The 128,429-nt window shown below is 16.4% G+C and overlaps 24 protein-coding genes across 24 annotated transcripts in view, besides 204 other annotated features; 5 read left to right on the top strand and 19 right to left on the bottom strand. All coding sequences in view use genetic code 6, as the record gives it.

Moving 5' to 3' along the window:
- IMG5_144780 (hypothetical protein) overlaps positions 1-636 on the bottom strand; it is a gene marked incomplete at both ends in the record, with an annotated part of 1,857 nt that extends 1,221 nt beyond the window's left edge. Inside the window, 2 exons of the mRNA XM_004031192.1 lie at positions 1-20; positions 612-636. The exon at positions 1-20 is cut by the window's left edge and continues 64 nt beyond it. Of these exons, the coding sequence (XP_004031240.1) occupies positions 1-20; positions 612-636 (45 nt within the window). The remainder of the gene's footprint in view (positions 21-611) is intronic.
- Positions 637-3,381: 2,745 nt separating this feature from the next.
- Positions 3,382-3,424: a microsatellite.
- Positions 3,425-3,848: 424 nt separating this feature from the next.
- Positions 3,849-3,921: a microsatellite.
- Positions 3,922-4,037: 116 nt separating this feature from the next.
- Positions 4,038-4,083: a microsatellite.
- A 294-nt stretch (positions 4,084-4,377) lies between these two features.
- Positions 4,378-4,412: a microsatellite.
- Positions 4,413-4,934: 522 nt separating this feature from the next.
- Positions 4,935-5,001: a microsatellite.
- Positions 5,002-5,082: 81 nt separating this feature from the next.
- Positions 5,083-5,124: a microsatellite.
- A 112-nt stretch (positions 5,125-5,236) lies between these two features.
- Positions 5,237-5,289: a microsatellite.
- Positions 5,262-5,381: a microsatellite.
- Positions 5,344-5,383: a microsatellite.
- A 38-nt stretch (positions 5,384-5,421) lies between these two features.
- Positions 5,422-5,461: a microsatellite.
- Positions 5,462-5,485: 24 nt separating this feature from the next.
- Positions 5,486-5,595: a microsatellite.
- Positions 5,596-5,717: 122 nt separating this feature from the next.
- Positions 5,718-5,755: a microsatellite.
- A 705-nt stretch (positions 5,756-6,460) lies between these two features.
- Positions 6,461-6,624: a microsatellite.
- Positions 6,462-6,633: a microsatellite.
- Positions 6,525-6,637: a microsatellite.
- A 1,820-nt stretch (positions 6,638-8,457) lies between these two features.
- On the bottom strand, positions 8,458-10,153 carry IMG5_144770 (protein kinase domain protein; the record flags this gene model as incomplete). The annotated part of the gene is made up of 3 exons (XM_004031191.1): positions 8,458-8,533; positions 8,666-9,238; positions 9,345-10,153. The coding sequence occupies 2 exons, from the start codon at positions 10,151-10,153 to the stop codon at positions 8,767-8,769; spliced, it is 1,281 nt and encodes a 426-aa protein (XP_004031239.1). The 3' UTR covers positions 8,458-8,533; positions 8,666-8,766.
- Positions 8,573-8,659: a microsatellite.
- Positions 9,240-9,308: a microsatellite.
- Positions 9,248-9,309: a microsatellite.
- Positions 9,278-9,328: a microsatellite.
- Positions 9,834-9,876: a microsatellite.
- A 526-nt stretch (positions 10,154-10,679) lies between the features above and the next one.
- Positions 10,680-10,722: a microsatellite.
- Positions 10,681-10,722: a microsatellite.
- A 152-nt stretch (positions 10,723-10,874) lies between these two features.
- Positions 10,875-10,919: a microsatellite.
- A 595-nt stretch (positions 10,920-11,514) lies between these two features.
- Positions 11,515-11,569: a microsatellite.
- Positions 11,555-11,607: a microsatellite.
- A 585-nt stretch (positions 11,608-12,192) lies between these two features.
- Positions 12,193-12,226: a microsatellite.
- A 788-nt stretch (positions 12,227-13,014) lies between these two features.
- Positions 13,015-13,134: a microsatellite.
- Positions 13,021-13,085: a microsatellite.
- Positions 13,041-13,080: a microsatellite.
- Positions 13,135-13,632: 498 nt separating the features above from the next.
- Positions 13,633-13,757: a microsatellite.
- A 387-nt stretch (positions 13,758-14,144) lies between these two features.
- Positions 14,145-14,221: a microsatellite.
- Positions 14,145-14,233: a microsatellite.
- Positions 14,169-14,233: a microsatellite.
- Positions 14,234-14,235: 2 nt separating this feature from the next.
- Positions 14,236-14,327: a microsatellite.
- Positions 14,242-14,352: a microsatellite.
- Positions 14,353-14,368: 16 nt separating this feature from the next.
- Positions 14,369-14,437: a microsatellite.
- Positions 14,418-14,526: a microsatellite.
- Positions 14,419-14,533: a microsatellite.
- Positions 14,421-14,533: a microsatellite.
- Positions 14,430-14,533: a microsatellite.
- Positions 14,470-14,533: a microsatellite.
- Positions 14,534-15,071: 538 nt separating this feature from the next.
- Positions 15,072-15,107: a microsatellite.
- Positions 15,073-15,110: a microsatellite.
- Positions 15,111-17,264: 2,154 nt separating this feature from the next.
- Positions 17,265-17,303: a microsatellite.
- Positions 17,304-17,407: 104 nt separating this feature from the next.
- Positions 17,408-19,077, bottom strand: IMG5_144760 (hypothetical protein). The gene has a single exon (XM_004031190.1). It carries the CDS (start codon positions 18,996-18,998, stop codon positions 17,472-17,474), a length of 1,527 nt encoding a protein of 508 aa, XP_004031238.1. The 5' UTR covers positions 18,999-19,077; the 3' UTR covers positions 17,408-17,471.
- Positions 18,497-18,554: a microsatellite.
- Positions 18,998-19,052: a microsatellite.
- A 406-nt stretch (positions 19,078-19,483) lies between the features above and the next one.
- Positions 19,484-19,561: a microsatellite.
- Positions 19,513-19,561: a microsatellite.
- Positions 19,562-19,641: 80 nt separating this feature from the next.
- Positions 19,642-19,697: a microsatellite.
- Positions 19,698-19,771: 74 nt separating this feature from the next.
- Positions 19,772-19,821: a microsatellite.
- An 18-nt stretch (positions 19,822-19,839) lies between these two features.
- Positions 19,840-19,882: a microsatellite.
- Positions 19,883-20,013: 131 nt separating this feature from the next.
- Positions 20,014-20,045: a microsatellite.
- An 85-nt stretch (positions 20,046-20,130) lies between these two features.
- Positions 20,131-20,212: a microsatellite.
- Positions 20,131-20,226: a microsatellite.
- A 29-nt stretch (positions 20,227-20,255) lies between these two features.
- Positions 20,256-20,296: a microsatellite.
- A 49-nt stretch (positions 20,297-20,345) lies between these two features.
- Positions 20,346-20,925, bottom strand: IMG5_144750 (RNA polymerases k subunit family protein, putative; the record flags this gene model as incomplete). The annotated part of the gene is made up of 2 exons (XM_004031189.1): positions 20,346-20,476; positions 20,577-20,925. The coding sequence occupies 2 exons, from the start codon at positions 20,923-20,925 to the stop codon at positions 20,346-20,348; spliced, it is 480 nt and encodes a 159-aa protein (XP_004031237.1).
- Positions 20,863-20,901: a microsatellite.
- Positions 20,926-21,225: 300 nt separating the features above from the next.
- IMG5_144740 (serine esterase, putative) lies at positions 21,226-23,172 on the bottom strand (the record flags this gene model as incomplete). Its single annotated transcript, XM_004031188.1, has 4 exons — positions 21,226-21,328; positions 21,377-21,844; positions 21,939-22,663; positions 22,717-23,172. 4 exons carry the CDS (start codon positions 23,170-23,172, stop codon positions 21,226-21,228), a joined length of 1,752 nt encoding a protein of 583 aa, XP_004031236.1.
- Positions 21,344-21,372: a microsatellite.
- Positions 21,864-21,932: a microsatellite.
- Positions 23,067-23,117: a microsatellite.
- An 852-nt stretch (positions 23,173-24,024) lies between the features above and the next one.
- Positions 24,025-27,510, top strand: IMG5_144730 (protein kinase domain protein; the record flags this gene model as incomplete). The annotated part of the gene is made up of 6 exons (XM_004031187.1): positions 24,025-24,833; positions 25,923-25,956; positions 26,364-26,381; positions 26,829-26,945; positions 26,996-27,145; positions 27,205-27,510. 6 exons carry the CDS (start codon positions 24,025-24,027, stop codon positions 27,508-27,510), a joined length of 1,434 nt encoding a protein of 477 aa, XP_004031235.1.
- Positions 25,752-25,801: a microsatellite.
- A 198-nt stretch (positions 27,511-27,708) lies between the features above and the next one.
- Positions 27,709-27,742: a microsatellite.
- A 2-nt stretch (positions 27,743-27,744) lies between these two features.
- Positions 27,745-27,782: a microsatellite.
- Positions 27,783-28,506: 724 nt separating this feature from the next.
- Positions 28,507-28,552: a microsatellite.
- Positions 28,507-28,557: a microsatellite.
- A 391-nt stretch (positions 28,558-28,948) lies between these two features.
- Positions 28,949-29,036: a microsatellite.
- An 8-nt stretch (positions 29,037-29,044) lies between these two features.
- Positions 29,045-29,092: a microsatellite.
- A 331-nt stretch (positions 29,093-29,423) lies between these two features.
- Positions 29,424-29,476: a microsatellite.
- Positions 29,477-32,758: 3,282 nt separating this feature from the next.
- Positions 32,759-32,806: a microsatellite.
- A 94-nt stretch (positions 32,807-32,900) lies between these two features.
- Positions 32,901-32,943: a microsatellite.
- Positions 32,944-34,000: 1,057 nt separating this feature from the next.
- Positions 34,001-34,100: a microsatellite.
- Positions 34,101-34,194: 94 nt separating this feature from the next.
- Positions 34,195-35,157, bottom strand: IMG5_144720 (hypothetical protein; the record flags this gene model as incomplete). Its single annotated transcript, XM_004031186.1, has 3 exons — positions 34,195-34,399; positions 34,444-34,953; positions 35,029-35,157. Coding segments are annotated over 3 exons (813 nt in total), but the record flags the coding sequence as incomplete, so codon positions are not given.
- Positions 34,256-34,291: a microsatellite.
- Positions 34,960-35,022: a microsatellite.
- A 1,593-nt stretch (positions 35,158-36,750) lies between the features above and the next one.
- Positions 36,751-36,791: a microsatellite.
- Positions 36,792-36,887: 96 nt separating this feature from the next.
- Positions 36,888-36,946: a microsatellite.
- Positions 36,947-37,028: 82 nt separating this feature from the next.
- Positions 37,029-37,116: a microsatellite.
- Positions 37,029-37,129: a microsatellite.
- Positions 37,048-37,129: a microsatellite.
- Positions 37,063-37,130: a microsatellite.
- A 900-nt stretch (positions 37,131-38,030) lies between these two features.
- Positions 38,031-38,065: a microsatellite.
- Positions 38,034-38,151: a microsatellite.
- Positions 38,056-38,121: a microsatellite.
- Positions 38,087-38,127: a microsatellite.
- Positions 38,152-38,573: 422 nt separating the features above from the next.
- On the bottom strand, positions 38,574-39,791 carry IMG5_144710 (hypothetical protein; the record flags this gene model as incomplete). Its single annotated transcript, XM_004031185.1, has 4 exons — positions 38,574-38,700; positions 39,324-39,360; positions 39,462-39,533; positions 39,774-39,791. Coding segments are annotated over 4 exons (254 nt in total), but the record flags the coding sequence as incomplete, so codon positions are not given.
- Positions 38,716-38,767: a microsatellite.
- Positions 39,393-39,458: a microsatellite.
- Positions 39,512-39,570: a microsatellite.
- Positions 39,659-39,731: a microsatellite.
- Positions 39,686-39,726: a microsatellite.
- A 666-nt stretch (positions 39,792-40,457) lies between the features above and the next one.
- Positions 40,458-40,487: a microsatellite.
- A 90-nt stretch (positions 40,488-40,577) lies between these two features.
- Positions 40,578-40,623: a microsatellite.
- A 55-nt stretch (positions 40,624-40,678) lies between these two features.
- Positions 40,679-40,719: a microsatellite.
- A 135-nt stretch (positions 40,720-40,854) lies between these two features.
- Positions 40,855-40,890: a microsatellite.
- Positions 40,891-41,777: 887 nt separating this feature from the next.
- Positions 41,778-41,817: a microsatellite.
- A 2,049-nt stretch (positions 41,818-43,866) lies between these two features.
- Positions 43,867-43,911: a microsatellite.
- Positions 43,882-43,910: a microsatellite.
- A 429-nt stretch (positions 43,912-44,340) lies between the features above and the next one.
- Positions 44,341-44,392: a microsatellite.
- Positions 44,342-44,402: a microsatellite.
- Positions 44,403-45,832: 1,430 nt separating this feature from the next.
- Positions 45,833-45,875: a microsatellite.
- Positions 45,876-46,974: 1,099 nt separating this feature from the next.
- On the bottom strand, positions 46,975-48,243 carry IMG5_144700 (regulator of chromosome condensation, putative; the record flags this gene model as incomplete). Its single annotated transcript, XM_004031184.1, has 4 exons — positions 46,975-46,985; positions 47,087-47,407; positions 47,751-47,803; positions 47,876-48,243. 4 exons carry the CDS (start codon positions 48,241-48,243, stop codon positions 46,975-46,977), a joined length of 753 nt encoding a protein of 250 aa, XP_004031232.1.
- Positions 48,244-48,780: 537 nt separating this feature from the next.
- Positions 48,781-48,841: a microsatellite.
- Positions 48,842-50,351: 1,510 nt separating this feature from the next.
- Positions 50,352-50,393: a microsatellite.
- An 808-nt stretch (positions 50,394-51,201) lies between these two features.
- Positions 51,202-51,286: a microsatellite.
- Positions 51,280-51,328: a microsatellite.
- A 154-nt stretch (positions 51,329-51,482) lies between these two features.
- Positions 51,483-51,540: a microsatellite.
- Positions 51,541-51,728: 188 nt separating this feature from the next.
- Positions 51,729-51,753: a microsatellite.
- Positions 51,754-51,915: 162 nt separating this feature from the next.
- On the bottom strand, positions 51,916-52,405 carry IMG5_144690 (hypothetical protein; the record flags this gene model as incomplete). The annotated part of the gene is made up of 1 exon (XM_004031183.1): positions 51,916-52,405. One exon carries the CDS (start codon positions 52,403-52,405, stop codon positions 51,920-51,922), a length of 486 nt encoding a protein of 161 aa, XP_004031231.1. The 3' UTR covers positions 51,916-51,919.
- Positions 52,406-52,459: 54 nt separating this feature from the next.
- Positions 52,460-52,496: a microsatellite.
- Positions 52,497-52,753: 257 nt separating this feature from the next.
- Positions 52,754-52,809: a microsatellite.
- Positions 52,755-52,808: a microsatellite.
- Positions 52,810-54,255: 1,446 nt separating the features above from the next.
- Positions 54,256-54,296: a microsatellite.
- Positions 54,274-54,336: a microsatellite.
- Positions 54,287-54,316: a microsatellite.
- Positions 54,337-54,344: 8 nt separating the features above from the next.
- On the bottom strand, positions 54,345-55,352 carry IMG5_144680 (hypothetical protein; the record flags this gene model as incomplete). Its single annotated transcript, XM_004031182.1, has 1 exon — positions 54,345-55,352. The coding sequence occupies one exon, from the start codon at positions 55,350-55,352 to the stop codon at positions 54,345-54,347; it is 1,008 nt and encodes a 335-aa protein (XP_004031230.1).
- A 65-nt stretch (positions 55,353-55,417) lies between these two features.
- Positions 55,418-56,218, bottom strand: IMG5_144670 (hypothetical protein; the record flags this gene model as incomplete). The annotated part of the gene is made up of 2 exons (XM_004031181.1): positions 55,418-55,903; positions 55,949-56,218. The coding sequence occupies 2 exons, from the start codon at positions 56,216-56,218 to the stop codon at positions 55,418-55,420; spliced, it is 756 nt and encodes a 251-aa protein (XP_004031229.1).
- Positions 55,894-55,936: a microsatellite.
- A 94-nt stretch (positions 56,219-56,312) lies between the features above and the next one.
- Positions 56,313-56,358: a microsatellite.
- Positions 56,359-57,860: 1,502 nt separating this feature from the next.
- Positions 57,861-57,928: a microsatellite.
- Positions 57,869-57,919: a microsatellite.
- Positions 57,929-58,112: 184 nt separating the features above from the next.
- Positions 58,113-58,184: a microsatellite.
- Positions 58,185-58,254: 70 nt separating this feature from the next.
- Positions 58,255-58,300: a microsatellite.
- Positions 58,301-58,383: 83 nt separating this feature from the next.
- Positions 58,384-58,461: a microsatellite.
- A 154-nt stretch (positions 58,462-58,615) lies between these two features.
- Positions 58,616-58,661: a microsatellite.
- Positions 58,662-58,826: 165 nt separating this feature from the next.
- Positions 58,827-58,872: a microsatellite.
- Positions 58,836-58,910: a microsatellite.
- A 181-nt stretch (positions 58,911-59,091) lies between these two features.
- On the top strand, positions 59,092-59,310 carry IMG5_144660 (hypothetical protein; the record flags this gene model as incomplete). Its single annotated transcript, XM_004031180.1, has 1 exon — positions 59,092-59,310. The coding sequence occupies one exon, from the start codon at positions 59,092-59,094 to the stop codon at positions 59,308-59,310; it is 219 nt and encodes a 72-aa protein (XP_004031228.1).
- Positions 59,311-63,706: 4,396 nt separating this feature from the next.
- Positions 63,707-63,750: a microsatellite.
- A 1,175-nt stretch (positions 63,751-64,925) lies between these two features.
- IMG5_144650 (protein kinase domain protein) lies at positions 64,926-66,752 on the bottom strand. The gene is made up of 10 exons (XM_004031179.1): positions 66,714-66,752; positions 66,583-66,641; positions 66,476-66,540; positions 66,356-66,424; positions 66,143-66,270; positions 65,897-66,085; positions 65,639-65,850; positions 65,442-65,573; positions 65,302-65,401; positions 64,926-65,214 (listed from the first exon to the last, which is right to left on the bottom strand). Exons 3-10 carry the CDS (start codon positions 66,487-66,489, stop codon positions 65,042-65,044), a joined length of 1,017 nt encoding a protein of 338 aa, XP_004031227.1. The 5' UTR covers positions 66,490-66,540; positions 66,583-66,641; positions 66,714-66,752; the 3' UTR covers positions 64,926-65,041.
- Positions 65,221-65,275: a microsatellite.
- A 9-nt stretch (positions 66,753-66,761) lies between the features above and the next one.
- Positions 66,762-66,839: a microsatellite.
- Positions 66,764-66,836: a microsatellite.
- Positions 66,764-66,839: a microsatellite.
- Positions 66,840-68,788: 1,949 nt separating this feature from the next.
- Positions 68,789-68,829: a microsatellite.
- Positions 68,830-69,119: 290 nt separating this feature from the next.
- Positions 69,120-69,182: a microsatellite.
- Positions 69,131-69,190: a microsatellite.
- A 1,129-nt stretch (positions 69,191-70,319) lies between these two features.
- Positions 70,320-70,390: a microsatellite.
- A 48-nt stretch (positions 70,391-70,438) lies between these two features.
- Positions 70,439-70,523: a microsatellite.
- Positions 70,445-70,500: a microsatellite.
- Positions 70,524-73,447: 2,924 nt separating the features above from the next.
- Positions 73,448-73,523: a microsatellite.
- Positions 73,451-73,497: a microsatellite.
- Positions 73,463-73,524: a microsatellite.
- A 12-nt stretch (positions 73,525-73,536) lies between these two features.
- Positions 73,537-73,601: a microsatellite.
- Positions 73,540-73,595: a microsatellite.
- Positions 73,540-73,630: a microsatellite.
- Positions 73,549-73,630: a microsatellite.
- Positions 73,631-73,771: 141 nt separating this feature from the next.
- Positions 73,772-73,849: a microsatellite.
- Positions 73,781-73,818: a microsatellite.
- Positions 73,788-73,827: a microsatellite.
- A 42-nt stretch (positions 73,850-73,891) lies between the features above and the next one.
- Positions 73,892-73,933: a microsatellite.
- Positions 73,934-74,153: 220 nt separating this feature from the next.
- Positions 74,154-74,619, bottom strand: IMG5_144640 (hypothetical protein; the record flags this gene model as incomplete). Its single annotated transcript, XM_004031178.1, has 2 exons — positions 74,154-74,174; positions 74,458-74,619. 2 exons carry the CDS (start codon positions 74,617-74,619, stop codon positions 74,154-74,156), a joined length of 183 nt encoding a protein of 60 aa, XP_004031226.1.
- Positions 74,620-77,386: 2,767 nt separating this feature from the next.
- Positions 77,387-77,425: a microsatellite.
- A 1,000-nt stretch (positions 77,426-78,425) lies between these two features.
- Positions 78,426-78,512: a microsatellite.
- Positions 78,466-78,558: a microsatellite.
- Positions 78,468-78,529: a microsatellite.
- A 35-nt stretch (positions 78,559-78,593) lies between the features above and the next one.
- On the bottom strand, positions 78,594-79,988 carry IMG5_144630 (hypothetical protein; the record flags this gene model as incomplete). Its single annotated transcript, XM_004031177.1, has 2 exons — positions 78,594-79,240; positions 79,460-79,988. The coding sequence occupies 2 exons, from the start codon at positions 79,986-79,988 to the stop codon at positions 78,594-78,596; spliced, it is 1,176 nt and encodes a 391-aa protein (XP_004031225.1).
- Positions 79,916-79,940: a microsatellite.
- A 373-nt stretch (positions 79,989-80,361) lies between the features above and the next one.
- Positions 80,362-80,456: a microsatellite.
- Positions 80,363-80,456: a microsatellite.
- Positions 80,372-80,436: a microsatellite.
- On the top strand, positions 80,399-82,118 carry IMG5_144620 (hypothetical protein). Its single transcript, XM_004031176.1, has 2 exons — positions 80,399-81,486; positions 81,530-82,118. Exons 1-2 carry the CDS (start codon positions 80,456-80,458, stop codon positions 82,014-82,016), a joined length of 1,518 nt encoding a protein of 505 aa, XP_004031224.1. The 5' UTR covers positions 80,399-80,455; the 3' UTR covers positions 82,017-82,118.
- An 18-nt stretch (positions 82,119-82,136) lies between these two features.
- Positions 82,137-82,190: a microsatellite.
- Positions 82,139-82,204: a microsatellite.
- A 73-nt stretch (positions 82,205-82,277) lies between these two features.
- Positions 82,278-82,326: a microsatellite.
- A 140-nt stretch (positions 82,327-82,466) lies between these two features.
- Positions 82,467-82,523: a microsatellite.
- Positions 82,524-83,652: 1,129 nt separating this feature from the next.
- Positions 83,653-83,696: a microsatellite.
- Positions 83,697-83,807: 111 nt separating this feature from the next.
- Positions 83,808-83,850: a microsatellite.
- A 42-nt stretch (positions 83,851-83,892) lies between these two features.
- Positions 83,893-83,931: a microsatellite.
- A 590-nt stretch (positions 83,932-84,521) lies between these two features.
- Positions 84,522-84,555: a microsatellite.
- A 247-nt stretch (positions 84,556-84,802) lies between these two features.
- Positions 84,803-84,892: a microsatellite.
- Positions 84,851-84,892: a microsatellite.
- Positions 84,852-84,892: a microsatellite.
- Positions 84,854-84,891: a microsatellite.
- A 246-nt stretch (positions 84,893-85,138) lies between the features above and the next one.
- Positions 85,139-85,168: a microsatellite.
- Positions 85,155-85,233: a microsatellite.
- A 148-nt stretch (positions 85,234-85,381) lies between these two features.
- Positions 85,382-85,539: a microsatellite.
- Positions 85,470-85,559: a microsatellite.
- Positions 85,560-86,511: 952 nt separating this feature from the next.
- IMG5_144610 (hypothetical protein) lies at positions 86,512-87,935 on the top strand (the record flags this gene model as incomplete). The annotated part of the gene is made up of 3 exons (XM_004031175.1): positions 86,512-86,521; positions 86,560-87,089; positions 87,180-87,935. The coding sequence occupies 3 exons, from the start codon at positions 86,512-86,514 to the stop codon at positions 87,933-87,935; spliced, it is 1,296 nt and encodes a 431-aa protein (XP_004031223.1).
- Positions 86,515-86,575: a microsatellite.
- Positions 86,525-86,575: a microsatellite.
- Positions 86,551-87,214: a microsatellite.
- Positions 87,475-87,571: a microsatellite.
- Positions 87,585-87,619: a microsatellite.
- Positions 87,624-87,697: a microsatellite.
- Positions 87,736-87,784: a microsatellite.
- A 788-nt stretch (positions 87,936-88,723) lies between the features above and the next one.
- Positions 88,724-88,773: a microsatellite.
- Positions 88,726-88,773: a microsatellite.
- A 403-nt stretch (positions 88,774-89,176) lies between these two features.
- Positions 89,177-89,223: a microsatellite.
- An 843-nt stretch (positions 89,224-90,066) lies between these two features.
- IMG5_144600 (cyclic nucleotide-binding domain protein) lies at positions 90,067-91,194 on the bottom strand (the record flags this gene model as incomplete). Its single annotated transcript, XM_004031174.1, has 3 exons — positions 90,067-90,073; positions 90,139-90,681; positions 90,728-91,194. The coding sequence occupies 3 exons, from the start codon at positions 91,192-91,194 to the stop codon at positions 90,067-90,069; spliced, it is 1,017 nt and encodes a 338-aa protein (XP_004031222.1).
- Positions 91,195-92,138: 944 nt separating this feature from the next.
- Positions 92,139-92,199: a microsatellite.
- A 1,047-nt stretch (positions 92,200-93,246) lies between these two features.
- Positions 93,247-93,294: a microsatellite.
- Positions 93,295-93,538: 244 nt separating this feature from the next.
- Positions 93,539-93,572: a microsatellite.
- Positions 93,573-93,839: 267 nt separating this feature from the next.
- Positions 93,840-93,901: a microsatellite.
- A 691-nt stretch (positions 93,902-94,592) lies between these two features.
- Positions 94,593-94,633: a microsatellite.
- Positions 94,633-94,682: a microsatellite.
- Positions 94,634-94,661: a microsatellite.
- A 1,596-nt stretch (positions 94,683-96,278) lies between the features above and the next one.
- Positions 96,279-96,327: a microsatellite.
- Positions 96,328-98,544: 2,217 nt separating this feature from the next.
- Positions 98,545-98,592: a microsatellite.
- Positions 98,553-98,593: a microsatellite.
- A 1,316-nt stretch (positions 98,594-99,909) lies between these two features.
- Positions 99,910-99,988: a microsatellite.
- Positions 99,989-100,028: 40 nt separating this feature from the next.
- Positions 100,029-100,077: a microsatellite.
- A 956-nt stretch (positions 100,078-101,033) lies between these two features.
- Positions 101,034-101,063: a microsatellite.
- Positions 101,064-101,144: 81 nt separating this feature from the next.
- On the bottom strand, positions 101,145-107,823 carry IMG5_144590 (n-terminal domain protein; the record flags this gene model as incomplete). Its single annotated transcript, XM_004031173.1, has 4 exons — positions 101,145-102,385; positions 102,951-104,015; positions 104,085-106,919; positions 107,151-107,823. The coding sequence occupies 4 exons, from the start codon at positions 107,821-107,823 to the stop codon at positions 101,145-101,147; spliced, it is 5,814 nt and encodes a 1,937-aa protein (XP_004031221.1).
- Positions 104,701-104,741: a microsatellite.
- Positions 106,840-106,919: a microsatellite.
- Positions 106,874-106,919: a microsatellite.
- Positions 106,961-107,000: a microsatellite.
- A 268-nt stretch (positions 107,824-108,091) lies between the features above and the next one.
- Positions 108,092-108,158: a microsatellite.
- Positions 108,109-108,150: a microsatellite.
- Positions 108,159-108,389: 231 nt separating the features above from the next.
- On the bottom strand, positions 108,390-110,425 carry IMG5_144580 (methyltransferase like 3, putative; the record flags this gene model as incomplete). The annotated part of the gene is made up of 7 exons (XM_004031172.1): positions 108,390-108,943; positions 108,997-109,073; positions 109,125-109,236; positions 109,296-109,594; positions 109,660-110,053; positions 110,106-110,255; positions 110,299-110,425. 7 exons carry the CDS (start codon positions 110,423-110,425, stop codon positions 108,390-108,392), a joined length of 1,713 nt encoding a protein of 570 aa, XP_004031220.1.
- Positions 110,426-111,125: 700 nt separating this feature from the next.
- Positions 111,126-111,194: a microsatellite.
- Positions 111,165-111,203: a microsatellite.
- Positions 111,204-111,553: 350 nt separating this feature from the next.
- Positions 111,554-111,588: a microsatellite.
- A 378-nt stretch (positions 111,589-111,966) lies between these two features.
- Positions 111,967-112,063: a microsatellite.
- A 1,373-nt stretch (positions 112,064-113,436) lies between these two features.
- IMG5_144570 (programmed cell death 11, putative) lies at positions 113,437-120,066 on the bottom strand. Its single transcript, XM_004031171.1, has 8 exons — positions 119,614-120,066; positions 119,436-119,561; positions 115,409-119,391; positions 114,682-115,365; positions 114,429-114,635; positions 114,266-114,377; positions 113,935-114,209; positions 113,437-113,888 (listed from the first exon to the last, which is right to left on the bottom strand). Exons 1-8 carry the CDS (start codon positions 119,974-119,976, stop codon positions 113,540-113,542), a joined length of 6,099 nt encoding a protein of 2,032 aa, XP_004031219.1. The 5' UTR covers positions 119,977-120,066; the 3' UTR covers positions 113,437-113,539.
- Positions 113,550-113,617: a microsatellite.
- Positions 120,067-120,532: 466 nt separating the features above from the next.
- Positions 120,533-120,605: a microsatellite.
- Positions 120,606-121,935: 1,330 nt separating this feature from the next.
- Positions 121,936-121,989: a microsatellite.
- Positions 121,990-122,658: 669 nt separating this feature from the next.
- IMG5_144560 (lipoprotein blc, putative) lies at positions 122,659-123,225 on the top strand (the record flags this gene model as incomplete). Its single annotated transcript, XM_004031170.1, has 1 exon — positions 122,659-123,225. The coding sequence occupies one exon, from the start codon at positions 122,659-122,661 to the stop codon at positions 123,223-123,225; it is 567 nt and encodes a 188-aa protein (XP_004031218.1).
- A 690-nt stretch (positions 123,226-123,915) lies between these two features.
- Positions 123,916-123,956: a microsatellite.
- Positions 123,957-125,810: 1,854 nt separating this feature from the next.
- Positions 125,811-125,846: a microsatellite.
- An 851-nt stretch (positions 125,847-126,697) lies between these two features.
- Positions 126,698-126,748: a microsatellite.
- A 119-nt stretch (positions 126,749-126,867) lies between these two features.
- Positions 126,868-127,612, bottom strand: IMG5_144550 (hypothetical protein; the record flags this gene model as incomplete). Its single annotated transcript, XM_004031169.1, has 1 exon — positions 126,868-127,612. A coding segment is annotated over one exon (510 nt), but the record flags the coding sequence as incomplete, so codon positions are not given.
- Positions 127,613-128,429: the final 817 nt, after the last annotated feature.

Below are 128,429 nucleotides of genomic sequence, written 5' to 3'. Positions count from 1 at the left end.
TTAATAATCTAATAATTTCTCTTTTTAAATAATAATTATTTATTCCTTATATATAATTCTTTTGCACAATTAACTGTATTATTAAACTTTTTTCTAATCAATTAAAATAAATCTATACATTCTTATATTTTATTTTATTTAAACTTATATTTTTCCGAATAATTAACTACATAAATAATCGATAATATAACTCTATATAAATTAACTTCGAAAACAGGATTATTCTATTCAAAAAGATATTAAAATATAATAAAAACTCTTTTCATTTCTTCAAAATCATCTATGAAAGGTACATATTAAAACAATTTTGAATAAGGCTCAATAATTTTTAAGTTTTCTCTAATAAAATCGTTATTATTAATAATATCATCTGTTAGTTTTGTACTCATTAAAGCATATGTAGTATATAAATTTTCTGCTGTTCCTTTTTCATCAAAATCATTATCATTTTTATTAAGAATAATTTTTTATACACTTTTATAAAATTAAATAAAAACTTATTGGTCAATATTACAAAATCTTACAATAGTATTAATATAAAAAAGACAATTTCTTAATAAATATTCATTAGTATATAAAATATCATCATTTCTATAAAAAAACTAGTTTACCTATTTACTTACTATCGAATAACATTTATTATCATATTTAATATAGTAATTTATATATCCAACGCAAATTTCAATAACATCATAGTTTAAATTCTATTCTTTTTCTAAATAATACTAAATTAAAGTTTACCATACTCCCTTAAAAGTAGCAAAAATTTTATCTTTATTATCCTTATAGAGGAATTTTAAGCATTCTAACTATCTATCTATTAATAATTATTAATGTAAAAATAAATTACTTTATATATTTTAAAAAATCTTCTTATATATTTTATTAAAATAATTCCTTTTTATAACTGGGTGCATTTTCCTTAATAAATATCCTAGCCTTTCCATTATTTCTTAATTGTCCTAATTAAAGAAATCTGTTTTTGAAATTTATCTAAAATAAATACTGATTATTGGATTTAATTCTATTTGAAATTCTTCTTTTAGTTTTTGGTCGTTTTCGTCATATTCTTAAGGAAATTCTAATTAAAAATATTTCTATAGACCCAAAATTATTTAAGTTAGACTTTATAAAGCCATCTAGAGTACATTTATATCTTCTTTTTCATTACTAAGGATATTTCTTATTAATTAAACGACTTCGAACTTTTTATATTCGAAGAATAATTAAGGACATTCCAAAACAAATTCACCTATTAAATATATTGAGCATTATTTTATTTATAATAAATCGTCAGGTATCTATTATGATTGGTAAAATTCGTAATATTATTATTAAGTTTCATCATCTTCAATATCATCTTCATTTTATTATTGAATATTATTTTCTATTTCTTCATCTAAATCGTCTTAATGTATATTTTAGTTATTTATTTAAATTTCATCTTTTTCTATAAATTTTAAATTTGTATTTATTTAACAATCGCGTATTAAACAAGGATATAATTAAAGAAAAATAAAATGAACGAAATTTTAATTATTAAAATCTTAAAATTTAAATGTATAGATAAATTAGTAAATTTATAATTTTAAACTTTCTGTAAGTTTCTCGTTTTTGTTTAATATTTCACAATATGAAGCTAATAAATTCTATATATAAGTATTTAATTCTTAATCTTTATTATTTTTTGATTATTATAAAGCTTTCCCTAAAGAAGAAAGACATGAAAGAGATGAATTTTTGATTTCAGAAAGTGATTTTTATGAAATTTTTATAAATTTTTCTTTAGAAAGTTCAATATCATATTACGATATAAATAACTCAATGTCTTTTTTATTTAAAATAGATTTAATTAATTAATAACAACATTCAGCTTCTTCATCTTATTGATCATATTAATCAAAAATTTTTAATAAATAAGAATATATTTCCCCTAAATACTCGAATAATTAACAATCATAACTATATTCAGCTTTAGAATATATTTTATCAAGTAAAGAAAGTATATAAGTTCTTACTTTTTAATTTTTCCTTTTTCATCTTTTTATAAATAAATAACTATTTTTTACATAAAATATTTCTCATATAAAGAAACATAAGAAATTGCAAACTAAGAAAGTTAATAAAGAAACCTCATTATATAACAGAAAATATTATTAAACTTCTCTAAATGAAATTCCATGTTTTTGAATATTATTGGGAACATTTTTCTTATTGAATTTATATTATAGTTTATTTAATAGAATAGAATATTATATATGCCTATTAATGTTTTTTCTTATATATTATCACTTTTACTGATTTCTTCTATTATTATTTTATTTAAAATAGGATCTATAAGCATCTTTTTATTACTATTATTTATACTTTCGATTAAATATTAGAATTCATTTGATAGTTGTTGGTCTTATTCATTTTCTATCTCTTTAATTGTGTCTTATTGGGCCATTGCTAACATAAAATATACTAAATTGGGAATATATTTACATGTTTTATTTAATTAGTTTACTATTATTTACTCAAATATTTATATTGAAAAATGTTTTATATTAAATTTTTATTTTTCGTAATCTTCTTTTTCCTAGTTTTCATTGTTTTTTAGAGAAAAATCTTTTAACAATTTAATAAAAAGTTCTAAAAGGGCTTATTCTTTTTGTTAATAAAAAAATTTATTTTGATTATATAAAAAAATAAGGAACGAATAAAATTATTTATTAGTAAAATCGAAAGAAGTTATTTAAATAAATTTTTAAAGGAAATATTTTTTGGTTTAGTTTTTTAATTTCTTTGTTTTTTCGATTTTCGGTAACATATTAATTAATAAAAGACTTTTTTTATATATAATTTCATCTTCTTTTTAATTCATAATATTTATTGGGGTTGTCTCGATTATTTTCTCTAAAATCAACTCAATATTATATATGTTTAAAAATCCTTTTTCTCTTTAAGATATTAACAAAAATAAATTTATTAACTTTAAAAATTAATTAAGATCTCCTTATATTGCTAATGAAATTAAATCAATTTCTGAAAGGGAAATTAAAGATGGATAGTTTTTCAAAAAATGGTCTATAATTTCACAAAGGAATATTTATGAGGAAGGGTTTTAGGTTTGCTTTTCTTTATATTTCTGGAAATATTAATGAAAAAGAGTTTGTATGTAATATTTTTCCTCAATATTGTTTAAATATTATCTAAGGTTTTAAAAATGGGCTTGTTTTTGGTCGTTTGGAATTTCCTCTTAAAGATTAAATTAATTAAATTATTCGAAAATTTTTTCCATCTTTTTTATTTTTTATCGGGAACAAAAAACGATTTTAATATATCTTTTATTTAATAAATTATTTATGTTTTTTTTTTTTAAAAAAAAAAAATTTTTAATATTATATTTTTTTGTTATTTAATTTTTTTTTGTTCATTATATATAAAATGAATGTTCTACTTTTAAAAAAAATTATACTTTGATATAAATAAAATTATTTTATTTAAGAATATAAATTTTCATTATTTCTAATTATAAAATAAATATAACATTTGAAAAAATCTATTAATATAAATAAATTTCATAGAAAAATAATAATCATTTAAAATAAATGTAATAAAATATGGAAAATATATTATAAGTTAAAAATTGATTTAAAGAAAATATAATAAAAAAAAAATTAAATTGAAGATTATGATTTTTATAAAAAATTTGTGTAAAAAAAAATTAATCTTAAAAACATTTAAAAATATATAAACGAATATTATTTAAGAAAGAATACATAATATTTATTTTAACATACTTTTATATAAAAAAAAATTAAATATTTTTTATTAATTATATAATATAAAAAATAAAAAAAATGTAAAATAAAAAAAAATATTTAATAATTAAATATAAATAAAATAAAAAATTATATGTATTAATAATATAAATAATAGATAATTATATAAAATAAAATTTTTAAAAAATAAATATAAATATTTATATAATTAATTATTATATAATTATTAGAAAAATATGTATTTATAAATATAATATATATATATTTAAATTTTTATATTTATTTTTATTTTTTTGTATAATATTTATATTTTTTTTTTTTTTTTTTTAAACAAAAAACTTAGTTATTATTATATCAATTTATATTTATTTTATTTAAAATTTTTACTTATATTTTTTTTTATATAGATATAAAAGTATTTTTATCTACATATCCTTTTTTTTTATCATATAATAAATATTTTAAAATTATAAAATTATTTTATATCTATTTTTATTAACATTTTATATATTATTAATTATTTATTTTTATATTTAATTATTTTTAAAATAATTTTAATAAAATAAATTTAGCATTTAACATTTTTTTATTTTAAGCTTTTTTTATTTAATTTATTTTTCATATTATTTTTATTTTTATATTTTTGCTATTATATAATAATATTAATTTATAATTAATTATTTTTGTTTTTTTTTTATATTATATATATTTTCTTTAATGAAGATTCAATTTAAATTTTTATTTCAAATATATTCTTTCTTTTTTTATTTATTATTAATATTTATATATATTTAATATTTTTTTTTACTATAATATACTTTATTTCGTTTTTTTTTCTTTAAATATTTTTTTTTTTTTATACTTCTATTTTTTTATATTTTCTTATTTTATTAATTATTTTTATTCAATTTGTTTTCTTTAATTAATACATATGTTTTTTTATTTTGATTTTTTGGAATGAAGTTTATATATTATTTAAAAGATTTTAATAATTAATTAAAGAATATAGCTTATTAATATTTATACTTTTTGTATTTTGCATTTTTTTTTATTTTAACTTTTTTTTTTTTATTTATTTGGTTTTGGTGGGAATTATTAGATATATATAAAGATCTTTTTTTTATTTTTTTTAAATATATTTTAATATATAAAAATTAAATTTTTATATTATTTTTTTTTTATAATATTATAATAATATTTTTTTTTTATTTAATTATTTCATATTTATTTTTTTAATTCTATTTTCATAATAGGCATTTGTTTTTCTTGGTCTTCTTAAGAGTAAAAAATTGAATTTTTTTAGATAATATTAACTTTTTCTATTTATAATTATTGTTTTATAATTTCTATTATTGTTACAAGTTTACTTATTTATTAATCTTATGCAAAAACAATCAATATATTTTAATTTTTTAATTATTCAATTCCTTTATTTACCATTTTTTTAATTGTACATTTGCCATTATTTGTTATTTTTATTTAATTTTAATCTTAAATTTATTCTTTTTATATTTAATCTTAATTATTTAATTATTATTATTCGTTATTTAATTTAATTTTTTTTATAATATAATCTTTTATTTTATTATTATTATCGTTTATTTAATTATTTTTATTTGTGAATTTTTCATATTTCTTTTTATTTTTTTATTACTATTATTAAGGTTTTTATTATTAAGGATTTTATTACTAAGATATTAATTCTTATGAATTATTCATTTTTTTAAATATTTTTTATATTAATAAAATATCTATCTATATATTTATATATATTTTTTTTTACAATTTTATTTACTTTAATAAAATTTATATATACTATTTCTATATAATTCAAATGTATTAGTTTTTTAATAATAATAAAATAAATAAAATTTAAAATGTAATTAAAATAATATAATATAAATCCACAAAGTATATATAACCAGAAAGGAAAACAAATATAAATAATGAAAAAATAATTAAATTTAAACAAAAATAATACACTTAAAAATTAATAAAACTATATATAAAAATATTCCAGAAACGCTACTAGTAATAATAGCTTTTAAGAATAAGAAAAGAAAGGATAACCTTTATCGCAATTAATTTTTAGTAAAAAGAAATAAGAAGAAAATATATAAAATAAAAGTACATAAGAAAGTAGTATAAATTATGATTAATATAATATTAAGAATATAAAAGTGTAAAAAATATATATTTTTGAATAAAAAATAAACGAAAAATAAATTCAATATGAAAAACTTTTATATAGATTAAATGAAAAAAACTAAAAAAATATTTCTTTATTTTAAAATAATATTAAGCTTTTAGAAAATATAAAAGATACAATATATTTAGAAATTGATTAAATAAAAAATCAATTAATATAAGAATTTAATATATAAAGTAATACTATTAAAATTAATTAAAGCTAATTAAACTAAGTATTAAACTATTTACATATTACTTAAATTGATGTTTTGAATAATAAATTTAGAATCATAAATTAAATGGACTTTAATAGTTTTAAATTTATTTTAAATTAATATGATAAAATTATTGATTAGTTTGATAAAAAAAAATACATGAACAAATTAATTAATTATTATTGGAAAGTTTAAAATTTAATTAAGAAAATTTTTTTGTTTAAGAAATTAATAAAATTTGGAAGTTAATAAATGAACTTATAAAAGAAAAAAAAATGCTATTTTTTCAAAAAAATAAAGCTTTTAGGAAAATAATTAAAGCTTTTAGTAAAAAAAATAAAGTTTTAAGGATAAAAATGAAAGCTTTTAGGAAAAAAATGAAGGCTTTTTATAAAAAAATAAAGACTTTTTGTAAAAAAGTGAAGGCTTTTTAGAAAAAAATGAAGTCTTTTTACAAAAAAGTGATTATTTAATTGAAGAGGATGAAAAAATCGATAAAAAATAAATAAATTCATATAATTTTAATAAATTAATATAACAAGGAAGAAATAAATAAAATAATAAAACAAATAAATATAATGAACTTATTAATAAAATTAAAATTAATTAAAAATAAACATAACATTTTTGTAATAATTTTATATAATAGACTTTATTTTGAATTATATATAATTATATAATACCTTTAATTTTTTATTATTTATTTTGATTTAAATAATAACAAATTTTTATAATTAAAATTTTATATTTTTTTATTTTTTTCTAATGTCAATATAATATTGCGAAAAGCATAAAAAAGAAATTAATTTTATTTGTATAGATTTATTATGCGAATATAAAGAATAATAAAGACTTTTATGCTAAAAATGTCTAAATAATTTCAGTTTTCATAAAAGACATCATTTAGTTTCGATAGAAAATTTCGAAAATCAAATAAAAGAAAATTATAATTTTTAAATGGAGTAAATAAAATAAGAAAAGGAAATCTAATATTAATAATTAAATCATATATAGTAAGAATTAAATAAAGAATTTTAAAGATTTAAAAGAATTATCTCTTTTAAAGAAATAGATAATAATCAAAATTAATAATAATATTAAAATGCAGATATAGAAGAAAAATTATGTATATATCATAATGAATATATAAATGAAAAAAAAGAAAATTTAAGTGAAAAAGATTAAAAAATATAAAAAATAATGTAGTTTTCAAAAGAACTATTATTAAATTTTAAACAAAATCATTTTGATATAAAAAAACTGGTTGGATTTAATTTGAAAACAAATAAAATTTATCTAAATGATGTTTTTTTATTTCCTTTTATAATTAAAAATCTCATAAAATTAAGTCAAAACTTAATATGTTTTATTTGTGAAGAATAAACAGGAATTTTTTGTTATGATTTAATTGAAAATGAACTAAAATATTATGTAAAAGTAGACATAAAATTTGATAAAATAATAAAATTTTAAAGTTTGAGAAAAATAGGAGCTATTTTTAATGGAAATATATATATTATAGACATAATTAATGGGGAAAAGGGAAAAATTTTTCAAACTAAAAAATAAATAATAGATGTATAGTATTTAATAAAAAGTAATTTGATAAATATAATAGTTGATTTTAAAAAAATCTTTATTTTAAACATTTAAAATAATAAAACTACAAAAATTATAAATTTCGAAAACACACCAATCTTTTCTTGTACTTTGAGTATATTTATTCCAAATTTACTTTTTTTGAATTTTATTAATGGAAAATTTTCCATATTTGATATCCTTTAGAATAAAAATATTTTTGAATCTGATGTTAATTAGAAAAAATTGTTAGGATGTTTATAAGGTTATTATTATTCCAAATATATTAATGATAATTGTATTGTCTTATTTTCATAAAATAGCCTGAATGTGTTTTTTTAAAATACTAACGATGGATGTATTTATAAAGTTATTAAAGGAAAATAAGTTTTTCATTTTTTTGATGTTTTTAGAGAATATTGGGTTCCTTTATATTTAAATAATAGTGTTTTTTTAGAATGCTTTAAAGAACAAAATTCTTTTAAGTAAATTAATTTATTGTGTAAATATTAAAATTAATTTAGCTTTTTAAGTGGTAATTGTCCAATTTGTATTTTGGACCTTTATTAATTTATTGTCGTTATTTTCAAATGTGGGAATATATTTTATATTAAATGATGTTTGTGGTTTATATAAATAAAAATATATATATGCAATTTTATAAATAAATAAATAATTTTTTTTCTATGTTTAAAAATAATTATAATATTTTTAAACCAATCAAAAAATAAATAAAAAAATATTAATTTCATTTCATCATTTAATCATCTTAATAAGAGAATTCTAATAAAAATAATATATTTAATTTAAAAATATTTATTAATATATTATTATATAATTATATATATATATATATATATATATATATATATATATATATATATATATATATAATATAATATGTATATAATTTACCTTCATATTTAGCATTAGTTGGTTCTAAAGAGTTCAAATCTTAATTAAGAGACTAAGTATCAAGTTATGTGAATTCTTGATCAAAATTAGATATATCAAGTTCATGTTTAATTTTAGGTACAAAAGGCGCTTTAATTTTTTTGTTAATTAGATTTTCCCAAATGACTTTTTAGAAAAAGGATGATTTTTGATTTATTAAGCTCCTTTAGAACCTAATCTATTTTCAGGTTCTTTTTATAAAAGTTAAAATATTAAGTCTTTTAATTCAAGACTTATTTTAATATCAGGTTTAGGTTCAGGATAACTTTAATTTTAATTTAATCAAAAAGTTATCTTCTATCTTCTTTATAGAAAGGGGGTAAACCTGTAATTAATTCATAAACCAAACAACCTAAAGTCCACCAATCAACAGGTTTTCCATGTCCTTTTTTTAATAATACTTCTGGGGCCAAATATTCTGGAGTTCCACAAACAGATGTTGCATTTTGTTCTGTTACATTTCTTTTAGAAAGTCCAAAATCAGCTACTTTTAAATACCCATCTTTATCTATTAGTACATTTTCAGGTTTTAAACTATAATATATATAAATGTATAAAAATAAAAGTATAAAAATATATATATATATATATGTATAAATATATATATTTATTTATATATTATATTTTTAAATAAAATTACTCTCTGTATATAATATTTTTAGTATGTAAATATTCTAGTGCTAATACAATTTAAGCAGAATAAAATTTTACGGAATATTCATCTAAACGTCTGTTTTTGCATAATAAATTAAATAATTCGCCTCCTGGACAATAATCTAAAACAAAAAATAATTTTCTTTCATTTTAAAATGAATAATATAGTTTAATTATAAAAGGGTGATCTGCAGATACTAGTATATTTCGTTCAGTTTTTATATGATCAACTTACTTTTTTAATTCAATGTATGATTTCTTAAGCATTTTTATAGCAAATATTTTCCCATCATCCTTCTTTTTTACAAGAACTACTTTTGCGTAAGATCCTTTACCTAAAACTTTTATTAAGTTAAATTAGTCAATAGACATTCGATTGTTTTATTTTGGAGGATTTTTAAACAAATTTACTTAGTCTTCATATGAGACGTCGTTATAATATTCTTTTCTATTTAGTCGTATTGTTGAAGATCCATTTATTTTATTATATTTTTAATTTTATTTTAGTTTTTATTTTAATTAAATAAATTAAAAACCAAAAAATTATTTTTTATTTTTTACTAAATAATTTCTTATATATTTTATATTTTTTTTATTATTTTTTGTTTGAAATATAATATATATTTATTAATTTTAATTCTATTTTTAACAAAAATTAAAGATATATGTTTTATTTTTATAAATATTGATATATATAGATTTAAATATATTATAATTCTTTTATAATTAATTAAAAATGTTTTAGTTTTATAAAAAATATGTAAAAATTTATTGAAATTCTATTTAACAATACATTGATTTTAAGCTTTTATAAATAGTTTAAATTTATTATTTTAATGTTAGTTTTTTATAATAGTAATAAATAAATCCCTCTATATTTTAATTATATAATTAAAAAATAATACAATACATCCATATATTATTTTTTAAAAAAGAAATTTTTTGTAATAGATAATTTTAATTATATATTTATTTATTAATAATATAAAAATAATTATTTTTTAATTAAAAAAAAAAAAAAAAAATTTTTTCAAATATTATAAAATTATAAAGGAAGATTTAGAAATTCAAATAAAACTTCCTATATTATTTCATTTCTAAATATTATCAATTTCCATTTTAATATTTATAATATTTTAATATATTTTAATTTAGCTTGAGTATATTTAAAGAAAATATTTTAATATGAACCAAGATTTCTGATAAAAAAAGTGTTTTATAAATTTCATATTATAAATTAAATAATAAATTAACCTTAGTTTATTTTTGTTTGACATTAATAATAAACTTTAACTTTCAAAATCAATAAATAATTCAGTTAAATTAATAAAAATTTAATTGTTAAAAATTTATTATTAAAAATTAACAATATCAATATCATATTTATCAATTTCAAAATCGAATTTTTTCAAAATATTTTTATTTTTACAGATTATATTTTATAAACATTAAAAAAATTATTGACTTTATTCTTAATTTAGTTTAATTTTATTATTTTTTTAATCAATATCTTTACATTATATTTTTATTTTTATTATATTTAATTATTTATTAATATTTTATCCAAAAAACTATAAAAAATTCACAATATCGAATTCGTTATAATAATAAACAGAAATTATCAAACTTTCCAAAGTTTAATTTTATTAAATAAATTTTCCTAAAATTTCTTAATTAGATTATTAAATAAAAAATATATTATCTATTTCCAAATACTATATTTATGTTTAATTCAAGTTCTTTAATAATTCGAATAAATTGTTTTCATTATTTTATTTATTTTCTTCTTTAATTTATCTTGTTATATTTTATTTATTGATTTGAATTTAAAAATATTTCATGTTTAATATATTATTTAAGTTATTATATAATTTTTAACTAACTAGTTATTATAAAGATTCTTAGTCAATAAAAATAGTTAACCTTTAAATATTTTAATAATTATAGTCAATGTATTTCATATAATTGCTTATTTCTTAAGATGTTTAAACTAAATATAAGTTTAGATGTAAATTTTAATTTTATTCATTTAAAATTGCATTTTGAAAATTATTTTTATTTAAGTTAATTACTTTTATTTTTTATTTTTAAATTACTAATTCATGTATTTCATTTGATAAATCTCTAACTTATTGCTATAATTCTTCGAAATTGTCATTTTAAATTTACATGTTAAAATTATTATTTGAAATTTACTTTAAAAATTATTATCCATTCTAAAAATATTATTCATATTTAAAAATATTATCATCTAATTAATTATAAAGATCACTTTAAGATTTCAAACTTTTTTGAATATAAATAATTTGATAAAAATTAACATATTCAATTTAATAGCTTTCTTAATTTATTAACTTTTTATATTCACATTTTTCAATTATATTTGCTGTATTTAATAAATCTTGATTTAAAAATTCATTAATTTATTTTTTTAAATCATATATTTACTAAGAAAATTTATTATTTAATTATTATAAATTTTTTATTTTAATATTTATTTATTCTATTAAATTATTATATTAGCTTTCTTACTTAAATAAAGCTTTTATTATTTTTTTTCTTATTTTTTCTGTTTTTTATTAATATTCATTGTTTTGATCATCTATTAAATATATAACATGTGATTCATGTTAGAGCTTAATACATTATTTACATAAAGGTATTTATTTTTATCTACATAATTAGCTTAAGCATATATATTCTGCTCTAACTAATTTATGGTTATAGCAATTCATTTATAAATAAATTTTATAATTTGTAAAGTATTTATTTATTACAAAAAAATTAAAAATAAATTGTAATAAATTTAGTCATATTTTACACTATTAAAATATTATATTTTATAATATAAATATAATTTATATATAATTAAAAAATCTAATATTACAATAGTCATATATATTAATAATATTTAATAATACATAATTTATCATATAATATTAAAATATTTAATTCAAATAAAAAATACATAGTTTTATCTTAAAAAAATATAGACATATATTTTTTAAAAAGAATAAAAAAAATATACATTTTAAATATATTAAATTATTTTATAATTCTGAAAATATTCATTATCTAAATTCTTTTTTAATATCTGTTTTGCAAACTGGACAGAGTGAACTTTTTACTAACCAAGCATCAATACAATCTGCATGGAAAGAATGTGCACAATTGAGCATTTTTAATTTTTCCCCTTCTTCATAATCAGAGAAACATATAACGCATTTTTTTTAATCATCTGATAAGTTCGGATTATTTTTAAATTAATATACAGGCATCTCTTTTAATTAATCTTTTTTCAAACCACTTGGTCTATTAGGGGCTCCTCCATTATAATTAATTAACTACATCATCATTAAATCTAAATCATTTATAAAAACAGGCTATCTTCCTTAATTTCCATTTTAAAAAATTACAACCCTTCTTTATCTTTACCTTGGCAAATTAAACAAAGGCAAAAATAAATCAGGTATTTGGAAATCAGAAATTTCATCATTTTAAATATTTGAATTACTTTATTATTAATTATTTTAATTAAATTAGTTTTATTGTCTTCTTTATTATTAGTTGTTTAAATTTACATTATGTTCTATGTAATTATTAGGATCTATAAAATCAATTTAACCTTATTAATTATCGAAAATATTGAAATCAGTTTATTATTATTAATTTAATTATTGTTATTATTAATTCCATTGTTATTATTATTAATTCCATTATTATTATTGTATGTTCCATTATTATTACTGTTAATTACATTACTATTATTATTAATTGTTTTGTTTTTATTTTGGTTTTTGTAGATTTTAATCTCTATTATTTTTAATATTCCTTGTTTAAACTTAATCTTCTTTACATTCTAAATGATGGTATTACATTACACTCATGGGAAATATTTAATTGCATTTGTAACATGATTAAAGCCTATTTTCACAATTAATTTCATGATCTTCTAATTAGTTTAATTATAATTCTAATTAGCAATTAGGGCAATGTATTTATTCTATTTCTTGAAATTATTGTTAAATTATATCTGCTTATGGATCTTATTTTTTTTTTTCTAATTATGGTTACTATTATTATTGAATATGTTGTTATTGTTGTTAATTACATTTTAAATCATGTAATATGAAATTATTTGTTAAAATATTTTTTTAACATTTACTACAGAAGGTATAATTTTATAAATGAAAATCCATATTTTTATTTAATATTTATTTTTATTTTATAAATTATGATTTTTGCTTTTTTAAATTATTATAAAAAATATATAAATTATTTTTATTATCATTACTATTATTACTATTATTAATATTATTACTATTATTATTATTATTAATATTATTATTATTTTTAATATAATTATTATTATTTATTTTTATATTTTAACATTATTATTTACCTAAATATTTATTTTTATTTATATTATATTCTAATATTCTTTTGTTCAAATAGAATGTTATTAAGGTAATAAAAATATATTTAAAATATTTATAATAATTTTATTATTTTTATTTAAAAAAATGTAATAATTAATAATATAAAAAATATTACCAATAATATTTTAAATTAATTTGAATAATTAATAGAATTTTTATAAAAAATCTTATAAATAATTTAAATAATACATGGATTTATATTAATATAATTTATTTAAATATAAATATTTAAAAAATATAAAAAATAATTTTGTTATTTGAAAATTATATTATATAATTTATGATTATTTATTATATTATATTTATATAATGAAAATAAGTTTTTTAATATCTTTTATTTAATATATTTTTTTTTATAATTAAATAAATTGTTTTTATTATTACATGAAAATTTATTTTTATTATAATTAAAATTTATATTTATATTACATTAAAAAAATTATATTATTATTATTATTATTATTATTATTATTATTATTATTATTATTATTATTTTTATAATTATTATTATTATTATTATTATTTTTATTTAATTTTTAATAAATTTTATTATAAAGCTTTCATTAAAATCTTTTTTTATTTATTAATTATATTTGTTTACATTTTTTTTTCTTTAATGAATATTTATTTAATTTTTTTAATTTTTTTTAATATCTTTTATATTTATTTATATTATTTTTATTTTTATTTATTAATTATATTTTATTTATATTCTTTTTTTTATTTATTTTTATTTGCTCTCATATTTTTATATTTTTTTTTTATAATTAATTTTTTTTTATGCCTATAATTATTCTTTTTCAATTCAGTCCTATTTTAAAATTTTTATAATTAACTTATTATATTAATTATAATTTCTATACTTTTCTATTTTTCTAATATTTTTATTAATCTATAACATTATAATTTTGTATTAATATATTTTAATATTTTTTTTATTTTTACAAATTATTCTATTTTTATTTCTTTTTAGCTTCGTAATCATTATTTCTTAATTTAACTTCAATTTAGACGTTATCATTTTTTGTTTTAATTTTGCACTTTGTAAAGTATTTATTTTACTTGTCATTAAGTTTCGAATAGAATTTCAGAAATAGTTTAACTTATATAATTTTTTTTATAAATTTCTTCAGTTTTTAATATAGAAATATTAGTTAGTTTTATATTATATAGATTCGCTAGATTAAGACTTATATTTAGGAATCAATAAACTATTATTTTATTACTTTTCATAATTTTATTTATCGAAACTTTTTAATATTATTTCAATAATAATTATTATTATTTTATTTATTATTTTTATTTTATTTTTAAAAATAATTTTTTATTATATTTTATATTTTTGATAAGATAACCTATTATATCCGAAATATATATTTATTAAAAATATAATCTAGTATTTAATTGTTTTCTTAATATAAATTATTTATACATTTTGAATTTATCTGCATTTTTTTTGTTATTTTTTTTTTATCACATATTGAGTAAAGGTGAGAAAGAGTAATTTATATTATATTATATTTATTTATTCTTAAATAAATTAAATTCAGAAATTTTATTTAATAAAAGATTATATTTCATAAAATTCTTTTAATAATAAATCTATAAAATTTTATATTTTTATCAATTTTATTAAATGTTTTTTTAAAAATAATAATAATGACCTTTTTATCATTTACATAGTATAAAAATCAATAGTTTTAATTGAAAGATTTCTTAATCCCATAGAAATAAATTTATAATAAATTATATGTAAATTTACTGATCTTGTATCTCTTTAAGCAACTTTAATCACAGTTATATTATCAAAACAATAAGATTTAACATTTTTAATAAGCCATATAAAATCATAAATTTCATATTTAGAAAGCCAAGAAGGAATTTATAAAATTTATTCTTCAATTATCCTACTAAAACACAATATTTTATTCTATGTTTATTAAAATATATTATTATTTGTAAATTAGTTCTTTCGTTAATTGAATCAAATTATCATTTCATTAATAATTTTATCTTCTTGAAAATATAGATTTAACTAAAATACTGGCTATTTATTTTAATTTTATAATTTTTATCCACTTATTCATTACTATTTTTGTATATTTTAATATATTTTATCTCATATATAGCCTTTTTTTACTGTTTATTTTTATTTCGGTTTTTTTTTTTACACTTGGCATAATTTATTAATCTGTATTAATGCGAATTTATTCAAAATCTTTTAAAAATAGAGTTTTTCGTTATTTTTATATTATTAGTATTTTTTTGATTTTCTGGATGATTTTATATTTAATCGTAACTAATGTCTTTTGAGTTTTTATTTTATAAATTAAATAAATTTCACCTGAGTATTATTAATATAGACTATAAATATTTTTTGTATATTTTAATTATAAAAATAATTAAATATAAAAAAAAAGGATAATTAAAATTTTATTAATTTGTTTTTTTTGCTGTTAAGAAAAAAAAAAAAAAAATTCTTTATTTTATAAACAAATATATTTAATTATATAATTATAATTTATCTATTTAAAATAATATTTTATTATTTTATTTAAATTATTCAAATATATTTCATAATTAATTATTTGAAATTTAATCTATATTTTTAAATTAACTTTGATAAAGCTAATCATGATTTTATATACAAGTTTTATCATTCTAATTAATATTTTAAACTGCATCAGAGCAACACTCATAATTTTGCTATTAACTTTTATATAAAAGGTGAAAAAATCCACTCATAAATACTACACTTAAAGGTTAAACATATCTGTAAGCATTAATAGTAATATAAAAAGGGATGCATTATTTTTATATTTCTATATTTAAAGTCGAAATACTTATTTAAATGAAAAAATAGGATAAAATCTAAATAACAATAACAGTATAAGAAATAAATTTAATAGAATTAACAGATTATTATTTATTTTTTGAAAAAAAAGTACTCCAAACGTTAATTAAAGTAAAAAAAATAATACTCAATGCATTAACAAACCCTAAAATATTAATTGCTAAATCACCATTTTCAACACAATTAATTTATTTATTCGAGTTACTTAAAAATATTATTAAAAAAACAGTATTAATACATATATTAGGCTAAAAGTAAAAAAATTAGTTTTCCTTTAAAATTAAACATAAGATTTCTATTTCTTTTTTTATACTTAGTATTATTAATACCTTCCATAACATACATGAGGATTAACATTATTTATTTGAGTTTAAACTGTAAAATATTACTATTAACGACCATATTATATTTAAAGTATACATTATAAAAAATTCTATACGAGCAAATTCTTTTTAGTAGAAAATGTATAGAAGTGATATTATGTTAAATAATAAAAAACATGAAAATCCATTGCTTATTACAATTAAGAAATAACGAGAATTTTTATCACAGTCTTTTTCTTCGATTTATATGTATGTTTCAGCAAAATAGCTGAATATTATTAAGTATATGGAATATTTTAATTATTGTAAAAATATGTTTATTAATTGTATTTTAAACATTCTTAATTTATTTTTATGATTGTTAAATTATTTTAATTATAATTTTTTTTGTTAAATATAAAAAAAATTATATAAAAAAGAAATATTAATTTTTCCAAATTTTAAAATTATAAAATAAAAAAAAAAAAAATATAATAAGTATATAAAAATAATAAAATTCACTCACAAGCAATTTTATAATCAAACGAAGATAAACAAATCCCAAAAGCCTATAAAATAGAAAAAGGATATTAAACATCCAAATTAAATGCATCTTCTCCTATTCTTCCAAATTATAAAAATATATTTTCATCATTATTTTCATCGATTAACTAGAAATTTTTTACACTAGGCTTATCTACTCTTCCATTAAAATTAAGTACAAAAGCCTATACTGAATCATTCCATTTAGGTGGTTTATTAAAATAATGCAATTATTATTCTTTTCTTCCAGATTTGTACATTGCTAATAAACCTTCTTTATTACTCATAGGCTTAATTACTATTTATTATCCATTTTCCATAACTTCTGGTATAATAATTTTCATTTTCCTTGGTCCCCGAGACCCTAAAAGGTTTGAATCATAAATTATTAACCCCAATTCTTTCCTGATTTTATCCGGAAACTTACATTTTTTAGGATTTTCACCTATATCAAATAAATGAAACTCTGTTCCAAGGAAATTAGAGCGTACTTTTCCTAAAAAATCAGGAGATTTTTTCGATAAATTATCTTTGCTCATTGAAATCAAATAGTTTGATGTTTTATTCGAAGATCTTTTTTTACCAGTCATTAAATAGCGGTTATCTCCAGAAAGACAAAGGTGATATTTTGGATAAAAACGGGCAAAACCGGTTTTATCTCGTTTTATTGTCATTTATAAAATAACTCCTTTTTTAATTGGATTAGTTAGAAAATTCTACATTTCGCTACTTGTGATATTTTCTGGTAATGTTTTTTGGATTATTTCTTGTGGTTATTATTATTAATTTGATTAAGATTAATTAGCAACATCAGCCTGTTAGTCTTCTTCTTCATCAGATTCTAATTTCAATGTTTTGTTTTCTTCCTTCTTTTATAACATTTCGTTGTGTGCTTTTGCAGAATCCTCTGATTCATCACTAGAATCGCCATAAAGTTCCTTCATGACATTATTTGTGGCCTTTTTTTATAACTATTATTAGGTTTCTTCATTTACTTCTATTTTTTATTCATCTTTTTTTTATACATCTTTTTTTTATACATCTTTTTTTTATTCATCGTCTTTTAATACTATATCTTCGACTTCATCTTCATCTTCAAAATCATCTATATTCACTAAATTTTAATTGTTTTAGAATTACGCTTCTGTTAGCTTTACTTTTTGGTCTACACATTTTAATGGGTTCAATCCGCTTGGTTTTTAAGATAATTTTTGCATTCCTGGTTCATATATCATTTCGGATTTTTAGTCAGATTTTAATATAGTAGCTAATTTGTCGAAGTTTATGTCTGTTCCTTAACCGTATTTATAGTTTTGGCCAGGCTTTTAATTAGTCATTATTAAATGATTGTCATTAGAGTCTGCTTTTTTATTTTTGTAATTTTAAGTTTGTTAAGACTTTTAGTCATGCATTTGGTATTATTAATTTCTGCCAAATGCCTGTTTTTGTGTGTTTTTCTAGTTTTTACCGAAATCATCTTCGTCATCAGAGTTTAAAAACATTTTTTATTTTTTTGCTTGCTTTTATTAATTTTTTTTCTTTTCTTTTTTTATTTTGTTAATTTATTTAGTTCTTTTATTTGGTTTATTTTTTAATATTTTTTTTTTATTATTTTCTAAAAGAATAATTATTTATTTTATTGTGTGAAATCTATAATAAATAATATTTTTAATATGATGTTTCTATTATTTAAATAATTTTAATTTAATTTAAATATTGGTTTAATAATTTATGTTTCTTATCTTTAATTAAATAATACTATAAGAGATTAAAAATTAAAATAATATTTATTGATGTTATTAATATAATTTTATATAAAAATTACGTTTATGATTTTTGAATAAATAAATATAAATAGAATAGAAAAGTCATTAGATTAGATAAATAAAAATAAATGAAAATAAAACTTGAAAAAAAATTAGGATTAAAATATATATAATTCGAAATATACAATAAAAAAAAGTAATATATAAAAGCTATAAATTAAATATATAATATATTTATAATAAAAATAAAAATATATAAATATACATATAATATGTATATATATATATAATATATATATTTAAGGATAAATTTAATATAAAAAAAAAAAATTAGATTTATAAATAATTCAATAATTTATTTACAATAATATTATTATAATTTTTATATAATTAATTTTTTTTATATTTAAATAATATTTTAATTTATATTCAAATTTTTAATATTAATTATAAAATTGATTTAGAATTATTTTAATTTTTATAAATAAATTTAATATTTAATAATTTTCAAATTTTAACTAATATAAATAATAAATTCATAATAATATATATATATAAAACTATTTTAAAAATTAAATATTTTTATGAAAAAATTATTTATATTAAAAAAAATTATTTTTGAATTAATCATTTTTAAATATAATTTTATAGTATTATAATTAAAATTAATTATCATGCCATACTAAATGGTATCTTTAAAGAAACATAACAATCAATTACGTAAGGATATTTTAAAATTTTGTTCAAATTTTAAAAAATAAAAATATAAAAATATAAAAATATTTTCAATGAATTGTATAAAAAAATAAAAATAAAACAAAGAATTAAAAAATATTTATTTATAATTTAAAAAATAATCTAAATATAATATTTTATTATTATTATTATTATTATTATTATTATTATTATTATTATTATTATTATTTTTATTATTATTTTTTATAATTATTTATATTATAATTTTAAATATAAATAAATGTTTTTATATATATATATATATATATGTATTTTAAATATATATTTTTTTTATATATCTTTATTAATTTATATCATAAATAAATAATAATACAAAATATTTAAATTTCAATCTAAAACTTCAAGCTAATCTAATGGCCAATCTTCATATGATTTATTAGGAAGATATCTTCTTATAATAAAAGGTATTTTTTTTTAAACAAATTCTTTTTCAGCAATTGCAATAGGATCATAATCCTCTATTTAGTTTTTTTTTATCAAAAAATAAATAATAAATTAAAAATTAAAGTTTCAAATATAAATATATAATTTTTAAAAATTATTTTTGTTTTTTATTACTTTCATCTGTATCAACATAAATTGGTGAATTTTATGCAATTTATAATGCTCTTGTACCAATAATTCTTGCTTTTTCGTATTTTGTTAAAAATGGTGGAGTTACCCTTTATTTGCTATCTTAAGTTTTTTGATGATCTTATTAAACAATTAATAAATTATCTTCATATTCATCATCTTCTTCTTCTTTATCTTCGTCTTCATCTGATTCGTCACTTGATGATTTTTCAGATTCTGATTATTCTGGTGATTCGTCTATTTCTTGTGAATCTTCATCTAATGATTATGCTTCATCATCTATAATTTCATCATCTTTATTATCATCATCATAATAATCGCCGTAATCTGACATTTTTTTATAAATAATATATTATATTTATTTTGTTTTAATTAGCAAAGAAATAATAAATAGATATTAAATTAAATAAATATAAAGAAAAATATTATTAATAAATATAAATATATATATTTATTTATTCTAATAAATAAATATATTAAAGCTAAAATATTGTTATTTTATATATAATAATAATTATATTGTAAAATTTAGTTTAATTACAAGTTAAAATACAAAAATATAAAAGATCAAATTAATTAATTAATTATTAAACAAATTCTATTAATTAAATGTATATTATTCTATTTAATTATATCATTTTAATAAAATATCGTAATTAGAAACAATTAATTTAATTAAATATTAGCATTCAATAAATTATATATGAGCTGTCCTCCCAATAATAGTATCAAAATTTCTTATTTATTAACAAAAAAATAAAATAAAAATAAATAAAAATAATTACCTTTCTTAAATATCAAAATGTACATCTAATCTATTAAAGAAATCTGCATTAATTTAATCTAGAATATTTTTAGTCATTTCTGTGTATCTTTTTCCTTTTTCAGAATTTAATCCTTCTTTAGTTAATTAAATTCTAGCTGAATCAAATGGTGCATACCTATCTTAGAAGCTAGAAGCCAAACAAATATTTTTAAACCATCCAATACCCTTATATTAAGATAATTTATATAAAAAACACTCTTCTATTTCATTATGATCAGTAAGTGAAAGTTATTATAAACATTCACTTTTTTTCCATCTTTTTAAAAACCATAGTCCTGCTTCTATAATAATATTTGAATTATACATAAATCCTAAATGAGGAGATGAGAGAGTAATAAAAGAATACATTTTTTAACTATAATCTTCCAAATAAGGTAAAGCAGCTCTTATAATAATACCACCTAAACTAAATCCAATAAATGAAATTCTTAAAAGATAATAAAATGTATATATATATATATATATATATATATATATATATATATATATATATATATATATATATATATATATATCTAAACCTGCTTAAAATATCAACTTAACATGTTTCTTATATAAAATTAATAATCTCATTAGCAAGATTTTTTCCCATTTCTTAAATATCTCCAACTGTACTATCTTCATTACAATTAGAAGATAAAAAGAGCGATTCTGGATATAAATAGGTAAGATAATTTCTAAAAACTTTCATATCAAATGAATTTCCTTGAAATCCATGTACGAGAATAAATAAATGAATTTATTCTTTTATGTTTTTTTTGTTTATTTTATCTTCCTTTTTTATAATTGTTTCTTCGAAAATTAATGGGTGATTTTCAGGTTTTATTGATGGTTAGATTTATTCGATTTTTCTGATTCCTTTAAATTAATAGTTTTGTATTTTCTGTCGTGTTTTTTAAGCTGTTTTCTCGTTTTGCTCAGATACTTGGTTAGTGCTTGGATTTTACTTTATTATGTATATTTAATTTCGTTCTTTTTCTTCTTTTTAGTATTCTAAATTGAAGAAATATAAACAATATTAGGGCGATATTTTAAACAAATCTAAACATTTGTACCATATTTAAAGTATTTATATCCCTATTAAATTTGATTCATTCAAAATTGCGTGTGTAATGTTTTCGGGGTCTGTAGTTTTGTATCTGTTTTGAAGTATATAGTTTAAATCGTTTTGTTTATCAATGTTTTAGTTATTTGTTGTAGTTTCATTTATTATATATTCAGCATTTATTAAATTTTAAGGAGGTTACTTTTTATTTTATATTAATTTAGAATATTTTAATTTTTTATAATAAATAATACTAAAAATTTTTTAAATGTTTATTTTTGTTTTTCTGTTATGCATTTTTTCTTAACATATTCATAATATTTAAGTAAATTTTCATGCACTTATTGTTGTTTTTTAACAAATAAAAAATACATATCATCACAATTAATTTCTATATAATTTTTTTGCTTTTTAGATAAATATTATATTATATTATATTTGTATACTCCCATATTATTATTATAAAGTTTAAAAAACAGAAATTTTATTTTAATTTTTGCTTTCAAGTATTAATCGTTTTTATTCAGGAGTTAATTTTGCAAAATGACTTAATTATATAGGTTATGTTCTAAATCTAAAATCTAATAAATTAGCAAAAAAAAATTATATAAATATATATAAATATATATATATATATATATATATGTATATATATTTTTATAATTAAAAAAAAAAATTAAAAACTAAAAAAATACCTAAAGGAATTGCATGTATAAATATGTTTGCTAAACAAAAATTTTATTCTTCAAAAAATGCTGGAAAAAATTAATGAATTTAATCAAAAACATTACCTACCTTAAACTTTAATGTTTATAAACTCTTACTTTAGCAAATTATATTATTTTATTCATTTTTTTTTTCATTATCATTGTTTATACTCATAAAATCATAAAACATTAAATCTACTTCTAAAAAAAATTAGGATTTTTCCATATCTTTACTTGCGTCTATTTCTATTGTGAAATGGCAAAAATCATTCAATTCTACTTCTTCTTCGGAATATTTAATAAAGAATTTTTTGCTATAAAAAGCGCTTTCTTCCTCTATTATTTCGGCTTATTTATATAATTATATATCGCCTAATTTGATTAATCTTTTTTCTTCACTTTGATTGTGTGGGTTATAATTTTCTGATAAGTTATATGGATGGGCGTATATTTTCTTTTTTTTTTTATTTTAAATTAATTTTGGTTTTTTTTTTTTAAAAAAAACTTAATCTTTTCCATCTAGTTGATATAAAGTAAATTTTAAAAAATATAGACCTTAATAAAAAAGGTCTATATTTCTGAAATTTTAAACATGAATAACAATTTCAACAACAGATTTTACAGACATTTTATTTAATATTTTTTTGTTTTATAATATATTATTATATATTAACAAAATAAAAATAATATAAAATATTTAACTATATTTTTAAATATAAAAAATTTGATTAATTTTTTTTAAAAAAAAAATAAATAAAAAAATTAACTAATATTTTAAAAAACTAAATAATATACATTTAAATAAATAATAAACAACAAAAAATAAAAATTCATAAATATAAAAAAAGGGCAATCATGAGTAAAATAATAGATAATTACATCCTAAAAGAAATAGCGGGAAGCGGTCAATACGGTAAAGTATATAAATCCACCCATTTAAAGACCGAATAAGTATATGCTATAAAAGTAATAAAATTAGAAAAATTTAAAAGTGTTCCCTAACTTCACCAATTTACATTAAACGAGATCTAAACTCTTACAAAAATAAACAATCCAAATGTCATAACATTTATAGAAATGCTCCGTTCTTAAAATAATGTTTATTTAGTTTACGAGTTTTGCGATGGAGGTACTCTTGAAGATATAATAAAATAAAAAAAAATAATTTGTGAAAAAGAAGCGATACATATTTTTTAATAAATAATAAATGCTTTCAAGTGTATGTTTAGGGAAAATATACTACACAGAGATTTAAAGCCTTCCAATATATTATTACATAATGGAGTTATTAAAGTTGCAGATTTTGGATTTTGTAAAACCTTACTTTCTGCTTCTGATTTAACATAAACTATGGTCGGATCACCTATTTATATGGCCCCGGAAATTCTAAAAGGTTGCAATTATAATATAAAGGCAGATATATGGTCTATGGGGGTGGTTTTATTTGAAATGTTGTTCGGTTATTGTCCTTATGAAGATAAAACTATTGCCTAGTTAATTAATTAGATTGATAATAAATAACTGGTTATTCCAAAACATATTAATAATATTTCAGTTTAATTAGAAGAGTTGTTAATGAGAATGCTTACTATTGATCCTGATAGAAGAATCGAATGGAATACTTTACTTAATCACCCTCTTTTTGAGAAAAAAAATGAATAGTAGTAAAAATAATTGCAGTAATAAAAAGTTGATGAAAACAATACTAATTTATATATTAAATTCCTTATTTTTATTAGAAATAAAATCCTTTTCTAAATAAAAGTACTTAATGATATTTTGGAGTAAAATGATTAAGAAAATGCACCTGTAATTAGTTTTTTAATAATGAAAAATATTTCTAATTAAACCTAGTATTTAAAATAGACTCTTAATATGTATATTAAATAAGAATAAGATAATGGTTAGTTATTATAATTTGCTTAATTAATAAGTAAAGAAATAGATTTTGTAGTGGTTTGCTTGGATTGTTTTTAGTAAGAAATTAAAAAATTGGTTTAATTTAATAATTATTTTTAGAATAATATTTCACTTAAAAATGAATAAAATAATAATTTGGTAGATTTTGAATTCTGGAAATAAACCTTTATTAAATATATTAATAATAAAGGGGGATAAGAAAAATTAGATTAAAATTTTTAACATTTAAATGATATCTGTAATTGTTTTTTAGTTGATGAGTTTTTCGATGGTATGTATGAATAAAAATTTAATGAAAATGAAATTTAAAATAAAAAATTGGATAATATATTTTTGTAATAAACATTTAATTATAAAATTGAATTAATTAAAAATAAAAAAAAACCTTATGATAAAATGCATTTGTTTAATTGAAAATAAAATAATACTATATTCATTTATATTAAGGTTTATGTACTTTTATTTTTAATATTAAAATTTAATAATTAATCAATTTAATATACAATATAAATATTTATATGTAAATACAAACTCTAGTATATATAAAGAAAAATATTATGCTCTTTTATTTTTAGGTTTCAATTTAATATGCTTATAAAATTAAATATTTTAGGAATATCGATCGAACATATAATTTAAAATTATTTTATTTATTTATTTTTAAGAAAAAATAAAAACAAAAAAATTATATAAAAGAAAAAATAAATAAAAGTGTATTATTACTATTCAAATAAACGATATAAAAAAAATTAATTTATTATATTTTTATTTATTTATAATATTTATTATCTCATAAAAAATTTCTTATTTTACTATAATTACTTTATTTTTAGTTATAATAGTGTTATTTGCAATTAATTTTTAGGTGTATAAATTAAAACTTATATATTATTTATTTTTATTTTATTTTATTTCATAAACAAAAGAAATTTTTTATTTGTTTATAATTTTAATAAAATATGAAAAAAAAAAAAATTAAAGTTAATATATAAATTATAGGATAAAAAAATAATTCATATTTAAATTTTTAAAATTACAATTTTTAATTTATTATAGATTAATTTCTATTTTATATTTTTTTTAGAAAAAAAATATATAAATTATAAATTTATTTACTAAAGAATCTTAATTAAACTATTAAAAAACAAAATAAAAACAAAACAAATATGCAACCAAAAGCCTATTTACATTTTTCTTAAATTTAATAAACGTAAGAAAGTAAAAAAAAATATTCAATTATATATTACAATTTATAAAAAAAATATAAAAAAAAGGCCAAAGACAAAAGATATGTAAAATTATTTTCCAAATAATCTGATAAATTAATTCAAAAATAATATTAAACATTAATTATAAACTAATTAAAAATAAATACTTTCTTAAACAATTTTCAACAATTAAACACACAAAAAGTAAAACATAATATTTTTAATTTAATAATATAAATAAAATATATTTTTTATTTCAAGATAATTAGAATCTATTTTTATGAATTAAAAGGGAAATAACTTATATTCAAATAGAGCTTCAAGTTTATATTTAAACAAGGAAAAATTAATAAATATTCCTATAAAAAATAATTTGATTAATAATACTAAAAAAATATTAGTCTTGGATTTAGATGAAACATTAATTCATAGCAATAATAAAATTTTAGATTAATATGATTTTTGTATAAGTGTAAATTAATATAAATATTAAATAATATACTTAAATACATTTTTTTAAATATTTAAAAGTTACCTAAAGTAAGTAGAAATCCTTTCTACATAAATATAAGGCCTTAGGCTAAATAATTCCTAAAATAAATGGCTAATTATTATGATATAATTATATGGACTGCTAGTGTTAAAGATGTAATTAAAAAATATTTTAAAAAAATAAAATTTAATAATAATAAAAATAGTATGCTGATCCTATTATAAATTAATTAGATCCAGAAAAAAAATATATTACTTAAAAATTTTATAGACAACATTGTAAAGTAAATGAAAAAGGATATGTAAAAGATTTAAGACTTTTATGTAAAAATCTTAAGGATGTTATAATAATTGATGTAAATAAATATAAAAATGTTTATATATATTTTTTTTTAAATTTTTTTTTGTTTTTTAGAATTTATAAAATTCTTTTTCACTTAATTATTAAAATGGTATTTAAATAAAAGACTTTATTAACTCTAAAAAAGATTAAGAATTATAAAATTTATAACCTTTTCTAATTTATATGAGTTAATAAAATGATGTTAGAGATATAAGATAATGGAAATAAAAATATGATTAGTAATAAAATTCGATTATATAATAATTTTAAAATAAAAATTATTAAACGCCTTCGGTTTTAGTTTAGCTTCATGCAAAAACTCCTTTAAATTATAAAAAAATATTCATATTGCAGATCTATCAACTTAATAAAGTTTGATTACATATTAAAATATAGAAAGTACCTAAAAAAAAACAAGATAAAAAGTTTTCGATATACCTTGTTTCTCTTAATATTTATGATACATTAAAAATAATTAAAATTTAATAAAGAAATTTTAAAAATATATTATTATTATTTTTTTTAAAATAAAATCTTTTTGCTTTAATTTATTTATTATTTAAAAATTAAAAATACAAAAAAATTATATATATGAAAAAAATATAATATGTTTATTATAATTTTAAAAATATTCATAATTTTAAAAATATATGTATAAAATTACCATTTGAGTCCAAATTATAAAATTCCATCATATCAAGGAAGCCGAGATTAAGATTTTCTCCAAAAAGACATTATAATAAATTCAAATTTAAGTTCAATATACTGGAAACACTCAATTGATTATAACCAAATTGATAAAACATATTACATAATAGATTCTTAAAACAATATAATCAAAAGTATAAATAAAAAAGGAGAATTTCAGCATATTGCAGGTATTCCATATACATAAGATAGTTAAAAAACTGAACGGTATAGAGATGGTGATGTAAATAATTCTATATTTAACTAACCTTAGTCTTTAGCATATTTTATGAAAAGCAAATATTAAAGCTTGTTAGAAAAAAATAAGAAAATCGTTATAAAAAAAGATAATTGTAATTGCAATAATTTAACATTTGATTGTATTGATAATGATTATATTAAAAATAAGAATATTACATAAGAAAATTACGAAAAAAACTATGCTAAAATGGAGAATATATGTGAAGATTATACTCCTATAGATTTAAAAAAAGATGAATTTGATGAACCTGTGCTTTTTGTAGCTGATACTTATAATAATTGTATAAGGAAAATATATTTATAATAAAAAAATACGGTTACTGTAGCTGGTAAATGCGGTGAATAAGGATTTAAAGATGGACCTTTTGGAATTAATTTAATTTCATTACCAATTTCTTTAGCTGTAGATTAATAAGGTATTTATTTTATAATATATATATATATATAATAAATATAAATATAATATATAAATTTAATTTTTATATTTTATAATAAATATTCTTATATATATTTATTTGTGTATTCAAATAAATAAATATATATTTAATTTTTGTATTAGGTATACTTTTTTTTTATGATAGTGGAAATTAATATATTAGAATGTTGGATCCAGTTACAGGATTTTTAAGCACTTTAGTTAAGGGGGCTTGTAGATTAGATATTAGATCCGAACCTTTAATTTACAAATAAAAATTCGAGTCTAAAAAAGTAATGTGTTATAAAAATTGGATTAAAGTTGAAGGAATACCGAAAGAACATATTTATTATAATAAAATTTCTTCTATTTGTAAAGACCATGAAAGTATCTGTTTGGAATAGAAAAAATTATAATATAGTTAGATTAATAAATGATATTTATTATTATATTATTTTTTTAAATTTATAGATTAATAAAATATTTTAATTTTTAAAATAATTTTTTTAATATATAATAATATAATATATTATTTATAAAAATTTTTCATTTATTTTATATTTTTAAATTATAAATTTTATATTATATATTTAATATAAACTAATAAACAATTATATTAAAAATATATAAAATAAAAAATATAGAAATATTTTTATATAAGTTAAAATATTTATAATATTTATAATTATATATATAGAAATATTTTTTCATAATTTTTTTTTATTATAAAATATTTAATTAATTTATTTCTTTTAATTTTGGTTCTAATCTAATATAAATATTACTTAGTTAATCATTTTTACTTATATTTAATTCAAATATATATTTAAACATTTTTAATAATTATTATATATCATTTTAACTATATTTTTAGATTTATTTACTTTTTATAATAATAGTTGAATAATTTTCATTTAAAAAAAAAATAATATATATATATATTTATATTTATATTATATTATATATATTATATATATATATCTTTTTTTTTAATTATTTTTTAAATATTGATTTTATTTAAAATAAATATATTTTATATTTTTATATATTAATTAGAAAATTTTTATGAATTTTAAAAAAAAAAATCTTAAAATTTTTATAAAAAATAATATCTATATAATATTATTTTTTAAAAAAAATTAAAATAATATATATATTAATTAAATTAACCAAATATTATTCATAAATATATATATATATATATATTTTTAATGAGTTTTCATAATTTAAATAATACACAATTAAATGATTCATCTTCTACTAGTAATGAAGATAAAGTTTAATCTGTAAAAAAGTTGATATAATAATTAAAATCTAAAATACAAGAAGTAAAAATTAAATAATTAAATAGAAATATATATATAATAATGTTATATAATAAGGAAGAAAATAAAAGAAAAGAATATTAGAATTAATTAGAAGAAGAAAAAGAGAAAAATCAAGAATATGAAAACCGTTTAAAAAAATATTAAGAAAAATATAGACAATGACTTCAGAAATCGAGAATTTAGAATTTAATAATGATATTTTATAAAAAAATTGAAATTTAAGAAACATTATAAAAAGAAAAAGTAAATAATAAAAAATAAAAATATTTTAAAAAATAAAAAAATAAATAAGTAAAATAAAAACATCACATCGTTTAATATTTTCGAGAACATTTTTTCAAATAAATAAAAATAAATGTTATAAAAGCTACAAAATCAATTAAAAAGCACAGAAGATGAATTAGAAATAAAAACTAAAGAAACAGAATAAATACACGAGAATTTATATGAAACAAAACGCGATTTTAATAAATAAATATTTTAATTATAATAAGCTGTTTTATAATTTACAGGCACTAATTAAAATTTGAATATTTAAATTGAAGATTTGGAGAAAATCTAATCAGATTTATAAAAATAAATCGAAAATTTAAAAAATTAGAAAAAAAATGTCGAAAAAGATCTTGAAAATTTAAAAAAAGAAATTTCTTACTTATAAATAAAAAGCGAAAAAGAAAAAAATTCGCTTATAAAAGTAAATGAAATATAAAAAGAACTTTTAGAAATTTAATTTATACCTTTTAGAGAATATAATGGAATGTAAATATATGATTAAATAATAGAAAACATTAGTACAAAAGATAAATAATAAAAGGAGTTTTTGAAGCATTTCTTAACTTAATGGGATATTATTTATAAATAAATATAAAATTTAATTGATTGCTTAGTTTAAAAAATGTATATTTTCGAAACTAATTTATTATTAGAAAAAAAGAGAATGAATAAATAGTTAAAAAAAGTGATTAATTTACATTAAAAATGAACTTTTTTAAAGAAGAGATTTTAAAAGGTTTTTTTTGGGATTTTAAGACATTTTTTTTTCAGAGTTTTAAATGAGAATTTCTAAAATTTAAAAAAATGCTTTAGTAGAATTGGAATGGGAAGAAAAATGTGAAAACTTTAAATTGCTTATGCTTACTTTTATATAAAAAAATAAAAACCAAGTTTCTTTAATTTTCTAAGAATACTCTGAGTATTTAGAATATGAGAATATTTATGTTTTTTTGGAAAATAAATAATCCTTTGGAGATATAATAAGCCTAATTGGGGATATAAAAATACTTTTAGACACCTTTTTAGGTGTTTTGGATTCATTTTTTGAATGTTTAGAAGGTTTAATAGCCTTTAGTTGCAAAAGTAATTAAGATAATTAATATTTAGAAGTTATCAAAGATATATTTGCAAATAATAAAGAGAATTGTGTCGATAAATATAAAGAGGTTTTCGAAAAAATGAAAGGGTTGGTATTTTAATTATTTGAGAAAATTAAAAGGAAATCTAATTTGGAAAATTAAGCTTGTAAAAATAATGAATAAGTATAACTTTTAAAAAATGAATTTGTAAGTCCTTAAGGTTTTATGAATTAAAATGAAATCCTATGCACTAGTTTAGATATTTTTAAAGTCTGTTTTAAAGATTTTGGTACTATTTTTGAATATTTTGTATAGTTTATGGCTTTTAAGGAAGATTTTATATAGGAATAATTTAAATAATTAGACGTTTTTAAAGCAGTAGATGAATTTTTATTAAAAATTGGTAAAAATGTTAACTAAATTTGCTTTATTAATCATTAAAATGTTATTAAAGTATATTTTTTTATTTATTTTTTAAATATATATTACTTAATATGGTGTATTTTTTTTTTCAAAAGACTTAATAAACAATAATAAAAGAGCTGATATATATTTTCTCTCATTTTTTTTTATGTTTATTAAGTTATTTTTTTTTAATCAAAAAAATACAGAAAAAATATATAATAATAAATATTTTATATAGGAATTAAGAAATAAAATTTATTTTTAAAAAGATTAAATTAAAAGCTTGATGGAGGCTGTTAAAAAATAGAATTAACTTTTAGATGAAAAAGAAAGAAATAAAGATATTATTTAATAAGAAGGAGTTTAATAAATTAAAAATGTTGAATAAGTTTTAAATGATAATTTTGATAAAATAATATAAGAAATATAAACTAATATTGCACCTTTAGAAAAATGTTTAAATGATAATAGTTCTTTAGATAAAAGGTCTTTAAATATTTTTGAAAAAGGAAGAGAAAAAATTATTAATTTAGTATATTTGGTATATTGTTTTATTTTTTAAATAAATTTTTTTATAATATTTTATTAATATATATATATTTTAAAAATCTTATAAATTTATTTATTTTTTAATAGAATAATCAATTAGAAAAAAGATTAAAAGATTAATAAAATAAAATTGAAGATTATGAATAAAAGCTAAAAAAAGATAAATGAAAATATTTATATATATAAAAATATATATTTTATGTTTATTATATTACAATTTTAATTAATATATAGTTTATTATTAATTTTAATAATTATTTTGGTAATTTTTTTTTATTTAGATATTATGTAATATAAGTATATAAATATAAAGATATTTTACAATATATATTTATTTATTTAAAAATAAAAATTATATTAATAATACTTTTAATAATATAATAATATATAATTTTTATATTTTTTTTATTTTATTAATTTTACAATTATTTTCGTAATATTTTGATAATATTTAAAAATTTTAATTTATAATTTTTTATAAAAATATTTTTAAGTTCTATGTAATTTATTATTATTTTTATATTTTCAATTGAATCATGTTTTTTAATATTAAAAAAAAAATTATATAAATTAAAAATATATTATTTAATTGATAATTTCAATAAAATCTCAAAATATTATAAAAATAGATTTTATATAAATATTTAATTTAATTTAAAATATATATTTTTTAATTTATGATATGTTTTTATATAAATACCTATCTTATCAATTCTGAATTAATTTCTTCTTAATTTAAATAATTTAATTTAAATGTATAGAATATTTTTCATTTTAAAAATTAATAATTTTAATAATAGATAATTTTATAATATAATATAATTCGTTAATAAATATAAGAAAGAAATATAATTTAAGAATAATTCGGAGAATAAATATAATATTAAAGGTATAATAATGGATAATTTATTGAAATATCCAAATTGATTTGTATAGTTTATATAATTTTTAATTAATATTGATTTAATGAAAAATACTAAAAAATTAATAATAATATTTATTAAAGTACAAATTTTGAATAAATTTTTTTTTTTTTTTTTTTGCAAAAAAAGTTTCTATTTTTAAAATCCAATTTTAAGTATAATTTTGTTTTACTAATAATTTTTCTTTTTTATTTTTAGATTTTTGATATTTATGTTTATATAAAATATAATTCATTAATATTTTTAAAAATTATTTCCGAAAAATCAAAAGTTAGAAATTAAAAACGAGAAATAAAAATTGAATAATTTATGTAAATTAACTTAATAGAAAGTTACTTAGAAAATTCATGAAAAAAAAGCTTAATTTAATTATATATAATTAGTAAAAAATATATGATATGCATTAAATGCCATAATATAAATAATTTTAAAATTAAATATGAAAAAAAATATTTTTTTAGATGATTAAGTTAAAAGTATTTAAAAATATTTTTTTTATAAAAAAAGAAAAAAAAATTTACTTGAATATAATTATAAAATATTCTTTATAATCTTAATTTTTTTGGATTAAAAAAAAAAATACTTATCTATATTAATTTATAATTAAAAAAATAAAATCATTTATATTTAAATTTATGAAAGAATTGTTTATAAAATCTAATTAATAATTATTTAATTATATTGTTTTTTACATATAAAGTTTTTAATATTTTTTTTTTAGATATTTTATATTTATAAATATTTATAATATTTATGAAAATTAGTAACATTAGTTAAAAATATAAATAATATAAAAGCAAGTATTAAAATAAATATATAATTTATATAATCATATAATGTATTTAACAATAATGTTTTTGAAAAATAATCATTTTTTTAATAAAAAAACAAAATTTATTAGATTTACAATAAATATAAAAAATACATAAATAAAAATTTATATGTTTTTATATCTATATCTATATCTATATATATATTTATATATATTTATATATATATATATATATATAAATAAATATTTACATAAATTTAAATATATATAAATATAAATTATTTATCATTAAATTTTATTTAAAATTGTTTATTATTAACAAAAAATATACATAATTGTTAAAAACATAAAAATACAAAAATATATATTTTATTTGTTTTGCAATAAAAAAGAATAATATATCAATTATCTAATTCTTCAAATTCTTATGTTTCTGTTTCTTCATCTTCTTCTTTTTCTTCGTCTTCATCAATTAGATCAATTGCTACACCTTTTTGTAGTCCTTATATTTAATCATTTAACTAGCATTCTTCTTCATCACCTTCTTTATCATTTTCCATATCTTAAATATATTCCTATATAAAAAAAAAAAAATTAAATATTAAAAATAATAATTTACCTCTATAGGACGAGTAACAACATCAATTAAAGTTTATAAAACAAAAGTATCAACTTCATTAACAAAAGCTTAAAAGCAAATATTAGTAATCTCTCTAAAATAATCTTATTATTTTTTTTAAAAAAATGTGTATATTTAATATATACTTGATGATTTAGTCAATAAAGATACTAATAAATCAGATAAAACATGTATATAATGTTAATTTTCTTAAATAACTTCTTCACCATCTTAATTAATAATTTTTCTTTTTTTTTTGGGTTTTTCTTGTGTTTACTTTTAATTATAATAATTTATTATTTCTTAATATACTTAACTTAATTCTTCAAGATTTTCTAAACCTTCATCATTGTTATTAAATAATGTTTATATACAAACAGCAATTATTAGGTTACAAAAAGCTCTCTTTTTTTTATTTGATAATCCATTTTTTTCATCTATTTTTTTATTAATGTTTTCAGTAATTTCTAATTCTAATTTTTAAGCAAATTAAACGTATTAATATAAGCTCTTTTAATATAAATATATATAAATATATATATATATATATATATATATATATGTTATATATATATATATTATTACTTTAATAATACTAGATTATAATTTGTTATTTTTAAAAGTATCTGCTTTTTTTAATATATGTTTCAAAATATTAAATATAACTAATTCATTCTACTAATTTAAACCTATAAATATAGAACTAGTTTTATCCTTTTTTAAAATAATTTACATATTTTTTATTTTTTTTTACTTTTTATTATATTTTCAATGTCGAATGTAATAATGAGAAAAACAATTAAGATATTTAATTTTAATATTTTTACTAGAAAATTTTCAAAGTATTTTCTTATTTATATTCTTAATATTATTTTTCATATAAAATCTACAATTTTTAAATTGAACAATTTTCAAATAGTAAAAAAGCCACATCTAAAAGTAAATTTTCTGCGAATATATAATTTTAGGAAAAAGCTATTTCTGTGAAAACATACATTTCATTTAAATAAAATACATATTTTGAAATTTAATCTGAATTTTTATGCATTTATTTTTTTAAAAAAGCTAAATATTAGTTGCTTTCATTTTGAAATTATTAAAAAAAACTTAAAATTTAAACTGCTAATTATTATTTAGGATTAAATCTAAAATTGCTTTAGTTTTTCATAGTCTAAACTAATTCAAGAAGTACATTTGGGAAATTTTAATCATTTTTTACTCTAATTAAAGTTTAAATTAGATTTTTTTATATTTTTTAAGCTAAATTTTTCATTATTTAATTTTTAACATTAAAATTATTCAACCATAAATGAATTAATTCTTCTACTAAAACATGTTTTATATCAGAAGCTTGGAAAACATTTTTTTTCAAAAAGTTTCTCAATAAACATAATACTACAAAAAACAATTTAAAATTTGAATCATTCTAAATCTCACTTAAAATACCTTTCCAGAATAAATTCCATTCATTTTTTTTCCCTTTCCATATTTCACCTAAATAAACAGATAATTCTTTACACAAAGGACTTTCTAAAGGGAAAGAATCTCTCATTGAAGTTAAAATATTCTTCAAATTTTTAAAATTACCGACCTTGTCATCTAAATAATTTTATTAATTAAACACTGCACTATTATTTTTATGCGCATAATAACCAATGATAAGAGCTCTCAAAGATACCGAAGAATGCACTTTTAATAAAGGTTAGAGGACATATTATAAAAACAACTTTGATTTTAACTTGAAATTATTTTTAGATTAAAAGATATCAGAGCATAAATCTAAGACTAAATCGGGAAATTTCTACAAATCAATAGCTAAAACCTCGAATATAATTTAGTAAAAATGTTAAGAATTTTGAGATTTATCGATTATTTAAGCTAGAATTATAGATTTGAAAATTGTTAATTTACCAATTGTAAAATGCTTTAGTTCGGTTTTTGAAATAGCGTGCTTTTGGGCAGTTTATTCTAAGGTTTAGTCGATTAAATTTTATACAGAAATCAAAGAATTGAACTTCTCTAATAATTACTTTATTAATATCCCGTAGTTCATTTATGTAGATAATACTGTGCTTTAGCCACATGCCCTTGTACTTCGCTTTAATACATAGTCGAGATCTTCAGAAACTTTGGGACCAAAATTAGATTCGAAATTATTTGTGTAGTTTTCGGATTTTGTATGAGTTATTGCTTGGATGGTTTTAAGTATTTTTTCGATACTTTCTTCTACTTTATTAGAAGATTTTGATGATTTCTTATATGGTTGGCTAAGTTAATCAAAATATGAAAGCAAATCTTTATCGTTCATTTTTGTTTTTTTCTTTTTGTTAATTTCTTATTGTTTTTTTTTATTTTAAGTAAATTTAGCTTAAGGGTTAATTTTGATTTTAATATAATCTTTTAAGATTAAAATAAAATATAATTTTTATTTTAATATTTATATATAATATAAAATATATTATTTAATATATAATTAAGTATTTAAATATAAAAAATTATTATTATATCATAAATATTTATATTTATTATTATATTGTAAAAATATTTAAATAAAATAATATAAAATATCAGAATTATTAATAGGAATAAATATAATATAAAATAATATATATAAATATATATATATATATATATATTTAATTATAATATATATATATATTACATATAATATAATTTATATATATATTTTTTTATTAAATAGTTTGTTTTATATAAATAAATTTTCATTTATTTATAATATTCATTATTTATTCTTTTTTATTAAATTCTAAATTCAAGCTTGTTAATTTTTATTATTTTAGATATTTTACTATATTAGCAAGTTTTTTTAATACAAAATTAGTAAAATTAGTATTTGAACTAAATAAATAATAAAAAAAAAAATTAATATAATCAATATATTTTACTAAAAATCTAAATTCAAAGTTTTTAATTAATCAAACTATTCTAAAGTTAAAATTAGCATATCTAATGCTTCATCTGTAAAATTTTAATTTGCGTAAAAATCTAAGTTAAGTTCATTTATTTAATTTAAATATTTTAAACTTTCTGCTATTTTAATTAAACCTTTATCTGTAAAATTTTTAGTATAACTTTTTTTTATATATTAATTAATTTTTTAATTATAAATAGAATATTAACCTAAATTTTAATATTAAAATATTTATATTTTTGCATTATTCTAAACTGTTAGATAATTAAATTAGGTTAAAATCTGTAAAATTTTCATTTAATCTATATTATGAAAAATTAATATTATTTATTTTTAAATTATTTTTAATTTAAAAATTTCTTACTAAAAATTAAGTCTTAATACTTAAAGTTTTTATAAATTAAATATAGATTAGGATAATATTTCTAATCCTTTTTCTCCGAAATTTTTATTATAACTATTTTTATAAAATATTATTTATTAATATAATAAAAAATAACTAAAAATTTATTCTAAAAAACGTTATTTCTTTTAAATCTTTAAATGATTCGCTAAATAATTATAATCCATTATCAGTAAAATTTTTATTGTAACTTTTTTTATATATATTTTTATTTAAAAAAAGAATAATTTATTTATTTACTATAAATAAATTAATATTTTTTTTATTTAAATAATTTTTTTTATTTATTTTTTCTATAAATCTATAATTTTTTTTATTTTTTTATATATTTTTTAATTTTTTTACTATAAATCTATATTTATTTTATTCAAATTTTTCAATCCCATAATTCCTTTAGATATATATTCTAATCCTTTATCTGTGAAATTTTTATTATAGCTTTTATTAATTTATTTTTTTAAATAAAAACTAAAAAAAAAAAAATATTTATTTAATTTTATACTAAAAATCTAAACTCAATTATTCTATTTAATCATTTTTAATTAAATATTAATAAATTTCAAATAATACATTGTCTGTAAAATTTTTATTTTATCTTTTTTTATTTATTTAATTAAATTAAAAGAAAATAAAATAAAAAATAATTATTACCTACAATTCAAAAAAAGTTATTTTATTTCATTGTTATTAATGTTTTCTTTTATAAAATTAATTAGAGTTAAATCATTACTAGTAGGTTTACTTTTTTTAAAAAAATAAAAGATAAAAGAGTATAATTATTAATTAAAGCAATACCTAGTCCTTTCGAGTATATGTTAAGGTTTATTCTAGTTATCTTCTTTACAACTATTTATTAAACTACTACCTTAAACTAATTCTTCTTTATTTTATAAATTTTCATTTGAAGTAGTTGCAGATTTATCTTTAAAAGTAAATTTATATATATATATATATATATATATATATATATATATATATATATATAATATTAATTTAATAAAACTATTTACTTATTTAATCGAAATTTTCAGAATTATTAATATCATTTAAATCATCAGATAGAATCGGAGAAACACTATCTGGAGTACAAAAAGTTTTCTGATTTTAAAGCTTTGGTGAATAAATAGTCTAAAAAGTAAAACCTTAAGCATAAGAAAGAGGAAATTTTAATTAATTTTAAGGATTTTTAATAGAATAATATTTAGGAATTTAAAAATCATGTTTTTTTGCATATTGGATTAGTTATTTTAAATATTTTTCTGCACTTAGTCTTTTAGTAGGATCTATTTATATCATAGTTTTTGCAATTTAAAATAAATAATTATTATTGTCAAATCCAAGGTTATCTGGTATTTACCCTAACATAAAATGTGAATAATAATAATTGTATAATTTAGATTAAGGATTTTCATAATCAAAATTGAGATGATTACATAACATAAGAAAAATAATTCCTATTGAAAATATGTCTGCCTATTTACATTTAAATATTATTTTTATATTAGCTTTAAACAAAAAAAATAACAGATTGTTTGTAGCATTTACTATGAACTTCAGGGGCTAAAAAACATGGTGTTCCAGCCTTTTAATTTATTAATAAATGTAATAATATTAATATATATATATATATATATATATATATATATATATATATATATATATATATATATATATATATATTACAAAAGTAGTTATTATGTTTCCATCGATTTCTCTTGCTAAACCTAAATCAGCTATTTTTATTTAATATTATTTCTTTTTTATTTATATATATATATTTTATTTTATATATTGTATTTTGAAATTTTTTAATTGTATACTTTTTTTAAATAAAAGTTTATTAATATTTTTAAATTATTAATATATATAATTTATAATGATTTATTTGAATTATAATTTTTATTATAATTATTATTTATATTTATATATATTTATATTTATTATTATTATTTAGTTTTCTAATTATTAAATTAATTTTTTTATTATAATTTATACATATTTTTGCATTTCCATCTTTAAATAATATATTAGATGCTTTTAAATCTCTATGTATCATATTTTATTTATGAATAGTATTTACCCCATCTAATATATTTATAGCTATTTTAATCATTATATCTAACTTTAATACTTTTTTTTGTATTCTTAGTTTCGTTAATAAATCTTTTAATGATTCTTTTTTTTTAACAAATATAAATTTAAAAAATTAATTTATAAATACCTTCACATAATTCTGTTTCTATAAAATAAAGCTTTTTATTTTTTTTGCTAATTATTTTTTAAGATATATATTCTACAACACATTCAGATTTACATTTTTATAAAAATTCTGCTTCCTTTTAAAATTATTTTATTTATGAATCTATTTTTGGATCAGCTTTTAGCACTTTCAATGCTACTTTTCTTAAAATATTGTTATTAAATGCTTTCAAGACTAAGCCAAAAGACCCTTCGCCTAAATAAGCTATTTCATCATATTTTTATTCCTTTAATATATCTATTATTAATTATAATAAATCACTATCAAAAACTTATTGATTTTATATTTGTTTTAATATTTAAGATGTTGAAATTATTGATTCTGTTTTATTTTCTTACTATTCGTTTTCATTTACAAAGGCACGAAACAAATATTTTATTGCTTGCATTTTTAATTTTTGTTATAAACTAAGTTTTTTGTTTTGTTTATATATTTTTTTTATATATTTTAATTTAAAATTTTATCATAATTTTTTTATTAATGAATTTTATTTAATGCGTAAAATTAAAAATTTATATAACTTTAAATGAATAAGTATGATTATTTTTAAAAATATATAATTATTATTTAAAATATCTATTAATTTAAATTATAAATTAAAATATTTAAATTATTATATTATAATAAATGGGATATTAGATAAAAAATTATATATTTAAATTAAAACAATTATCTTTTTAATATTTTTTTTAAGTATAATTTAAATATTTTATTATCATTAATTTTTTTTTTAATATATTCAATATTTAATTTAATATTTCATATATTCACTAAAATAAAAACAAAAATAGATATATTAATAATATAAGTATAAATAAATACATATATTTTAAAAATCATATATTTTAAAAAGTATCTTTATTATTTATAATATGTTATAAATCAAAGAAATTCTCAAGTCTAAAAATATATTTAAAGCAACTTTTTTCAAAAACAACTTAATTTTATTCCACTTTAAGATATTTTCTCAAAACTGGTACGCAAACAAACTCAAAAATATGAGCTAAAAAATACTAACTTAATGGTAATCCTTCATTATATATTTTATGTGAATTTTTAACCAATATCTTGTTTTCGAATTACCACCTACTTTCATCTAAAGAAATAAAAATTCCATTTTCTTCATTTCTTTCAATGTTATAGACAGAAACTTTAATTCCTAATAATTTATTGGCTTAATTTCCTATTAGTTCGAAACTAAGAGGCTGTGGATATTTTTTTTATTCAAAATAAAGTAAACGAACGTACCCTCCAGTTACTTTCTAACACTTAATAATCGGATTTTCAACACGTTAGTTACTTTTTACTACACTTTATAAAGATTCATCGAATTTCTCATGTACTGTCAATGTAAAATTTTCCACAAGTAATGCTAATATTGCATTTTTTTCTTCTTTACTGCACTCCTCGTATTCTATATTATATAGAGCTTTTATTTCAGCAAATGACATATTATAAATTCCTTATAATTTGATTTTTTCTCCCGAAGAACCGAAAGTTTAATAAGCATTTTTGAGAAAAATTTATACGTTTTTTTTTTAGGAAGAAAAAGTTTAGATTGATAATTAAAGTTATTTTTTTTATGTCAAAGACCATATTTTGATCTTAAAATAATATTCAGAAAGTAATATTTATTAAAAATTAAGACTATTTTAAAGAAAAAAAGTATGTATTTCTTATAAAAATTCATCAAGGAATAATACAAAACTATTTTCATTTAAAATTTTATATTATTATATTTAAAAAGATGTATTTTATGATAAAAAAGAAGTATTTTATTTAAGTTTTCTACTATATAATTCTTTCCAAATTTCATTTTTTTAACTTTCTGTTTCTTCAGTATTTTAAATGATTAAATTTAATTCATTTTTTAAAAAATTTTCATTTATATTATTTTCTTAAATTTCAAAGAGCTTTTTTTAACTTCCCATATCCATTTCAAAATCAATAAAAGCACTTTAATTTTTCTGGTTTTTTTCCTATAAAATCAATCGGAAATAATTACCTTCTATGTGGTGAAAAAACATTAAAAATTCGCCTTCATTTTCAACTTTTTTAATATAAACTTTACTTAATAATCCTACTGGATTTTTAGTTATTTTTACTTCTCTTTTTTCCTCTTCGAAAGATAAAAAAGGCTATATTATATATCTTTATAATGAATATGAATTTGTGCACATTTTTAATGTTAAATTTATTGGAAGTATATGATTTAAATTTAAAAATTAGATAAGTTTTTACAATTGAGATTAAGTGAGGACTTATTAGGCTATTTATTGGTTGTTTTATGTTATTTTTATTGATAAGTCACCTTTTTAATTTATATTAGTGGATATTTTATAGGTTTTTTAATAAGTTTTAGTTAATGTCAGTTAGGGTTAGGCTTTTATATTTGTTAAGAGTTCTAAAAAGTAGTCTTTTTAAAATTACTTTTCTTCATTTATTAGTACTTTTTGGGGAACATTTCTTCTTTTTTTTGGTTATTATTATTATTATTCAGTATTATTTATATTTTTTTAAATTTAAATTACTATAGACGATTCTTAGGGATTATTAGTATTTATTTATTATTATATAGGTTTTTAATTTTAAATTTCGACTAATTTTAATTTTAAATCTTATAATTTTGTTTATATATCTTCCAATAAATTAGAATCTTTATTCTATTTAAGATTCTCTATAAAAGATGATATTTTACAAGACAAGTCTTTAATTTCGTTATTTTCTTCTTTAATGTTAATATTTTCTGAAATTTTTTAAATTTAAGAATGTAATTCAGCAATCTTATTAGTTTCATTTTAAAAAATTTACAATTTTTCATCTAAAATATCACTTTCTTTATATGATTTTTCGTCTTTTTCCTATAAAAAAGTATTTGTCTGTGGTTAAAAAGGTTCAAAAATGCTTTTTTAAATATTTCTGACTTTTTTTATATGAAGAAACTCCATTAAATTAACTTAAAAAGGGAAGATATTATTATTATTTTCCCAAAAAGAATTCTAATGATTTTCATGCAAAAAACAATTTTATATTCTGAAAATTTTTTACGTAATAACATGAGAAAACCCAAAGTATTTTTTAGAAACAGAAAGCGCGTTTTTTAAATAAGAAAACTCTTATTAATTTCCTTTATCAATTTAGCTTTTTTTCCTTTATAAAATTTCTCCATATATATAAGCGTATATTAATATAGGTAACTCGTTCATAAAAAAAGGGTCTTTTTATAAATATTCCTTTTAAATGTATTTTATATTCTAGAAAAGCTTACTTTCACACTATTCAATACTTTATAATATTAAATTCTCGGCTTCATCGTATTCTTCGAGTAGAATTTTTAAAATTCCAATATTGTTTAAGATACATGAAGGTATTTAGATAGTTTATTAGTTTATATATATTTAATAGATTTTTTCGAATACTTCTATTGCAGTTAAATAATTGTACATTGATAAACATGAAATCGCTAAATTATTCATATATGTTAATGTTTGAATCAACTTTTTGTCATTATTTAAAATTTTCGTTTATTAAGTTTATGTTAGTTATGATAATATATTTTCGGAAAATTAAAGCTGTTTATATATTTGGGATCGAGGGATATTATTATGGATGGAATATGTTATGAATTTACAACTATATTAAAATAATATGTCTAATTCGGAAGAGTTAAATGTATAGAGTTATTAAGTGTAGTTTTGGATGAATTCGTAAAATATTTCGTAGGCATCTTTTGTTTTTGTTTTATAAAAGGAAATTTAATAAACATATTAATTTTGCGAATTTTTCTTATTCAAACATTTTTTGTTATTTTATTTTTAATTAAAGGGATTTTATTTATGTATTTTTTTATTTTTATTTTTATTTTTATTTTTTGGTATTAAAAAAAAATGTTTTTTATGTATATTTATATATTTTGTTGTTGTTGCTTTTTATTTTTTAGTATATTGTTATGTATATATATAGCTATTTATTTTATTTAATCCTTTCTTTATATATTTAAGTTTTAAAAAATAATTAATTTTTCTCTCTTTTTAATATTTATTTTAAAATTTTATTGAAAGTATACACATTCTATTAATAATTATTAGTATATTAAATCTATATTTATTTTTAAAATATTATTGAAAGTAAATAAACATTCCATTTTCAAAATATTTTATTTTTATATAAGTTTTATTTAATTAAAATTTTAAAATATAAATTACAATATGTTGTTTTTTTTATATTAATTAAATTTATTGGAATAAATAAACATTTTTTATATTTTGAAAATTCAAATTTTAAAATTATAAAATTTTAATAAAAAAATTAAAAAATTAATAAAAATTAAAAAATAAATAAAAATTTAAAAATTCAAATAAAAAACACTAAAAAAATTAATAAAAATGGATGAAAATATAGATATCATAACTTAATCTATAGAAAATAATTATTAATAAATAATGAGTTTCTAAATGTCTTAATAATAACAATTCCATAAACTCAGTTAAACTGTTAACAAATAAAAGTCTGAAATCTAAAAACAAATGTAAAAAGAATAATAGAATTAATAAGAAATATAATCTTTGAATTAATAACTTAAAAGTCTTTATGAAAGATCTATTGATAAGGAAAATGGCTATTTAAATAGCATTAATTAATTAGAATAAGAAAAGAAAGACCTTTAAAGTTAAATTGTAAGATTAAATGAATAAGTTTACTAATCTAAATAAGAAAGAGATGATATATTTGAAAAATAAGTTTAAATACTTGAAAAATATAATTACTTATAACGTGAGTATGATTCAACTTAGAATGAGCTAAATAAATTAAAAGATAAAGAATCTATTTGTAAATAATTGATTGGGCTTTCAATTGATAAATTCTAAGAATATTCAAATGAAACAAAAGAGAATATTTAATAATTACTTGAAAATCAAAAAAAAAAATATTTAGATACTATTAATAATTTTGTCAAATAATTTATTAACAAGGACATTTTAAACAAAGATTTTCTAATACAAAATTCAGAATAAATGTAAATTAAATAGATTTTTATATATAATTTATTTTTTATTTGTTAACATTATTTTTAATTTATTTATATTTTTTATTAAAAAGTCAAAGTAATACAAATGGAGAATAATAATAAAATATTCAAAATAGTAATAATTTAATTATTAATGTAAATATTTTTATTTATTAAATTATATAAATAACCATTTTATTCAAATAGGAGATTTAGTTAGATGAATAATTATTATAAAAAGACTAAATTATTAATTAATTAAAGTAAATAATATAATAAATGATTATATTTATGATTAATTTTATATCATATAATTTTTTAAAAAAGATAATAAATTTAAAATTTTTTAAATGAATCTTTTAGTTCTTTGTATTTTTTAGATAATTATATGAAATAGATTTCAGAAAAATCATCTAATTTTGATTTACTTAATTAAACTAAAACTATAATTTAAAATATGATAAAAATTGCAAATGTAAAAATATACACATATATATATTTTATTAAATAAATAAAAATATATAAATTAAAAAGGGAGATGAAGTCAAAGGATTTGTAAACAAAAAAAGAAAAATGAATGAAGTTTTAGTAATAAATTTAGAATGATTTTATATATAAAATATAAAATAAATTAAAAAAAAAAAATACATATATATATATATATATATATTTTATTTATTATTATTAAAAAAATTGAATAAATATAAGAAAAGTCAAAAAATGGTGAAGTAATTATAAACTACATGTTACTTTTAAATAATATATATATATATATACTTAATATTATAAAAAGAATAAAAATTAAAAGAAATAAAAAGAAAAAAATAAATAAACAAGCGTTATATACTTATTATAAAGATATTAGGTAGTTCATTAGTTATTGAAATAAAAACAATTACTTTTATAATATATATCTTTCTTAATAATTTTATTTATATATAAAGTTATAAATATTAATTTTATAAAAATTATATATGTATATATATATATATTATTTATTTTTTCAATTCAGTATTATTTAAAATTATTTTACAATTTTTATTCAAAATCTAACATTTTTTATTCTAAAACACTCTGAGTTCTATAAAATCTTTAGTTAAAATCATCTTATTTATTATTTTTCGTACAAGAACTATAATTAGATACATTAAAGCCAATATTGCTATGATTTCTTTAATGAACAGTATTATATTAATTTGTATTTTTAATAAATTTAGCTTCTTTTACATTAGGAATATGTAAAGTATTAAAATTTTGATTTTTAATTCTATTTAAAATCGTTAAATAACTTTGTTCTGGAGTTTATATTAAGTTACTTTGAAATGCTAACTCTTTTTTGGGAAAATAATGCTCATCTTCTAAAACTAAAGGAGATCGGTTTTATTAAAATTTAGCCGAAAATAAATAGGAATCATTATATTTTTAATTTTTTTCAATAATTCTTTTATATTTTTCATTTTCTATTTTTAAGTTTACATTTTCTTGAGTTAAATTTTATATTTAATTTTAAAAAATAGTAACCTTGTGATTTAAATCTTCACAATATTTCATTATTTTTTAAACTTTTTCATTCTATTCATTTGTTTGAGTTTTTTAATTTTCTTTCAAAATATTAATTTCTTAAGTCATATTTAATATTTAATCATCTTTTTAGCTACTAATGTATATATATATAAAAAAAATAGAATATATGTTATATATATATATATATTTTTTTTAACTATAAATTTTTATCTGAAAAAAGTTAATCTATTTTAGTATTTTCATGTATAAAAGATCTAATAGGTTAATATTCTAAAATTTACTCATTTTTATCTAAAATACTACAATTTTATCCTAAACTAACCACAAAATCATATCCGGTATATATTTTTTTAATAAACTTATTTTCGAAAAAATTTGTTTTTCCAATTATATTATTATTTAACTCAAAAACACTCTATTATTAATTTATTGCAATTCCAAATTAATCTCCAATTGATAATTTTATAAATTTGTCATTATTTTTTATTATTTTTTAAGGAAAAAGCTTATTTTTACCAAATAAATATAATTCTCCGTTTTCGGTTATTAGTCCAGAATATTAACCCGCTGCTATTTTCCAAACTTATTTTATTTAAAGCATTGTAGGGATACATATATTTTAGTTTTTATGCCCTAATCCTAATTATCCTTCGTCGTTTTATCCACAAGTGTATAATAAATTGTTTTCATCTAAAATTAGTGTATGGTAATATCCACATTTTATCTTTCGGATTTTTTTTTCCAGTTTCACTTTAGTTTGTTTATTTTTATTTTCGAAATCACCAGTTCCTAATTGACCTAACTAGTTATTTCCAAAGCCATATAATTATCCATTGGCTAATTTTTATTTAATTTAATTATTTTTATTTTTCTTTTATTACTTAGCATTATAATCGAATGATAATATCCTGTTGATATCTTTGAAACTTTATGTTCATTTTCTAAATTTAAAAGCTAAGGATTATAAAATGGGCTTTTATCATTTACAATACCTAATTATCCCTTTAATTTATATATATTTATTTATAATTTTTAAGTTTATTTTTTTTGTTTTAAAAAACATGAGTATTGTCTCCCCAACAAAAAATTTATCCATCGTCTTTTATTTAGTTAAATTTATGAATAATTATATATATTTTTATATTTAAAAATTATTTTTTTAGGAAATATTAGTTAATACCTGTTAAAGATAAGGTAAATGAGTGTCCACAACTTACTTTTTTTATTTTAAATCTAAAAAAAATAATATTTTTTTTTTTTTTTTTTTTTTCTGCTAATTTAAAATAATTAAATATTAACTTTAACAAATCTTCAACTAATTAAGGTTAAAAAGAGTTATTTAAATTTTATTATCCGATTCCAAGTTAACCAAAATTATTACTTCCTTTATTTATAATATAATAATATTAATTAAAAATATATTTCTTTTTAAAAAAACCTGTCATATATAAAATCTTATCATTAGTTATAAAAGCAGTATGATTAAATCCACAAGAAACTTTATCAATAACTATACAAAAACTACATACTCTTGGCATGAGATATGTTTTGGATTCTCCTAAACCTAATTATCCTTATAAATCGGCTTTTTATTATATTTATATATCATTAATTTTTTTATATCTGAATTAAATTGGTAAAATAAATAATTTAATATTTACATCCCCATACATATATCTATTCATATATATATTTTTTTTATAATAAAATTATATAAAGTTTATTTTTTTAAATATATATGTATTTGCTTTTGTATAATAATAGTTTAGCTTTCCAGTTTGATTATCCATCTTAATTTAAAAAAAATATATATATATATATTTTTTCTAACTTCTAACTTATTATTATTTATTTTATTTATAATTTATAGTTTGTTATATTTTTTTAATAATATTTTGCATATTTTTTAATTCAAAAATTATAAATAATTTAAAAAATTTATATTTTTTTATTTGATATAAATATTAAAAATAAATATCTTAATATACAAATAATATTACATATAAAAATAATTTATTAATTTTATTCTATTAATGAGTATATTTTCAAAAAGAAAGCATTATTTAAAATAACAATATTTGAATCAATTTACTTTATTATTATTTTTAAAAAATATTTATTTTTTTATTCTTATTTAAATTTTTGATATACTATTTATATAACATTGATAAATTAAATTAAACTCATTTTATATAATTAAATATTCTATTAATATATTTAAATTAATAAAATATATTAATAATATAAATTATATTATTTTAAAAAAATATAGAATTTGTTTTAAGTTTATATTTAATGTAATACCATTATAATTTTATCTTTTTTAAATTAAAAATCTGAAAATAATGATAAATTGAATTTAATATATTTATTCTTTTGTAATTAATATTCCATAAAATCTAATTATTAAATAAATATATTATATATATTTAAAAATAACTAAAAAATTATATATTGAATATTTTTATTCGTTTGGTTATAATTATTATTTAATATTTTTAGCATAGAAAATATTAAGTTTCTTTTTTTGATTATAATTTATTCTATCTTTTATGCAAAGTATATATCCTAATTTTTAAATACAATTTAAAATTAAAATAGTCATATTAATTCTTTTTTTATTTTTAATTAATAATCTTATATATTATATTAATTATTTATTAATTGCATCATTTCTATATTATATTTCTGTAATTAAATTATTTTATTCATATTTAATTTAAAATGAATTATTTACTTAAAGCTAATTTTTCCATCATGATTCCTAATATTAAAAAAATAAATATTTTTAAAAATTTATATAAAATTACATATTTAATTTTTAGTAAAAAACTATAAAAATATTTTAAAATAGATATAATGCTTTTTTGTATTTTAAATAAGTATTTTTAAAAATTAATATTAAAAAATAAAAATCTATAAAGTAATTTTTTTATATATATATTTCAGAATATTAACATTGAAAAATAATTATTACCAATACAAAAAATATTATTTCAATGCATATCGAAAAAAAAGAATTATTAAAATTTAGATAATTAAAAAGAACTATTTTATTATTTAAAAAAAAAAAAAATATAATATAAAAAAACATTAATTATATATATTTAAATATTTTATTTTTTAATATATTATATAAAATTATTATTTTATTATTTATATTTTTTCTTTATAAGTATTTTATTTTTAGTTTGCATATTTATTTCTACGATTTATTTTTTATATTTTTTTGTTTTCTATAATCTTTAATACTATTATTTTTAGACATTATTTTCTATTTCTATTTCTTTTAAATTTTTTATTAATTTTAAATAATGTATTTTTTAATATTTAATTTTCAAATATTACTTATATATTTATTTAATTACTTATTTTTTAATATAATAAATACTTTATTTATAATTAATTGTAATTAGTTTATAAATCACAAGTTTTATAAAAACATCGATAAATTTATAATTGTTTATTATAAATTGATATTTTTTTTTCTATGTTTTTTAATAAAATTGAAAATTTTCTTAAAAAATTATGGTAAATATTAATAAATAAATTTAAAAATATAATTTTTATATAATATAAATAAAAAGTATATTTTTTTAATCTAATAAATATATATAATATTTTAAGTATAATTGAAAATATATTATTACAAAAATTTGATTCAAATTATTTATTTTATCAAAATAATAATTTAAGCTTTTTTAAAATAAAATATTAATTTTATAAATATATATATATTTTTTTTTCCAATTATAATGTTTTTAGATTTTTATTACTTTTAATATTTTTTTTATAAAAAAATCATATTTCTAATATAAAAAAAATGATCATTAGTTCTTTTTTATAAAGTAAAATCTTTTTATAACATATTATTAGTTTAATTTAAAATAATAATAAATATATAGCTTTATTAGTTTTTTAAATTTATTGGTTCGTTCATTTTAAATACTTTTTAATTAAGATAATAGAGTTGATTAATATGAATAATTATTAATGAAATGGTAATTTAGAATTAATTTAAATTATTAATATTATCATTTATTAAAAAAGGATTATATTGATATTTTTCATAAAATTTGATGATTTATTTATTATTATATTTAACTTTATTCCATTTAGTTATTATATTTTTAATTATTATAAAATTAATATATTTTTCAGAAAAACACAAGTATTTATTTTAAATTTGTATACAAAAATAATATAATATAGATTCATGTATAAATGATTAGAAAAATTATTATAAAAGCAGATCCTGATTTATTAAATACTTTTTGCTTAACTTTAGTTTCAAAAATATTAATAAGAATAATGCACAAAGTATAAAAAAAAATCTTAAAAAAAAATTATAAAATATTAATTAATTTGATATTTTTAAGGCTCATATTTTATTAAAATCCATTAATTTACCTGTTGTAGAAAATGATTATAATTTAACATAGGAGATAAGTAATTATTTGAATAAATATAAACCATAAATATTAAATAATTCATTTGTTGACATTAATTAAAAAAATAAAAATGATCAAAATGTAAATGAAGATAAATACGCTGAGTTTTTAAATATGTCAAATTTGAGTAATATAAGTATTTAAAGTATTATAAAAGAAAAATATTAAAATATTAATGAAAATAATAATAAAAATAAATAATAATAATAATAATAATAATAATAATAATAATAATAATAATAATAATAAAAATTATAATAATAATTTTAATAACATAAAATTTAATAATTTAAATAACTATAATTTATAAGAAAGTGAAATTATTTAATAAAATTTAGTTCCAAAAAAAGTAAGTCCAGAATCTCTTCCATGTTTTTAAATAAAAATAATTCCTTAAGTTCACATTAAAAATATTATATTAAGTAATTAAGAAAATGAAAAAAAAAGTTCTTATATAGCTAATATATAGATAATATATATATATATATATATATATATATATATATATATTTATATATAATTATTATATTGTTATGAATAAATTTTTATAATTTTTTTTTATATTAAACTTATAACTTATTAAGAATTTAAATTTAAATTTATTCTTTTAATAAAATAATAAGAAAGATTTTTAAAATTCAATATATTAATTTTTTTATATAAACACGAATGTTTTTTTATAAAATTTACTTTTATAAAATATTTTCTTTTATTTTTATTTTTATTTTTATTCTATATTCTAACATAAAAATTTTAATTTTTTTTTTTTTTATTAAAAAATTTATAAATAAAATTTAATCAAAATAAATATTAAATAACATTTTTAACTAATTATACTTTGAATAAAAAAATGTTATATAAATATAAATAAAAAAATAATAAATAAGCAAGACTTAATTCAATAATTATTCATATTAGAAACTATAAGCCTTATAAAATCAGATATTTTAAATTCAGTAGTATTTTCAACTCCTAATTCTATTAACATGTCTTCGGCTTCTTCATCAGTTAAAGGTTCTCTACCTGAAGTTACAATATATTTAAGTACATTACCTCTCATAGTAGGTTCAGGTTTTTTATCTTTAGCAAATGTTTTGAACGCTTCATATAATTCTTCTTCTGGATCATTTTCCTCAGGTCTACTTGCCATCATTGTAAGAAAATCAGGAAGTTCAACTTTTTCATGGCCTAAAGGATCTACTTCTTATGACATTTATTCTAATTCTGATTCTGTTGGATTTCTGTTTAATGAACGCACTAATAATCCTAAATATTTAATGTCTATTACATTATCGCCATCTTTATCAAATAAAGAAAAAGCTTCTTTATATTCTGCTATTTATTCTTTTGTGGGTTCTCTTATTTATTTTTATAAATCTTCCATTTTAATTTATTTATAAATATATATATATTTTATTTTATAATTAGTTTTTTTTTAAAAAAAAAATAATAAAATAAAAAAAAATAATAAAATATTTTATTTTTTATTCATTTTTTTTATAAAAAAATTATAAATTCAATTTACATAAGCATTTTTATATATATGTATGTTTATATTAATTAAAAAAAAATGAAAGAAAATTTTTAATTATAATAATAAATCTAAAAAAAAAGTATAAATTTAATATAAAAAAATGAAAAAATATTTAAGAAATAAACAAACAAAATATAAAAAAGTTAGTTCATATATTAAAAAATTTCTTTATAATAAAACAAAAAAAAACAACATTTAAATATATATATATATATATATATATATAATATATATATATAATATAATATATATAAAAAAACAAGTTCACGAAGAATTTTTCTCTTCTTCAACATGAGAATAATTTATATTCCAATCATAAACATAATCCATTTAAATACCATTTTCTTGCATAATATTTTATAAAATATTTTTAATATAATCATAATCCGGTACTTCTTCAAACTCTAAATTTCTTACATATTTAAACATTTCAATAAACTATTAAGGCATTTTCTGACACAATTAATCAATAGGAATCGTCATTTTACTTTCCATAATTTTATCGTATTTTTCTTTTTTAGAAAGCGATCTAATTCCTTACCAAGGTAACCCCCCTAATAAAAAATACAATAATACGTAAACTAACCCTTCCAAATCATCCCTCCTATCTTATTCTATCCCCAAATGAGTATTTAGAGAAGCATATCGAGCCGTTCCAGTGAAATTTTTATTTTCTTTATAAGGAATATGATTCCCATCTCTAGTAACTAATTTCTTTGCCAAACCAAAATCTACTATATATATAATATGTGCATTCCTTCCCCTTCCCATAAGAAAATTATCGGGTTTTATATCCCTATGAATAACGTCTTTAGAATGTATGAATTGAATTCTTTCTAGCATTTATAAACCGATTATACATACAGTCTTTAAAGAAAAACGACGACCACATTTTTAATATAAATCTTCTAATGAACTACCTAAACGATCCATTACCATATATGTAAAATCACCTTCTCGGGCTGTATAATATACATGTGGGAGTCCTCGATTATTTAAAACGGACGCATCTTTTAATAAACGTTTATAAAATTGTGCTTCGTATAATAATTAAGGACAGTTTGAAGTGTTTTTTTCAAGTTTTATGGCTACTTCGAGATTTGATTTTGTGTTTACACCTAAATATATTTAGCCAAAACCACCACTTCCTAATTTTTTGGTTAGTTTGAAGTTTTTACCTATTAATACTTCGCTCATTTATGGGTATATTTTTTTTTTTTTTTTTTTTTTTAGTTTAATTTTTTTTTTCTTTTGTGCTTTTGTTATTGCAATTTTTAATAAAGTTTTTTTTTTTTTCAATTTTGTTCTTTTTGCTTTAGTTTTATTTAAAAAATAGTAATTATGTTTTATAATTTTTTTTTTTTATAAGAATTAATTTTATTTAATTTGTTTGTTTTTTTTTTCATAAAGTATATTTTTTTATTTAAATCTGTTCAATTTAAAGTTAAAAATTTGGCGAGTTTTCATTAATTATTCTTTAAAAACACTATTGCTTAAAATATAATAAAAAAATTATTATAAAATATAATTTATTTCTAATTAAATTTATAAACTAAAATATTAAAAGATTATAATTTTTATTAATAACATTATTGCGTTTTTTTTTAAAAAAATATAAATAAATACCTTTTAATATTATATTTATTAGATATTAAGTCTTTTTATTTTTTTTTAAAAAAAAGATAATTAAAAACTAAAAAAATAATAAATTTATTATTAAAAAAATATATTATAATAAAAAAAAAATAACTAAAAAAAAAAATATCATAATAGATAAAAAACTAAAAAATCAAATTCTTTCTAAAGGTTCGATTCCAATCAAATAAAGTGATTTTTTCAAAACTATTCTGGTAGCTTCAATAAGTAATACTCTAGTTTCCTTGTCTTCTGAATTATTAATATGATATTTATGATAAGCCTCAGCAATTTTACAAGCCAACTCATAAATATAATCAGTTAATCTATTTATAGCCAAATCATCTGTTACACTCTATAAAACATCAACAAATTTAACTAAACAAGCCACAATAGCTCTTTCATGAGGATGAGTAATTTTAAAGCCTTTATTTTTTCCTATATCTTTAAGTTAATTTACATCAATTTCACTTTTTCTTAAAATACTACATAATCTTGCATATGAATAAAGTAAATAAACAGCCGTATTACCCTTAGTATCTAACATTTTGTCATATGAGAAAATATAATCACTGATTCTATTTTATCTTAAATCATAATATTTAATAGCTGCCATACCCATAACTTCTGCTGCTTCTTCGTATTATTATTCACTCAAAAAAGTTACGTTTCCTTTCGATTCTTCTCCTTCTTCTTTGTTTGCTTCATTTTGTCTCTCTTTGATTTTCGACAAAGCCCTATCTTTGGCCTCATCAAGAAGGTCTTTAAGTTTTACAGTTTCTGAACTTCTAGTTCTAAATCTTTTCCCATCTTCCCCTAACACTATTCCAAATCCCATATGTTCTAATCTTGTTTAAGGGGGTTTATGCCACCCTATTTTTTCTGAGGCTGCAAAGCAGTAAGTAAAATGAGGTTCTTAACCTATATCAGTAATATAAACAACCCTATTACATCCTAAATTTTTCAATCTATATTTAATAGCGGCCATATCTGTACTATCATATCCAAATCCTCCATCTTTTTTAATGATAAAAAGAGGTGGCTATTTTTTGAATTTTTCTATAAATATGCATTAGGCTCCATCATCTTCTTTCAATAAGCCGGCTTCTTTTAATTCTTAGGCGACTTCAGGAATCATATCGTTGTAATAAGATTCACCCATTTCTTTAAGAGTAATATTAAGTCTTTTATATATATACTCGAACTCCTTTCTTGATAAATCGCACATCAATTACCAAGCTTTACGGCAGTTTTGGTCTCCTCGTTGTAAATCTACAACTTTTAATTAAGATTTTTTCTTAAAATCAGGATCTTCATCAAATCTTCTCTTAGCTTCTTTATAGAATTAAGTAGTGTCTTGAAGATTAGGAAGTTCGTTTAAGAAATTTGGGTATTTTCAAACATGTAGTGAATTAACATCCCGAATTAAGTGCCCCAATCTCCTACATGGTTTATACGGAAAACTTCATTCCCTTAAAATTCGAAAATACGGCATAAAGACTCACCTATTATTGTAGAACGTAAGTGACCTACATGCATTTCTTTAGCTATATTAGGAGATGAAAAGTCTACGAGGATTTTTTATTTTTATAATAAAGGGAATTAGAGGCCATGGCGTATTATTGTATTTACTTCTTCTTATAAGGTTTAATCCTTTAATTTTAAAGTAATAAAACCTTACTCTGTCATACCTAATTATTCGATTATATTTTCCTTTTTTTTTTTATCTTTTTATTTTTTTATTTAGTATTATTTTACTTTTTCTTCTTTGTTGTGGCATTCAATGATTTTCTTACATAAATCTTTTACGTCAGAAAGGCCGAATGCTAATTTGGTTTTCTTGTCTTTATTTTAGTTGAATATTTGGAGAAGTGAAGGGCTTAAGTAATCTGCGTTTTCTAAATTGGCGGCTGGTTAGATTTTAATTTCAGGGACTTGGTAATTAAAGTCAATTAAAGATCTTGATATAGTATTTTTTAAGCTTTATGCAGCTAAACGCGTCATTGAATTTAAAAATTTTCCTTCCATTATTTTTTGTTTGTATTTTTTTTATTTTTTTGTTATAATTTCTTAATTTTTTTATTTTGGATATTTAAAAGTATGTTTATATATGTATTTTTTTTTTTTAGTTTTAAATTATTATTTTTATAATTTTTTTTTTATATTTTCTAGTTTTAAATAAAAAAAAATTTTTTGCTATATTATTTTATTTAAAAAATACTTTTTTAAAGTTAATTACTTTAAATATTATTATTATAATAAATAATATCAAATTTAAAATTCATAAAAAATATAAACATAAAAAAGAAATAGTAAATTTAGTAATAATAACTAAAACAATAGAATAAAAAACTTTATATATTTTATATATGCATAAGTATATATATATATATTATAAATATTTTTTTATTTTTTTTCTTAAATATATATTATATATATATAATCTAACAATTTTTAAAAATAATATTCAAATGAGAAATATTCACTCATTTTTTTAATCTTAAACATCTAAAATAGTTAAATCCTCATCACTATCATCTTATTTTTCATACAAATCTCTTGTAGAAGTAAGATTTTTTTACAAAATGTTATGTCCATTTTGTAAAAATTCATTAATAATTTTTTTTAAAGTCATGCAATTCTTTTACAACTCATCTTCATTTTTACACAAACTACAATCCATAATAGCATCTTCACATTTTTAATTAAAAGAAGATAATTAAATACTAATTTAACAAAAAGCTTCACTTATATTATCCATATCTTCTGCAATTTCACCTCTTTATATAATTTCTGCAACTTAATTTAAAGCATATGAACCAACCAATCCTCCTAGCTATTTAAAAAAAAGAAATAAAAAATATAAAAAAATATTATTTTATTTTAAAATTAAAAATAAAAATAAATATTAATTACCATCCATGATATTTAAGTTCGGGGTAAAAGCATTTAAATAGGAAAAGATGTAGTTCCAATAAAAGAATAATAAGTAAGAATTAAAGCCCCCATCGAAATATTAGAAAGAGCAAGTCCTTTCGCCCAAATAAAAGAGGAAAGTTTTCTTATTGAAAAAGTTGCAGTACATTTCAAAAAACGTTTTACATATTGGACTATTGAAAAGTGTTGTTTAGCTTATAATTTATCAATTAATTTTTTATACATTTCTTATTCTTATTAGTTTTGACTATAATATTTATATATTTTTGCTCTTTCAATTAATTCACAGCTTAATTCTATTTATATACACCATTCACTTATTGAGTTTGCTAATCTTTCTAAATTCTTAACTATTTTTTTATTTACATTTTAAATATTTTTTTTTTTTTTTTACATAAATGATAATCTTTTTTTGCACTTTATACATTAGTGTCTTTTGGTACTGCATAGTTATCGTTAAAAATTAATTCAAAATATGGTTATTTCATTCTTTTTTGGAGTAAATGTATTAATTGTTTGTCAAATTTATTTATTAATTAACGTTTTACCTCCTATAATTACATAAAAGGTAACACTTTTAAGTGAGGTTCTAATGCTTTTAAAGCATCTTCTCTCCATATTTCAAATGTAAAAGGAATAAAAGGAGGTTTATGGACAAAAAGATCAAGTTTTTGTAATTTTTAATCAGCAAAATTATATTATTATTCTAATATTTTATCTAAATTAATATCCATTTTGATTTATTTATTTATATTTTTTATATTTTTTACTTATTTTTTGGTTTTTTTATATAATATTTTTAATTATTCTATTTGAATATAATAAAAAATTTATAATAATGAAATAATAATAAATATTCATATAAATAGATTATAATTTAATAAAAAAAAAAATTCTTCCTTAAAAAAATAATAAAATATTAATAACCTTTTTTTAATTTTTCATTTTATTATTTTACATAAAATAATAAAATTAGAAATAATAAATATATATATATATATATATATATATATAATATTATTAAAATTTTTATTTTTATATATATATATATATATATTTACATTTATACAATTAATTTTTATTTTTAAATTTTAATAAGTATAAAATTTTAATTTATAAATTATTTTTAAATATGAAAAGCATTATAAATATAAAAAATAATATAAATATAAATTCATTAATTATAATATATTTTTTATATCTTTATGTAATATTTTGAAGATTATAGAATAACATAACTTTATTTAAACATACATTTTTTTATATATAATCAATAATATATTTTTTTTTATCATTTTTTATAATATAATACAATAAATTAATATTTTTTTTTAAATTAAATTTAATTATTTATATTATGATTAAAGACGTAATTTATTATTTTTTGCAACTTTTATCAATAAAAAACTTTAAATGTTTTGTAAACATATTTATTAGAAATCGTATAAATAAAAAATTTATTGAAATATTTCTTAATAAAAAAATTAAATATATATATATATATATATATATATATATATATATATATATATATTTATTTATTATAATTAATATAATTAATTTTGTATATTTATAATAAATTAATTAATGTGATTTTAATTTATTATCGAACATTAAGACAAAATAATTTAGAACTTTCGTATATTTTCTTAATAATTTTTTTTTTTAAGATTACATTTATATATAAACATAAAGAAATAATATATTTTTATATATATAAATATATTTTTAGAAATATTAAAATAAATTATAGTATAAAATAATTTTTAAAATTAAAATAAATGTTTACAAAATTAATTAAAAGAGCTTTCTGTATAAGTGATGAAACATTATGGGCAAAAAAATATACTTTAGAAACTAATTTACCTGATTTATAAAAGCAATTAATTTGGAGGTTTAATAGTTTTTCTTCTTTTACTTTATTTTAATATAATAAATATTTAAATAGGGCAACTAATTTGGGAATGAGAGAATTAGATTTACTTATAAGCAGTTATGCTAAGTAAAATTTAAAAAACTTTACATATGATGAATGCATTAAATTTAATGAAGATGTATTATTACATGAAACTCCTTAGTTAAATAAGTATTTACTTGGACAAGAACCCTACCCTTAAGACAATGTTTATATCCCTAAAATTATTGAATTTGCTATTAAAAAACCTAGATATAATTACTTTTGATTAAAACAAAAAACTGAATTTATATATTTAATTACATATTTTTTTATATATATTTATTTTTACGAATTAATAATTTATAAAATTAAATAATATGTATATAAAATTTCATTTTAGAAAATATAAAATATAAACAATAATATAAGATTTATATACATATATATATATTTTTTATTTCAGATTAATTTTTACTTCTTTTAATTTTTTAATCAAATGTTATAATTTTTTAAATATTTTTTCGTTAAAACTTTTTTTAATATCTATTAAGAATGTTTTATTGTGTTTTCATGATTATTATTAATTAATTAGCTAATTCTTAATGTTAAGGGAAGATTTCCATTTGATTTAGTAAGCAAAATGCTTGTACATTAAATAACTTTTTTATTAATAAATATTTTTATTTTTTTAGTACATTATATATACCACAAGCTGCTAAAAATAATTAATCAGTAAAATTATAAATATACAAAAAATCTTCATATAGTACTTAGATAATTATTTTGCTAATATTAATAAATAAAGGAAGAGTATTTTGAGGAATTATTGGTTCAATAAATTTTAATAAAATCAATGCTTTATCAATTAAAAGTTCATCTCGCAATATAATATAAAAATTAAAACATTATAGAACTAGTATTTTTTTTATTTAATATAGATAAATTAATTTTTATGTTTATCATAAGTTTTTATATAACCTAATTATTCTTATTTTAATACTTCTTTATGTTTTTAAAAGTTATTGTTTTAAAAATTATTTTTAATAATTAAATACCTTATTTAGTAAAGCTATAGTTTGATAAAAATATAGCATTATCAATAGTAACTTGACATTAATCAAATATCTATTTTATTTTTTTTCATTTTAAATAAAAATATATACTTTCGAAGATAATATTAGACAAACTAAAGCTAATAATTAATGATTCATATTTTTTATAATCCTTAAATGTTTATAATTATAAAAATATTATTTTTTAATTTAAAATTCATTTATTAATAATATCTATAAATTTATGAATTATTACCTTTGGTTTTTTAGTAAATATATATGATAGAGATGAATTGAGTGGAAACTTGTTAAATTTTGTACTTCTAATAATTCCGCACATTAAAATATAAATTAAATTATTTACGTAGATATCTATAGGTTAGAAACAACTTTTTTTTAAGTACTTTGGTTTATTTTTTATATTTTTAAGAAATCTTTTATAGTTTATTAATGAATTATTTATTACTTTGAAGAAAAAAATAATGTTAACCTGTTAATTTTATACCATATATAATAGGAACTGGCCATACTAATTATTGTTGAAAATTTTGATTTTCTTATCCAAAAACTATATTCATTATAATTTATTTTATTATATTTAGTAAATATTTAGTTAAAAAAAAATATATATATATTATTAAATAATTATATTCTAAAAAATATTAAAAATCTAAATATAATATACAAAAAATAATTAAAATATATTTTTATTCCTTTTTTCTATATGCAATAAAAATTAATAATTATTATAATAAAAATTTTAAATTTAATATAAATTTTTTAAATTAATAAACTTAAACAATAATAAATAATACATATAATATAAACTTTAAAAATGGGCGCTATGAATGTTAGCGGTATGGATTGTTGTATAAATGATTATTTAGATGTATATTTAAACTATATTTATAAAAAAAAATATTTAATTTAAGTCAAAATAAAAGAAATCTAAACAAAACACTTAGTATTTTACCTATATATAAGAAGAATGCATGTAACTTGAAACATAGTAAATATGGGCAGTATAAGTATAATAAAATTATTAAAAGTTAAAAGAATCTTTTTAATATCAATATAAATTCCAATCAAAAGTATAATAAAAAAGTATAATTAAGGCAAACAGAAATTAATAATATCAAGTATTAGATAAAAAAATTTAAAAAAAATTACAAAGCTTTAAAATAACTCACTTTTAATAGAATCATAAAATAATGATATTTTAGAATAGGATGAAGGGATATATAATAATTCTTTAAATAATAGTTTTATAATAAACAATAATTTAAGTATTGCATCATCTGTAAACTCTTATTTATTTCCAATTTAATAATAATAATAATAATAAATCATATAAGGAGAAAGCAAAAGTATTATATTATAATAATTTGTATAAATAAATACTTGTATAGCAAGCTAATTACATGAAGAAAAATAATGTTTTTTACGTATACTTTTTTAAATTTTTAAAAACTGCTTTTGTGATAATTTTAAAGGAGTTTTAAGTGAAGAAGCAGAAGTTGTTTTAAACGAAAATAGTAATAAAATAAAAAATAAAATAATTGGAGAATTATAATAATTTGTTCGAGTTTTTACAAAAGCAATAGTCTTATATTATAGCCTTAATTATAATCCGTTTCATAATTTTATAAATATGCTTAATTTTACTACTTCTGAAGTTTTTAAAAGCCATAATATATATAAAATTGTTTATAATATAGTAAAATCCTAATATAAAAATGAAGAGAATTTATTATATAAAATTTATGAAAAACATAAAGGAAAATAACCTCAGGATTTCTTTGTAAAAGAAAATTTCTGTTTGAATTAAAAAACACTTTAGTATTTTTAAATAAAATAGAATGACTTTTGTTTATAATAATAAGAATATAATAAATGTATTTAATAATTAAAAAAAATATAAAAGAAAAAAAATCCTATTGGAAAGCTAAAAAAAATAATAAAAGCTTGTGAATTGATTACTATTTAAATAAATGAATTTTATTAATATTTTAATATAGAAAAATAAGTAGAATTTGATTCTGATGATAATTTTAGTATTATGCTTTATATAGTAGCAAAAAGTTAAATTATTGATATTTTTACTTAATTAGAAATTATTGATAAGTTTATTACAGATAATATAAGAAATAGTATAAATGGTTATTATTTAGTTACTTTATAAGCTTGTTTGTATTAATTAATTGAATAAGAAAAATGATTTTTTTATTTTTATGTTATTTATTTATAATAATCTAAATTGTATTTTTATCATTCATTATTATTGTTTTAAAATTAATTATTTTTACTTTAAAAATTCTTCATATTATTTTAAATATAATTATTCTTCGTATTTTAGTATTTATATATGTTCTTCATATTTATTTTTTATAATCAATTCTTCTTCATTTAGTAACATTATATATTATTCTTTTAATTATTCGGCTAATTAGTTTTATTCTTCGAAGTCTAATTCACTAAATACATAATCATTATTCTAAATACTGTCGATTATTATATCATCTTTTTATTTTACTAAATAAAAAAATTACTTTCTGTATATATTTTACCCAATAAAAGTTGTCTCTTTTCTTCTAAATATTGTTTTCGTTTTGATTTTCTAATACTTTGTTGATTTATATACATTTTCTTTATATTTAAATATGTATAAATAAAAAATAAAAACAATATTATTAATACTTAACGAATTAACTATTTTAATTATTAAATTTATTAATCTTCATATATATTAATATTTTTTTAAGAATCTTATTCCCCTTACATTTTCAAATAATTTATTTTTTATAAAAAATTAAAATTTTTTTTGACTTTTAATTTTTAAAATTATAATTGTTTATAAATTTCTAAATAAAAAAAAAAAAAAATTACAATATTTTTATACACAAACATTAAATAAAAATTTATATATTATATGTTTAATTTTTATATACTATTTTTATTTTAAAAAATAATATAAAAAATTAAATATATAATATTTATATATAGCTTCTTTATTATTTTATAAATATTAAAAATAGTGAGTTAATTCTTTTAATTTATAAATTAGATCTAGATTATTTCATTGTTTATTTGATTTTTAAATAAATAACCTTATATAGGCATTCTTTTTGCTATATTAATTAATTTACATTAGGCAAATGCGAACAAAATGTAACCTATTAACCTATGAAAACTAATATTATTATTATAAATTTTCATTTTATAATTAATTTTAAAATAGATGTTTTTAGTTGGAATTATTTCAAATTATTTTTAATCAGGAATATTTTGTATATAATAGCATATTTTAAGATTAGACAATTAAATAAAAACAAAGAAAAAAAGTTCTTAAAATTTATCAATAGAAGTTATTTTTCATTGATATATGAATATAGAATACTATCAAAAACATTATTTTCTATTTATTTTATTACTTAATATGCTCTTGAAATAATTAAAAGTGAAATACTTATTAAATAATTCTATTAAATATATATTAAATTCTTATATTAAGTTTTTATTTAAATTATTCTTTCTTATAAAATAACATTCATTAAAAAATTTCGATAAATCACTTTTATAATTGTTTTTTTAGAAATAAAATAAAGAATGATATATCATATTTAAAATGAAACCTAAAATTTTTAATGGATTTACCTAAAATTTTTAATGGATTTCCTTTATTTAAATGATTATTTAAGAAATTAAGTAGCCATATTTTATTTTTTTCCTATTTATTTATATATTATTATTGTAACTCATCTAACCTATTAATTCCTATGTATATGAAGACTTTTTTTTTTTTCAAAAAAGTCTCAAAGTTTTTAAAAAAATAAGAATATTATAAATAAAAGACTCCAAACAAAAAATAACAATTAGAAGATTTCAAAGATTCAGATTCAGAAAATATTTTCTAATTAATTTCATATAACTAATATAAGCTTCTTCGCATTACTTTTGAATATGAACAATTAGTTACAATCGAAATAAGGTTAAATTCTTTTATTTATTTTATGAATTTTGTCCGGGGCGAATTTTTCGATTCTTTTACATATTTAAGATTAAAGATATTATTATTAATTTTTTTTTATAATATTTATCAAAATTTCTATCGTATTTTTTGTATTATTATGTTTTCATTTGGTTTTCACTAAAATTAGTTATTCGGTAAACAGTTCATACAGTTTATTTATATTAGTATATATTTTAACTTATTGAAATTAATATTTGTACAGATATTATTGCTTACTTACATTTTTAATAACTGAATAAATATATAATATTTTTTAATATTAATTGATAAATTATGAAATTTATTTTTACTAGAAAATTATTAAAGTTACTTAGACTAGAGGCTAATTAGTTTAAAAAATATTGAAGTGAGTTTCGGGGGGGGGGGGTGAATTTTAAATTATTACAGAATGAAATAACAAATAGTGATTTAGTGAATTTGGTTTGGTGTTTTGGATATTCAGTGATATTTAGTGCTCTACTATCGCTTGATTGTTTTGCTTCTTAATTAATATTTTTTAAAGACTAATAGTCTTTTCCGAATTTGGAAATTTTTTAAATATATGAGTCTTATATTAGTTCTTAAATTATTTGCTTTATATTATATTGTTGGATTTATTATTATAGTTATATTAATCTGTTTTTGTTGTTGTTTTTGTTTTATAATATTTTTCTTATTATTATTGTATATTTTTAAAAAGAATATATATTTTTCGGTGATAATCATCTTTTTAGTGTTCTTTTTAACTATAAAATACTTATTTATATTAAGAGCGATATTTGGATATTTAATTTTTTAAAAAATAATAGATTTACATTTATTTTTAAAAGTATGTTTTATATAAATATTTATTTTAAAAATGAAATATTAAAATTAACAATTAAAATAAATAAATAATAATTTATAATTATTATTCGATGTTTTTAAATATTTTATTATATATATTTTTATTTTTTTCATTTTATAAGCTATAAATTCCTAACAACTTATTAATTAGAAAAATCTCTATTATTAATTTTATTTTATATTTATGTTGAAGAATCTTTTTAAATATTGAAATTTGAAATATTGCTTTAAAATTATTATTTAATATTAGAAGTTCTATCAAAATCATATCCTTGAAACAAATCTAATAATATATAAATATAAATATATATATATATATATATATATATATATATAATATATATTATTAATTAATTTATAAATAATAAACCTTAAATACTATTTTTTCTTAATTCTAACTCATTTTATATAATGAGATCTTCTTTACTTTCTTATTTATTATTGAAAATCTGAAAGTTATTATCTGTTTGCTTATATATTAAAATTATTTTATTTCAAATTAAATATTACTGAAGGTAAAAAAGGTGGTGCTAATTCTTTACTTAGATGTTTTTCCCATGGATAATTATTAAACCAAGCATGTTTTTTAATTTCATCAGGTCCATTTAACCCTAATCTATTTTAAGGTTTTCTTTAAATTGTCTTTTTTTTAAAAAAAAAATAAAAAATTTAAAAAATTCCATAAATTAGAAGAAAAAAAAAAATACTCTGTTAATAAAATCAGCTGCTTCTAATGACCAATTTTTAGGAATATCTTATTTTTTCAATTAAACTTATTTTGCCAATATTTAATCTCTTATTTCTTAACGTGATTTTCCTACATAAGGTCTTTTTCCCATCATACATTCAAATACTATTACACCTAAAGCGTAATAATCAGCTGCTATTCCATGATTGTTTCTACACATTACTTCTGGGGCTATAATTAATTGTTTTTTAGAAAAATATAATATTAGAATAAAAACCCATATATCCAGGAGTTCCACTTGTATCTTAACTATTTTAAGGTTTCCATATTCTAGCTATACCTAAATCAGTTATTCTTATATATCCTTTGTTGTCAAATACTAAGTTTTCGGGTTTAATGTCTCTATGTATTATTCCATTCTAATGTAAATATTCAAGGCCTATTATAATACTTGCTGCAAAAAACTCTTTTTTTTATTTTTAAAGATATTTTTTTATTCTTCCTTTATAAATAAATTATTTACATGTTTATTTTTCAGTAAATTTACGATTTTAGCATATATGAAATCTTAAGTCTCCCCCTGATAATAAATCCATTATTAAGTACAAATTTTAATAATCTTAAAATGCATATATCATATTTATTAGAAAACTTTTTATTTTAATTATTTTTTAGATAAAGAAAAATATAATAATTATAATATTTATATTTGTAAAAGTATATTTTTATTTTATACGGATGATTAAAAGATGATAGAAGTTATCTTTCATTTAGGATTGATAAAACACTTTTCTTTGCCATTATTCTATATTTTTTAATATTTATGATATACATATAATTAATTATATTTAGTTACTTTGCTTTTTACATTTCTTTTAATGCATATAATTGTTTAGTTTTTTTATATACTACTTTATAAACCTACTTTTTTATTTAAAAAATAAAAAATAATTTTAAAATTACTTTCCCAAAACCTCCTTTACCAATTACATGTTTAATATCAAAGTTGTTAATAGATACATCTTTTTAATAAATTTTATTTACATAATTATAATAAAGAATTCAAAAATTTTATAATGAATATAAATAAATACTTTCTTCTATTTAATAGATATTTTATTTTTTAAGACTATAATTTCCCATGTTTTTTTGTTTTTTATATTTTGTTTGTTTTTTTGTTTATTTTTTTTTTTTTTGTTTATTTTTGTTTTGTTTTTTTTCTCAGTTTTAATAAAAATAAAAATAATGATAATGATAATAAAATTAATAAAATTTTATAAAAAAGAAAAAATTTTAAAAATAACAAAAAGAAATAAAATATATATTGTATTATTTTTTTAAATAAGAAAAATAAATATTTATTTATTTATAAAATATTAAAAATATAAATAATTTTTTATAATTATATATATATAAAAAATTATATTGACAAACTTAAATATATTTTATTCATACAAAATTTTAGATTTTTCTCATTTAATTTGTTTTTTTTTATTGTTAAATTTTAATGTTTATTAATGTATTTTATTTTATTTAATATTTTTATTTATTAATTAAAATTTACCAAAAAAAAATATTTAATTAATTATAATCAACTATATATCATAATTATTAATATAATTATAAAATAACTATACTTAAAACTTTATTTTTTGTTCCCTTAAAACATTTTTACATGTAAACTAAAGTAAATTGAAAAAAATATAATTAAAATACTGATAATATATTTCTTTATTGTTAAATGAAACAAAAAAAAAAGATAGATTTAATTTAATTTTACAAGAAAAGATGAATAAGAAAATAATTGTTAATCATAATCAAAAAAAAAATTAATTAAAAATTCATTTCCAATAATAATAAGTAATACTAAATTAGTGTTTTTTCCCTTAAAATGCATTTAAAAATAAAATTAAAGAAAAAGAAAATCATAATTAATAATTTTTATAAAATGTTTAAACAAATAGAAGATGATGAAACTATATTACAAAAAAAAATAAAAAATAGAATTAAAATAAAATAAATAATAAATATTCAAACCTTAAATATTTAATTCTATATATTATTCTTAAATCTTTCGTAATATTCTAAAGGTTCTACACACGAAATTTTCTCGTTTTCATTTTCACTAAATAACATTTTGAATTTATTTTCGAGTATTTTAGTTATGTCATATATTTACAAATAATCTATAATTCCGAAAAATACGCAATTGTTTTAAAAGAAAACACTTTTATTATTAAAAACTTCGTTTTCTAAAAAAAAACTTTCATTTTTTCCTATAATAATCATCAAACTATAATCCATTATATCTAAGTCTTTCAAAATTAGACATTCCTTTTATATCTTTTCAAATAAAATTTCCTTGGTCTATTTTTATATATTATTTATAATTTCCTAATCTTCAATTTTTTATTAAAAATCGTTATCTTTTCCACAAAAAAATCCCTCTTTTTCACCTTCAAAATATCTATTTGAGTTCGAACCTTTAATATCATAAACTGACTTTATTTAATATTTATCAAAAACCCAATTCGAGAGTAAACTTTCTGTTATAATATAGTATGAAGGTTAATATTTATTCTATTAATCTTAAAAAACGAAAATATCGATGATTTTAAGTAATAAACTTTAATTTTAAATAAAATTTTGGAAATAAGGCTTTTAAAATTTTTGAATAAAAGTGTTATATTGACAAATCGGAATATTTTTTATTATTAATCTACTATCTTATGTAAAATATAAATTATTTTTGTTTGATCCTAATTAACTAATTTATTAATGTATTTTATTTATATTAGATTAATTTTAGATATTGCTTTTTAAAGAGGTTATTATTTATTCTGTTTATATGTTAAGGCTTTACTTTATTTTATCAAAATTTTAAAAATGGGTTTGCTATATTGTTATATTTATATTGTTAATAGTCATATTAAACTGATTTTTTTCATTTGGAATAATTGTATATATTTCTATTAATCCATTTATAATATTTTCCCAATTTAAAATTTTTTAAAGAAAATGTGTTTATTACTTTTTTTTTGTTTCCATATTTTTTTTTAATAAATAATAAAAAAAATATATTAAAAAAAAAAAAAAACAATAAAATTAAATTTATCATTATAAAAAAATATAAAAAATTATATATTTATTTTTAATGTATTATTGGAATTATATATATATATATATATATGTATATATATATATATATATTTTCATATATTTGTTAAAATATCAACTTTTAATTATTTTTCGAGTTTTTTTAAAGTTTCTTTTATATATTAGTATTATTTAATATCAAAACTATATTTTTAATAAAGTTTATTTGACTAAATTTATTTTTTATAATCAAAGTAAGTTTCATTTGAATAATCATCATGAAATTTTAAAAATTAAAAGTTTAAATAAATAAGACCAGCTGAACTACTAAAATAAGCTATAGGTTCAATTATATCCCAACTCCATACATAATAAGTACCATACCAAACAAAAATAAATTATGCTATTAAAATAAATATATATATTTATATATATAAATATATATATATAAATATATATATATATATATTTATATTTATTTATTTTATTTAATTTTTTTTTATATAATTATTCATATAAAATAATCATAATTATTAATAAAATTAAAAATGTATTGTTATATTTTTTACATATTAAAGCTCCTAATCCTCCTACCATTTATAATTTTTATTTATTATGTGCCTTTTTTTATATTTTTTATCTATAATATATATTATTATTACCATTTAATCAATTTTATCTTTAACAGCAGTTAATTTTGAGTATTATTCATATAAATTATTATACTATTCTTATAATTAAGCTACGAATTCTGTTTGTGTATTTTTATTATTAATAATTGCTTCCATTAAAGTTTAAATAAATTCATCTTTATTAATATTCATCTCTTATGGTTAACTTGAATCTGAGAAAATTTTTTGTCCTGTTTTAGTTTCGTGAATAGTATCTACTTTTTTGAGATAATTAGTTATAATTTCTTTACTTATATATCCTAATTTAATATCATTGCAATATTACTTTAAATTTTTATAATCATCATCTATATCTAAATCTTAATTATCTACTTGAAATGTAAGTCCATCTTTATCATCTGCAATATAAAAATTTTCTCCTTCTAAATCATCTATTAATATTGTAGGGGATAATTCTATTTTATCCAAAGAATAAGCTTTTACGTTTGATGATAAATTATATTCTGTTTTTAAACCTTCTAGAATATCATCAATAGTTGCTTGTATGTCTGTCTAAAATATTGTATAGTTATTTGTTTTTGGATTTTTCATATAAACTTCAATTTCAAAATTGTCTTCGTTTTTACGTTATATGGCTATTTTATGGGCATTTTAGAAATTCAAATTTAATTATTAAAAGCTAGATTATCTTTGGTTTTTTAAATAATGTAAAAATCTGTTTCTTCCAAAAAGTTGAGTTTTATATAATATTTTAAACATTTTTTTTTATTTATATAAAAAATAAAAGGAAAATTAATAATTTTTTATTTAAAAATCATAAATATATATTAATTATTTATTTGAAATAAAATAATTTTTTATAATATAGTTTTTATGTTTTTTATTTAAAAGTTTCATTTTTTCTATTTAAAATACTTTTAATTTATTTTGTTTATATTCTAATATTAAATTGTAAAAGAAAGATTATAGTATATAAAAAATTATTAAATTAAATAAAATAAAATTAATTATTTTTAAATAAAATAAAAATTATTATTAATAAAGCACTTTATAGATATTTTTTTTATATATTTTTATTGTTATTTATACATTTATTTTATAATTATATTAATATATTTATATTAAAATAATTTATAATTATCAATTTATATTATTTTAATTAATAATTAATTAATTAATAATTTTTATAATTAATATCTATAAAAAGCAATTAATAATAAAATTATAATTTATTTAATGAAAATTAGATCTATACGAAAATAGATTTTTTCATTTAGAGATTTCTAAATCTAATCGGAACTAATCAAATTATATTCTATAAATTCGATTGAAAAAAAAAATTTAAATGAAATTAAAAAAAAAAAATATCCCAAAAAATCAAATTAATTAAATGTAAAATAAATAAAAAATCTAATAGAATTGACTTAATAGAAATTCATATTTTTTTAGTTTATAATATTTTGTATTTTTATATAAATTTTAAAAATATATATATTTATTTTATACTTATTTCTTTATTTGCTTGATTTGAAATATTTATTTAATAATTTTTCTCAAATTATCTATCTATATTATTATAAACAATTAATTAAAGCAATATACCAATATTCCATATTCTATTATCAAATCAAAATTTTTTAAGCAATACTAAATTCATAAATACTTAAAATATATTTTCAAACCTAAGCTCAAAAATTAATTAACCTTTAGTTATATGATTTTAAAACAATTTCGAATATAGAAATCAAAAACCTATGTTCTAAGAATTAAATATCTGAATTAATTATTATACAAAGCAATACAGACGATTCCGAAAATCGAGTTGTCTTTAATATTTTAAATATGATAATTAAAAAGTTCTATAAAATGCTTTATTATATCTATGTTAATAATTTATTATCTTGAATCGCTTTATCTTGAAAAAATCTTTATAAAATTATTTCTGATTTATCACTCTTTATTTTGTTTTAAAAAAATTGTTAAAATTTAAATAATTATTAAATTTATTAATAGTAATATTTCTGTATAGTATAAATTTTCTTTTATTATTTCTGAAAATAATACCTCAATAATTTTATAATTATTATATCTGAATATAATAATCTTTAATTTAAATAATTTAATTATTCGATTTTGTATACGATTTTAGAAAAATTATATAATTTAATTTAATTACTAGTCTATGTTTTCCATTTTATTTAATAATCATATCTTTCATATCTTAGTTTTGTATTATTATATAATTGTTATGTTATGTTTTTTTTTGTTTAATTTTTGTTATTAGAAAATCTTTATTAAAATTTGTAAATATAATTATTATTCTTTATATAAAAATTATTAATTATATTAATATATATATTCAAAAAAAAAAAAAAATTGAATGCATTTTTTGAATATGAAAATAAAATAATATAATAATTTATAATTCATTATACTTAAAACAATTATATTTATTCAATTTAATTTTTTACAATAATATAATTTTTTTTTTAAAAAAAATTTAATATTTCGTCTATTTATTTTACTTATTTTAAAATTAATATATTTAAAATATCTATATATAAGTATCTTTAAATATAATAACAAAATTTAAAATATGCATGGTTAAAATATATATATATAAATCGATTTTAAAAAGACAAGAAAAGTTAATAGAAAATTTTCAATTATTATATTCTAAAATACCAAAAAATAAATTAATAAAAAATTAATGAATAATAGATAAAAATAATAGGAAAATTATATACTCTTAAACTAATCACTAAGTCCTCAATTCCTTCAAATATACGAAAAAATAAAGCTAGTTTAATTTTAAGTAATCCATCTTCCAAGCTTAGTTTAATCAACATAAAGTGCTGATATAATCTAATAACTATTCGGTTGTATAGGAATCCGAAAATTACTTTCTATTCCAAACCAACCGCCAATATAAAAAGCGATAGATCATAATTGCATACCTATATTAATAATATTTTTAAAGTAGAAATAAAATCCTGTATTAATAAAAGAAGCTATTTGGTGCCTGACAAATATAGCATCTGGGAATTCCCAACAAACCGAAAAAATATTCGAATAAGGTGTGATCTCAATCTTATGTAAAATTCTGGAAGAAAATATTTTTATTGATATTATTGAATAAGTAATATGGGCTTTAGGCAATATTTCGGCAGATTGTAAATTATATAGGAATAAAATTTTGGAATGTGGAGCTTAAAAAAAGTTGATTGAATTATTAAAATTATAATAATAAAATAAAGGTAATCTTATAAATTTGATTTCTTGGGTTCTTTCGAATTTATGTGTAGGAAATACGAATTATGAATTTGAAGATTTATATTTTGTCATAGAGCCCTTTTGTAAAATAATTTAATAGGAAAATGATATTGAAATTATTGGAAATTGCTTAAAAGCCTTAAGTTCTTTGAGTTTAGGTGAAAACAAAAAATAGAATTGCTTTTGGGTTAAAATTTTATTAAGCAACTTATTAAAGTTTTAAAGTATAATGAAATTTCTATTTTATTACCTACAATGAGGATATTGGGAAATATATGTTCCGGAAGTAATGAATAGATGGAAATAGTATTAAAATAAGGAATTTTAACAAAGCTTTTTTAATTACTTTTTCACTAAAATAAAAAAGTTTAAATTGAATGTTGCTGGATTTTAAGTAATATAGCAGCAGGAAATTCTGATTAAGTGTCTAAATTAATTAGAAATAAAAAATATTTAAAACTTATATTTAAATAAGCTAATAATTAAGATTTTAAAATATAAAATGAGGCGAATTGGATTATTATAAATTGCAGTGCTTAAGCTTCTACAGAAGATATTAAAAAAATGGTTAATGCAGGGCTAATAAAAGTTTTAATAAATATTTTAGAAAGTTCGAAAAATTTAGAATGTATTATTGATTCTTTAGATTCAATATATAATGTTTTGAAATCTGGATTCAAAGTTTTTAAATAATAAAATAAATTTTTAAACGCTTTCATATAAGAAAAAGGAATTTAGGCACTATAAAATCTAATAGAGTAAAAGTATATTGATAAAAATATAAAACAATTGGTTTAAAATATAAAGTAATTAATAAAATGAAAAAAAATAAAAAATAATATAAAATAATTAAAGAAAAAAAATTAATAAAAAAAATATTAATAATAAAATTATATATTAAAAATAAAAATAAATTTAAATATGTATTTATAAATATTTATATATTAATATATATATATATATATTTATATATATATATTTTAAAATATATATATATTTAAATTATATATTAATTTTTATTTTTATAAAGAAAATGATTTTTCAATTATATTTATATTTTTTTATATTAATTTTTATATTACAATAAATATTAATATTTATTAATTTATAATTATAATTTCAATTATTATTTTATTTTAAATAATATAAAAATATTTCTATAATTTTTTATTAATTTTTAATATTAATTTTTATATTATAAATTTTTTTCTATATTTTATAATATTAATAAATACTTATTTTTATATACTAAAATAAATTATTAATTTTTGATATATAAATATATTAATATATATAAATATTAATATAATAAAAATATAATTTCATTTTATATATACATTTATAACTTTATATAAAATACAAGATAATTTTTTACAAAGATAAAATTAATTTATTTTTCTATTATATTTATATACATTTAATTTAATTTATATAAACAATTTAAATACTATAATTTTTATAATACAAAATTTTAAAATTGACTCATTTAATATTATTTTAACTAAACATATCATATTTTGTTTAAATAATTACTCACATTGTAGCTACCTGGTCCTAATTATAAATAATGTATATAATTTATTTATTTTATTTAAAATTTACCTGGAGTTTTTATTTATTTTATTTAATATCTTTGACTTGTTCCGAATCCCCATCTAGGCCCATTATTTTTATTTAATGTTTAACTTAAGTAATTCTAATCTAAATAGCAGCCTGGTCCTGGCATCATTTTTTTTCTTTTAATATAGGATTATAATTTCTATTGGCTCCTTTAAAAGTTATTTACTTTTATTTTTTATAAAAATACGATTTATTATATTAGAATTTTTATGAATACTTTAGCTTTGAAAATTTTACTTTAATTTTCATATTATCCAGGCCCAGGATTATCTTTAATTTCATTATAAAGTGGTTTTCTAATATCGTTCCCAAATCTTAATGATTATGTAGAAGATCTGCAAGCATCTATATTTGGGTTATAATTTCCTGGTCCAGGCATTTTATATTTTATATTTTCACTACACTTGTTTTCGCTTCCGAAACTATTATTAAATTATTAAAATTAATTTATTTTTTATTTTATAATTATTACATATATTTAGGTCCTTTAGATTTAATATTCAAATTATAAAAACCTGGACCTGGAATACTTCCTGAATAATTACTTATCATTTAGTTTCTGGAAGATCCAATAGTAATTCCTTATTATTAATGTTATAAATAAGGACTTTTAATTTATTAATATTGACCAGGTCCTGGAGTTTATACACTAACAGAACGATCTTTTTATCTTTGAGCAAAAGTAAAGTTTTTCGAAAAAACTGAAGATTTTAAAAGCGGCTAATATTCTATTTTTATTTAAATAATTTCGTTAAATTTATTTTTATTTTATTACAGCCTGGACCTGGTAAATTTTCTTTTGAATAATTTTGCTCTCTATTTTATTTAGGAAATGATATTTTCAGTTTTTAAAAATCTTTTATATAATATTCTGTAGGACCTGGATTACCTAAATTTGTAAATTAAATTTATTATTTAGTTCTTATAGAAAATTTTGGACTTTGCTTATATATAATTTTTGTCGGATAATATTCTCCTGGACCAGGTACTTTTAAAATTTTTATTAATTAATTAATTATTTTTATTGAAAAAAAAAAAAACTAATAAATTATATATAGGCATATATATTTAAAATATTAACAATAATTTTAAATTTTTACTTTGTTCTAAATGATTTTTTGGTTTTTGAGAAATAGGAAATTTTATCATTTAATAACTTTTTTAATTATAGCTTTCATTTTAATAACTTTTATTATTATTTAAAATATTCAGTTATTATTTTTTATTTATAAATTTATATACTCTGCAGGACCAGGTCCAATAATATTTTAACTCAAAGACCTTAATGAAGTTCCAAATCTTTTTTAAATGTATTTTTTATATATTTTTTATGATTTTAAAATACGTCCATTTTGGGGGTGTTATAAATTGCATTTTTTCTACTTTATATTCTTATGGACTCTTTTTTATTTTTAATAATAACAAAAATAAAGTTTTATTATTAATGAATATATGAAATTAATACAGGATTTAGATAATTATTTCTAGTAAAATCACCTAATAATATAATAAATATATCAAAATTATAATAATAAAGGTTTTACTTCTTTAAGATGTTCCAAAAATAACATTTTTAGACATATAAATGTTTAATTAAATAGTTAAAAATTAAAAAAATAATTAAATAAAATATTTAACAAAAATTAACAATAATATATCATAATAAAATTAATTAAAATAAATATATATTTAAATATATGTGTATATTCCATTTTTCTATATTAATATATAAAATTGTCTATATATATATATTATTTATATTTAATATAATTAAACAAATACAATTAATTAATATTTTAATTTACTAAAGTTATAATAATTAAATAATTAATAAATTTATATGTAAAAAACTTTTTCATTGCAAATATTAAATATAAAAATAAATTATTAAGATTCGTATCATTTAATAAAATAAAATATAGTATTTATAATTAAATAAAATGTTTTTAAATATATTTATAATTAGAAAGAACATTTATTTATTTTATATAAAATTATTTTTATTTGAAGAATGTACTAAATTAAAATAATTATATATTCTTGAAAATATTTAATTATTAATTAAAAAATCAAATATAATAATATATATAAATAAATATACTTCTATAAAATATATATAATTTTATTTATATTTTTTTTAAAAAAAAATAATAATAATTTTATTAATATAATATTTATATTTTTTATTATATTTCATAATATTTTTTCTATATCCTATATTTAAATATACAAAATAATACTTTTATATTATATATATTATTTATTATAAAAATAAAATATATTTAATAATTAATAAAAGAAAAAATTTAATAGATACAAAAAATATAAATTATATTAATTAAATAATACTTTAAAAAAATAATTTGTTTCTTATTTTAATAACTTAATATATTATAATAACATGAAGTATGTATATAATTTAATAAAAATATTAAACAAGCAAAAAATAAATACAATTTTCGAGTTATTAAAATAAAATAAGATATAAGAATTTATAATATTAAATATAAGCTGATAATTCTTTAAAATAATATTAATATAATATATTAAATTAAGAATATAAAAAAATAATTATTTAATTTGTAATTACATATTACATAAGAATTAATAATTATTGGGATAAGTTATGTAATATTATAAATAAAAATAAGTAAATAAAAAGCTGAATAACTAATAGTTTAACTATATTTTAAAATAAATTATTACAAGAAGATGGATATACAAAAAAAATTATTAAAAATATAATATAAAAATTATTAATAAATTAAATATTATTTATTAAAACAGGTTTTTATTCTTTTATTTAAATAATTTTTTAAATTAATATGATATATAGTATGATATTAAATAATTATAAATATTAATATATATATATATATATATTTTTTTTTTTAATTATAATTAATTTTTTTTATAATTCTTAATTTAAATATAAAGAAAATATGTATGTTTTTAATTTATAAAATGTTATTTTTAAATAAATTATAAAAAAAATTAAAGATTTATAAAACTTTTATACATATTATTATAAAATATTTTTTAGGATTTTATTAAGTAAATGTATATTTTTTAAAAGAAACTTGACAATAAATTTAAAAATAATTTAAATAAAAGGAGAAATTGATATTTATTTAAGGTAATAGATTATAAAATTTTATTATATACATAAATAGTTTAATTATATATTAAAATTATATAAAAAATGGAATTAATAATAATGTCTTGATTAATTATTATTGTTTTATATTTAAAAGAAAATATATATATTACTATAAACTTATTAAATATATATATAATAAATTATTTAAATTTGAATATAATTTAAAAAAAAAAAAATTAGATTCAGAAAAAAATATTATTTATAATTCTATTATTCCGTATTTGTTTTTGCCTTAATATAAAATAATTATTAATTTTAAGATAAATGTTAGAATTATATAAATTTCATTTATTAAAATTAATTTTGTTTTATTTAAGAAAAAAATAAATAAAATATTATTTTTAATTTTATATATATTTATCGTAAAAATAATAATAAAAAAAATAAATATATAAACATAAAAATTTATATTTATTTTATTTACATTAAAAAAAATATGTAATATTAAAATTAAACAGAATTTGTATCATACCCTGAATGGAAAGGAATTCACTCAAATAAATTTAATTATGGAAAACGTAAACATATATACCCAAAAAACTAATTAGATGGGCTATTTGCATTAGATTTACCAATTTTAGGCCGAAAACATTACTAATAAGTTAACTCTAAATCATTAGAATATAAACCAACATTTAAAGTATTTCCTAATATAGTAAATAGGGAGTCAAATATATCAAAATCACCATTAAATTTTAAAAACATAATATATATTCCAAAAATATTAACAAATAAATTAGAGTATGGAAAAATTAAAACTGCAAAATAATAATTAGAATAGTAGAGTATTAAAAACAAAAAAAATTATATGATTAATAATAATAAATAAATCAAAATGATAAAAAAATATAAATTAATTTTAAATAAAGAGAATATTTGAATGAAATTAAAGAAAATAGAAGATAATTTGATGAATTAGATTAATGGGAATAAAATAAATAATAATAAAATAGTAAATGAAAATAAAAATAAATATATATAAAAATGTGAATTTATAAAATTACTTTAAATATATGTAAATAAATAAAAATAAAAAATAAAATATAAAAGTATAAAAAATTAAAAATATAAATAAATATATATAATAAATATATTTATAAAAAATATATATATATTTATATATATATATTTTTAATTTAATATAAATATAATATATATGTAAAATGTATTTATAAAAATAAACTAACTAAATATCATTAAAACCTTTTCCAATAATCATTGTTTTTATTTTTTTCTTAAATATCAATATTCCACTTACCATCGTTTCCTAAAACTAGATGTTTACTCATTTAACACTCACTTAAATAAAGGAATAACCCCCACATCTTTGCCTTAAAAAGTCTCAAATATCCATGCTCTTTTTTACTTTCGAAAAGTGCATTTGATTACTATTTAACATGATTATATAACTCATATACTTTTTTAGTTTCTTTTTCACTTTAAACGAATATATTCAACTCATTATTGATTCTCCAGCTCCATCTATCATTGTTTAAAGATCCCAAAGTGAAATATTTATCATCAATAATATAAGCTTTCATATGCAAAAGTCTGTCAGTAATTTCATATACTTTACACCCTTCATCTGTTAGATTTTTCATTAAATTTTTATTCGATAATTTTTAATATGCGGGCTAATCTCGATTTTAAGAAGTTATAATTTCCACTTCGACGCCTCTTTATAAAGCTTTTATTAAATAATCATCGAACTCTTTCATTGGATAATAATATGGCTGAATAAATTTAATTCGAAATTTTGAATGGTTTATTTAGTTTATTATCTCGTCTTAAATCCCTCTGTTTTCTGGGGGCCATGTCCATTTTAAAATATGCTGAAAATCTATAAATTCACTATCAGGATATTTCTCGTCAAGCTCTTATACGGTCTTTGTGTTGTTATTATGATTAGAATTTAATATAATTCCATAGTAATCAGCTGTTCGTTTAAAATGTTAACGAAAAGCAGATAAACTTATATTTTTCATACAATAATTAACATCATAAAATGCATTTGAACCATATTTATGGCCTCCGTAGCATTCCTCTATATTAGAACTACCTATTATTGCGAAATTATCGACTATAAATAGCTTTTCATGGTGTCTTCTAAAGAATTCCTGATTACTTACGTTCTTATATAATTCGGACCATGTTGGATTTAAGGATTTAAATTGTCCACCAGCCTTTATTAATTATTATATAAGTTCTTTATTTATATTATTTTATAAATCGTCAACAAATAATACTACGTTTACTCCTCGCTTTTGGGCTTATATTAATTTTTTAAAAGTAAAATTTGAAGTTGGAGAATCATTAAATGCATAAGTTGTTAACCATGCATAGGTTTTTGCTTAATCTATATATGACCATAATGTGCGAAAATATTAATCTCCTTTTTTTTAAGATATATTATTTTATATTACATATGTATTTTTTAAATTTTATAAATGTTATTTTTTTTATATTATGCCTTTATATATTATCTGAGTATGGGGGAATAAAATGGGTTTAAATTTTTTATTTTATTCTTTTATTTTATTATTTACTTCTTGTTACTTTTTGAAAAATTAAATATTGAAAAATGTCATTTATTTATAATAAAAAAAATTAAATAAAAATAATATAAATTTTAATTTTATATATATTAAATTAAGCTATAAATTCTATTTTGATTTATCTAAATAAATAAAAATAAACTAAAAAAACAAAAAGATAAGTTGATTAAAATGTGATATAAAAAATATTGATATATAAATGAAATAAATAAAATATATAGAATAATAAAAAAAATAGATTATTGATATTTAAAAACGCAAAAAAAAATAAGATATATTATTATATTATAATTATTTTTTTGAAAAATAATTATTTTATTTATTTAAAAATAAATTATAAAAATATAATTCTCCTTACAAAAATAAATTCGCCAAATAATTATAAATTTTAATATATAATTTATCTTAAAAAAGAAAAAAATAAATATAAAAAATCTAATAATAATAAAATAAAAAAAATCTAAAAAATAAAATAAAAAAAAAAACTAAATAAAAAAAAAATGGATTAAAACACTCCGAAACAAGTGGAACTAATATTCAATGCTACTAAACTATAGGGCGGAACATCATAATAAGATCCTTACTTAAAGATATTCTTCATTGATAACGAAAACACTTATAAAGAATTAGGTGAAACTGAATTTTAAAAAAGGGATCCAAACCCAAAATGGGTAAAATCCTTTAAAATGGATTTTATTTTCTAAAGAAGATAAAATTTACGTTTCGAAGTATGGGACAAAAACACTATTTCTTCTGACAAGCTCATTGGAACTGCCGAAGCCACATTATCCTAAATAATGGCTGATTAAACTAACAACTTAAAGCTTTCTTTAACTGATTAAAAAAACAATCATGTAGGAGATTTATTCTGTAGAGCAGGAAACGTAGGAACAAACTGTGTATAATGGACTTGGGAGGGAATTAAGCTTAAAAATATGGATACCTTTTCCAAGAGTGATCCTTTAATGAGACTTTGGTATAAAGGCGATAACGAAACTTATGTTTATATTAAAGAAACTGAAGTCATTATGGATAATAATGATCCTAAATGGAAACGTTTTGAAACTTCTCTCAATCTTTTATGTAAAAATGACTTGAATAGATAATTCTATATAGAAGTTAAAGACTGGGAATAATCTGGAAATTACAAATTTATAGGAGAAGCTTATGTGTCCCTAGCCTGGATTATATAAAATCCTAATGCCTTAATTGAATTGAAAGATAAAGGAAAAATTAATGGACATTTAAAATGCTCCGATGTAAAATTAGTAAAGCCTGAATTTATTGACTTTTTAATGGGTGGATAGTAAATAAATATAATTTCCGCAATTGATTATACTGCTTCTAATGGAGAATATACAGACCCTAATTCTTTGCATTGTGCGGATTTGTCTAGAAACTAATATTTGACCACTTTAAAGGCTGTCTGTGATGTATTACTTGATTTTGATTAAGATAAGAAAATTTCTATGTATGGATTCGGTGGTGTACCTGAGTTCCCAAATTTTAAGAAATATGATACTGATCATTGGTATAAATTCTTTTATTTTTATAATTTATAAAATTTTATATAGTTTTCCTGTTACTGGAAATCCAAATAATGCTGAAGTAGGAGGAGTTGACGGAATAGTATAGACTTATTTAGACTCTCTTAAGTATGTAACTTTATGCGGACCTACTTTGTTCTCTGAAATTATACAAAAAAGTATGGAATATGCAAAAAAATAGTAAGATAATAACGTTTATACTATCTTACTTATCCTAACTGATGGTGTTATAGATGATTTGTAAGAATCTAAAATTTTGCTTTCTTAAGCTGGTGAATTACCTTTTTCTGTAGTAATTGTAGGTATTGGTAATGATAAATTTACTAGTATGAAGGAATTAGATGGACCTGATGTTAAGGAAATGACAGATGTTTAATACAAGAGAGATTGCTGCAATTTCATCAGATTCGCAGATTACAAAAAAGATAGCAAAAAATTACTCGAATAAATTTTAGCTGAAATACCATAACAATTAACTACTTATAAAAAACAACATAAATAATTTGTTAGATGAATAAAGAAAAAATCATAATTTTATTTTATTTTAAATATAAATAAATATTAATTATTTATGATAATAATTCTAATAATATTTTGTAGGATATTTTTTTTAATTAAAAATAAATAAAATTTGTTTATAAAAAAAAATATATAAATAAATATTTATAATAATAAATATAAAAATAAAATAAAAATGAATATTATGTATAAAAAAAAAATATATAATTATTATAAATATATATTTATTTATTTATTTATTTATATATATATAAATATATTTAATTTATTTTTTATAATTTTAATATATATTTTTTTAATATTTATTAATTTAAAAATAATAAATATTAGAAAATAACCAAATTAATATTATTTAATTTTTTTTTAGAATACAAATAAATTTTAATAAAAATAACCTTTTATTAAAAAAAATTAATAATTAATAATATAAAAATATATCAATCAAATATATAAATAATGATATAATTTTATATAAATATAACATAAATATTTATATATAATAATTTTTAAATATTATTTTTAATTTATTACTTTATCATTATATTTTTATTAAATATATTAAATTTTATCTTTTAAGTTAAAAATTTTATTTTATTAGAATTTATTATATGCTAAAATTATGCAAAAAAAATTATATTTTTTAATTTTTAAAATTAATATTATAATATTTCTAATATTTATTGTTATATAAAAACCAAAATAATTAATTTAATTAATATATGTTAAATTACAATATATTTATTTTATATTTCTAATTAAGATTATTTAATATATAGTTTTTTTAACAATATAAACATATATTATATATATTTATTATTATTAATATTTATAATAAATATGATTTAAAATAATTTACAAATAACTACAAAATTCATTCTTAAAATCAAACTTTTTTTTAGAATTAGATAAAAGCGTTACTTTTCAAGGTCTTCTAGAACTTTTGGGAATATATTGTATTTATTAATTTTATTAGCATTTATAATCTATTGATAAGGATATATTCTTTTGGAAATCATTTTAATCATCAAACAGTATTTTTTCTAATGAATCTTATGAAAAAAGCTTACCAAATTCGCTTTTAATATTCTTCAAGTTTATTTAATTTTATATCAAAACTATTTTTTTTTATTTAGATTACTCGATTAATTAGTCAAATCCTAAAGGAAACACAGTTTATTTTTTTTGAGCAATAGAATTTTAGGCTTTATAAGTAGATTTTTAATTTGGCTTTCTTCTTCTCCTTTAATAATTTGTTTAATCATTAATTTGTTCACAAAATGAGCTATTTAAACTTGAATTTTAGGTGTTTTTTTATTATTTTGATAAACTTTATTATGTAGAGTTTTAACTTTGAATTAAATTTTTCTAAGAATTTCGAATGAGAATTTATTTTAACATATGTTTTTATTATTTTAATTTTTTTTATTTTTTTATTAATTAATGTTTAAGAAATTAATTAATTGATTTTTAATAATGTTTATAATTTAAAATAATGTAATAGATTTTAATTTTCAGAAGTATTTTTTAAATTAAATATAACTAAATAAAATTTTAATATATATTTAAAAATAAATTTTATTTGTATTGATATAGTGATTTCGTTTATTTTTTTATATTCTTATAAAAATAAATAAATAAAAATACAAATATATTAAATTAAAAATATATATGTATTTTTAATTTATTTTTTTAAAAAATTGATTAATTATTATTTTATTTTATAAAAGTATTTATTGGATTAAAATTTTATTTATATATTTATTTAAATTAAAAATAAAAAATTAAAATATATATATATATATATATATATATATATATATATATATATACAATATTGATCATTAAATATAAATAAATTATTTAATAAAATTTATTAAAAAAAATAGATATTTTAAAAAATAAATATTATACACAGAATAAAATACAATAAATAAATAAATCAAAATAATTTTAAATTAAAGAAAAGAATTTTATATTTACGTTTAAAAATATATTAATAAGAAAAAAAAAATAATAAAACAAATAAAATGAACCTAAAACAATCCCCTTTAACTCCAGAAAAATCATCAGACCTTTTAAAAAAACAACACAGTCGAGCTCCCATATTATACTCCTCTCCGTCTGGAAAAGAACCAAAATATGTGTATAATAAAGCTTTAGATAGCGTCGCTTTATTAGGAAACGAATTCGAATAAACAGTAAAGGCATTCTAAAATGTATAAGAAGAGAAGCAATAATGGAAAGATTAATACACATAATTAAAAAATGTTTCTAAGAAATAAAGCGAATAAGACTAATAAATTATATAGAATAAAGAATTCTAGATAGAAAAATTATTAAGAGAAATAAAAAATTAAAAAGATGTTTTTAACGACTTGAAATTTAAGTATGATTTTTCTTAATAAAGGTTGAAGGCTTTAGAAAAAAAATGCTTATATTTTAAAGATTTATAGGAAAAATATGATTAATAATAAAATGCTATATATGAAAAAGAATAACAAATAAATACTTTTGAAAAATATTTTGAATAAATAAAAAGTTAAAATTCTTTAAATGAAATGGATAGTAATGAAAAAATAAAAAGTTAAGAAAAAAATAAAGCCTTAGGAAGTCAAATTGATAATCTTAAAAATTAAATTTAAGAATTTTAAAGTTAACTGATATAAAAAAATAGAATATTGGAAAGGTAAAACAACCAAATATAATAAATAAATAATAATAATAAATTACTAGAAAATTAAAATAATAATCTTAGTAAAATATTGAAAAATTATGAAAGAGTAATATAATATAAAATATATAATTAAAATTAAAAGATATAATTAAATTTATATATATTTAAATATATATAATATATATATATATATATATTTTTTTTATGTATTATTTATTTATATAATTAATTCTAAAAGCAAATAAATCTATTAAATAATGAAGTAAATGAAGTTCTTTTATAATAAGGAATTTAAATAAATAATTTTAATTCAAAAAAAAATGAAGAATACAAAGTTTAAAATATATCAAATAATATTACTGAAAATAACGAAATTTCTACTTATATAGATATTTCACAAAATTAAAATTTCGAATATTAAATCTAAAAAGAAAAAACAGATTAAAAAATTTAATAAAAAAATTTATAAAAAATAAAAAATACTGAACATAATAAAATAATAAAAAAAGATGAAATATATCAAAATTAATAAAAAAATTATATTATTAATAATAATTAATAAATAAGAAATAAATCTTAAACATAATAATAATTATCAATAATAAATAATTAATAATAATAAGAAAATTAGTAGATTAAATTAAGTATAAATAATAACAAAATTAAGAAAATTGAAAAATAACAGAAATAATAAGATATATATAAAAAATAATAATAATAAGAAATTAAACCATAATAGTAATAATAATAATAATAAAGTTAAATATAATAAATATAATAATAATAATAATAATAATAATAATAATAATAATAATAATAATAAAATCAATAATAATAATAATAAAATTAAGCTAATAAATAATATGATAGTATTATATAATCTAGTTCGTTTCATTATAATAATATTTCAAGCCAATTTTTGGTTTAAATTTGTTAGGGAGATCAATCTATTTTGAAGAAACTTTCATAAATAAAAGTAATATTATTTGAAAAATGTAATCTGATTGAATAATTTAAATTATAACAGAATTAATATTAACAATAATTATAAAATTAATTAAATTAAAATGAAGATTTATAATAAGATTTTGATAAAACTAAAGAAATACTACAAAATGTTAAAGATAATTTATAAAAAAACATAAAAGAAAACTAAGAAGACCTCGAAATTTTAAATAAAAATCACTTAGAATAACTGAATAAATTATAAATTGTAAAAATTATTTAAATATTATATAATTAAAATAAAAAAATAAGTAAAAAGAAGAAATTGAAAGCGAAAAAAAAAAATTAATAGAAGAAATTGTAAAACTAGAAAAAACTTTAAAAGAACTTGAAGGTATTTATGATTTAAAAATTCGAGAATCTAATTAAGAAAAGGAAGAAGCTTAATAATTCTGTGAAAAAGTACTCGAAGAAAAGGATAATTTAAGATAAGAATTTATCTAATTAGAAGAAAATTTCTTAATCGAGTAAAAAGAAAAATCCCAAATTTAAAAATAAAATGAAAACCTTTAAAATAAAATCGAAGTTCAAGAAAGAGACTTAGACACTTGGAGAATTAAATATAGGTATTTAAAGAAAGAAATTAGTGGATTAAAGGGTTAATTTTTTAAATATAAATAGTCGGTTTTGTAAGAAATATAGTCTTAATTTAATTCGAAATCATACGATTTCTAGAATTTAATTAAGAATATTAAAAAAAAATACTACGAATTGGGTGATTCGTAGATTTCCTCTACTAGGGATATGATTATTTAATAGGATTAATAAGAAAATTAGGAAAATAAGGAAAATATGGTTAACATGGAAAATAATGAAAATATGTCAAATTATAAAAATTATAAAAATTATAAAAATTAAGAAAATTAGAAAAATTAGGAAAATTAGGAAAATTAGGAAAATTAGGAAAATTAGGAAAATTAGGAAAATTAGGAAAATTAGGAAAATTAGGAAAATTAGGAAAATTAGGAAAATTAGGAAAATTAGGAAAATTAGGAAAATTAGGAAAATTAGGAAAATTAGGAAAATTAGGAAAATTAGGAAAATTAGGAAAATTAGGAAAATTAGGAAAATTAGGAAAATTAGGAAAATTAGGAAAATTAGGAAAATTAGGAAAATTAGGAAAATTAGGAAAATTAGGAAAATTAGGAAAATTAGGAAAATTAGGAAAATAAGGGAAATTAGGAAAATAAGGGAAATTAGAAAAATTAAGAAAATTAGGAAAATAAGGGAAATTAGGGAAATTAGGGAAATAAAGAAAATTAAGAAAATTAGGAAAATCAGGGATATTAGGGAAATTAGGAAAATTAGGGAAATTAGGGAAATAAAGAAAATAAGGAAAATTAAGAAAATTAGGTAAATTAGGAAAATAAGGGAAATTAGGAAAATAAGGTAAATTAGGAAAATAAGGGAAATTAGGAAAATAAGGGAAATTAGGAAAATAAGGGAAATTAGGAAAATAAGGTAAATTAGGAAAATTAGGTAAATTAGGAAAATAAGGGAAATTATGAAAATTAATCCCAAGGAAATAGTTATAAAAATAACACCTTTGACGAATTAGATGCTTAAAAATATGAAGATGATTAGTTTTAGAATGATTTAAAACAAAAAATTAACTTTTCTAATAATAATAATTAAGAAAACAGTTAGAAATTTTAAAATTTTCAATCCGTGAATAATAATAATTCTGGTTAGTTTAATTAATTTTTATAAAATAATGATTCTTAACACAGTTATTAAGAAGAAAATAATGATTATGATGATGATTAATAAAATGAATAAGAACATTATGATGATGAATAATAAGAAAATTATGACGATGAATAATAAGAGCATGATAATGGTGATGACGAATAATAATATTATGATGATGATGATGAAAACAATTAATAAGAAGATGAAGAATAATTAGAAGAAGAAGATTTATAATAATAATAGGATTATGATTATCATTAATAATAAGAAGATGATGATTATGATAATTAATAATAATAAGATGAAGAAGTTTATGACATTTAAGATGATTATAATAACTAATAAAATTATGAAAAAATAGAAAAATTATAATAATAATATGAAAATTATGATAGCTAATGCAATACTTAATAAATTTAAGAAAAGAGTGAATAATATATAAATTAGAAAAAAGATAGTTATGAATTATCTATTTTAAAAGAGAAATATGAGGAAGCTTTTGAAAGAGTAAAAAATGAATATGAAGATTTATAATAGAATTGATATAATATTTTTATTTTATTTTTAGAAATTAAAAAAAATTTTTTTTTTTTTTTTTTTAATTTTTTATATAAATAAATAATATCTTTTTTTAAAAAATAATTTAATTTTACTCTAAAATAAGTATCTTTTTTAAAAAGAAAATATTATTTATTAGTTTACTAAATAATATTAAAAATTTTTTAATTAAAATAATAATTAATTCAATATAAAAAATATAATATCCATGTGAAAAAAAATAAAAATATTTAAAGAATAATTTTTAGATAAAATAAAAATAACTAAACATAATTTTATTTTATTTTAATGAATTAAATACGTAAGTTTAATAAAAAAAATATTTAAAATTTTAGTTTGCATTATTTTTATAATAAAATCAATTTATATTTAAAAATATATGAGAATATATTTATGTTTATTAATTTTTTAAAAAAAATGTCTTAAAAAAATATTTAGTTTAATTATATTATAACTTTATTTTAACTTATTTGTTTGTTAAATATATTTTCACATAAATATAATAATTTTTTGTATTAAAATTATTTAAAATTTAATTTTTTTTTTACATAATTAAATATTGTTGAATTATTAAACCATGCTAATTAATCTTTAATAAAATATAGAAAATAGGAAAAAAGTAAAAACATATTAAGATAAATGAAAGAGTAAAAAATACTCCTATTCCTTTAGAATTAACAAATAAATTAATATAAAAATAATAAACAATATACTAATATACATAAATATAAATAAAAACGTTTTGAAAATATCTTTTATTAAACCTTATGTTTTTAAAAAATAAAAAAAATTAAAAAAAAAATAAAAATAAAAAAATATAAAATTTTTCTAATATTATAAAATAAAATAATTTAAATAACAAAATCTAAAATTTTATTTTTAATAATAATCTATTTTTATAATTTTAAAAAGTAATTAAATTTATTATAATAATTTAAGATTTCTATTATTAGTTTTTTTATTTAAATTTATATTTTAATAAAGTAATAATATATCTTATTTTTAATTATAAATTAATAAAAAATATTAACTTATCGACTATCTAAGGTTTTTAAAAAATAATTATATATTTTTTTTTTTAAAAAATATTTTTATAAATTAGTTTTAATATTAATAACTTTTATTGATATTTTATCATAGTAAATAATATTAAGTATTTTTAATTAAAATGTATTAATATATTTCCTTTGATTATAAGTAATTTTATTAAAAAAATAAATATATTAATAATAAATTTATAATATAAAAATTATATAAATTTAAAAATCTATATTTTTAAATAAAAAATGTCTAATTTTATAATTTTTTTTTTCTAAAGTAAAAAATTTATCATTATTTATATGAGTTTTATTACTTATTAAAATTTATTGAATTTGATATTTTTTTTAATTCAAAAATTATTAAATAATATTATATTTATCTCCTTGTTAAAGGTAATTGCTTTACTACAATGAATAAAATTCATCAAATTTTATTTTTATTTTTACTACAATACTTTTACGTAAAGAGTTTATCAAAATAATTATTTGACTTTTTACAAGATTATTTTAGCTAAAATCTTCTTTAATCGTTAATTTTTATTTAATAAGGTTTTTAAGAGCCATTAACCAATTATCGACTAAAAAAAGGATTGCATATTTCATGATAATTTTATTATTAATCTTAAAATTAAAAGGTTGAAAACTATTATTATTTAAATTAACTTTTTTGATTTATTTAATCTGATAAAAAATACAAGCTTAATAATTTCTTTTTAGGCGTTCTGTTATTATTATTATTGAATAAATCGTCTTTTTTTGGAGTTTCTTAAATTTGATTTGTTGAGTATTTCTCATTACTTTTTTATAAAATGGCATTTTTTTTTTATTTTTCTTTTTAGTTTTATTTCCTTTTTTATAAATTTTAGCTTTTATAATTTCTAAGTAAAAAATTTGGTTAAAATTCTTATTATTCTTCTTATAAATTTTATTAACTTAAAATTGAAAATTATTTAGATTTTTATGTATTATTTTAAAATAGACTATAATTTTATTTTTATTTTTAAATTTCTTTTATTCTTTTCTATATCCATATATCTTTGTTTAGCTTAACATTAATTTAATTATTTTAAATTTTATCAGTTTCTTCCATATAAGTCTTTTTTTTATAAAATAAAAATTAAAAAAAATGAATATTAAATATATGAAACAATAGTTTAAAGGGAAAAAAAATTACTTATAAAATTTATAATGGTAGTCTATAAATAATAGCTTAAGTAGATATACATTAAGCAGAGGAGTCTCTAAATTATTTTTTATTAATTAATTCTTCTAAACCAAAATAAGAATTTTAAGATAATACACTTATTCTTAAAGTATTTTATAATTTTTAATAAGCCTTTGCTAATTTTTATTCAATAAGTTATTCATCATATATTTTATTTTAAATTATATTATTTTAATTTTCTAATTTTTTTGTTAATTCGACTTCTCCTTCTTTTAATAAATAAATGTCTTTTATTTATTCTCCTTCTTTGTATAAATATTTCTCTTTTTGTATGTTTTCTATTTTAAAATACATTAATATACTCATAATTTTATTATTAGGAATCTAACTAAAAAACCAATATTATTTAATAAAATTTATTTTTTCAAGTATTTTTTGTCTACATAATTCTCCTATAATCTTATTAAAACCATTTTTAGATATAACTATTAAATGAGTATCACTTTTACATATCATAGTAGCAGTCCTTTATAAAAATTTATAAGATTATATTTTTATTTATATTATTTTACCTTTTAGCTTCTGTATATAATGCTATTTCTCCAAAGGCTTACCATTATTTATATATTTAGGCAATTTTTTGATTTTGAAAAAAGTTATTTACAAATTGATCTTCAGATTAATCTTAATTATAATTATTTAAAGATTGTTTAATAGTTTTATTATCAATATTATTTTATTCTTATTATTCTATTAAACACCAGACTTCTCCTTAGTTTTTTATAAAATCAATTATTATTTTTTATAAAAAATTAACCTTTTATTATTATATAATATGCTTCTCCGTAATCTCCTTAATAAAATATTGCTATACGAAGTTATTACAATTTATAATGAATTTCTCTAAAGAAGAAATTTAAAACTGATTAATTTTCAAAAATTTCTTAATTATTTTAAAACTCCCCAATATTGGAAATTATGTTTTTGATAAACTATTTTTCTTTTTAAGTTTTTACTTTTTTTTCATCACGTCTATCATTACCTATTATATTTCTATTTTTTTAAAAACAAAAAATTATTTATTGTATTTTATTTATACATCATCAATATATGGTAGGCTAAAATCTATTTTCATTAAATCTATAATTTTATAATATATAAGTTTGAAATTTATATCTTCAATCTTTATTAGTTTATTGCCGTCACATCTTTTAAATTATCTAATCAATATGTTATCCAATAATTTTTTTCATTATTAAATTTTCTAATAAAAATTTATAATTTTTTTCTTTTCTTAATTTTTAAGAAATATACTAGTAAATAATATAATAATTTACAAATTAAGAAATACAAAACAACAATTTTTTGGATTAAATACATATATTTTTTTTATATAATAAAATTCATAAAAAAAAATAAATATTTTAAAAAAATATATGTTTTTATTTTGATAAATCAAAACATATAAAAAAGGAAAACATATTTTATGTTAAAAACAATTCAAATTTTATTTAATATATATTAGATAAAAGCTTTTATTTATTTTAAATATTTTTTCTTTTTTCCAAAGATAAACTAGATAATTGTTTTATATATAAATTATAAAATAAAACCTTAATTATATCATTAATTAAAATTAACAAAAAAAAATATGAGAATATAGAAAAATTAATAATTAGACTTAAATTGATTTTATTATAATTTTGTTTGAAAATTTAGTTAAGATTATCATTTATGATTAATTTTAAAAATAAAAAAATCTTAGTTTTATTTTCTAATTATCTTATAATAATGAATTTAATTTTTTTTGATTAATTCGAAATTATTAAACACCATTGTATATATGCATATATATATTTACTTTAAATATTAAATTCCAAAAAATTATTTAGAGATTTACATCTATCCATATTATATAAATTTACACATAACGACATATTTCTCAACATAGTAGCACAGAAACTATTAGAAATAATAATAATAATATATATATATATATATATATATATATATATTATATGATTTTAAATATATAGATATATATCTTTTTTTTATTTATTAGTTCCATTATTAGTTTATTATCATTATCAAATCATTATTTTAGAACTTTAACTTTATTAAATTATTTATTATTATTAATTTAGACTGCTATAATTATATCATTTATAGGATTTTTAATATTTTCTTAATTATGCATTAATATAAGATAATTTATGACTATATTTAATAAGTAATTAATCAAACATACATATTTTATCTTACTTATATTCATATAGATGATACACTATATTCATCTTTTAGTTTACCAGTAGTTTTTTATTTTATTTATTCGCACATTTATTTCCTAATATTCTTAGTTTAAGCAAATATATCCATTTAGTTATTAATTTACTTAATTATTTTAAACATATAGTTATTTATTTAAGTTTAATATGTTTTCTATATTTAATTTATGTTTATTTTGTTTAATTTTCTAATATTTAATTAAAAATTATTTCATTAATTAGTTTTTATTATATTATAACTAATTATTCTAGTTGTTCTATATTTTTATTAGATAAAATTTCTTTTAATTTTTAATTCATTGATTTTTGTAATATAGTTTAATTTTTCTGAATTTTTATATATTTTATTAAGTATAATCCGATAGCTTAGTTTTATTGAGCTATAATTTTGTTTTTCTTTTAATAACTAATTATTTTCTTGTTTTTATTTATATTTAGTTCAAATATATTTATTAATTATAATTATTTTTTAATTAATTAATATTTGATATAACAAAAATACCATGTTTGTTTTTTTTTTTAATTTTCTATAGATGAAAAAAAAAATTATTATTATTTAATTTTTTCTTAATTTTTATTATTAATGTTTTTTTCTTTACCAAATTTGGTTTTATATATTATAACAAATATTTGCTTTTTTATTTTATTTTTAAAATAAAAATTATTAAATACTGTTTACCATAAAAATTATTTAAAATGAATTTAAAGAATATATGTATATTAAAATTATAAATTATATAATTTAATATTTAATAAAATATTTTTATTTAATAAGACAAAACTTATAACTTTTTTATAAATAAGATATATTATGAATAATTAATTATATTAATATTTAAATATATAAATTATATAGTATTTTTTATTATTTTTAATAAGTATTTTTGATTTATAAAAATAATTAATAATCATAAAAAAATAAATATAAAAAAGTATAAAATTATTGAATATAAAAATAAATTATAATTAATAAAAAAAATATTTATATAAAATACAAAACTCTAATTAAAAATATATATTAAAAAACGCAAAAACATAAATTAATAATATTATTATTTTATTAATTTAACTCTATTGTCCTTTCTTTGTATTTTTACATAAATTATCTTTTTAAATTATACTTTTTACATTACAATAAAAAAATACTCCCCAGGTTAATATATTATTAGTTTCCCATTTAAATATTAAAATTTAAAACTTAAAAAACTGTACATAATTATTAAAATAATTGCTTTAATCCAACTAATAAAAATTTAAAACAGGAATATAAATATAATCTTCCTTAAAATCTTTTTTATTAATTAATTATTTTATAAAATTTAAAATTATAACTGTTGTTATCTTTTAATGATATATTAAAAGGAAATATTTTTCATATATTAGAGAGAAATATTGATATTATAATATAATATAATATATAATATAATATAATATAATATAATATAATATAATATAATATAAAAGTAAAATACAAACATAAACGTTTTATAAAATTAAAACATTTTTAAAATCTCAATTTTCTTAAATATAATTAAATATTTCAATTTCACATTTTTGAAGTTTCAAAATAAATCTTTTATATTTTATATTGAATTTAATACATATTTTTAAATATAAAATATAGTTACATAAAATATATTGTTATATTAACAAAATTTCCATTTTATTATGTGTAAATTAGAGTTAATTTGTTAACGTATAATCCTTAATGAATATCGCAAATAGTATATTTATGATATTTAAAATCATTATTATATTATTATATTTCTTGTTAATTTTCATTACATCATTAATAAATCCTTAATAATTGGATTTAAATTTAAAAAAAAAATATTTTTAATAATATTAATACAATATAAATAACTATTAATTTTAAGATAAATAAATTTAGAAATAAGTAAGATTGTTATTATTGATTGTATTTTAATTCTAAATTTAGGCTTAATATTTTTTTATATTTGATATTTTCATATTTTTAAATGATTATAAAATAATTTCATAATAAATTTTAAAAATAATATATATTGTTAATTTGAGTAATAAATATTTGTTGACTTTTTATAATTTTCATTTATATATATATATTTAGAAACAAAATAATAGTATTTAATACTTAAAATTTTAATAATAAAAATAATATTAATATATACACATATTATTTAAAATAATTATATTTTTAAAAATTATATTATTATATATAAATATATAAATATATAAATATTTATACATATATATAATTTTAAAAACATTATGTTTTTTTCAATTTTTAAAAAAAACTATAATAATATATATATATAAACATTTTTATTATAAATATGAAGTAAAATAAATTTTCTAAATCACAAAAATGATTTTTTAATAGGTATATAATTCATAGTATTTTAAGAGTTTTTATTTATATTAGTCCTTTTAATATTATAATTTTTTTAAAGATTATCTTTAAAAAAATAAATGTAAATATTATATTAATTATAGTATTTTTTTATTTATAATTATAATGTTTTTAAAATAAATTATATTTAATAGATTAAATAAAATAAATTATAAATATTTATGTTAAGTAATATTATAAAATAAAAAATAAAACAATTATCATATTATTAAATAAAATAAATGAAAGGAAACAAATTTATTTTAAAAAGAATATATCTTGAAAGAAATATGGAAAGAGAATATTAAAGTCATTAAAAAAGATTAGAAAATATAAAAAATAAACCTTCAAATATAAAATAAAAAGTTTAATATATATAAGGTTTAGAAGAGACATCTTTTTAAAACCATTTTAAAGCCATAAAATTTTCAAATTTTGTTAAATAAAAATCGCAGTTACAAAATGATAAAACATTAATGAAAAATCTTTTCGAAATTACTTCTTAATCTAATATACCTAACTTTACAAATACATAACGTTAAACTAAATTAAATAGTGTATAAGACAATAATAAAGTTAATAAATAGATTACATTGAATGATGGATAAAATTAATTATAATCTTAAAAAAAAAGTTATACAATATCCTAATTTTAAAAAACTAAAAAGAAAGGTTTTTTTTATTTTAAAAAAAAAATAATAACATTTATTTAAATATATATATAAAAATAGGAAAGCATTCATTAGGATAAAAAAGAGAGTTATAAAGGATTTTCCTCGAAAATTTAAATTTAGCAAATAGAATGATTAGCTTACCTCCTGTAATATAAAATAAAAAACTAAAAGAAGATTACAAAAAAAATAGAATTTTTAGCAAAAGTATAATACGCTTCCATAATTTATAATAAAAATAAGACTTCAATCATCTAAAATAAGTTAAAAATTAACAATAAGAGAAGCGAAAATTAACAATTGAATTTGATTAAAAAGATTAGAATTTAATGAATTAAAATATCGAGGTAAAACTTCAAATTTAGCAAATTTAATTTATTCATTTTCTGCCTTTAAATAATAATTCAGAATCATATTATTATTTAATAACTTAACCTAATAATAATATTATTAAAACTGAACCAGAATCATATAATATTTTTTCTAAATAAAATATTGACTAAATTTACAAAGTAGCAGACATTCTAAGCAAAAAAACTATTTTTATAGGATTATATTAATCAAAAAATGGTAAAGATAATTTTTTAGGCGATATATAAATTGATTTAAAACCCTTTATTTTGGAAGGAGTTTAAAATAAATAAATTGAAGCTTAACTTAGAAATTTTAAAGAATTAAATTAAAGCCCTAACCATTAACCAACTGATATGAGAAAAAAAGGAACTTTGGTAGCTAATTTAACAGTAGTTTCGAATATAAAAAAATAAATTGATTTAAAAGGCCAATAATAATGAAAAAATTCATTATTTTTATCAAATAAATTTATTATTTTTTTTAAATAAATTAGTTTAATATTTATTTTTATTTATTATTTCATTTCATTTAAATAAATTTATTTTTAAAAAATAATTTTTTAATTTTATTATTAAAATTATAAAAATGTATTTAATTTATATTAAAATAAAACTTATTTATTTATTTTCATATATAAAATTTGTGTATAATTAAATAATAAAACAAATTTTTATTCTTTCCTTTATGAAAATAACACTCTAATAAATTTTATTAACGAATTATTAAGCATATTTATCCAAAAATTAATTAAAAAATATATTTTTTCAGTTACAAAAATTAGAATTAATTCTCTTTAATCGTTATATTATATGCCTTTATTTAAATTATTTCATAATACAACAAATATGAAATATAATGATTAAAAATTTATTTTTCATATTTAAAAGCATGATATTTATTGAATTAAATGAAAAAATTAGAATATAAAAAATATAAAGTAAAAAGTAAAAGAGTTAATAAATAAATTAATAATTAATTATTAGAGAATATATTTACATATTATCATATGTTTCGTTATATGAGTTATAATGTTCTTACACATGAACTTTGTAATTTATATTCATTTCGAAAAATATAGATTAATTTTAAAATTAATTATTTTTGAAATAAAATTCATATTAAATTTATGTAATAATACTATAGTAATTAATTGTTTTTAATTTTATTAATAAAAACTATTTTTTACAAATATTATAAAGGTGATATAGTTTATATTGATTGAAAAATCTGTTTGTCTTCTAGATAAAGTAAAAAAAATTAAAAAATTGTAGATTTTAAAAATGTTTAATTTCTTATTTATTTTCATTTAAAAATTTTTATTATTTTAGATTTTATTAAGTTGTTAATTTTTAGACTAATTATGTATAATAATAAGTTAATAGAATTTATAAATTTTTACAAATTAATAATTTATTTTAATTTTTTATTTGTTTTTTTTTTATTTTCTTTTTAAATTATATTAATATTTAAATAAATATAATTTTAACATTTTATTTATGAAACTTAAAAGCAACAAAAATTTTAAATAAAAAATAAGTATTATTAAAATTATAAAAAAAATAAAATATTATATTATTTAATTAATTAAAAAAGAAAAAAATGAATTCATTTATGTAAAAAGAAAAAACGTATTTAATAAGTTCTCCAAGATCAAAAGCAGATGAAATTTTTGATGAATTCAATTAATTTAGACAATAATTACAAAAGAAAGCGGAAAACATAAATCCTAAATAATTTGTAAGAGAAACATATTCGCCATAAAAATAAAAATAGTTGAATTATTCTCCTTAAAAATCCCAAAAACTTTTCTAAAATTTAGGTAAAAATATAAATTCTAATTTTTAAAATAGAGAAAACAATTCACCTTAAATACTCAAAAGTAATACTTTATAAAACATAAAATTATAAGAAGCTAAAAATTTATTAAATACAATAAGTTCCCAAAATAGAAAAAGAAGCCCATTAAGTTATGTAAAAATAAACTATTAACCAAGTAATAACAATAATATTTAGTAACTGCTTTAATAAACAAAACAAAGAATTAAAAATAACACAATGAATAGTTTATTAAGCAGTCCTAAAACTAATAGTTTACTTTCAAACAAAAATAATTTAGATTTTTTAAATATTAAATATAATAATTCTTATTTAAAAAATAATTAAGTTAAATCTTCATTATAAGAATTATATAATTATTTATAAAATGTATCTTAATAGGAATTCAATTAACTTAATTAACATTAAATTGACTAAATGCTTAAAGTTGCAAATATGATTACATAAAAAGTAAAGAATTCAAATTTTTATAACAAATGCCAAATATGAAATATTTATAAAAATAATTTATTTAAAGCAATATTTGAAAATAATAAATAGAAAATATTCGCTTTATTTTATATTGTTATAATTATATTTTTATTAAATATAGAAATCTTTATTTTTTGAATATATAATTTTTTTTTTGTTGTGTATAAATAAATAATAAATTTAAACTAAACATTTAATATAAATCTCTTATAATTAAGAGTTATATAGTATTTTGTTTTAGAAATTTTTAAACAAAGAATTTTATTTTAATTCAGATTCCATATTAATTTTTTATTAAATATATGTATCTTAAAATTGCTTCGGGATTATTCTTACATTATAATGCTTATTGAAACCCCTATAAAATATAATTAAAAAATATTTTTTATAAAATAGATAATATTATTACATTATATATAAAAAAAAAATTATAATATTAAATAAAAAAATATTTTTTTAAATATATGAAATATAATAATAGAATATTTACTTATTCGGCTTGTTTAAATTATATTGCGTAATCAATTTGTCCATTATTTAATAGTTGGAAAACTTTATTTTCTTAATTTTATTTTTAAATTAATAATTTAATAATATAATAAATAAATGATTAATACAATAAAAAGTAATTATATCCTGTTTATATTTATTAATTTAAAAATCTATTTGTGAATTACTCATTTAAATAAAATTTTGTTAAATAGAACTTTGATTATTTAAACTATAATTTTTTTATAAAATAATATTTTAGCTTGTTTCTATATATTCTTAATCAATAAAATTTTAGTTTTGTTCTTTAATATTTGGGGATTTAGAAAACTAAAATAAATATTTTTATTAATAAAAAATTAATTTCATAACTTTACTTCATTTTATTTATCTATTGTTTATTATTATTTGTTTTCTATAATTTATATTTTTTTTTATTTTTCTTGTTCCAATATTTATTATTCTTTAAGTTTTTGTTTTTATTGTTCTTGTATTTATTATAATTAATATTTACAATATAATTTAGCGTATATTTCTGCTCTTATTTTTTTATTTTTTCAAAAATAAAAATAATTTTTTAAGTGTAAGAAATATTATATTTATTTAACCTTTTTTCAATATCATCATATGTTAGTTATGTTTAAGAATATAAATAATAATAATTTAAAGATTTTATCTCAATTTTTTTTAATCTTTATTAATTAACAAGTTTATACATATAATCGCTATCTTAGTTTAATTCGCATTTTAATAAAAGTCCGTTACAATTGTTTTCATTTACTTAATCTTAATTTTCTTATGACGGCCATATTTAGTATTAGTTTATTATTTCTTAAGGAAGCTTATGCGTATATTTTATTTTTAAAACCTTTTATGAATATTTTGTAAAATAACAAACTACTACTTATATATTTATATATATAAATATTTTACATCTAAACCTTCTATATTATCTGTTAATTCTATTTATTAAAGAGACATCGATTCAAGATCATTAATACTTTTTTAAAGATTTTATTCCCCTGGAAAATTTAAATCATCAATGTTAAATGGCTTTAGTTTTTTAAAACTTTTTTAGAAGATTTATAAATATTTGATTTTTTGTTAAAAAAAAATTCTACTTTTTATCAATTTTCGATTGTTCTTATGCTTTTTCTATTAAATTTTACTTTTCAAGTTCGATATCTCTTTCTTTCTTTTTTATTCTTTTTGGTGCTAAATTTAAAATATTAATAATAGGTTCTAAATAGGGAAATATTTTTTGTGTTTAAGTCTCCATTAATAATATTTATTTATTTATCTATTTATTAAAAATATTTTTAATAATATTTATATAATTAAAATTTATAAATAATACATAATATATTTTTTAGAGATTAAAATAAATTCAGTTAAATTATATAATATATTTTTTTATTATATGTTATTTATATTATATGTGTATTACAATTCAGACTAGATATACATATATTTGAATAAATAAAAAGTTATTAATTAATATAATTATGATTCTTAAAATAAATAATATAATAATTATTTAAATATTAAGTATAAATAGATTATATTTTTGTAAAAATTGTATTTATTTATTTAATTATTATATATATGTATTTGATTAATATTTTTTTTATTTATTAATTAATATTTATTATCAAAAATTTCATTAACTTAGTGCTATTATACCTTATGCAATTTCTTAATTAAATTATTATTGTTTTAATACAAAAGACATTCCTAATATTGAATTTTAACCTATTAATTTTATACTAGTATCTTCTAATTATATTCTAAAAATTTAATTAATATTCCCTTAAAATGATATAATGTTCTTTATTAGAGGATTATTAATATTATTTAAACCTTAATAATATCCATATTTATGAATGCTTAAAGTATAATATTAATTTTATAACCCATTAATTTAGATTAAAACAAATGTTTTATTGAATTATTATATTATTTTTATTATTCCTTAAATACAAGAAATATTTATTGGATTTAATACTGAGAATGCTTAAATTGGCTAAACAGCAAACTAATCTGTATTAAATTCTTTTTTAAGATAAGATAAACGATTAATTTTTAAAAATTGTTTTTTGAATATTAATGAACAATTATTAATATTTATAAGATAAAATATTAATAATTAAAATTAAACATATCTAATTAAGATTTATTTAATATAAATATATAAATAATATAAAAAATTATTATATGAATAATAAAAAAATATCTTTAATAATTTGATTTTCCGCAAATATAAATATATAAATTTTTATATACAAAAAAAAATAAAGGCTTAATATTATAATATATGATTATAAATAAATATGAAAACTTAAAAATAAAATTAATTTTACAATAATAATTAAAATAAATTTAAAATTTTATTTTTATATAAATAACTAAAATAAAATATAACAAAATAAAACAAAAAACAATATTTGTATGTAAAAAAAAAGGAAAATAAAAATAAGAGCAAATAATATTTTTTTTTTAAAAAAAAAAAAAATCATACTTTTAAAATAGACTCATCAATATTAATAAAATCATCTTCGATTCCTCTTTCAATTTCGTCAAAAACAATCTCACTTCTCAATTCATTATTTTTAATGAGTTCTTCACAAAGTCTAAATGTTTACATATTTATATCATTTTCTCCTTTAATTACAATTTTCCTTTCTCTTTTAGCATATTCTTTTTACAAATTTTCAATGAATTCTTAATTAACATAATTGACTTTCCCATATCCTTTATTAATGCAATTGGCTATATAAGGCAGGAAAATAAATGGGCTGATTTTTTCGCTATTTTTATCCTCTTCGATTTTAATTCCGAAATAATCAAAGGCGAACATCCATTAATGCAAATAAAACTCATCTAATTCTATCATCGAAAGTAATTCAATTACTTTCAATCCAGCAAGCATTAATGCATCTTTCTTTTATTATTGTCCAGGAGTGGGTTTTGAATAAATTTAAATCAATAATGTTAATAACATAGGCCATATAGTTTAAAAAAGTTCATTTAGATTACTCGGAGAGAGCCTTAAAATGAGAATTCTGATACAAAATAGTATCAATATAAGTAATGAAGGATGCGCGTTTTCCGAATTTTTTATCACTTCGGAAATTTTATCGAGTAATTGTTATATTTTGGTTGCATATTTGTCCTTTTCGCCTGCAAAAACGATAAAACAAACCCTTTTGAATGCTTTTATTCTCTTTTTGTTCTCATTTTGTTCTTTAGAAAAAAATGAAGAAATTAAAGTAACTTTAGATAAATATTCGGTAAATAAATCATGCATTTTGTCATATTAAATTAGCCAATTTATTATTTTCCCCCAGTATTTTAAATTTTCTTTACTACAAGAGAAAAAATTGTCCTTATTAAATATCGAAAGAATGTGTTTTTTCATATCTTTTGTTAGTAAAATAGGGCATTTGTCTAATAACATGTATAGAAGTTCAGATGCACTTTCCATGTAAATAGTGTTTGTTAAAGCTTTATTTTCTATTACTAAAAATATATCTTCCATAAATTCAAGTACTCTGACGATTATACGATCTGTCCTTTCAGCTGAGTAACAGTTTTGGAGTACTTCAAGGCCTAAGTATTTGAATATTTATAATATTTAGAGTCTGTATTTATTATATATTTGGATTTCTTGATTATTAGATTATATATTGGGGTTGAATAATAATTCGTATCTTTCTTCTTCTGAACTTTTAGGAGGAATTTCTTCAGTTTGTTCTACATAAATGTTTTTTTTATTTTGTTTTAAGAGTGTCTTCTTATAAAAGAGATTCTTCTAAATTTGGATTAATTATAGGTTATAATTGATTTTATTTTGATTTATCATTACTTTCCGTTTTTGAATAATTATCTAAAAATGTATTTTATTAGTCTTTGTTTTCGTATTATTATTAGTTTTCTTATTTTATGGTTTATTCATCTTATTATTTTTCTGATTAAATAATTGCTTTTTCTAAATTTAATTTTTCTTTTTAATTATAAATATAGTTTTCAATTATTTCTTAATTTTTATTTTATTCATTGTTATTAGAAATGTTTGAAATATTCAAATTATTGGAAATTCCTTCAAATAATTATTTTTATCTATAATCACTATTAAGATTATTATTTGTTATATTGGAAATATTATTTAGATTATTTGCACTCATAACATTACTTTAATTTTCAGTATTATTAATTTATATGGACTAAACATTTTTATTGGAATTAATTTTTTCTTTAAGTTTTACTTTAAGTATATTTTCAGCTTTTTTCTCCTCTTTATTACTCCAGTAAGTTAAACATAATTCATATATGGAAGGGGGAAAAGGTGCAATAACTTAATAATCGTTACTAAATTTGACATTAAATTTACTCTAAGAAACCCAAAAAGACATAAAGAGTAACTTTTCGTTTAATAAATCATGTAATTCTTTTTTAAATTTACTATCACTTATAATTTCTTTAGGGTTATATTTCTTACTTGCCATAAAAAGAAGTTCTACAAGCCAAGTGACAGTATTAGGATTTTTCGAATTTATAAAAATATTTGCAATTTTAAGAATAGAACCCCAAAGCAGCAAAAGCTTTTCTTTCTTAAGTGTTTAAGGTTCGATTTATATAAAAACAAGGTATGTATATATCAAAAAAAGCAAATTTGTTTCCAATTAACCTATTTCGAATTACAAAAGGAAATTATTTAATTATTAATTCTTCTTTTCTTTGTAATAATCATCCAAAAGTGAAGTCACAAAACTTTTAGAAATTGCATCAAAAAATACTTCACACTAAATATCCATTACTATTAATAATTGAACCATTTTATTCAAAAATATATTAGGTTTAAAATCCTCATGCTTTTAAGGTATTTATTATGCACATTCTCTATTCCATAAGACTATAAAAGAGTTCATTATTTCGTTTGGGAATTCGAAAAAAAGAGGCTTTATTATTTATATAATGACTAATTTTACTTACTAAGTTCCTTTAATTATCTCACCTAATTTATTATTAAAAGTGTTGTATTTTTCAAAATCATAGCACCTAATTCCATAGCTATTAAACTCATATAAAAACTCAGTTTAACATTGCCAAGAATTCACAAAAAGCTCAACAATTTGCATTATGTCATATAATAAGCAATTACACACGTCATTATATTCTCTAATTTTTTTATCTTTACCTGTGTTAGAATAAGGACTGTAGATCCCTAAAGATAAAAATGAGGCCATTATATCGAAAAATCCGGTTTAGTATTCGTTTTTTTTAGCTTCTTCGATTTCTTCTAGAGTTCTTATTTTCAAAAAATGCTTTAGAATTAACCTTACACCTTCCAAAACGGATTAAATTTCAAACTCGGTATCGTCATCTGGATTTTCTTCTATATTTTCATTATAAGGGGAGAATATTTTGACGTTTTTTCCTGATTTGATCCTACTTTTGTCAATTTCGATTTTATTATCAACTTTTTCATATTAATTATTTTTTTAAGAAAGCTCTTTTATTAATTAATAATAGACACTCATTATTTATTTTATAACTTCTACAAGTTTACTCTCAACTAAAATTTCGCATAAAAAAGGTACAGAAACACTAATAAAATAAATAAATTATCCTCTCACATATACTATTGGAGTATTTAGGCCTTTTACAATAGTAGGAATGAACAAATTGCTATCTAAAACTTTAATTATTTTTGGAACTGTCTTCATATGGAAAAGAGGATTAAAAAACATTACTTTTAATAAATTTAAGATTTATACTTGCATTACGTAATCTTTATTTTTTATGTTTTCTCTTAAGAGTTTTAGTATTTTCTCCATTTGCTATTGGCATATGATCGAGCACTCTTCAGCATCGTCTAAATGGACAATTAATAATTCAAAAATTTCACATGCGGAGGCATTTATTTATTAATTTTCGGCATAAAATTGGAGGTTTTAGCTTTCTAGGACTTGAGCTTGCATAAAGCGCATGCATATAATACTTAAATATTCAAGATAATTGCTTATCTAGATTTTTTTTTTTTAATTAACTTATAGATTTTCTTATTGTTTTTCTTCTTGATTTTAATTTTTTTATTCTTATATTAATTATTCTTATAAAAATTAGGTTTATTATTATTGCTATTTTTATTAATAATATTATTATTAGAATTGCTATTAGTTTTATATATCTAATTAATAGAGAACGGCATTATCATTTGGTGCGTTATTTTTTAAAAAATTAATAAAAATATCGCCTGCTAATCCAATAATAGTTTTAAATTTTTTAAAACATTAAGCTATTCTTTTAGTATTATAAGGCTATATATAAATTATTTATTAAGAATCGCTCACATAAACTTACTATTCTTCAATAGAAGCTTCCAAAACTCTAAAAAGAGGTATAAGAATTCTCGCGAAATCCTCAAAAGATTCCACAAGCCAATTTTTTGCGGCACTTCTAATTAAAGGATTTTCATCTTCTAAAAAATCAATCATTAAAAAAAGACCTTCTTAATTTATTTCCTATAAATGAATAATATTTAAATTTTCATTTTAATATTTATTATTAGTATTCGTGAGTTACCAAAAAGTGCTAAATCTGCAAATTTCAATTTCTTTTTGTGTAATTATGATCGAAGAAAAAGAATCAGAAAGGGCTTATTTAAACATATGAGGAAAATATTAGCAAAAATTAACAATTAATTCAATAATTCTAGTATAGAAATCTTAAAAATCTAATAAACTCCATAATTTTTATAGCATAATTTATGTATAATCAACTTCTTATTTTATTTATTTACTATTTTAAACCATAAGTTCTTTTAATCTTTCATAAACAGGATGAGTTTTTTCATTTATAAGAATTTCTATAGTTGATTCAATAGCAATTAAAGAAATAAAAGGATTTTCAGAACTTATTGAATTAGATATTGATTTAAACCATAAAGGAAGTTCTAGCATTTTTTCTTTGAAGTTTTTATCATATTTTTATAGTTTTATTAAATTCTCACATACTAGTTAATACAAGGATTAGTTTTGGACATCTTTACACATTTTAACATAAAAGCTTGAATATATATCTATTTAGTTTTCTAGATTTTATATAGAGGACAAATGGGAATATCTCTTTAATATTTTATTTACAATTTTCATAGATTCTTCAATAAATTTGGATTATTAAATTTTATTTTCGGGAATATAATTTATTGCTTAGAAGATGTTTTTGAAAATTTCTCCCAAAGAAACCTTGGCAATTTCTTCATTAAATACTTCTTCACATTTTAATAAGCTTTCGAATAAAAAATCTAGATATATAACTCTATTGCTGCATTCTTAATCATCAAAATTATTATCGTTTCCATTTTCTATATTCTTATTTTCATATACACCTTCTAAAATTTTTAATGAAATACTATTTAAAATTACTTCAATATGATTTCCTAAACTTTCAACTAACCTTTGTCCAATTTTGATTATTTCATGAGAATTTTGAGGATTATTCTTTTCACTTTTATATATATAAGCAATCATATAAGAACTTATTTTTTTAAGAATTTATTCAATAATTTCATCGTGTTCCATAAAAAAATTTTAAAGAACTTTAACTCGATCTTTAATAGATTTGAAATCTTCCTTAATATTTTTATTTAAAAGGTTTTAAAAAGCCTAAGTTACTAATTTTATTGATTTTCTACTTCTATCAGTTGAAAAATCGAACTTGTTTTCATCATCTGGCTTTCCAAAAAGCCATATATTAGCTCTTCGGATTACTGAAATATCTTTTTTGATAAATAAATAAAGCAATCCTTCCAAAATTTAAATTTTTTCATTTTCCGAAAGGATATCATCATTTTAGGCTGGAAGATGACTTTATAAAAAATCAATAATGTTTCTTTTTACTATCACATTTTCATATTCTATGCAGCTTAAAATTGTATTTACCACAACTGTACTTTTGTTTGGATAATTATTTTCTAAATTATTTTCGTCTATGTCTTTTTCTAAATATAACAAATCTTTATTATGATAAATATTTTGCTTTATACGATCTATATTATCTCTTAAAGTTGTCCTTTTGTTTGGTATTTTTTTTTAAACTTCGTTTGTTTGTTATTATGTTTATACTAATTCTTATTCATTTTCTATAGACTAATTTTGTTCAAATCCTTCTTATTTATTGTTTTATTAATAATTTTATATTTCTTCATTATCATTTTCTTTTTGTTAATTTTCTTAATTGTATTATTATTTATCATTTTATTAATTTTCCTTATTTTATTATTATTCTTAATTATTTTATTCATTTTGATATTCTTCATAGTCTTATTTAAATTCCTAAAATTCTTAATATTCCTAATATTCTTAATTATTGTTCTATTAATATTCTTAAAACTGATAAAAACACTATTATTATTATTAATCATTATTATCAACCTATTAAGGTACATCATCATTATGATTTTCAAAGCTTTCTTCTTCATCAAGAAAGCTTAATTTGCTGTTACTGCTATCTCCACTGATATCATCATTATCTACATTTTTAAATTTAGGAATAATTTTCGATAAATATTTGATTCCCGATCCTTTTCCTCTATCACTTCTCATGATAGCCATCCAAAAGCTTCCAATAAAATATTTCCTTCCACACACAACCATAATACAGGTATAAATTTCATGTATTTCTTTTAACAATTCTTAATTATTTTCATCTAAGCCAGGTAATATACTCAAAACTAAACCAGGAGCACACGGAATAAGATCCTTTCCTAATGGAATATAATATTTTTTTATCATATTCAAAAAATAAAATTTATTTCTTAATTAGCCATTACTAAAAAAAGGAAATAAACCAATACTATATACTCCTATATAATCTGTGAAAATTTTAACGTATTCTTCTATATTATTATTTGATACACTTTGCATATTTTTGAATATGTTTTCATATATTCGAAGCGCAGCTAAGTTTATGGCTTCAGGAAGTTCGGGATTTAAACATTAGGCTAACCTTTTGCAGAAATTTATTCGATCTTCTATGTATGGACTGGGGTTTTCTTTTAATGCTTATTCAACTTTTTATAACCATTTTCCTACAGAAGACCAATCTTTGTTTTTTTCAAATGAATTTAATAAATGCTATAATGCTTTATTTAAATTTTATGTATTCTAAATAATTCTGGTTTTATCCATTTTTGTATTTTCTTTTGTTTATTAAATCTTTTATTATTAATTTCTTTCTAAGAAAATAAAAATTAAATATTAATTTTATATTTTTAAAAATAATTTATAAAAAAATATATTATATTTTATATTTTTTAATAAAAATACTCCATTTATATATTTTAATTGATATTTTTTTATTATTTTTCTAATAATGTGTTTTTTTTTTTAAAAAAAAAAATATTAATATATTTATTGCTATTATAAAAATAAATTGATTTTATAAAATTTTTATTTTTATATTTATTTAATTTAATATATATATATATATATATATATATATATATATATATATATTAATTTATTTTTTTATTAAAATGATGTTTATATTAATTAAAATAATATTTTATAAAAGTATATTATTTATTAAAGTTTATAAAAATAATTTTAAATCTTTTTAATAATAATTATATATATAATTTTTTTATTAAAAAAAACAAAATAAAACAAAAAATATAAAAATTCAATAAATAATATTTATTATTTATTATTTAGAATTTTTAGTACAAAATTTATTTATTTTTAATATATATTAATCATTTTTCAGAGTTTTCTTAGCTTTTTTTTTATTTACTTAACTTATCCATATATAATTCTAAATTGCTAATTTTCTTTTTAGGTCTACCCCTTTATTTAATCATTGTGTTTTATAAAGATTAGTTTTTGTTATTTTCTTGCTAATTATTATTATTTTCTTAAACACATTATATTAATTATTATTAATCATGAATTTAATCTTTTTATTTTAAATCATTATCATTTTCATTTTCATTTTCATTCTTTTTTTCATCTAAATCTTCATTTTTTGTTTAAATTTTTACTAATGTATGATATGTTTTATGTGAACTTGCAATATTAGTTTTAAAATTATCTCTTTTGGTATCATAACAACTTTAACAAAAATAAAAACAATAACAGTTTAAACATTTAAATATTTCTCCATTTAAATTTGCTAATCCACATCCTCCACATTTGTATTTTTTAGTTTTGCTATTTTTTGTTGGACTTAAAATTGGATCCATAACATGCTCTTATTTATGTCTTTTATTTGCTATTTTTTCCGAAGATTTATTAAAAAAGCAATTTTAACCTATTATATTTTATAAATAAATAAAGAATTTGAAATTTTTTTTATATTTTTACATAAATTAAAATTTCCAGAGCATTAATGACAAGTAAAACATGTTCCCGTAATAGGCATCATATAACATGAAGAACATCTTTTTTTAATATATATACAAATTAAATCATTTTTTTTTTGAAAAAAATACCTTTTATCATGTACTGGAAAACCATCTGCATATATAGGGACTTCAATGACTTACATTTAATGTTTTTAATCATGAAATTTATCATTTTCTTTAATATTTAAATCAACACATGCTTTAAATATTTTTAAAAAATACATAAATTAATTTTTAGTTCGTTTTTCTTTTTTATACCTTCACATAAATCGAAATCTTAACAATCTAAACAGTGGAATCTTATTCCCCAAATAGGTTCAGTTCTACAATGATTACATTATTAATATTAATGAAGAACATCTTCATATACTTTGTTTTAGATTTCAAAAAAGTCTTCCTTATTATGATGTTATACACAGTTTTGACATAAATCATAATTATGGCGATATTTACTTTTATATCTCATTAATTTCTACTTTGTTATTTCTTATTTACATTCGTCACAGCAAACTAAATTTAACCATTATTCATAAGTTTCACCTAATTAATTTCCTAAGCTATTTATTTGTTTTTTTATTTAAAAAAATAATTTTATTATATATTTATTTTAAAAAAAAATCACCTTAACCAGCCAGGTCTTAAATTATTATTTCTAGCAAAAATTTCGATTTTTTTACTTCCAGGTATTAAGAGTTCAATTATTTCATAAATTTCATCTGGTTTCTATGATTTTTTCCTTACTTCGGAAAATATAACATTATTAGTAATATATTAATGGAATTAAGGATAATTTTATTCCATGTAATTGCTTTTAGATTCGCCACTAAATTCATTATTTTTATAACCAATTAGACACATTTCAAATGAATGCATAAAATAATATCCATGGGTTAATTAAATATTTTTATCTTTCATTTTTATCCATATAAGTTTATCAACTACTTCATATCCCCATTTTTACATCATTTAGCAAGCTATATCCATTTGTGTATTTAAAATCCATAAAAATAAAAACCCTATATAAATAGTTTATACTTACAATTTTTTGTTTTATTTTTTTAAAATAACCTTTTTTAGATAATGTTTCTATATTTATATCTATAATATCTTTGTTAGACATAGTATTGTATTCCAAAGAAAATTTACTATTCGAAAACATAAATTAACTATCAACTTATTATCCACCTTTGATTCTCCAGGGTGGATCCATATAAATAACTATAAACAATAAAAAATTAAAATAATAATAAAAAAAAAATACTATCGAAATATCCTATATTCTAAACTAAAAGGTCTAAATTAAAGTATTTTATATCACAGTTAATATATGATTTACTTGGAAAATATTTATTATTAAGTTCATCGATTTCTTTTTATATTTTTCTCATACTTTCTATATACCCTTACTTATAGATAACATTCATTCCAATATCTAATAATTCAGTTTTAGAATTTTATTCAGTTGAAGTTAGAAGAGGATTATTACTATAAGTACTACTATTAGTTTCTAATTAATTATTATTCAAAACAATCTACTATTAATTATTTAAATTGATTTATTGGAATTATTATTAATATTCATAATAGGGATTATATTAATTTGATTCATTTAAAGGTCTAAATGTTTTATAATAATTTTAAAAAAATATATTTGCATTAACAAATTCGCTATTTGAATCAAAAAAATACTCATTCATATATTCACTTGGTTTGTTTGTTTTTTATATAATTTTTTATGTATCTTAAATTTAGTCTAAAATTTATAATTGTTATGGTTATTATTATTTTAATTTACTTTATTATTTATTTAAAGTTTCTGTAGCTTGATCTTTTTAAATTTCAGTTTACTGTTCTATACTTTAATTTTTTGTTTAAAAACTAATTTCCTTTTTTTAACTGGACTAAATTTTATTAGATTGTTTGATTACTTTATTTTACAAAGTAGGCTTTCCTTATTCTTTTTTTTGTTTTTTGTTTATTATTTAGATGTTTGGTCGTTTTCTTATTAATTTTAATTTATTTTGCTTTCTTAAAATATGTTTTCCTCATTATTTTCACTAGTAATGCATAACTTTTAGCTATAACTTCTTAATTTTTTTTATGTTTTTATGATAATCTTTTTTCATATTTTTATTTTGAATCTTTTTTTATTTTTTAACTTTTTTTTGATTAGTAAGTTCATTCTTTTCATTTTCTTATTAGTTTATGTTTTATGTTTATTAAATATCTGTTATTTATTTGATTTCAGTTTTTTAATTTTTTATTTTTGATTGTTCTTTTTATATTCTCTCTTTTATAATTTTAGCTTTAATTTCTTTTTTCAAATTGTTTGTTTTATCTTTTTAATTTTTAAATTTTCTTCATTTTATTCTTATTTGTTTTATTAGTTTAATTAAGTTTATTCATTTTCTTCTTCTACATTTTTTTTCTTTAAATTTTAGATTTAATGTTCAGAAATATTTTTATTAGAATTTATTACATTTTTAGATTTTTTTGGTTTCTATTATTATGAATTGTTAATAGTTTAATTTTTATTAATAGTTAGTTTTTAAGTATTTCTTTCATTTTTTTATTAATTACGTTTTTAATTATATTTGTTTTTATCATAATTCTATTCTATTTATATATAAGCTTTTGCTTATAAAGGTTTTATATCTAATTCAAATTGATCATTTTCTAAAGTATTTTAAACTTCAAAATTATTTGTAGGAATATATAGTTTGGATTTATCATTCATTTTAGAATTATATTTTTATATTAAATAATCTTTATTTAATGTTTAATTGTATAATTTATGAAAATTTATATATGGATGAAATTAATTTTCTAAAATTAAATTTTTAGAAAAGGAAATAGATTTTTATTATGGTATTCTATTAGGTTTATAACTATTTTTTAATATACTTTTAATAAGAAATTAATTTTAGAATTAGTTTTCATTATTCAATTTTTTTTTTTTTTTATATTTAGATTTCTTATAATTATTTTTGTTTTTTATTTATTTATTTGATATTTTTTTTTTTTTTAGAATTTTATTATTTTGAATGATTTTTTTAAAAATATTTTTTATAACTTATTTCTTTTAAATCCTTTTTGTTTTTTCCTTTAATATTAAGTCTAAATCTAATTTTTAATATTTAAGGTCAAATAAATTAATGAAAAATGAATGTATAATATTTTTATTAATATGCAAATTAAAATGATTTAATATTGCATTATTATAAATACTATAATATATTTATTTTATTATTACTTTTGTTTTATATCTTTTTTTTAATAGCGTTTACCCTTTCTTTGATATTTTTTCTCATTCTTTTTTCGATAATTACATTGTTTAGATCTAAATCCTTCAACAATCCGTCAAATTTATATTTATTCTATTATTATTATAAATATTTATGAAATATAAATAAAAAATAATAAACTTTCTAATCAAAATCTTGCCCATTTTAATATTTATCCATATTTTTTTTCAAACGATAATTAATAACTGTAAATTGTTTTTTATTATATATTTTTCTTTTTGATAAAATTATTATTTGTTAAATTGATACGTAAAGTAACTTTTTTACTCAAAATTACAAATTAAAAGGCTAAAAAATATAAAAATATTTTTGTTTTTACGGAAAGAGTTTTATATTTATAATTTTTTATATAATATAAAAATTAAAACAAAGTTTTTTATAAATAATTACCATTTTTGTGGATTTGCTTATTATTATATATTTGTTTTAAAAATCAAATTTATTTATATATTATTTTGCTGTTAAACATAAAATAAATAAAAAAAATAAAAAAGTCTTTATATAAAATTATATTGATCATTAATTAAAATATATTTATATAAATATCAACCATAACATAATATTTAGAATTTAAGTTATTTTTCATTTATATTTAAATAAATTATAGTGATTCGTACTTTATATGAATAAATAATAGATATATAAATTACGAATTAGTAATATATTATAAAAAAATATTAATTTTTAAATGTATATATATAATTTTTAAAAATTATAAAAATTTGAATGTTAAAGAAATAAAATATTTAAGTTATAAAAAATTATAATTTCAATTAATTAAATTAAAGATGAGCAATGCATAATATAATTAAAATAAATAATTAGAAAAATGTATTGTCAATATGAGATTATAAAATATAGATTTAATTTAAAGATATATTTATTATTTATTTTCATTCAAAAATAATCAGTATTGTTTAAAAAGTATTATTAAATATTTAAATTTCTATTTATTTATTTTTATATTATTATTAAAAGAAAATTTATTATTTTAAGTTATATCAGTATTTTTTTATCTTTTCATAAATTTATCTTTATTTTTTAAATATAAATATATTATAAAATTTAAAAATAAATATAAAAAAATATTTATTAAAAAAAAAAGTATTTATTATATTATTATAATTTATTTAAAATATAAAACAATTTAAAAACATAAAAAAAATAATAAAAATAAAAAAAAATACACGATTTATATCAATTATCCTCATCTTCAATATTTTGATTATCTTCAATATATTGATCATCTTCATCATTTTGATCATCTCCATCATTCTCTTCTTCCATTTAATTATAATTTTATTAAGTTTTAGTTTAATTATCTTAACCAATTAAAGATTAGACATATTCTTAAGCTTTTTGTTTAACATAATTAATTCTATCAGAGTTTCCTTTATTAGCTTCAAATTATAGATATTTTTTAAAGAAGAATTTCATCTATTTAGGTTTGTATTACATTGTAATAATTCTATCGAATAAATTTCTTGCTGTTTACAAAGTTCCATATTTAATTTCCATGTCTAAATACACACTCCAAATATCCGTTCTATATTTTTTTAAATATTAACTTAAATATATATAATAGAATTTACCTTTTAGGATAATTAGAAACAAAAGCTTCAAATGTAGTTCTTCCAGTTTCTTATTAATTATTTTGATATTACAATTTCGCATATTAAGAAAGAACTGTTATATGTTTAGCTTTTTTTAAACACACTAAGGCCCTTTTTAAAACTTCTTTAGGATCATGACTTTAATTAAGTTTGAATTCTTGTTTATTTTTAGTTATTTGATTTCTATAAATTATAACATTTTTTAAATGTTCAATCCAACATTTACTTGAGTGTTTGAATTTTTAAATCATATTCTAATTTTATTTAAATTATTTAATAGGTTAATATGTTATAAAATTAAATAAATTACTTTGGACAATTAGAATAATAAATCTTATTTATTTTCATCTTTTTTATATATTTCGAGAAGTTTTAAATAAACACTTTTTGGTTTACAAAGTTATTTAGCTCTTTCAAAAACTCTGTTTGTATTAAAAAATAGGTTAAAGTTATATATATATTTTATTTATTACTTAATAAGACTCTTAGAATCACCAAAATTATGTTCTAAATTCAAGTAAGCAGTCCATAAATTAAGTTTTTCATTTTCATTAGCAAAATTGATAACTTTAAGTGCTCTTTCAATAATTTCTCTTGCTTAATAAATATTTTCATTTTCCATTACAAAAGCTATATATTAAATCCAAATATAAGAACTGTTTGGATTTTTTAATACTAATCTATTTTTTATTAATAAAAATACTAGATATTTTTTTGTTTTTTTACTTTTCATAATCATCATTTGTTTCAGGATTTTAATCTGAGTTTATTAATTTCTTTTCTTATTCTCTTATTGCTTCTTCTTTTTTACGATTAAGTATTTTTTTCTATCTTTAAGATTTTTTTTTATTTGTTATGTTTTTCTCATCTTCTTCTAACTCTTCATCAAGTAAACTTTATTCACTTAAAATTTCATCTTCATTATATTCTTGTTCCTCATCTTCCTCACTTTCCTCTTGCTCACATTCTTTTTCTTAACTTTATTCTTCATTACTCATATCATCAGAGTCTTAATTATCGTTTTCTTATTCAATTTACATTTAATTTGATAGTTATTCTTCTTCTTCTTCTTCTTCTTCATTTTCATCTTCATCTTTATATTTTTTATTAGGATCAACAAAATTAACATTTTAATTAAGTTTTATTTCAGTTTTTCCATTTTATTTATTTTACTAAGTACTTTAATTAATTTAAAGAATCGAATTTATCAATTATTAAATATCTTCAGAAACTTATTAATTTTTATCAAAATCAAAATCAACTTCATTACTAAACTTCTAGATGTACTTTTAACTATTTCCCAAAATAATTCTAACTTTTGGTTCTTTTTCAAACTTAATAACTTTCGCCAAAACCTAACTTCCTAAGGGCAATAATTTTTCTACAAAACCCATTCTTTATTCCTCAGTACTATTATTATATATATAAATGAAATTAATAAAAAAAAAAATACAAATCAGTATCATCTTTATCTAATGATCCTCTAAATTTACATCCTTAAATAGCAACAGAAGCCTTTCCTTGATAATGTCCCACAACAACTCCTTTAACAGTCATTCCTTATTTAATTTTATTTTCATTTAAACTAAATCCAAATTTAACAATTGAATCTCTTAAAGAACCTTCTATTTTTCCATCTTATTTAATATCAGTAATTCTTCCTACTACAAGCTTGTTTTTGTAAAAAGAAATTTAAGGCTTTTCTAAATAATCGTCACTAAGTTCTTATAAGCCAACTCTAATTATTGTATTATATGAAATATTTACAAAACAACCTTTGTCATTAGTTTAATTAATGTATCCGACGAAAATCATTCCTTATTTGAGTGATCCTTGACCTAGCTTTATTAAACGATTTCTCAAGTCTCCTTGCTTTTCAACTTCTTGGAATATTTTCTTATATTCGATTGTATTTCCGGATGGTCCTAATGCTTTTTTCCAATTATTTTCATTTGTGACTGCTTGTCTTAATGATATTTATACATTTTCATCATCTCTTTCCAAAATACGGCCCTTAGTATATTATCCACTTTCAAAATGCTCAGCAGGAACTCCTTCCCATTCATCACAAATTTCACTTATATGAATGTTTGTGAACTTTTCATCTGATATTTATACTCTGATACCTCCTTGAGCATTTTTTTTTAAAATTTTGACATTTAATAATGTTCCTTATTTATATTCAGAAAGCTCTATACCAGCAGGAAGTAGACGAATGTTTTTTAGACCTTTTTTATTTTCCTAAATTCCTACAATTTTCCAATCACAAAGATTTCCTATTGAATATTTATCTTCAATATTTTCTAAATGAGAAAAAGGAAGGTCAAAAGCACTGACATAACCAGAATGAGAATTTGTCAATTCAACATAAATGGGATGGATTGAAGATTTGTCAATTGATTTTACTAAGCCAAGGAATTTTTAGTTGATATTTTTTTCCTAAAAAGTACTTTCGTATTAACTCAAGTAATTATTTTCATCTAAAAAATCAGCTTTTAAATGACAAGAAAGAGCAGTTAATTCAATATCGATGTTTTTCTCATTTTTTTTCACGTATAAAATTTTGCATTAAATTAGTTCGTTTTCTTGGAATTTTCCAAATTATTTTTAATCATCAAGTTATGTTTTATGGAGTTTTCCGTATAGTTTTCCTCTTAATTACACGTGTAAGTTATTTCCTTATTTTTTGAGAATTTTTCCGCTTACTTTTTCACCAGGAACAAGATTTACATGTGAAGTATTATTTATTTAGTCTTAATTTTATTCTCTTCTAATAACTTTTTATTCATATAAAGGTACATAAGTACTTTTGTTAATTGATTGTTGCTTTTTTTTATCAAGTAAGTCTTTATTTACAAGCCTTACATTGTAAATTTTATCATTAAAATATTTCTTTTCGTGTTAAATATTATTTATATTATTAGTATTGACATAACAGATGATATTCGTGTTTTAAATAATGCAGATTAAATAATGATTTTTTTCTACTAAAACTTTAACTTCTTCTATTATAGGAATATTTTAGAAATTTCCATTGAAAAACTCATCCAAATTTTACTTATTATTAATTAATTATTTTAAAGGTAAAAAATCTACAGGGATTAAATCGAGCACTTCTTTTTCAAAATCAATATCTATTATTTTACATTAGATTTTTTTTCCTTCCCAAATTTCTATTTTTTATTAGGCTTCGTTATTCATTAAATGCTCAATTAAAATAAATCCTGTTAAAGAATCATTTCCTTCTATTTTTGTTATTATTCCGAAATCTTTTATTATATGGACTGTTGTATTTAAATAATTTCCTACTTTGAATTTTTACCAAACTTTTTTGTTCTTGTCTTATAATACAGCATATTATTCAGTAAAAAGATTAGAAAAAAATGATATTTTTTTACTCATTTTATGTCTGAAAATATTCTCGTTCAATAAAGTAGCATTTATTTTATTATTTTCAATATTTTTTACTAAAACAGCTACACTGTCATAAGTATTGAATTGCACGTTCTCTTCAAAACTTTCTTTTCCCACAAATATCTTTATTCTTTCATTAAATTTCACTACGATACCTTTTCTTGCTCCTCTATCAATATAACCGGTATAAATATACCCATTTTTTATGTCTTCAACACAATTAGGGTTCATGTTTGATAAAAGAGAGGCTTTAGCAGACACAAGGACATTTTTATTTGGAAAAATATTGATTATTTTGCACTTTAAACTACCTTTAGTACTTCTTAAATGTTCATTTAAGATTTCATAATGCCATTAGAAGTCCGATAGATGTTCTAAAGGTAAAATAGCCTTATGGTTTTCGTTAAAAAGAACAATGACATCTTTGTAAATGTTATTAGAATCAACTTTATATTCACAAATATCTCCTTCGTTGACATTTAGTTCCACATCTTCATTATTTAAAGATTACATTTCAAAAACTGTTTTTCTGGAAGTATTATTTTTCTTTTAATTTTAAGCTTCCTAGAAGCCTTTTTCAGTTAAAGAAAGTGCTAATTTTTAATTTAGGGGATTAATAAATACTACATAAGTTTCCAAAATCTAGCCTATTTTGTAATCATTTCTATTTTTTTTATTCAGATTTTCAATATCTTTGTATGTGAGTAAACCTTTAACATTATTAAAGAATTAAATAATATATCCAAAGTCAGTTTTTCCAGAAATATAACCCAAATATTTGTTATTTTACTATATATTTTCCCAACTTTTTATTATACAATCTTCTGGGGCATTCACAAGGGTTTATTTAGCAGTTAATTTCAGCTTTTTTTCTTCCAAATTTACACTCAAAATTCTCACTGTAACTCTTTTTCCTTCTTTAAAGTTTAAGTTTTTACTTTAAGGGTGATCTTAAGTATTTAGATAGTCTATAATTCCTTTTATGTTTTCGTTAATTTCCACTTTTACTTTGTATTGATTTTAATGTCCTTGTATTATTTTTTCTACTTTTACATTCAAAACCATTCCAGGTCTTAAATCTGTCCAATTTTTGACATTTTTGACAAATTCTTCTTTTGCTGTGAAAATAGGAAAATGCTCAAAGTAATTAATTTCTTTTAATTTTAAAGCTTTAGTGTAATTTTATCCTTCTTTAAATGATTCTTTATCTGCATGCAGTTAGTTTTTATGTAAAAAACCATTATCTATGGATGTATTTTATATTTTAACTAGGTAAGAATCTCCATAGAGTACTTTTTTGATTTTAAATCCTTAAGTAAAAACATCTCCTGGTTTATATTTATAAGATTAGTTGAATGCTTGTAAATCTACATGCACTTTTTTTGCAGACAAATTGATATGTTTTTAATCAAAGTTTGCAGCAATAATTCTTGCCAAAATCCTTTCTTTTACTTTATAACTTTCAGGTTAGTTATTATCCAAATGGTCTTCAAAAATAAATCCAATAAACTATTTGAAAAAGCGGACTACTAAACCGTTTGAAAGTACTTTAATAATTAAACAATTAACCAAATTCCCTGGTTTAGCCAAATGATGGAAATCAGAACCATCTTCTATGTCTATACTGGGATTCAAAATACTTTCTTTAATCTCTTATGTAGTATATTTTAATGATAAATATAACAATTTTTTATTGTTCTCTTTCTTTTCAACTCTAAACATATAAACACGACCTTCTTCTAAATCTTCGTATTAGTCATCCTCACATACATTTTTATCTTTTTTCAAAAAGCCGATGTATTATTAAGAAGTATGGAATACTACTTTTATACCATATTCTTCTTTGGTCAATACTTTTCCTTGTAAAAGCATGTTTTCGTATATTTCATTAAATTATAGGCCCTCATTTACTACAGAAGGCTTTATTGATATATTACTGTTACCTTCTTTTATACTATTAACTATTTCTCCGATTAAATATTCGCCTTAATTGTAAATTCTGAGATCCGATTCTTCATTTTTCTATGTTTATTTATTTTTAGTATATATTTTTATTAGTTTTTTACTTCTTCGACAGCATCAGCAATTGTTAAGAAAGCTTTTTTATTTCTGGAAAGATTAACTATTAAAAATTAACCTTTTAGTCCATATTCATTAACACTGCATAATACTTATGTTCCAAGTTAATATTTCTATTTATTAAATTTTTTATATAAAATTAAATGAAATATTTTATTTTTTTACTATTGTCGGAACTTTTTCTAAAGAAAGAAATTCGTCTTTATTATTAATGAAAAAAGAAGAAAAAGAGGCTGTCAACGGTGCAAAGAAAGTTTCTTAAGTTCCGAAAATTTCCTATTATTAGTTATTCTTTTATTTTTTTTAAGTTGAATTTATCATTCTTTCGAATTCTTCATCTGAATCTACAAAGTCGTTATTAATTTTTTTTTAGATTTTTTTCTTTTGGATTTTCTTGTTTTATATTTAGGGTTTATTTTCTCTTAAAATAGGCATTTTATTGAACATTTAGTCATCATCTTAATTTTAGTTTTTATCTTTAAAATAATCAACTATCGTGTCTTTATATTTATTTTTCCATGCAGGCATTTTTTTAGGCTTTTTGTTGTTGTTGTTTTATTAGTTTTTTTTTTAATTGTTTGGACTTTTTTGTCTGTTATTATTGCCATTTTTGGCTTTTTAATTTTTCATTTTTTTATAATAGTTTTTTTTAGTTAAATTTGTATGAATATAAAAATAATTTGTTTTTTATTTTTTAATTAAATTAATATTTTATACTAACTAAAAATAATATAATTTTATATTATATTTAATTTTTTATTTTTATTAATAAAGATGGAAATAATTATACTTTTTTTTATATTACTGAAAAAAAAATAAAAAATATGATAAATAATTTTAAATTAATTCAAGTTTTTTTTTAAATTAAATATTAGTATAGATATGATAAAAGTTTTTATTGTAAACAGAAACAAAATTATAAAGTTTAAGAAATATATAATTAATTATTCTAATATTTAATACAGAATAAATTAAATAAGAAAACAATAATTAATTCAATAATATAAATAATATATATATTTATTTTATAAAATAAAATTAAATATCCTTTTTTTAATTTATTGTTTTAATATAAACAACTATAATTTTTATCTAAAATAAAAAATTATTTTTATTTTAAAATATAAATTATTTTTATTTAAAAATATATATTATTTATCTTTTTTTTACTAATATTTCAACTAATTACATTTTTTAATTAAAATTATATTATACAAAAAAAGTAAAATTTATTTTTTATTAAAAAATAAAATATTTTTAAAAATTGAATATATATCTATTTACATATATGTAAAGTATTTTCATAAAAATTTAACCTTTATTAATAGGAGTAAAAATTAAATATTTTATAAAATACTTAACAAAATAGTAATAGAAAATAATAATGTAAATCAAATAAAAAAATTTGATTAATACTAGATAATAATTTTATGGTATGGTATTTATTTTCTATGCAATTTTAAAAATATAAATAAGTGTAAAAACTTAAAATAATTATATGACTCAGAATATTATTTATTCAAATTAATTTCTATATAATATTTAATACGATATATATTAAATTTTCTATTTATATATATAATAAAATTTATACAAGTATTTATAAAATGTAAATAACAAAATTAATATAATTATTTTTTTTTTACTTATTTTTAGTAATAATGTTAAATAAATAATTTTAAATTACAGATTTTTTTAAAAAAAGCATTATATTTTAATATAATATTTATTAAATATTTGTATAATTTTTTTTATAGAAAAATATATTAAATATTATTTTTAATAAAATATTTTTTTTAAAACAAATAAGTAAATTAATTACAGATATTAACAATATAATGTTTATAATAATTTAAAAAAATAAATTAAATTTTTAAATTAAAATATATATATTAAAAAAAATTTAAATATTTTTAGAAATAAAAACAAATTTGAATTTAAAATTAATGTTCATTTTAATAAAAAATATTTTGGAATATCGTATGTGATTTATAAATGCTTCTATTTTATTTTAATATAGAACTATTGTATGTAATTCAGAAAAATATTGTATTAAAAAGAAGGAAATGTACACGCTTTCTATATACGTATACATCCTAATTGAAAAGTAGCTGAAGTTATAGAATATATATTAAATAAGGTCTCGTATGTTATGAGGCTATATTTTTTATTTATAACCTATAGTTGAAAACTATTTAGTGCCTTGTATATTAATGATGATTATAGTTTTTATTTCTTGTAGGATGCAAATCTATTGGATTATTAGGACACAGCGTTATTTGAGTTATGAGTAAAGGCTATAATCTCTAAGCAACTTTAAAACCTTAAATTTTATTAAAACAGCAGGTTTTGATGATTCTGATTTCATTTCTGTATTCGCTAAGGGTTGAGATCAATTTTTTGTTTGAATTAATGAATTAATTTTAATATTATTATTCTATTAATGTAATTTAACATATAATTATAAATTAAATTAAAATTTATATATATATATTTATTTTGTTATTATATATTTTTGTAATTATCATTATTTATTTTGTTTATAAAAAATATTTTACACAAAAATATATTTTAATTATGGGTTTAATATTTACATAAATAAATATAATTGTATTTTTAATATTACTTTATATTTATTATAATTTAATATTTTTAAATAAATTATTATTAATTATATTGTATTATAATTATTTTATATATATTAATAAATTACTAAATATTTAGTAATTCTTTAAATGATAACTTAATTATTTTTATATATTTTCATATTCAAATTTTTTAAAAATTATTTTTAGATATTAAATTGTATTATAATTTATATATTTCATAAAGAATTCTCATTGATATTATTTTTGATTTAAAATATTAAGAAAAATAGTTGATAATATAAGAAGTAATATAATAAATACTAAAAATTAATTGCATATTAAATTGAAATTTTTTTTTTTTATTTTTAAATTATTTTATCTTTTCGTTTTAATTTTATTTTTTTCCATAATTGAAATAAAATAAAAAAAAATGCTATTTATCAACATATATAAAAATTCTATAAATTTCTATGTCATTAAAATAAAAAAAAATTAATTAAAAAAAAATAGAAAAACGATTTTCTTTAAAAAAGAATAATAACTCAATTTCTTTTAGATTTATAAAAAGAAAATAAAAATAAAAAATAAATATTAAGTAATTAGCAAAAAATTAAAAAAAAAAATGATTAAATTTTTAATATTATCTTTGCTATGTGTATCAGCATTAGCTGTAAGTGGAAATAAAGGTGCTTGTAGAGCTTAAAATTACACAAATGTCGATGTAGATTTTTCTAATAGATATTTGGGAAGATGGTATAATATATATGTAAGTGCTTCTATGCCATTCTAATATCGCGATGATTTGTGTAATTTAGATGAATATTCTATAGATAAATATGGAAATATGCGAGCTTTGTATAAAGGGATGCATGCTAACTAAAAAGTAACTGAATTTCTTTAATAAGTAAAAAAGGTAGGACCTGGACATTTGAAAATTAAATTCTTTAGTTTACAACCCATTGGAGCAAACTATGAAGTTCCTTACATCAATGATGATTATACCGTTTCAGTTGTCGTAGGATGCAATGCTTTTGGTTTTTTAGGATAAAGTGATATTTGGATTATTACTAGAAGCTATAATCCTGATCCTCTAGAAGTTTAAAAGGCTTTAGATTTTATCAAATAAGCAGGATTTGATGATTCTGATTTGGTTCCTGTAAGTACTAAGGGATGTGCTAAAATTAAATGATTTTGATTTTTTAATTTTAATTTTTATTAAAAATTATTTTATAAAAGTTATTTAATAATTTTTAACATTTAATTTTTATAAAATATTTAAACAAATAAAAAATAACTACAATAAATATAGATATTAATATAATTTATATCGATTATTATTTTTGTTTGATAAAATTATAATCAGCTATAAAAGATCTACAAAACATACTTATATTAATTAAATTTTTCTTTATTGAAAATAATTTTATTTATATTATTTTCATTATTTAATTTTTTAACATTATAGAATGTCATGGCTAATAATTTTGATTTTTTTTACTTTTAATTATAATATTATAATATTATACAATATGTTTTAATCAAACAGTAATATTATCTCTTTATCTGATTTTCTACACTCTCATTGAGCTATAAAACAAATTTTATTTATACAAGCTTTGTAGTTCTAAAATAAAATATAAATGATTTGATAAACAAACTATAACCATATCACAAAAAATTTTATTCTTTTATTTCGAGTAAAAAAATAATTTATGCAGTGTAAAAGAAAAATGCAGAAGTTAGTCATTTAGCTATTATGATTGTAATAATAATTTTTTGATATGAAAAAATTATTGTATTAATAGCCAAACTACTAATATCAAGAAATTTAGGAATGCAGATTTTATACTTAAAAAGATTAAGAGAATGAAAAATGTAATAATTATTAAATTATTAATAATGATTATAATTATTATTAATAATAACTATTACTAATTTAATCTTTATTGATTTTTTATGTACATTATATATATAAATTTTTAATAAATTCTTTTTTTTTTAAATTATAATATTTTGATTGTCAACTTAAATATTTTTTTTTATAATAAATCTTAAACAAAATAAAAAAAATAATAAAGTTTTTATAATTTTTAACGAAGTTGAACTTATTTATAAAAAAAAACATATTGTTATTTGTTAATAATAAAATATTTAATTGAAAGTTAAATCAAAAAATAATATTTATTTATTATTTCTATCAACTAAAATTATTTTTCTCTTTTAATAAATTTCTTAAATTAAATTTAAATCTGAAAATTTATTTGATGCTATGTTTTTTAATTTGGGAAATTTAATGCCTTTAATAAGTTGAAGGATTAAGTATTTGTATTTTCTTAAAAATAATATTTAGCTTTATGAGTAGATTTAAAGATAGTAGATAGTCTAACTAGAATAACTCTTGTTAATAATTATGATTTTTTAAGATTAGAATTAATTTTTTGAAAAAATGAAGCATATTAAAATTAATTAGATTTTTGCTTATATAAAAGTTGTGGGGATCAAATATAATTGAATTTATCTCCAATTTATTTTTAAGGAAACATTAAAATTAATGTTAGATACTTTTATTATTTAATTTTTTTTTGAATAAATAACCAAAATCGATTAAGCTTGTTTTTTTTTTAGAAAATAATTTTAAACATTATTTCTTTAAAGTAAAAATCTAAATTAAAAAATATTAAATTTAATTTTTGTATTGAATATTATTTTTGAATCTGAGAAATTATAAATAAATAATAAATTTGTTTAAAATTTATTACATTTTTAGTTAAAGACGAATTAATAAATATGGCTATTTTGCAAATCCTATTTATGATTAAAGTTATCCTCAATATTTTAATGTATTTAAAGTTAAATATCATAGTTTAATACTACTGTGTATTGTATTTTTTTTCAAAATACATTATAACTCTATTTTTCAAAAACACAAGTCTTTTTTATTTTAAGTTCTAAGGACTTATTTTAAGCAAATTGTAAATTATTATTTTGAAACAAATTAATTAAACGAAAATATCTAATGATAACATTTAATTCATCCAATACATTAAGTAAGATTTTTAAGTTATTTATAAAAACTAAAAATCTAAATAAAAATATGTTTATTTTAAAAAATGAAGTTAAAGTTGTTTGTTATAAAATAAACATAGAAAGATGATAATATTTAGTTTAAATGAAAAATATTTAAATTGAAATTGTGCTTAAAGTTAATTCTGATTATCTTCACAATTATATCAATGATTGATTATAGATAAGTTTTTATTATTAAAAAATAAATAAAAAAAATTATAATTTATTTAGATTTATTTATTTATAAAAGAATTATATTTAATTTTTTTTAAATAATTTTTAAATGAAAATGTTTTAGAAAAAATAATTATAATGTACAAAAAAATATATAATTAATATTTTAATTGTAAAGGAAAATTAAATAAAATTTACTCTGATAGATTTAAAGGAAATAGAAGATTTATTTGAAATAAATTTTCCATATATTTAAAAGAAATTAATTTATTATTTAGTTATGATATTATGGCTTAAATATTTAAATTTAATAAATATTTATTATAGTTAATGATTTATTAATTCTCTAATAAATTTAAAAATGGTCTATAAAAAATCTATATTTATTATAATAGTGGCATTAATATTGAAAATTTATTTTAGGATTTTTTCGAAAATACTTTGAAAATATGTTTCTTTTGTATAAAAAGTTAAAAAATCATGCATAAATTTAAATGGATTTAATACCTGAATTGGTATTTGTATTATTTGCAATAAGTTTAAGATGATAATTTAAGTTTCAGATATAATATAATAAATAAAAATATTCAAAGGTAACTAGCTAATTTTTTTTATTAATTAAATAAAGTAACTTAAATCCTTTTAGGCATTAATGTCGATGAAATAATAAATAATTAAAAAAACGAAGAATAGAAATTCTTAATAAACTTCTTATTGAAAATGCATTTAAAGAAGATTATTATGGATTTTATTGGGATTATAAATCGAATGATTGGAATTATATGTTAGTAGAGACAATTCGTTTAAATATTAATTAAATTATAATAAATATATTTATGAAAATTTAATTTTCAATTTTATTATTTAGTAAGAAATAATATTATTTAATCAGTTAATAGTAATGAATTGATATTTGCCGCTTTATAAAATAATATTATAATGAAGGCTAAATTATTATCAGAAAAGTAAGAACTTTGATAGTCAAATAAATGAAGTAAAAATAAAGAATAAAATTAAGGGACTCAAGTATATATTTTTTATAAATTTTATTTATAACATATTTTTTTAACGTTAAAATTCAATAATTTACAATTTTTTTAAAAAATTCAGAATTTAATGATAAAAACATAAATTTATTATGTTTATGTTTCAAATTTTATTTAATCTAAGTTTTTTAATTAATTAATAATATATTGAAAAATAAAATTTTAAAAATAAATAATTAATTATTTAAATAAAATATTTATATATATATCTTATTAGTTATATATTTAAATAAAAATATAACAATATACTATATAACCTTTTTATATTTTAAATATACAATAAAATATTTTTAAAGGATAACGAATATATATAATATAATATATTAATTTCTAACATAATAAAGCATTTAATAATTAATTTCTTATTTTACGAAAAAAAAAATCTATACTAAAAATTTAAATAAAAAAATTATAATAAATAAAATTGTTTTAATTAAGAAAAGAAAAATGAATCAACAATATAAAAAATAACAAGCCAATTCTTAAAACTTCTATACAAATATATTAAGCCCAAACAAAAAACCAAAAAAGCAAAATATTCCGAAATCAGCTTTATACTTAAAAAAAATCTAAAGCGAAATAAGTATACAAAAAGACTAATCAAAAGAAAGAAAATAATAATCTCCTAAAACTATAATGCCATAATAATAAAAATTTCCATAACAATAAACAGATAATTTAAAAAATAGCCAATAATAGTAAGGACAGATTATGAAACATATAAAATCCGAAATATAACTAAAATTGAATTAATTATAGGTAAGTCAATAAAAAAATCTTCAGTAAAAAAAATCGGTTTAATGCATAAACAAAAAGTAATTTGTTTTAAAGTCTTAAAGAGACTAAAGAAGTTAAGAAAAATAGTTAAAAACAGAAAACAATAGAATTTTAAAGACAGAAATTTAAAGTGTAGAAATAAAGAACAAAAAGAAAGAACCTATTTATAAATAATAGTAGAATGCATTCTTTTTCTATTTATAAGATAATAAATAAAAAATTTAAAAAAAAAACCAAAAAAGTAATTAATTTTAGCAATTTATTTAATCAAAAGGAAAGAATGTAAACTGAACCGACTCCTTTTTCATTTTAATATAAAATTAATAATTCTTAGTTTTCTGAATAATCTAATTTATCTTCACGTTCTAAATAATCTTCCAATAAGTAAAGTAATTATGAAAAAATAACTTAAATTTTAAACGAAAAAGATAGTGATGAAACTGATTTTGCCTAAGAATACCTATCTTAAAAGAAAAATTAGACAGGGCAAAAATTAAAAAATGATTTTTTTTAAATAAATCTTAAACTTAAATAAGATATTTTGCATTTCGAAATTTAATCTAAAGATCGAAACATATAGTGGTTAATTAATTATTTGATTCGCCGAATTTATTTTTATGAAAAAAAAAAATTAAATAATGAAGACAAAAATTAAATTGAAAACATAGTTAAAAACTTAAGTTAAATAATAACTTTTACATCATCAAACTAAAATATAGCACTAACTTATTATTTTACTTAGATTGAAAGAAAAATTTATGTCTTTAATAATAAATGCATTAATATTTAACCTTATTTCCATGAAAATTTACCTTCTTCTATAGTAAAAAAGCAAGTTTCTTTGGAAGATTTTAACGTTTTAAAATGCATTGGATTAGGTGGATTCAGTAGAGTTTATTTAGTTCAAAAAAAAGATTCTGGAAAATTGTATGCATTAAAACTTATTGATAAAAAATTTATTATTGAAAATAATAAACAAATAATAGTTCATAATGAAAGAAATATAATGGTTTCTATTGAACATCCTTTCCTTCTTAAATTAGAATATGCTTTCGAAACTAATCTTTATTTGGTGTTTGCAATGGAGTTTTGTGCAGGAGGTGAATTATTTTACCATTTAAGAAGAATTAAAAGAATGGATGAAAATACTGCAAGATTTTATTTCGTTTAAATTTGCTTAGGAATAGAATATTTGCATAAAAGACATGTTATATATAGAGATCTTAAACCAGAAAACATATTAGTAGATATAGATGGATATTTAAGGATAGGTATATTTATTTGAAAACAAATATGCAAATATAATAATATATATAAATATATATATATA

The sequence above is a fragment of the Ichthyophthirius multifiliis genome (genome assembly GCF_000220395.1).
Source record: "Ichthyophthirius multifiliis unplaced genomic scaffold scaff_1120509251124, whole genome shotgun sequence".
Taxonomy (NCBI): domain Eukaryota; phylum Ciliophora; class Oligohymenophorea; order Hymenostomatida; genus Ichthyophthirius; species Ichthyophthirius multifiliis.
Note: the sequence above shows the minus strand (reverse complement) of the source record. Positions and strands in the feature narration are given on the sequence as shown.